This window comes from Salmo trutta, chromosome 21 (genome assembly GCF_901001165.1).
Source record: "Salmo trutta chromosome 21, fSalTru1.1, whole genome shotgun sequence".
NCBI lineage: Eukaryota > Metazoa > Chordata > Actinopteri > Salmoniformes > Salmonidae > Salmo > Salmo trutta.
The window spans coordinates 16,400,607-16,542,071 of NC_042977.1; the positions used below are offsets into that span (position 1 = coordinate 16,400,607).

Consider the following 141,465-nt stretch of genomic DNA (forward strand, 5'->3'; position numbering starts at 1 on the left):
GCTCCCTTAACACGAGGGCCGACGCGCTGTCACGTCTCTATGACACGGAGGATAGGCCCATCGATCCTACTCCCATCATTCCGGCTTCTAGGCTGGTGGCACCGGTGGTATGGGAGTTGGACTCGGACATCGAGCGGGCGTTAAGGCTGGAGCCCGCGCCATCACAGTGTCCCGCGGGCCGCATGTACGTGCCGCTTGGTGTCCGTGATCAATTGATTCGGTGGGCCCACACACTACCCTCTTCGGGTCATCCTGGTGTAGCGAGGACAGTGTGAGGTCTCAGGGGGAAGTACTGGTGGCCCACCTTGGCTAAGGGCGTGAGGTTCTACATCTCTTCCTGTTCGGTGTGCGCTCTGAGTAAGGCTCCTAGGCATCTCCCGAGAAGGAAGTTACAGCCCCTCCCCATTCTACAACGGTCATGGTCTCACCTGTCAGTGGACTTCCTGACCGATCAACCTCCGTCTCATGGGAACACTACGGTTCTGGTTGTTGTGGATCGGTTTTCAAAGTCCTGCCGTCTCCTCCCGTTGCCCGGTCTCCCTACGGCCCTGCAGACTGCGGAGGCCCTATTTACCCACGTCTTCCGGCACTACGGGGTGCCGGAGGACATTGTCTCTGATCGAGGTCCCCAGTTCACGTCTAGGGTATGGAAGGCGTTTATGGAGCGTCTGGGGGTCTCGGTTAGCTTGACCTCCGGTTATCACCCTGAGAGTAATGGGCAGGCGGAGAGGGTGAACCAGGAGGTGGGCAGGTTTCTGCGGTCGTATTGCCAGGACCGGCCAGGGGAGTGGGCGAGGTACATTCCATGCGCTGAGTTGGCCCAGAACTCACTTTCTCACTCCTCCACTAACCTGTCACCTTTTCAGTGTGTGTTGGGTTACCAGCCAGTCCTGGCACCATGGCACCAGAGCCAGACCGAGGCTCCTGCGGTGGAGGACTGGGTGCAGCGCTCCAAGGAGACCTGGAGAGCCGTCCAGGAATACCTGAAGCAAGCCAGTGGACGGCAGAAGAAGAGTGCTGACCGCCACCGCAGTGAGGCCCCCATGTTCGTACCGGGGGACAGGGTCTGGCTCTCGACCCGGAACCTGCCCCTCCGCTTGCCCGGCCGGAAGCTGGGGCCGCAGTGTGTGGGGCCCTTCAAAGTCCTGAGGAGGATAAACGAGGTGTGTTATAGGTTACAACTCCCTTCCTATTACCGTATTAACCCCTTGTTTCATGTGTCTCTCCTCAGGCCGGTGGTAGCTGGTCCCCTGCAGGAAGGTGAGGTGCCGGAGGTCCCTCCGCCCCCTCTGGACATCGGGGGCTCCCCGGCGTACAGCATAAGGGCCATTCTGGACTCGAGACGCCGGGTGAGGGGCCTGCAGTACCTCGTGGACTGGGAGGGGTACGGCCCGGAGGAGAGGTGCTGGGTACTGGTGGAGGACGTCTTGGACCCATCCCTGTTGAGGGATTTCCATCGCCTCCACCCGGATCGCCCTGCGCCTCGCCCTCCGGGTCGCCCTCGAGGCTGGTGTTGGTGCACTGCGGGAGCCGCGCACCGGGGGGGGGGGGTACTGTCACGACACCTACCGAAAGTGGCTCCCCCTCCTGCTCGGGTGGCGCTCGGCGGTCGTCGTCACCGGCCTACTAGCTGCCACTGATTCCCTTTTTGTTTCCCCTTTTCGTTATTAGGTGCACCTGTTCTTAGTTGGGCTGATGAGTGGGCTTTATTAGCCAGTAGGCCCGCCTGCTCTTTGTGCGGGATTATTATCATTGTATGCTATGCGTGGTTACACGCTGTTTGTTGCACATTTTTCAGTGGTGCGTATGTTTGCTCAAGCTGTGTTTTGTCCCTTGTGTTTGGGGCACTTTTGTTTGTAGTGCGCTCTGTGCGCTGTTTGGGTTGGCTTGTTGTTTGGTCAATGTGCCTATTAAAGCCATTATCCTGAGTCGCTGTTTTCCTGCACTTGATTCCTCGTCAGCAAACACCCACGCCTTACAGTCAGGAATTGTGAAAAACTGAGTTTAAATGTATTTGGCTAAGGTGTATGTAAACTTCTGACTTCAACTGTATCTACTGCTTAGATATTTCCATGTGAGCAATTGGTTTAATCTCATTTTTTAACTTACATTTTTGGTTGAGTTGGAGACATGAATCCAACATATCATTTTTTATTAACTTGTCGACTCTTTATTTTTTAATTGTATTTCAAAAGTGACATTGAATTGTGTTTGGTTGTCAAATCAACAAAATATCAACATTTGAAGTAGATTTACTTTATGTTGGATCGTTCCATCTATTCCACTGACTTAGTCTGGCTTTAATTCCAGAATTGTCTACAAATTAATAATTGATATGTTGGATTCATGTCGCCATCTCCACTAAAAATCTAAGTTAAAGAATAGGACTAAATCAAATCAAACTTTATTAAAAGTGCTTTTAAAATTTGATTGGATTTGATTTAGTCCTATTCTCTAACTTGGATTTTTAGTTGAGATTGAGACGTTAATCCAACATATCAATACATATAATATAATAATCACCCCTAAAACCTGTAAACTCAGGAGTTGTTTACTTCACATACAGTATCTTTTACTAGTTTACAGTTTTTATTACATTCCTTCCACAAAATGTACCATATACGTCAGAGGGAGAAAGGGGGTCTCCGTTACCAGTCTCTTTCTTTTTCTAAGCACTCGCTTCCTCTTTTTGTGCTTATGTCATCATGATTTTTTACATTCAAGTTGCTTTGAGGACTGTAGCGTGCTTCCTATATGATAATGGGGCTATTGCAAAAGGACACCATATGTTTCTTTATGCTTGTTCCTATAGGTGTATGCCGTATAAATAAGAATGTAAAAACTGATGTAGAACAAAAGATGTAGCCCCACCAGCCACCAAACTCACCCAGCTCCGACTCAGGGATCACAGCGAACAAGGACAGCTCCATTGTTCATCTGTCATCTCACTTTTATATTCATATATTCACACATGTCATCCAGCTTGACTCTTTAACAGCATCTGGGCACTGAGCCCATGGGTGGAGGTGCCATGGCCCTTCACATCTGTCTGTGAGTCTGAGGAATGGCTGTGTGCCAAGGCTAGGAGCCATTAAACTACTGTACCGTACAGAGCAGATTAAGGTTAGGTTTGTCATGGTAGTAGGAGACAGACGACCTGAAGAGTTAGACATGTTACTCAGCCCTCTGGAATAGTTTCACAGGCAGTCTATTAATAACCATTTATGCTCTGAAGAGAATGAGTCAGTTAATGTTCAAGAGGTCAGTCCGTGTGGTTAGTCTGTAGACTCAACAGTCCGTGACAACTTAAGTACATTGAAAATACAGTGATGAGAAGGAGTGGGACGGAGTGAGTATGATTAGGCCTATCGAAACAGAGACTGAATTTATAAAAGGATTTCGAAATGATAGAGAAACAGAGATATTAACAAAGCAAGTGACAGGCGATTGGACTCATGCCACCCGTGGAATTTGAAACCCCAAAGGCTCATGGGACAGCTGTGAAAATAAATCTTCACATGAAGTGGAGTTTGAGGGAGAATATATATCAGATATTTTTCTATTCGACCACAGAGACAAGTTAGGTAACTGGGGTGGAAATTAGGGGAGATTGTGGCTTGTGGAAGGATTTAACAACGTCTGTGACATTCACAATATGCTGTAATTACCACCGGTCCATATAAAATGATCATCTGTTACATTAGAATAAACGTACACATTTATTATTAAAGAAACATTAATCCCATTGAATAAACATGAGTGTAATGTATGTACTGTGCAGTGTTTCTATTTCATGTGGTATTAGCATAGTTTCTGTGTGGCAAGTATTGTCACGACACCTACAGAAGGTGGCGCCCTTCCTCGCTCGGGCGGCGCTCAGCGGTCGTTGTCGCCTGCCTACTAGCTGCCATCGATTTATGTTTCACGTTCTGTTAGTTAGGCCTAGGTTAGTTGCGCACCTGTTTTGTGTTAGTGGTTAGTGGGGAAGGGTATTTAGGCTAGCTAGTTAGGTTTGTTGTTTGTGCGAGATTGTTCGTTTGTTCAGGGTGTGTTTTGTTATGAGGTTCTGTGTTTTGCCTTTTGGAGTTACGTTATTCGTTTTGGTCTGCGTCCCTGGTTACGTTATTTTAGGGTGGTGCGTTTCTTTCTGCACAGCTTGCACTCCATACCTTTTTGCATATTTTCCGTGTGGATATTTTATTAAATTAATTACCGGAATCATTCTGTCTCCTGCGCCGTTGTGACAAGTATGGAGATTGTTGTGGTTTTGGCAGGCTTTCCCCCCTTCTCTGATCACTTCGTTCTTTATTTTAAATGTTTGGTCATTTTGCAGAAGCTCTTATCCAGAACAACTTACATGCATTTTCTTACTGGTCCCCCGCGGGGAATCAAACCCACAACCCTGGTGTTGCAAGTGCCATGCTCAACCATGCTCTACCAACTGAACCAACCTTCCTTCCTGTCTGTAGAGATAGACATTTCAAATAAAGACAGATAGGAACCTTGGGCAATGTGTGCAAGCCTTGTTGAAGGGACTAGAGAGATTGAACAACTGTGAAAAGAACCAGACTCATAAGGGGATGCCCATTCTATGGCTGGCATATGGCATGATTGCATCACAGTCTATTTGGGTTGTTGGGAATTTTTTTAAAGCATAAAGCTCAGTTGCTCACATCGGGTGGTGGGTATATTACTTTTCATGTAATAGTGCAATGGAAATCTACCTAATTACTTTACGAAAGGACTCAGTCATGCCATGAGTTTTGTGCCAGTGACAAATCTAGGGTAAATGACTTCCTGACTGGATTCTAGTCAGCACAACGGATATTGGGGAAATTAAAGTTTCATTTAATGACAACATCTTAGCCCTAGATACACAAATGATTACATTACCCAAAAGTCTTAGCTGGACCAATGAACAACATTGACAAAACGTTAGCCGCCACGTCCCCCAAGTCCTCTCTTTACTATAACACATCTATACAGATGTCATCTCTTCCTCTGCTTATGGAAGTCATCACTGAATGGTTTGTTCGACGGATTAATAGATGAGGTACTGCTTACATGACATATTACTGCACTGTCGAACTATTCACACTGCCTACACCCCAGGAGCTAAGATGTTTAATCCACACACTTTGCCATTTAAGACGTCGTAGGCCACCAGACCCAAGCCTTTTCAAGTTGGGATCGATTGGCAGAGCCACACATAGACCCAAAATAGAAACTGTTTATTTAATCATTGTCTATTTGACCACGATTGCAAACTTCCCAAACTGTATGCATATATTTTTTTAGGAACTAAGTCGGGCTTCAACCTACTCTTAAATGTTGTAATGGAAGAATGCAATTTTGTAATTGGGTAGTGCAACATCAGTTTTCCTCTTGTCACTGCAGACCTCGGAGAGCTTTTATAACTTGTCAGAAATATCCAGATCAACTAGTCCATGTCAGCTAACGTTTTTTTAGCTAGGTCTTGTAGCCCATTGATTTTGTTGTAATGTTTGAGTCATTCAGATATCACACAAACACACAGAAGACATAGCACAATGTAGAATTGCAGGAAATTAGCTTTATTAACTGCAACATCTTCTCTCCACTCCATGGCAAAATGTGTAGAATTGCAGGAAATCAGCTTTAAACCTGCAAAATGTTCTCTCCACCAACAAGAGGGATGTGAACAGTTTTTGTCATCAACCATAGAAATATACGTGGCACTCGGGCACCCCTTCCATCCCCAATGAAAAGGTTTGGGAACCACTGAGACTACACCTCTGATTGCATTGCATTTCATTGCAGTTATTTGTTATGAGGGTTCATTCAGTGACGACTGTTCGGCAGATTCTGATCATGACCGTTAACTGTCTTAGCTTATGGTCAATGCAAATATTTGATTATTTTCACATACTCCATACTCTGAATCTTCACTATTTGGGAGTGATCCATGTTTTAGCTCACCATGACCACTAATTAATTCCCACAATAAGATGTATTACTCAGCAGTCCAGGTCAGCCAGAAGGAGAGGAGGGTGTGGTGGAGTACAAATCATTTGGCATAAAGTCCATTGCTTAGTGATCAAACTGTTCTCTCAAACAAGGGTGATACTGGGTCCCATACTTGTCAACTGTCTTAAAACTGCTAAGCCTAAATCAAATCCTTTATTGAACCAAATGCAGGAATCCCTGAGAGAAATATGAAATGGACCCACACTGGAGACATCCAGTAAAATGAAACAGTGCTCTTTTGTGTCCATATTCATATTCGACAGGAAACCTCTTTCAACGAACAGCGGAGGGTTGCGGAAAAGTTGTACCGAGGACAGCTAATGCCAAAGGTCTCCAGCTGGAGACACATGTTCGTTCCCTGTCCACCACACTACCGGTCAGACTATCCTCCATGAGTTGCATGTTCTTGGAGATGAGAATGGGAAACCCCAGTTTTAGATATGAGTTGAAGTCAGTCTAGTGATGTATAGCTAATTGTCATTGTTAAAGTGTTATTAATGCATTATAACACCTTGACTAACACAATGTGTTTTCATTGAAAAGGATTGTAAATAAACTGTCTATCAGTGTTTTGTTGAGATTCATTTTGGATTACCTCTGCGCAGAAAGTAAGGCGGGGTTGCAAAGCTACAAAATAATTATTTATTTGACACATTACACAGTTAGATCAGTAATGCTGATGGAAGTCAAGCACTGAATGTAACCATTACAATACTTATTTCAAAGGTCATTAGACAAAGGTTGAAGGTCAATAGTAGCTCAGACCATATGAACCATTCAATGAAATGGCTGATTGAAGTGGAGTAAGTATAATTGGTTAGCGCTATCTGGTATGCTTGGGACGTCCCTACCCTAAACCCTAACTTTAACCCCTGCACTTACCCTAATCATAAACCTTACCTAACCTTAACCATTTAAAATGTCAACTTCAATGGGGGTGTTGTCAGAGTTGGGACGTCCCAAAGATCCCATTTAGACTTTTCCAAATAGAATTGTTCGAAACGGGTCCTCATCAAGACCGGTCTAATTGGAGTAAAGCGAAATGTCTTCCTCAGTCTTCCAGAAAATCATTTTTCAACTCCTACTGTTTTTACACAAGAGATTATGATGTCATATTTCAGCCGTGGGGGAGAGGGGCTGCCTGGGAAAGTAATTATGGATGGAAAAAAGACATGGAAACTTTGAGGAGCTACTTTTCACCCTTAAAGGGTCACGTAAACCCATCCAGGGAAAGTTTGAGAACGATACTGTATTTTCAAATATACCACAAATGATAATATATGATGTAATGTCGTATTCAGCATATTAGTGAAATAACAGTGATGGCATAGCAGAATCGGGAGTAATCAACAATAAATGATCCATTCTAAATGTTATGGTATGTGTAAATATACCCACCATTCATTCTCTCAATATGATCTGATAGATTGATCCGATTGGATATTCTCCACATCCAAAAATCAAACATACTTCAAAAAGATATCTAAATCTATAATTGCTGTGGTTTGCAATAGATTTGTAAATAATACCCTATCAATCAAATCAATGTTAGAAGATATACATAGTCTGTAGGTTGTGTCAATGCATGTACACCAGTCTCTCAGTCCATCTTTTCACTTAACGCTAATTCACCATGCTGAATTTCGAGCTTATCCACTCACTCTCTCAGGCACTAAATCACCCCCTTATGGCAACATACAAAGAAATATGTCACAGGTTGGGTACTTGTACACTTAACTGAAGCTTGTAGCCTTAATTTATGTTAAACATTTAGAAATAATTAATTCATTTAGTGTGAACAGGACTTTTTCTTTGCTCCCAAATTGCTTCGGATTGAGTGTACGCTCAGAAATAATACAATTCCATTCAACACATTTTTTCACAACCCATTTTGCAAGGGCTTTCCATAAAAACAAATATTTCTTTATATAATCATTTAGAATATATATATATATATATAAAATGCATGATAGTCATTTATAGTTAACATTTTATATAACACTGAAACTAATTATTCTAGTTATTTAAAGAACACAAAATACAGCTTCAAAGACGACTCCAACAAATCCAGACGTTGACTCAAATTTCCATGAGCTCTGATTGTCTCCATTTCAGGCCGCTGCTACAACGTTGCCATGGCAAGCCAGGTATAGTTGCTTGTCCATCATCCGGTTAACCATATATGGACTTCGACAGATTTCACGGGCAGCATGCTCAGCCAGTGACAAATCGCAATGCTCTTCCAGAAATTTTAAGGGAGGTGGAGCTATTGTTGAATGTCACTCTAAACCCCGACCACTCGCGAATTCAGAAATGATATAAAAGAGGGGCACCAGCAACACTGTGCAGTTATCTGACAACCTTTGATGACTTATTAGACGAACAGCAGCTACACGCGGTTCACCTGGGGGAGAAAAAAAAAAATCGATGTTCGCAATTCGCATTCGATAGTAAAGAGACTACTGGGACAATTTGGATTATCATAATGGAGGATGTTAGGACTTTCCTTCACTTTGGAGTTTTATTCTCATCGGTACTATTCACAACTGGAGCAGCTGGTAAGTTTGACCGTTTGATAATCAGTTGCAAAATTACTCAGCCCTGCGGCTCAGAGGAAAAAATGTAAAATATGTGTATTTAAAGGCTATAGATCTTAATTCATCTTTAGGCTAAAGTCCTACTTCGTGGATGATATCTTGATTTTTTTTCTTCTTCTGCTTTATCAATATAATGTAGCACATCTACGTTGTGGAGAACAGATAACTAGCTAATCATGTTTTTTTTTCTCCTGGGTTGCAGGTGAAGATTATTTCCCTGAGGCAATGGATGTTCAGTGGGTGTCCAATAACTTCAAGACTATTCTAACATGGGGCCCTGAGCCCACCAACTACACATACACTGTTGAATTTTCTAGGTAAGTAGCCTGCATCAAATCGCTGCATTCTCACTCTGCACTGTTCATCATCACATCTCTATTGCTACACAACAACAACAAAAACATCCAGTCAGCACAAACAAAGTGACCACTTTCTGGGTGAATACTTTACTATATGTCAACAGAATGCCAACTTAAAACTGAGTGTACAACCTACAGTGCCCTCCATAGTTATTGGGGCATGAAGCATTTTTTTCTTCTTTTGGCTCTATACTCAAAGTTGGATTTGAAATCAAACAATTACTATGTCGTTAAAGTATAGATTCTCAGCTTTTATTTGTGTACATATTGGTTCCACCAATTAGAAACGACAACAGTCTTTATTCATAGTCACCACCATTTTCAGGGACCAAAAGTATTGGGACAAATTCACTTATGTGTAGTAAAACGTTTAGTATTTGGTCCCATATTCATAGCACGTAATGACTACATCAAGCTTGGGACTACACATTTGTTGGATGCATTTGCTGTTTGTAGAAATTAATGGTAAATAATGTATTGTGTCATTTTGGAGTCACACTTATTGGTAAATAAGAATAGAATGTTTCTAAACAGTTCTGCATTAATGTGGATGCTACCATGATTACGGGTAATCCTGAATGAATCATGAATAATGATGAGTGAGAAAGTTAGACACACAAATATCATATCCCCAAGACATGCTAACCTCTCATTACAATAACAGGGGAGGTTAGCGTTCTCACTCATCATTATTCACGATTCATTCAGGATTATCCGTAATCCTGGTAGCATCCACATAATGTAGAAGTGTTTAGAAACATATTCTATTCTTATTTACAATAAAAGTGACCCCAAAATGACACAATACATTCATTTCTATTAGGCACAAAATAATCTGAAACACAACCAAATGAAACAGCAAATGCAGCCAACAAATGTGTAGAGTCACAAGCTTCATGTAGTTATTGCATGCTATGAATATGGGACCAAATCCTTAACTTTTTACCACTGAGTGAATTTCTAAATGGTGAAACCAATATGTACAAAAATACCCTAAAATAAAAGCTGATAATCTATAGTTTAACCTCATAGTAATTGTTTGATTTAAAATCTAAACCTTTGGAGTATAGAGCCAAAAGAAGGGGGGAAAAATGCTTCAATGTCCCAATAATTACAGAGGGCACTGTATACCTAACACACAACTACACACTACCACTTCATTCATTTGAAGTGAATGACAGAAAAGTACAGTTCAAGGACTCTGACTGATGGACTGTGTTTTGTTCAGGGTTGGTAAGGACAGACAAAGGAACCCTCACTGCATCCGGAGCTCGAGGACAGAGTGTGACCTCACCAACGAGCTGCGGAACCTGCAGGAGACTTACTCTGCCGACATCCTATCAGAACCCCTACCCGGCGTTACCTCTGACCTTGTGGAGTTCCCCTACACCCGAGCCGAGAGGTTCAGCCCTTACAAACACAGTGAGTGTTATCACATTATTCATCTGCCCTAAATTGCATTGTCATATAGTACCATTTTTCTAGGTCATTCATTATTTACATTGTTATTGTGTTGTACAATAATTACATTATAGCATTATTATATTAGAAAGGTTAATTTCGCTGGGTATTTTTTTTATCAAATACTTCATTGCTGTGTTCGTAACGGTATTCAAATTAAGGCTATGGTGCCTAACTTGCATCCTCTTCTCAGCTAAAATAGGAGGACCCGCTTTCAAGATTGTGCAGAGCGAAGACAAGACCAAGATGACGCTCCACATCCAGGACCCTCTCACTCCCCTCTACAAAGATGACCAGCTGTTAACGATCAGAGACATCTTCAAGAACGACCTGAAATACAGAGTCGTATACAACAAAGCTGGGAGCACAGGAAAGGTGAGTTGAACAGTCATACAGTCATTGTAAATGCTTTTCAGACTATACCGGTCAAGGGAGGACTGGCCATAGGGCAGTTCCGGCAAATACCAGATGGGCTGGTCCATTTCTACCCCAGTGGGCAGGTTTAAATTGAGGGGTTTGCCCAAAATTACAATTATATGGCTAATAATGGGGGCCTGTAGGCAAAATAATTGCCATTGTGGGGACCTGGACGGAAGGAATTGGCCAGTATGTTAAATGCCCAAGCCGATTTTTGGTCCCAGTCCATCCCGGATACCTGTCGATTCCCTCCAATGACAACACAAACAGTGTGTGACTTGAAATAATACTAAACTGTAAACTCCTGTCTACAGAAAGAGAAGATGTCAGACCTGAGAAATGTAGAGCTGACCAATCTGGATAAAGGACAGAGCTACTGCTTCATGGTGGCAGCATATATCCCCTCGCGTTCTGCACAGAAGAGACTGGGAGATTGGAGCAGGGCGCAGTGCTCACCCAGAGAGGGCAAGACCATCTTTGAGGGTAAGTGACCCCACAATGCAAAACACGTGTTAGGGGTGAGGTAGAGAGAATTGAAGGGTGAAATTCAGTGGATTCAATTAAATGTGTAGTGGATTGAGTAACTACAAAAAATATTGTTGATAAAGAAATTGCAATGTGGGCAAGTTAGAATAGTAATTTTTACTGTAGGCTACAATGCTTAGCAACTTCAATTAAATGATCATGTTAAATTAAATTATTTCTTTCCTCAGAATTCAGCTTTGGTGTGATCTCGGGTGCCATTGGCATCATGCTGGCTATATTCATCATCCTCATCACTCTCACCGTAGTGTGTTGCAAACGCTGCTGCTGCAAAAAGACCAAAACGGTGGACAAGGATAACCTGCAGATGAGTCCAGTGTAAAGGTGTGTGTGATGGTGCTACCTGACCAACCCTTTCAGTTGGAGGAAGCTATGCTCCCAATAATCTAGCACAAATGTCAAAACACTGGAAAATGTGAAATGTTAGCGTTGTCTTTTTTAAATGTCATTATGAGCTGGTTCTTTTAAATGGCAAGAATTTTTTTACATTACTTATTTATATGTTTTATACCAATGTTGAACAAGTACATTTGATTAATACATGTTATTTTTGCCACTATGTATATAAGAAATGTAATTATTTATTTCAATGTTTTATATGTTAAATGTGTATTGTTGTATGTCTCTAAGATGTATTTTCTTATATGTTGATGATGTGTAGTTCATGTTGAATAGGATTCATCCATGTACTGTGCTGTTGAAACATGGATTTGGTACTTTTGGATGAGAGGAAGGATAGTAGGAAAATTATTACTTGTGATCACTTGTGCATTCTAGTACTTTTTACAATTAAATTCAGATGTATTCAATTCTCATTTGTCTTTCATGTAACAATATCCATGTGAGGGAACTTTGCCATAACAGTGCCATCTGGTTTGCCTTAAAATGATCTATCATACTTGTATATCAGTTTCAAACATGATTTGAGACAAGAGGAAAGCATTTTCATAGAGTGATTGATTGTAGCTCAATGTCTGCTTATCAGCTTATGACCTAGTAAGCCATGTGGAATACCCAGGCAGAGGGGTAACATCACAGTGCCAGAGACCTCCGAGACATGCCCTGGAGCAGGTCCAAGTTATGGGTGTAGCTCAATCTAAAAAGTGACGACCTCTACTTCATCCAAATGGACTTAAATGCCCCTCTAACTTAGTCCTTGCCAGAAGCCTTCAGGGGGATTTGCTTTCAATTGCCCAACTGTGGATAAAATGAAAGGATATAAGAGGAAGCCATTTTAGACTATGGGGATGCACAAACTATGCTCTGATATAACAGAGAACGTGACAATGTACAGTCTAGAACAGAAGAAAGAGGGCCTTAATTGTTTTGAGAAATATATATTAATGTGTAGTTCAGCTCATAGCGATTGCATTTGAACCATCCTATGAAAACAAAATTCCCATGTCCTCAATCCCCTTTTAACAAAATAATCAAAGCTCAACTTAGTTACTGTACCTTAGAGGCAGCCGCTGAGGGATTTTACTATAGGAGACAAGACATTTTCAGGTACATGTACTGTAGTTGACTGCGTCAGACTAGCTATGCTTAAGATACAGTAACTGGCTTCATGAAAGAAGAATGCACTTCAGTGTTTAACTGCACTAGACAAACATTTAAAAAAAACATCACTTCATGGAACTCTGACATCTCAATTCATTAACATCAAAACTGAACATTTTAAATAATTAAAAACAATGCAACATTAACGGAAATAAAACGGGGAAAAACAAAATCGGTAAGGCTAGCTTTTTAGTACATTATTTGCTTCATATACAATTAAAACTCACCTGTACAGACACACACGTCCTTAAATGGTAGGCTGCAATATGACATCATCATACACAGCGGGGCGACTTCCTGTTTCCAGGCATAAACAGAATTCAAAATCTGCCCTAAGGAAGAACCAATACTGTCGGTCTCAGCAGACGTACATTTTGTTGTTATTTCTGTAAACAGGAAGTGTACAGAGATGTATGATGATGTCATATTGTGGACCCTTCCTTTAATGTACAGGTTTAGGTATTTCTCTCTTGACATTAAGAGAGCTCAGTCTTCATACTCTAGCGTAACATTTTAAGATGTTAGGACTTGACCTCTGTGCTCTATGCTTCATGAAGTACAGAATTACTTAGGACCATCTCTGTGCGCAATACTTGGCTATGCTAAGATCGTTATGACCCAAACGCCACCGTTTCCTGGGTGATGGGTTTGAACTCATAGCTCCCCCTTCCGTCCATGTGCAGGTAGTACTGGAGAAGAGACAGAAATCACTGGTTAGAATTTGAACAGTATGCTCTAAGCAAATAGGTGATGCAAGAAAATGCTCTTTGCATTTTAAAAAAGGAAAAATAACAGGTTGCTGGTACTCACCTCCATTTTATTGGTATTATATGCAGTAATTTCATGTTTCTTCATTCAGTGTGAAAGGACTTACCTCATGGTGCTTCCACAAAGACTTCCTGTGAGAAACCGTGAACAGCGTGATGCCCACCTGAGGAAAGGTAAATATGACATCCCATAAGCTCAGAAACCACTTTCTCAGCATCCTGTAAACATGCATCAGTTTCCTGGTTCCTTTTCATTCCTCTTTCACAATATGTGGAAGGGTCCCATGGATAGTAGCTCAGCCCGGCATGTGAGTCAAGGTGATCAGAGACAATTAAGCACAGCTGACGGTACTAATGATCTATTCTCTTTTCCCTACAAGAGAGAGGAGGGAACCAGCAGTGGGGGAGACTGGAGGAAAAAAGAGTGATTGCTTCTCCAGATACGTGGGTAGCCATTCTCGATTCTGGAAGTATGGTTATGTTAGTGGAGGAGCAGATGGTGACCACAGCAACACTGCTACCAGACAAAGTAGCCGTGTCCTGTATCCATGGAGACACCCACTATTGCCCCACCGTGAATCTGTCCATTCTCACCCTGAAAGGAAGGTGTCCAGTCAGGGCGGGGAAAGTGTTAACTCGAAATGACACAACGACAAGGTTCCAGTTTAACAAAGTTTACTATACTGTATGAACACACTACAAGGTAGCCATTACACTCACGGCTAGGTCCATCAGGCGCACTCTTGACTGAGTGATAGCCCCGTAATAACAGAAATATAGGGATACTTAAAACATGAACTTAACAATCTCCCCCTTTTCTTTAAAGACAAATTAAACATCAACAACATAATTAAATGTCCAAGTATTATTTAAGTTCCCCATTACAAATGGGTTGTGTGACAGTTTTTATTTGTATTACTCAAGCTGCCACTTTCCATTACTGAGAGCCTGTAGGAGCACAAGACCGGATGCTCCCTTTTTAGTCAGACAGTCAGCAAGCTGTTCCGCTGGATTCTCTGTGCTTGAATAAGTTCCTTGATGCTGCTAATCTCAAGACGAAGTCTTTTCTCTGTGACAGACTTGGTTGACTTCAAAGCATCAACTAATGAGTAGTTGTCAGTGACACAAACTACAGGTAGAATGTGCCATTTTGTCTCACCAGTGGTAAGCTCTGAGAACAGAGTTGCAAGAAAGATCGCATTGTCAATTCCATCCGCAAGAGCAAGTGTTTCTCCAGCAAGTGTGCTTCGGACAACCCTTCTGATCCTTTTTGACTGCCAACAGATAGGTGAGAATCTTCCTCCTTCACCCATTAACACGATTAGATGTCCACCTTGTGTGCCTCCATCTGTAAGGTTCCCTAGCGAAGCATCACTGAAGACAACTAGTTTCAAAGAGTCATCTTTTCCAACATGCTGAAACTTTAAAGTCACTTGTTGTGATTTCAGTTTCCGAACAACTTTGTTTGCCTCATGAATGGTTTGTACAGTGGCGTGTTTTGTGTTAGATGCCAAGTTGCAACCATCAAACATTACATCAGGTCTACTCTGTCTAGCAACCCATAAAATTTGTCCTATCTTTGACCTCAATTGATGAGCTTCAATTCCACATAGAGGGGAATTCCTTTGTACGGCTCTTGAAGAATCCATGTGAATGGGTTGAAGATTCTTGATATAGCTCTCCTGTTGCATCAGTATTGTCCCATCAACTGTAATAAACTCTATGCCAACATAACAAAAATTATCATGTTCCTCACGGCCGACCTGGAAAACAGATTTGAGGTGTGGAATCACAGTTGTAGCAAAGGTCTGTGAGCCACCCCAGATAAAGTCATCAACATGACAGGCAAGTACTCCAGTCACATTGCAGTCTTGATCAAGCCAATAGAAGACTGTAGGATCCACTTGTGACATTTTTCCAACTGTATTCAGCATTGTTGCCTTGACTTTGTTGTACCAGTAGAGTGATGCATCTGCCAGTCCATACACACACTTTTTTAGTTTCCAGTGTTCCTTCGCTTTTAGCTTCAGGCGGAGGTCGGATGTGAATGTCCCTTGACAGCTCTGTTCCCTGCAAAAATGCAGATTTGATGTCTATGGAATTAAGTTTCCATTTTTTTCTGGCAGATCACGGACATCAGCAATCTGAGTGACTCTGATGCGCATGTCGGTGAGTCTTTTGGGAGTTGTTTAGCAGCCAGCTCCTCAAAACCTCTAGCCACTAGACGTGCTTTAGGCACTATTCCAGTTAAGGACTCTTTAAGGGTACACACCCACCTTGTTGAGACACATTTTTGGCCAATGTCTGTAACTTCCTCAAACACTCCATTTTTCCTCCAATTACTGAGCTCATCTAGCTTAGCTGAGTCAAATGACACGTCCTTTGTTTCAAGTACATCATCATTTTGAATGTCATTCTGTTTTTCTCGATTTTCCATTGGTTCAATTCTGAGATTATCTACAAGTGACAGGTCAGCTGACCCTGTTGTACCAGAAAGTGTAACTGGTTCAGAGTACTGCAAGTTGTACCAGTTCTGGTGTTTTCCTTTTCCTGCTCGTCCAATGACGGTTCAGATTGGAACATCCATGTTGTCTTAACACATGTGGCTGTTGTTGAATGTTTTCCTCATTTGAACGCTCAACAGTATTATCTGTGGCATGTTTGAAGGTCTCTGCTCCATTTCCTGTGTCAGTTTCAGTGTCCATATCATTGGATATGACATCTGGTAGGTTTGTGTCTGTTACTGTCTCCTTTTCATTAGGATGATTCTCAGCAACAGCCCCTCTATCTTGTTGATCATTTACTTTCCGCAATCTTGAGTGATGCACCCTGACAATGATGCCTCCGTGCCTCACAAATATCACCACACCATCTTGGCCAATGACTACTCCCGGTCCCTTCCACTCTTGACAGTCAACTCGTTTGTAGTACACTTTGTTTCCAGTTTCGTATTTGGAAGCTAGTGGCAAACCAACAGCTGGTTTGGGCTTAGGTTTACTGTATTTTTTACATGTCTCACAATTGTTAACTATCTGCTGTAGAATGGAAATACTCTCATCATCATTATTCCCTGAACTGCTGAGTAACTTCTGAAGTCTGTCAACTGTAGCATGTCCAAACTGTTTGTGAAGCTTTAACAATACTTTGTGTTTTTCTTTTGTGTTCATGTGCTCTGTGTCCGTCCGAATCTCATTTTTGCATGGACTCTGTGTGATGTCTTTGTCTAAAATGTTCACACAATAGTGGCCTGAGGTAGTAAGTTCAAGAGTCACTGGTTGTTTAAACATCACTACCTTGTCATTTTTTATGTCTAGTACAGCCCCTGCCTTCTTGAGGGAAGCTTTGCTTAATAGTAAGGGGATATCTGTAGGGACCACCTCTGTTTCAATGTGACACTTAGTCTGACCAATTTTTGCTGGTATCTTAACTCTCTTGGTAGAATGGACAATTCTCCCATCTCCAAATTTGAAAGCTCTGTTGCTTGGTGTGTCAATCATATTTTGTACTTCTTTCATATTTAGTTCACTGACCACACACTGTGCGTGTACATGCAGTATCAATCACAGCAGATCCTAAGGATTCAACTATAAAAATCTCAGTATCAGAAGCAGATTCATTTGAAAACAGTGTAATGTTACACTGCTCTATATCTGTGTTTACATTTTCCTCTGTTAGTTTAACTCATTCATTTTTATGAGGACAGTCTTTAACCCAATGGTAAGTGCTTTGACAAACAGCACATTTTGATCTCCTTCCATATTTGTCCAGTGGATTTGTTCCGGGAAATGGCGCCCTCTTCAGGTTGTCTTGAGAACGTGACTTTTTGGCGCCTTTTCTCTGCTGCTCAGTGTAATATGCTCCGTCACACGCTTGCATTCCATCTGTTAACGGCGCGACAGACGTCTTTTCACCAAAAATTCTTTTTAGTGCCGACTTCATTGATGCAAATGTCAGTACAGTACAAGCAGACAAAGCCAACTGTTTCTCCCTACCATCTAGACAGGCAGTATCTAGCAACGTGAAAGCTAACACTGCATCCAGGAGAACCATGTCGTACTTGCGCATCCTATTGTACCTTTGTTCGAAATCAATGATGTAGTCCGTCATTGCAACCGAAATATCTCTCGAAACACTGTCAAAGTTTGAATATGCCTCGTAGGCACGGTCTCTCTTCTTTAAGAAATACAGAATCCAGTGCTCTGATCAAAGTTCCCATACCATCATCATTGTTCAAATCCTCAACGGATATTTCCAGTGCTGTATCTCTCGCTCTTCCCTCGAGCGATAATACCACCGCAAGTGCTTGCTTTTTCGCGTCCAGATTAGTAACCCGTGTCCAGATTCCAATTTCATTTTTCCAACTTTCGTACGACCTCTTCTCGTCGAAGCGAGGTAGCACATTGTAGTTATTAACCATCCTCTGCTACCAATGTTAACTCGAAATGACACAACGACAAGGTTCCAGTTTAACAAAGTTTACTATACTGTATGAACACACTACAAGGTAGCCATTACACTCACGGCTAGGTCCATCAACGAACTAACTTCCTGCGCAGGCGCACTCTTGACTGAGTGATAGCCCCGTAATAACAGAAATATAGGGATACTTAAAACATGAACTTAACAGAAAGTACCCCCAACTAAGGTGCCATTATTGATCGGGAGAGACTGTCCCCTATATAAAGGAGCTTCGGCAGATTACTTTAAGCACCGTACAAAGGGGATCAAGTCTCTCTATCACACACCAAGGTCCGGGCCACCGCAGGAAAGCAGAAAGATAAAAACCAAGTCCAAGGTAGTAGCCCTACAAGGAAATATAGCCTCGGCCTCATCCTCTGGAGCAGAGGAAGAAATACAGATCCAACGCCTACAGCAGCTATTCCAGGAAACGTCCGATGAAGACACCTGCGAAGGGTTATACACAACGGAGGAAGAAAGGAGCGACCAGAGGCTACTGGATATATTTGAAGCCCCGTCAGAGGAGGGAACCTGGAAGGGATTCTCCTCGGTCACCCCCGACGGGGATGGGGAACAACCTCCACACCCCTCTACCGAGGTCGACCTGCCCCAAGAATGAAAGGGACAGTTCGGGACACCGCTCAGCATAGAGACCCAGACCTACGGGATGCCATGAGGAAGGTGAAGGATAGGAGAAATGTTGATGGATCAGTTGAGCCCTCTCTTCCCTACTATGCAAATCAGGTGGGGCCTCTTGTATTGGGTCGTGCAACGAAAGGGGGAAAAACAGGAATTACTAATGATGCCTAGACCATACAGGGATACTGTCCTACAGCTAGCCCATTCCCACTTCCTAGGAGGACACCTTGCACGAGACAAAACGATCAACATAAGCATGCAGAGGTTCTTTTGGCCCTGTGTCACCCGGGATGTGGCCAGGTATTGTAGGACGTGTGATCAATGTCAGCGTACGGCCCCACCTGCGTAATCTTTTGATTGCTCTTCCCATTATAGAAACCCCCTTTGAACACATCATTATGGACCTCGTGGGACCCCTCCCGAAATCCGACAGAGGACACGAGTACATCCTGTTTGTCGTAGATTATGCTACCAAGTTCCCGAGGCCATACCCCTTCACAACATGTCGTCAAAGGGAATCACCAAGAAATTGTTCATGCTGTTCTCCCGGGTGGGCCTTCCCAAGATGATCCTAACCGACCAGGGAACCCCATTCATGTCCCGGTTGATGAAGGACCTGTGTCGGTTATACCAGGTTCAACAGATACGCACAAGCATTTTCCACCCACAGACAGACAGTTTGTGCGAACGCATGAACAAAACGATTAAAAGCATGTTGAGAAGAGTGGTGTCCAGAGACAGGAAAAACTGGGACATGCTTCTGCCCCACTTAATGTTTGCCCTGCGTGAAGTACCCCAGGCATCCACAGGGTTTTCCCTGTTCATATTGCTGTACGGCAGACCATGTCAAGGGATCCTCGATTTAGCCAAGGAGACCTGGTAAGCCCAACCCTGCCCATTCCGGTCGACGATAGAACATGTTACCCTGATGCGGGATGGCCTGTCGGCAGTCTGGCCCATAGTAAAGGAGCATATGGAGAAGGCGCAACAGACTCAAGGCCGGGCCTAAGATAAGTCAGCGACACCCAGGGAGTTCACCGTAGGAGAGAAAGTGATGGTACTCGTGCCCACTGCCGAACACTGCTTGCTGGCACAATGGAGGGAGCCCTACGAGGTAACGGAAAGGGTCTCACCGGTCAATTATCGCATCAAGCAACCTGACAGGAGGAAGAAGGTCCAACTATCATATCAACCTGCTGAAGAAGTACCATGGAAGAGAGGACAAGGAAAAAGAGGATGCCCTGATACAGGTGTGCCGTGGCCGAACTCTCCTGCCGGAGCAGTCGAGACAGCTAGACAAGCTGATTATGCAATTCGGCAGGGTATTCTCTCCCTTCCCAGGACAAGCAAATGTCCTGTTTCACCATATCCACACTGAACCCGGCGAGAAGGTCCATATCCGGCCTTACAGGATTCCTGAGGCACGCACGAGGTAAGAACGAGGTAAGGGTGATGCTGAGGATGAGGGTGACCAAGCCATCTACGAGCGAGTGGTCCAGTCCCGGTCCCCAAACCTGACGGTAGTATGAGGCTCTGCAATGACTTTAGGGGTGTAAACGTCATCTCTACGTTTGACGCGTATCCCATGCTCCGCTCCGTGGCTCCTGAGGACCGCCCAAAGACTGCCTTCGCCACAGCGGAGGGGCTTTTTCAATATGTGAGGATGCCCTTCGGACTGCGGCAACTTTCCAACGCCTCATGGATGCTATTCTACGGCCCCATCAAGAGTACACAGACGATGTGGTCGTACACAGAGAGGACTGGGATAGCCAGCTCCTGCGATTTGGGGGCGGTGCTCGTGAGCCTGTAGGCTACAGGGCTGACAGCCAATCCAAAAAAATGCTGCCTGGGTCTGTCCGAAGCGGAATACCTGGGATGCACCATGGGGAACAGAAAAGACGAGGGCAATTCGGGACTGGCTTCAGCCCCAGACGAAGCGGGACGTCTGAGCCTTCTTGGGGATAACGGGATATTATCGCCGTTTTATCCCTAGATATGCAACCATTGCCACCCCCTTCACAAACCTTATCAAGAAAAACCTGCCAAACTGTGTAGCATGGAAGGAAGAGACGGAAGACGCCTTCCAGTTGCTAAAATATATCTTGCGCTCTGATCCCGTCCTGCAGGCTCCTGACTTCTCCCAAGAGTTCACTGTGCAGGTAGACACCTCAAATACGGGGCTCAGGACCGTCCTAGCTCAGGGTAAAGGTGAAGCAGGGAGGCCTATTCTCTTCATAAGTAGAAAGCTCAGTGATCAGGAACGGAGATATGCTACCGTAGAGAAAGAGGCCCTAGCATTAAGTGGGCCCTCAAGTATCCCCGGTACTACCTACTCGGGCGTAGGTTCGCCCTCGTTACTGACCATGTTCCCCTCATGTGGATGGCCGGTAAGAGAAACAATAACAGAATAGCCAGATGGTTTCTTGGTTTCTTGCATTACAACCATTCTCTTTCCATGTCATCCACAGGGCCGGATCGAGGAACGTGAATGCGGACGCACTTCCCGAAGCGACCAAGACGGCGCGTCTGGCGCCCGACCCTCCGGTCCGTTCCTGAGGGAGGAGGTATGTGGAAGGACCACCAGGGGGCAGGCTGGTCCCACGGACAGTAGCCCAGTAGCACAGCTGACGGTACTAATGACTATTCTCTTCCCCCTACAAGACAGAGGAGGGAACCAGCAGTGGGGGAGACTGGAGGGGAAAAAAAGAGTGATTGCTTCTCCAAAGGAGAGGACTTACTGGACGGAAGGGAGAAGAAGAGGACAAACTACCTCTTGGGAATGGCAACCACGGATCCGCACCACCACCCGACGGGAGCTATCCACAAACGGATAGTTAAGGCGGTGACACACACGTAGTTTATCTTATAGTTAAAAGTTACTCACCTTGTGTTCCTTGTTCCTGTAAAGAAGATGATTTGTGTTTTCCTTGTGAGATCATCCTTGATTGTTGAATGCCTCAAAAGAGAACTTTGTTCAATGTAAGAAAATCTGCTCCCGACTCGTTTATTCCACCTTTCCGCTTTAGAGCAACCTCAAAGTACTTGGTCCGCTCAATATATTTTTTAATAAATCATCAATATATTGACAAATTACCTGATAATTTATCATCTGACGAATAGTCTACTGTGTTGCATCTTACCGTCCTACAGTGGCTGTAGATGAAGTCCTCCACATCTACACTCACAGCACTGGTGCACTCATCCAGGATGGCAAACTGGGGCTTATGGTAGAACAGACGGGCCATCTAGATACCACACAGAGAGAGATAGAAAGAGACAGCGAGACAGATCAATGAAAAGCTCCCTTCACACATTCTATAACCCAATGTGCTTGTAAAATGGACTCAAGTCATCACAAGACAAACGCTGTGAAGAGACAAAAAAGAATGACCGACATCTTCACTATTATTTTCTTTGGACTTACAGCCATCCTCTGTTTCTCTCCTCCACTGAGGACGTCCATCCAGTCCTGCACCGTGTTCCAGCCGCCCTCCCGCTCCAGAATGTGACCTAGCTGGACGTTGTCCAGGTACTCCTTCAGCACCTGTTCCCCAGCACAACAAACACAGCATGTCACAGAGACGTGCACACACATACACACAAAGCTATGTGTGCTGTTTGCTCAAGGAGTGTCTCTGTGCATGTGTGTGTGTGCTCTGACATACCCTACTGACAGAGGCCATGTATGACCGTTCTATTTGAGGGGCCTTACAATTAGAGGTCGACCGATTATTCGGAATGACCGATTAATTAGGGCCAATTTCAAGTTTTCATAACAATCGGAAATCGTTATTTTTGGGCGCCGATTTGGCCGATTTTTTTGTTGTTCTTTTTACACCTTTATTTAACTAGGCAAGTCAGTTAAGAACACATTCTTATTTTCAATGACGGCCTAGGAACGGTGGGTTAACTGCCTTGTTCAGGGGCAGAACGACAGATTTTTACCTTGTCAGCTCGGGGATTCAATCTTGCAACCTTACAGTTAACTAGTCCAATGCTCTAACCACCTGCTTTACATTGCACTCCACGAGGAGCCTGCCTGTTACGCGAATGCAGTAAGAAGCCAAGGTAAGTTGCTAGCTAGCATTAAACTTATCTTATAAAAAACAATCAATCATAATCACTAGTTAACTACACATGGTTGATGATATTACTAGTTTATCTAGCCTGTCCTGCGTTGCATATAATCGCTTAGGTACACGTTGCTCCGTGTACCTAACCATAAACATCAATGCCTTTCTTATAATCAATACACAAGTATATATTTTTAAACCTGCATATTTAGTTAATATTGCCTACTAACATACATTTATTTTAACTAGGGAAAATGTGTCACTTCTCTTGCAACAGAGTCAGGGTATATGCAGCAGTTTGGGCCGCCTGGCTCGTTGCGAACTGTGAAGACTATTTCTTCCTAACAAAGACAGCCGACTTCGCCAAACGGGGGATGATTTAACAAAAGCGCATTTTCGAAAAAAGCAATCATTGCACGACTGTACCTAACCATAAACATCAATGCCTTTCTTAAAATCAATAGACAGAAGTATATATTTTTAAACCTGCATAATTAGCTAAAAGAAATCCAGGTTAGCAGGCAATATTAACCAGGTGAAATTGTGTCACTTCTCTTGCGTTCATTGCACGCAGAGTCAGGGTATATGCAACAGTTTGGGCCGCCTGGCTCGTTGCGAACTAATTTGCCAGAATTTTACGTAATTATGACATAACATTGAAGGTTGTGCAATGTAAGATAGTTTCCGGATTCGACCATATTAATGACCTAAGGCTCGTATTTCTGTGTGTGTATTATATTATAATTAAGTCTATAATTTGATAGAGCAGTCTGACTGAGCGGTGGTAGGCAGCAGCAGGCTCATAAGCATTCATTCACACAGCACTTTCGTGCGTTTTGCCAGCAGCTCTTCGCTGTGCTTCAAGCATTGCGCTGTTTATGATTTCAAGCCTATCAACTCCCAAGATTAGGCTGGTGTAACCGATGTGAAATGGCTAGCTAGTTAGCGGGGTGCGCGCTAATAGCGTTTCAAACGTCACTTGCTCTGAGACTTGGGAGTGGTTGTTCCCCTTGCTCTACATGGGTAACGCTGCTTCGAGGGTGGCTGTTGTCGATGTGTTCCTGGTTCGAGCGAGGAGAGGGACGGAAGCTATACTGTTACACTGGCAATACTAAAGTGCCTATAAGAACATCCAATAGTCAAAGGTATATGAAATACAAATCGTATAGAGAAATAGTCCTATAATTCCTATAATAACTACAACCTAAAACTTCTTACCTGGGAATATTGAAGACTCATGTTAAAGGGAAGCACCAGCTTTCATATGTTCTCATGTTCTGAGCAAGGAACTTAAACGTTAGCTTTTTTACATGGCACATATTGCACTTTTACTTTCTTTTCCAACACTTTGTTTTTGCATTATTAAAATGAACATGCTTCATTATTTATTTGAGGCTAAATTGATTTTATTGATGTATTATATTAAGTGTTCATTCAGTATTGTTGTAATTGTCATTATTACAAATGTAAAAATAAAAAATAATTTAAAAAAATAATATATATATATATATATATATATATATATATATATATATATATATATATATATATTTAAAAAAATGTATTTATGTATTTTTTTATTTATTTTTATTTTATATATTTTTTAATGTTTATTATTTAATTTTTATTTAATTTATTATTAATCCGCATCGGCTTTTTTGGGTCCTCCAATAATCGGTATCGGCGTTGAAAAATCACAATCGGTCGACCTCTACTTACAATATCTTGGTACAATGAAGAGCAGATGTGATGGGATATATGGTCCAGTAAAGGGCTGCTGTGATTGGATATGGCCTAGTAAAGAGATGTGATTGGCTTGGTCGACTACCTTATCAGAGGTCCCCTTCCTCCTCTGGTCCTCCACTGTATCTGGGTAGATCACCTGATCTCTCAGAGAGCCTAGGGTCATGTATGGCCTCTGGGGAACGTAGAAGAGCTTCCCTCTCTCAGGTTTGGTGAGACGGCCACCAAACAGAGGCCAGAGCTAAGAGACAGACATCCATTAATACCCATGAGTGGAAAACTTTAACACTTAAGCAGCATAACAGGCCTTTTCGTCAAATTGTTGATCTCTCATACCTCTCCCAGGACTCTGAAGAGAGAGCTCTTCCCACAGCCGTTGGGGCCACACACCAAGACGTTTGTCCCTGATGTCACCTTAAGTTAGCAGATGAAGGGAAGGCACAGTTCAGCTGTCTGCACTTACAGATGAAACAGTCCCACAACCATCATCATGGGTCTTTAGATTTCATGAATTGTATCAAATGGTTCAGTACGGAGTTGATCCTTTGAGATACTCACCTCAAAGCTGAGATCTTTGATAAGAATGTCCCCATTAGGCGTTGCAAGAGGTGTATGCTCAAACCTGAGACACAAGGAAAATTAATGTCAAACCAGGTGATGCCTACTTTATGAACCATTTCATCTTGTTTATTCTACTGCTATAATACATGTATCTGTTAAACACCTACTTGATGATCTTGTCTTTGTTGATGATTTCACCACTTCCTGGGACCAGGGTGATTCTATCTAGCGATTCACTATCTGAAAATGTATGACAAAAGAAAATCCCAAAAGCAACCATCTTGCACTTCAACTAGTAATAGGTTTTAATTTTCCTGCATGACACTACTTCCACATGAGACTACTATCCAACAACAGCATCATCCTCAATACATTATCAGGGAACATGCAGCGGTCACCTCTGCCTCCCTGCTGAGAGACCATGGTCCTCTCGTATTTCCCAGAGTTCAGCTCCTTCAGGACCTTCATGATCTCGGTGATGCGAGCGGTGAACCTGTAGGGGGACAGCAGGACTCAGTGAGGAGGGGACAGTAGGAGTCATTGAGGAGGCCACAGCAGACGGAGGGAGAGAAGAACAAGTGGAGAGACCCGAGACTGGTGAACCATAAACTCTGAACAAGTAAACCATTGACTTGCTGAACCCTTGAACAAACAAACAATTGAACCAGCTAACTATTGATCCAACGAACCAATTAACCATTGGATACACACCAATTGGTTCAATGGTTTACTGGGTCAACGTCTCAATAGTTTCCAGATCTGTTCGTGTTCCTGCTTACTCAATTTCTGTCATGGTCAAGCCAAACAGTCTGGCCTCACACCAATCTTCAAATATGAATGAGCATTCTATCATTAATGAGGTCGAGGAGAACAGAGGATAGGATCCTGATTCGATAACCCCCACAACTACCCTCCAATCTCAAGGGTTATGTAAATATTGGAACTCTTATCGCAATAACTGACAGGGAGTCAGCATGGTAGTGCAAACAGATGGGCATTCAGGCTACCAGTGAAGCACCAAACCAGTTGTGTGATAAGAGTATGGTGTATGACTGACCCTGAGAGCCTGCTCATCTCCCTGCCAGCCAGGACGATCCTGCCCAGGGCCTGAGACATGCTCAGCAACATACGCCCACTCTGGTAATAGTCCTGAATGAGAAACAGAGGGGGAAGTTAGGCTCTGAACCATACAGAACACACACACACACACACTCCCCTTGTCTCTCCTCACCTCTAGCAGCTCAGCGTGGGTGCTGTGTAGGTGGCGTGGGTGTGTGTGGTTCAGGAACGGCCTGCTCACCACCAGGTACCCGACAACAGTGGCAATATCTACAGAGGTGGGAAAAACAAGTATTTATCTCTGCTACTACTAAACCACATCAGTGGAGATTATAGAAATACCGCAAATGATAATACTACAAACTTCCAATCAATGACAAGACAAGCATTCTCACACTTAGCAATGATGCTGTCCACAAAACCCGTTGAAAAGCGGAAGACAATGAAATTGTGTAAATGATCCACCTAGGGGTAAAAGGGGCAGAATGTAACGTAAGACATTGTATATCCACCACAGTATAGGTCTTGTCTGACACCATAGTAAGTCAACTACCGCCACTGATACATTGAAAGTCCTAAACCCTCTCACCAGCTTCTGGAAGGTAGAGTGAATGGTCTGCTTCTCCCTCAGGTTTCCATTGTAGAAGGCAATCTCTTCACTGTTGGAAACAAAACATTCAACCTTTTATTTTCACAGTGGAAAAAGAACATGAACGACGATTTGTCCAAAAAAGCAGAAGAGAGGAGGAACAGTGGAAAGGAGAGGTGCGCGTCTGACTGACCTGTTGGTGATGAGGCGAGAGTTGACGAATCGGTACTCTCCCTCGTACCTCTGCTCCATGACCGTCATCTTCCCGATGGGCCTCCGCAGACGTGTCAGGATGAGCCCAGAGAACATCAGGTATCCTATCATACAGGCAGGACCCTGTGGGGGATAGATGTATGTAGAGTAGAAGCGTTAGAAACTCTATTCTACTGTGCGGATGCATTGGGGATGACCATTTTCATGGTTTCAATTGAAACTAGATATAGGCATAGGAGGCTACTGATGGGTTCTGACTTCTAAACTTGAATATATGAAAAATCCTAATGTCACTGTGGGAGTGAGGGGAATGTAGAGCGTTTACATTCTGTCAGAATATGTTATTGTTAGACATCAGGGATCCTATGGGGAGGAGTGAGGAATTTGGGGCCGAGGTCAGGTCAGATGAAGAGAGGAAGAACAGATATCACTAAAGTTCTATTTAGCAAAGGAGGTGTATTGGCTGTTCAGATGTGTAAGGAGGAGACTCAGCATAGGAGGAAGGTTTAAATACTGTACTAGTGCTTGTGTGAAGATGTCTTTGTCTGTTCAGCTGTCTGACTCTTTGGGCGAATAAACTTGGTTTCGGCTTTAATAGTCATCTGTGAGTTTTTACTCTTTATTTAGAACCTAACACTACATTAGAGAGATCAAGACTCACCTGTGCACCAATGGCTGAGGTCAACTTGAAGATGTACAGGCCGATGTCCAATAAAGGCTGAAGGTGGGGGGAAAAAATCAAGTCTACTTATCACAGGCGCAGTGTATGGTCAATAGCAGTACATTGTATCAGGCTTTGAGCAGCATTTGTTGTCTCTACAACAGAGGATTTTTTTTAGTAGCCTGGTTTAGCGCGACAAATGGTGCACTCACCATAGTTTCATAAGTCTGAAGCATTCAGTCTGGTATAACCGGGCTATTAAAGTGCAGGTTACCTTGCTGACGTTGGAGTAGAGGTCCACCACACTGTTACAGAACCTCTCCACGTCCTGGGTCAGCAGCTGGTCAGGGTTACCGATGCGGTTGTCCAGGTTACCAATCTTATAGTATGTGTAACCTCTGGAGAGGGGATGGGAGGATGGTGTGGTGAAAACATGAAACCCGAGTTTGGCAGGTGTGCTATGTATTTTCTATTACTTTGAGCTTCTGAAGTCATTGTTCCTCACATCAGTAAGTATTAAAGACACACATTTTCTCTCCAAGAAGCAGGTATCAGAAGGACTTACTGCAGGTACTCGTCATAGAGGTGCTTGGTGAGTCGAACCCGGCAACAGAGCTTCAGTTCATTCAGGCCCAGCTTCAGGAAGTTGTTGACTAGCGAGATCTGAAAACAGGGAAACGGGCCATGATAGCGGTCTCATTTAAAAAGAAGTGCATGACATTTTATAGTGCGAGTATACCAAACCAATGGCATTTATGCACTGAGTAACTAAATCAGAAGAATCATAATAACCTCATAAAAACTCAAAGGCTTATAGGCCAGGGATCACCAGTCTGTTAGTAATCAGGCAGGATCTTTGTTTTAGTACAGACTCCCCCAAAATTACACACACAAACTCTCTCCCTAATAGGCACAATATTAACCCCATCCTAAACCACAATTCACAAATCATGAGGCTACCTGTTTTACAGTAGGATCATAAGTACAGTTGAAGTCGGAAGTTTACGTACACCTTAGCCAAATACATTTAAACTCAGTTTTTCACAAATCATAACATTTAATCCCAGTAAAAATTCCCTGTTTACGTCAGTTAGGATCACCACTTTATTTTAAGAATGTGAAATGTCAGAATAATAGTAGAGAGAGTGATTTATTTCAGCTTTTATTTCTTTCATCACGTTCCCAGTGGGTCAAACGTGTCAGGTAGCCTTCCACAAGCTTCCCACAATAAGTTGGGTGAATTTTGGCCCATTCCTCCTGACAGAGCTGGTGTAACAGTCAGGTTTGTAGGCCTTGCTCACACACGCTTTTTCAGTTCTGCCCACAAATTTTCTATAGGATTGAGGTCAGGGCCTTGTGATGGCCACTCCAATACCTTGACTTTGTTGTCCTTAAGCCATTTTGCCACAGCTTTGGAAGTATGCTTGGGGTCATTGTCCATTTGGAAGACCCATTTGCGACCAAGCTTTAACTTCCTGACTGATGTCTTGAGATGTTGCTTCAATATATCCACATAATTTTCGTTCCTCATGAAACCATCTATTTTGTGAAGTGCACCAGTCCCTCCTGCAGCAAAGCACCCCCACAACATGATGCTGCCACCCCCGTGCTTCACGGTTGGGATGGTGTTCTTTAGCTTGCAAGCCTCCCCATTTTTCCTCCAAACATAACAATGGTCATTATGGCCAAACAGTTCTATTTTTGTTTCATCAGACCAGAGGACATTTCTCCAAAAAGTACAATCTTTGTCCCCATGTGCAGTTGCAAACTGTAGTCTGGCTTTTTTATGGCGGTTTTGGAGCAATGACTTCTTCCTTGCTGTGCGGCCTTTCAGGTTATGTCGATATAGGACTCGTTTTACTGTGGATATAGATATTTCTGTACCCGTTTCCTCCAGCATCTTCACAAGGTCCATTGCTGTTGTTCTGGGAATGTTTTGCACTTTTCGCACCAAAGTACGTTCATCTCTAGGAGACAGAACGCGTCTCCTTCCTGAGCGGTATGATGGCTGCGTGGTCCCATGGTGTTTATACTTGCGTACTATTGTTTGTACAGATGAACGTGGTACCTTCAGGCGTTTGGAAATTGCTCCCAAGGATGAACCAGACTTGTGGAGGTCTACAATTTTTGTTCTGAGGTTTTGGCTGATTTCTTTTGATTTTCCCATGATGTCAAGCAAAGAGGCACTGAATTTGAAGGTAGGCCTTGAAATACATCCACAGGTACATCTCCAATTGACTCAAATGATGTCAATTAGCCTAGCAGAAGCTTCTAATGCCATGACATAATTTTCTGTAATTTTCCAAGCTGTTTAAAGGCACAGTCAACTTAGTGTATGTAAACTTCTGACCCCTGGAATTGTGATACAGTGAATTATAAGTGAAATAATCTGTCTGTAAACAATTGTTGGAAAAATTACTTGTGTCATGCACAAAGTAGATGTTCTAACCGACTTGCCAAAACTATAGTTTGTTAACAAGAAATTTGTGGAGTGGTTGAAAAATGAGTTTTAATGACTCCAACCTAAGTGAATGTAAACTTCTGACTTCAACTGTACATGATCAAATATACTGTATAGAGTGTGTCATGTGTAGAATTACAAATTATAATGTTATATATAATTATAAATATATATTTAAAATATCCACGGGTGGTAAAAGACAATTAAGAAAACACATAAGCTAGAAAAATTGTATGAAAGTTGCACTTACAAATGGCATGACTTTTATAAAGTTGAACAAGAACCTCTTGAAATCTTTTGTTGAACGACCAATGATTGCACTGCAAACCAACATGCAAAGTGAACACACACACAGGGCAAAAGTGGGGTCATACTTTCTACATTTAAAACCAGAGGTGTTCGTTCTGTGGATTGTCAGCCCCTGAAACTGACCCAACTAGTTGGGGCGATTGTGAAAGGCGTGGATTGTGAAAGGCGACCACCAGTATCCTGATAAATTACTGAACAGTGGAAAAAGCCACTGGTGAGAGGTCAACAAAGCAGGATGGGGTTTGCAAAATGGACACAAAACAAACTAAGAATAATCTAATTCATAACTTGGCCCAGTTTGGTCCTGTAGGGCTGCGGGGATACAATTTCTTTATTCATCTTTTACCACCCCAACCACAAAATGAAACCCGCTCTAGAAAATAACCTATTGTACCAGGATTACGTGAAATGACTAGAAGGTTAAAAAATATATTTCTAATATGTGCAGGCCCGCAACCCTTCAAGACCAGTGATGTCCACAAATGCAATTAAAGCGCAACAACAATACACAAGTAAATTCATAAGCACTTAATCATATTCTGCTACCGGGCACCACAAGCAGCACAGTGTTATATAGGGGTTTAGTGCTTGGCCAAAGTTTTCATGCAAATGTAGCATGGACACTAGTTTACCCCTGGTATGGCAGCAATATAGTAATAAAAGTGCTTCTTAAAGAGATTGACATCTCTGCTAATGATTCCACTGTGGAGGAATAGAGAGGATGATTACGAGCTGTCGAATAAGACAAATAGTGCTAAAACAAGTACTTCACGTTGAAGTTGCTTCAGAAAGTGTCGCTGGTGTGAACTTAAGTGTTGGTGTGCAATAGGGTTTTCTATGCAGTCCTACCTCTCGATCATGGTTCCATTCTGGATCATCCACACATCACAGTAGGTTCTGGCCACCAGCATAGCAGCGATGAGGAGACAGTATCCTGACTATAGGCAGATAGATGACCAGAAATAGGCAAACACAAGGGAATGGGAGATGTATTGTGTAACATCTCAACACATGTCCGTACAGCAATTGAGAAATGATTTGAATCAAGATGAAAATGTTAAAGCGCATTCAAAGTAACAGGTTTGTCAAAAAGCTCATACCTCTTTGCAGAACACTCCAGGAACCATGATTTTCACTATCTTCATGACACGTGCAAAGAACACCTTGTCCACCACCGTCTTTTCCTGCTTGGCCTCCTGCCACACATCACACCAAACATTTACCGATGAATCAGACAAATAAACTCTAATTTAAATCTCACCGACTCAGTCCTGCTTCTTAAATCAGGGGCTAAAGTTTGTGGATATTGACATTATTGCTAAGATTTTGGCCATTGGTGTGGTGAGAGTAGGGTTGCACATTTTGGGGAATATTCAGAGGTGGAAACTTTCCGTGGGAATTAACGGGAATATATAGGATTTAACGGGAATTTATGCAAATTACTATCATTTAAAATGTAGATGCTTTCTTTGCATTGGATATATTTACCATATCATATGGAGACAGAAACATAAACCGTTTACCTTATCATAAGTAGACATAATTCCAAATGATTAAATCCTTCCAATAGAAAAAAAAAAAAACGATTTAGTTACAAATTGAACTTTAATTAAATGAGTTGACAATTCAGATGGGATGATTTCACTGAACAACAAAATAAAGGGGATATTGAATGATCCCAATGATCCATCGCATCTCCCAAAAACGTTTTCAACATACATCTGTAAAATGATAGTATAGAAACTAAAGCTTTGGTTGTCTTCTTCTCAGGCTTCCATGTCTTCTCCCTGGACCTCATCAATGTCCAACTCTTGAACATCAGACTCTGAGGCCTCATCTTCACTGTCACTTTCTAACCCTGTTGAGGATGGCTCGTTGTCAGGCTCAAAAAGCCTCAAATTTGCCCGGATGGCCACCAATTTTTCAACCCTTGTACTGGTCAGCCTGTTGCGTGCTTTGGTGTGTGTGTTCCCAAACAAGGACCAGTTGCGCTCTGAGGCGGCTGATGTTGGTGGGATTTGGAGGATGATGGAGGCAACAGGGGAAAGAGCCTCAGATCCACAAAGTCCCTTCCACCAGGTGGCTGATGAGATATGTTGGCACGACTGCCATATTGCATCTCCATCACAAAGCCCTTGCTTGGAAGTGTACTTCGCCAGACTGCCAAGATCCTTGCCCTCATCCAGACCAAGGTGGCGAGACACAGTAGTGATGACACCATAGGCCTTGTTGATCTCTGCACCAGACAGGATGCTCTTGCCAGCATACTTGGGGTCCAAAATGTACGCTGCGGCATGTATGGACTTCAGGCAGAAGTCTTCACGCTTTTTTATGCATTTCAGAACTTCAGTTTCCTCTGCTTGGAGCAACAGTGAAGTGGGCAGGGCAGTACGAATTTCTTCTCTTACATCTGCAAGCAGAGTCTGAACATCTGACAGGATGGCATTGTCTCCCTCAACCCGTGCAATGGCTACTGCTATAGGTTTCAGGAGTTCAGGCTGCTTACCACTCTCTCCCAAAATACATCATCCAGGAGGATCCTCTTGATGGGGCTGTCCATATCAGCAGACTGTGATATGGCCATTTCTTGGAGAGACTCCTTCCCCTCCATTTACATTTTACATTTTAGTCATTTAGCAGACGATCTTATCCAGAGCGACTTACAGTAGTGAATACATACATTTCATACAATTAAAAAAATAAACAATTTGTACTGGCCTCCAGGAGACTGTCAAACATGATGACAACACCACTCCAACAGGTGTTACTGGGCAGCTTCAATGTGGTGCTCTTATTCTTCTCACTTTGCTTGGTGAGGTAGATTGCTGCTATAACTTGATGACCCTTCACATACCTAACCATTTCCTTGGCTCTCTTGTAGAGTGTATCCATTATTTTCAGTGCCATGATGTCCTTGAGGAGCAGATTCAATGCATGAGCAGCACAGCCAATGGGTGTGATGTGAGGGTAGGCCTCCTCCACATTAGACCAAGCAGCCTTCATGTTCGCAGCACTGTCTGTCACCAGTGCAAATACCTTCTGTGGTCCAAGGTCATTGATGACTGCCTTCAGCTCATCTGCAATGTAGAGACCAGTGTGTCTGTTGTCCCTTGTGTCTGCGCTCTTGTAGAATACTGGTTGAGGGGTGGAGATGATGTAGTTAATTATGCCTTGCCCACAAACATTCGACCACCCATCAGAGATGATTGCAATACATTCTGCTTTCTCTATGATTTGCTTGACCTTTACTTGAACTCTGTTGACCTCTGCATCCAGCAAATGAGTAGATAAAGCATGTCTGGTTGGAGGGGTGTATGCTGGGCGAATAACATTCAGAAATCTCTTCCAATACACATTGCCTGTGAGCATCAGAGGTGAACCAGTTGCATACACAGCTTGAGCAAGACATTCATCAGCATCTCTGACTACGTTCCTCCAATGAGTAAAAAAAACCTCCTACTTCCAGGAGGACCATGAACTGTTGCTATGGATAAGGTGTCTGATTCATCCTTTTCACCTCGAATAGAACTAGAGGGACTTTTGTCAGAGATTGTTTGTTGTGAGCACAGAGGAAAATTTAGGCACTTGGCTAGATGATTCTGCATCTTTGTTGCATTCTTCACATTTGATTTGGCACAGTATTTGCAAATGTACACAGCTTTTCCTTCTACATTAGCTGCAGTGAAATGTCTCCACACATCAGATAGTGCCCGTGGCATTTTCCTGTAAAGATTAATAAAAAAAAAATCAAAATAAAACAAATACAATTCCATGTACATATAAATAGTTAAGCAGTTACAGCGAAACAACTCCTTTGTAAGATAAATGTTTTAAATGAAACGTGTATGGAAACAGGTGAATTAACACTCCTCAGTTAGCAGACTCAAGCAAGCTAAAACCCACATGCTAGCAAAAACTAACTAGCAGAAATTGAAAGTTAGAAATGATTTAAACACACTTTGCTGTAGGCTACTATTTACTAGTTAACAAAAACTCATGTATGTCATAAAATATATTCACCCCAACCAGTATTGTAATCAAAACTTACCAGAAAGCATGTAGTCCTTGACTCAGACAGTGTAGTAGTGTGGGCTCAATAGCATCTCATTAGTGTGCAAGATCTTGAGAATCAGCTGCACATGTGATGGAAATGCACTGTGCATGCAGAGGGTTGCAATTCCATTGAATTGGGGATAGTTTAACCAAAATATGCCACAAGACCTATAATTGCCTTATATGTATCCCACAAAAAAAGGTTCACTGTTATATGCTAACTTTTTGATTAATGTAAGCAAAATTCCCAAAATTCCCGAGCTTAACTTCCCATTGAAAATTTCCGGGAAAATTTCCAACCCTATGTAAGAGCAATTTAAACATTGAATGCGGTATGAGTATTGGTTACATTTATTGTCTACATGCACTTACATCTTTGCTCAACTGTAGCTCTGATGATCTTTTCCCCCTAAACAGAAAACAGTGATGAAGCCTGTCATAACAGTACGGGTCTATGGATGAAGCCATGGAAGGAAACTCTGACTATTGTTAGTCCTTGGAAATCTGACCAACCGGCGAGCAGGCAGGCAATTCAATTCAATTCAATTCAATTCAATGACAGCACCCACCACCGGGTGTCAGTAGAGAACATCAACTCCATAAACTACTACATATCTAAAACAGTATGTTCAAATAACAGAAAACTCTCATTCAATGTCATCGTCAAACTGCAACTTGTCTCGGTGGCAAATCTTATTCTTGTCTGACTTGCTAGTAGCTAGTCAATGTTGGCTACATCAGTTAAGCATTATGATGGTCGCCACTTTAGCTACAAAATAGTTGTCAAGGCTTAACTTACCAATTTAATTGGGCTGCATGTCTTCTCTTGAGAAGATACAAGGCAACGATTGTGGCACCTGCTATAGAGGAGTTCTTGGCTGTCAAGTATTTACTTATCGACGCCATGTTTCCCTCTGCCGACCAAGGGAGTAACGAGATGCATGCTGGGGTAGGGTAGGTAGCTGGCTAGCAACATGATCTATGGTGCACAATTTCATTTCATCAGACATATGCATTGCACGTATTCTATGCAGAAACTGTTTAAGGACTAAACAGTAAACAAAAAACATGTCCTTTATCTGCACTAAATCATGCTATGTGTGTCAAGATTGCATTTTTCACTTGTTTTCATTTCTAACTCAGTACGTTAGCGACATTTAACAGCAGGAGAAAATCGGAAGCCAAGGCAACCCTTCAAATTAAAAGCTCCTGATTTATTTGTTTTTAATTTAGTAAGCACTCTGGCGAAAATACTACATACTAATGAAGAAGATATCGTAAAGTATTATTAATTGTGAACATTAACAACAACAAAAATGCTACAGCAACCTCGTTATTTTTTTCATATGGCTTTTATTTTTGCAATGTGGCTAAACAAACTCTGAAAACCGGAAGTTTTCAAATAGTGCTGCTTGTGTAACACGCGCGTAGTAGAAAGACGGATGGAGATATCTGATCACACAAGCAAGGTATGTTCTTGTTGCAATTTCAATATAATCGTACTGTTTGTTAGTAACTACCGATCATCATTCCAGATGAATCTAACTAATAAAAAAACGTGATTTTCGTCGGTTCATTGACATAAATAATGCAGCAGTTAGCTAACTAACCTTAGTTAGTGGGGGCGCGATTTCAATTAATAGCTAGCTAGCTATATTAGTAACTAGCAGCTGTGTACTAACCTAACGTAGTAGGCGTAAAATAAACTGGCAGGGTAACTATAGCTAACTACGACTTCGGTCAAACACCCGCACACTTGTGTTGTTTCCTTGTTTTAAAGCAGCTAAACCGGAGATGATAGTTCATCTGTCTTCAACTTGGTTAGGTAGAAACAGGTTTCATCGAAGTAACGTTAACCAACCAGTTAACTAGTAACAAGCAAGTCTCTGACCAGCCGACTAACTTAGTTAGATAGCTAGATGTAATGTCACCTACAGTCGCTTGCTAGCTATTGGTACTGCATTGAAGTTGTAGCAAGCTAATGTCAAGGACTCGGGAGTAGACAATGTTATCCTTGGCTCGGATCCAGTCCACTGCAGAGTGTTCATGGCCAAGCCTTGGCCCGACTCAAGTTAGCAGCTGTTTGTGGCTAGCAATGTTTACAACTTGCAGAAGAATCATTTACAATGTCATGTACGGCAGGGTTCGAAATTTGGCCAGCGAATAATTTTATTTGACCCCATCAAGTTTTCTGAGTAAAACAAATGTCGTTGTTATTTGTTTATTGTTGTACATAAAACTGTATACACACCAGCAAATCGGCTCCAAGTGATTAACATTTTGGAAATCTGTTCCAAAGTATTCCCACGCATAATGGAGAGAGATACGTGAGAGTATACTAAAATAAGTTCTGATATTATGTTTTAGTCATATGTTTTATATATATTTGATTTTGTTTAAAAGTAATGTTTGTGCCCCTCCCCTTTTCGGAGGGCAAAAATCTACTTTATTTTTACAGCTTTTTCTTTTGTTGTTATGTGTATGTTTACACATGTTTTACATACATGGCTTTTTTTTTTACTCTAGTAGTTACATAGCAAGAATAAAGTAATTTGATATACATTACATCTGGATAGTACTTATCAAAAGTCAAATCAAGTGTTATTTGTCAAATGCGCTGAATACAACAGATGTAGACCTTACAGTGAAATGCTTACTTACAAGCCCATAACCAACAATTCTGTTTTGAGAAAAATAAGTGTTAAGAAAGTATTCACAAAAATAAACGGAAGTTTAAAAAAAATTACCCAAAAAAATAATGAAAGAGCAACAATAAAATAAGACTAAAGAGGCTATGTACAGAGTCAATCTGCGGGGGCACAGGTTTGTTGAGGTTATATGTACAGTACCAGTCAAAAGTTAGGACACACCTATTCATTCAGGGGTTTTTCTTTATTTTTACTATTTTCTACATTGTAGAGTAATAGTGAAGACATTGAAACTATGAAATAACACATATGGAGTCATGTAGTAAACAAAGTGTTAAACAAATGAAAATACATTTTACATTCTTCAAAGTAGCCACCCGTTGCCTTGATGACAGCTTAGCACTCTCTTGGCATTCTCTCAACCAACTTCATCAGGTAGTCACCTGGAATGCATTTCAATTAACAGGGGTGCTTTGTTAGAAGTTAATTTGTTGAATTTCCTTAATGCGTTCAGTTGTGTTGTGACAAGGTAGAGGTGGTATACAGAAGATAGTCCTATTTGGTAAAAGACCAAAGTCCATATAACTGCAAGAACAGCTCAAATAAGCAAAGAGAAACGACAGTCCATCATTACATTAAGACAAAAGCATTCCAGGTGAAGCTGGTTGAGAGAATGCCAAGAGTGTACAAAGCTGTCAAGGCAAAGGGTGGCTACTTTGAAGAATATAAAATAGATTTGGATTTGTTTAACACTTTTTTTTGGTTACTACATGATTCCATATGTGTTGTTTCCTAGTTCTGATGTAGAAAATAGTAACCAGTCAAAAGTTTGGACACGCCTACTTATTCAAGGTTTCATTCTTAAAAAAAAAAAACGTATCTACATCAAAACTATGAAATAACATGTATATATTTTTTTTGTGGGGGTGGTAAAAAGGACCACAGTAAAATAACTTAGTCTATGTGCGGGGGTACAGTGGGACTACATTGGAGACTTATATTTCCCTCACTAACTTTAAACATCAGCTATGAGAGCAGCTAACCGATCGCTGCAGCTGTACATAGCCCATCTGTAAATAGCCCATCCCAATCTACCTACCTCATCCCCATATTGTTTTTATTTACTTTTTTGCTCTTTTGCACACTGGTATTTCTACTTGCACATCATCATCTGCTCATCTGCTCATCTATCACTCCAGTGTTAATTTGCTAAATTGTAATTACTTTGCCACTATGGCCTATTTATTGCCTTACCTCCTCACGCCATTTGCGTGACTGTACGCTTGTTTATTCCATGTGTAACTCTGTGTTGTTGTTTGTGTCGCACTGCTTTGCTTTATCTTGGCCTGGTTGCAGTTGTAAATGAGAACTTGTTCTCAACTAGCCTACCTGGTTAAATAAAGGTGAAATAAAAAAAAACGGTTAGTCAAGGTTATTTCTACATGTAGGTAGGGGTAAAGATAATAAACAGCAAGTAGCAGCAGTGTAAAAACAAAGGGGGGGTGTCAATGCAAATAGTCCGGGTGGCCATTTGATTAGTGGTTCAGCAGTCTTGTGGCTTGTGGGTAGAATCTGTTAAGGAGCTCTGGTACCGCTTGCCGTGCGGTAGCAGAGAGAACAGTCTATGACTTGGGTGACTGGAGTCAATTATTTGGGCCTTCCTCTGACACCGCCTAGTACATAGGTCCTGGATGGCAGGAAGCTTGGCCCCGGTGATGTACTTGGCTGTACGCATTTCCCTCTGTAGTGCAACTGGTCAGGATGCTCTCGATGGTGTAGCTGTAGAACTTTTTGAGGATATGGGGACCCATGCCAAATCTTTTCAGTCTCTTGAGGGGGAATAGGTGTTGTCGTGCCCTCTGCACAACTTTCTTGGTGTGTTTGGACCATGATAGTTTGTTGGTGATGTGGACACCAAGGAACTTGAAACTCTCAACCTGCTCCACTACAGCCCTATCGATGTGAATGGGGGAGTGTTCGGCCCTCCTTTTCCTGTAGTCCACGATCATCTCCTTTTTGTCTTGCTCACGTTGTTGTCCTGGCACACACTGCCAGGTCTCTGACCACCTCCCTATAGGCTGTCTCATCGTTGTCGGTGATCAGGCCTACCACCGTTGTCGTCAGCAATGCATCTTCTCCATTGTTTTTGATGATAGGCCTCTGGTAGGCCTAAGTTATGATCAAATAGCCGCAATAGCCTACTTGACCACTGTTAAAACTGTAACTTAAAGCGGGTACAGCCTCTGTGTTCACAGTAAACGTGCGCCGGAAGTTTGACCAAATTTTAGCGATGTCCAAGTTTGCTCAGCAGTGCCCCCCAAAAAATGAGGGAACATTGGTGATAACTATTATAGAACATGAGCTTTTAAATCCACTCCTCAGCTGCTCTTAGTTCATCCCACCCTTCTCTGTAAAACGCCCTCTTATGATTTCAATGTGCCATATTTCTTTCAAATGTGCTATGATGTTTCACATAAATTCAAATATTTGTTTGGGCGTCTTGCAGCCAATTTACAGTTAACAAATTGTAATTTTGTTCCGGCTCCATGACCATCCACTCAAGAAAAAAATCGTCACGCGTCTGAATCAAGTTGATGATCCCCGATTTATACGGTTTGCAGAAAATACCTGCTTAGATGTTGGCAACATTCATCTGTGCAAACTTGTATCTACATACCTGTCAGGTTTAATATTGTTCTCTTCCTTGAATAGCTATCAAGTGTGTCAGAAGATGAGTTCTCAACAATATCCACGACCGGGAATACCTCCTGGTATGGGACAAAACCAGACTCCTGGAGGAAACACTGCGTTGCTATCTGGTGGTCAACCAAACACGGCAGGTAACATTATGGAACCTGCTAACCCACAGCAGAACTCCCTTTGCATCACAGCTTTCACAACTATTTGCAGTGGTCAGTCAGTGTATGAAATCATTGGTCAGTGGTGTTAACTACTTAAGTAAAAAATACTTCAAAGTATTTTATCCAGGCTTTATCTCATCCGGGCGTGATTGGGAGTCCCATTGGGCGGTGCACAATTGGTCCAGTGCTGTCCGGGTTTGGCTGGGGCAGGCAGTCATTGTAAATAAGAATTTGTTCTTAACTGACTTGCCTAATTAAATGCAGGTAAAAAGAAAAAAATATATATATACACACACTACCGTTCAAAAGTTTTCGAAATGTCCTTGTTCTTGAAAGAAAAGCACATATTTTGTCCATTAAAATAACAGAAAATTGAACAGAAATACAGTGTAGACATTGTTAATGTTGTAAATGACTATTGTAGCTTGAAACGGCAGATTTTTAATAGAATATCTACATAGGCCCATTATCAGCAACCATCACCAGCCCTGGCTTATCCGTAAATAAACAAAAACAAGAAAATGGTGCCTTCTAGTTTGCTTAATGTAAGGAATTTGAAATTATTTTTTACTGTTGATACTTAAGTATATTCAAAACCAAATACTTTTAGACTTTTACTCAAATAGTATTTTACAAGGTGTCTTTTACTTGAGTCATTTTCTATTAAGTTATCTTTACTTTTTACTCTTTACTCAAGTATGACAACTGGGTACTTTTCCCACCACTGCAAGTCTTCTTCATAAAAATAAGTACTCCAACTCTTTGTGCCACAGGAGGGGCAGACGATAGCAACCGTGACCCTCACCCGGACCATGGTCCTCGTGACCACCCCAACAGTGGTGGTGGAGCATCGACCTTCAGGGACGACAAGCAGGAGACAGTGGTGGTCCGGCCTTACCCCCAAGCTCAGGTCCACGGACCCCCCCAGGGTCACCCCACTACAGCAGGTCACCTGTCCCTCCAGCAGGGCATGCCTGTCACAGTGTCAGCCCCTCCGCCACACATCCCCCAGGGCCTGCCTCTGGCCTTCACTGAAGGACCCATGAAGGTATGGATGTGGGAGCTCTGTCTGCTGCATTAGCCATCTCTCCCTGTGTCTTGAGCTGACTCATCTACTTTATCTCGTCCTCTCATCTCTCCAGCCAGCTCTGAAGTCTCCCATGGCCGGTCGAGTGATCGCCCCAGCACCAGCCAACACCCAGGGCCACATCACCCTGCCACCTAAGGTGCCAAGCCACGTTACTGCAACCATGGAGAGCACCGTGCCTCAGACCGCCGGCATCCCTGTAGCAACTATCAGTGGCCAACAGGTAAGGACTGGTGTTTGTAGCTGTAATATACCCCAGCAATAATATAACCTATTGAGGTCTACCCAATGTGATGACATGATGAAAAATGTGGTTCCAAATCTATAATGCTTTGTGTCCATGGGCGTGGCGTTTCCAGGGCAACCCCAGTAACCTGCACCATCACCTGATGACGACCAACGTGCAGATCATCCGCAGCCATGCCCCGCCCCTGCAGCTCGGCTCTCCTGGAGCCCCCCAGCACACTTTCACCTCCCATCTACCCAGAGGTCAGTCAGTCCCCGAGACAGGATAGTAGCATAGCTAACGTTAACTTTTATCGTTCTGAAAATAGTCAAGGTGCTTACCTTGATCCCCCCAAAAAAATCACCATAGTGGTTTGTTCCTATTTTAACCCACTGTAGGTCCTCAGCAGAACCATCCTAAGAACCGACATGGATAACTGTTGTTCATGTGTGTTTCCAGGAGCTGCTGCAGCAGCTGTGATGTCCAGTTCCAAAGGACCCACCGTACTGAGACCTGCTACAGGCCCCAGTGGTGGCACTGGCCCACCTACTGTCCAGCACATCATCCACCAGCCCATCCAGTCCCGCCCTGTAGTCACAACGTCCACGGCTGTGATGCCCACAGTGGTTGCCCCATTAACGGCCACCAGGCCTCAGTCCCCAGTGGTTAGCTCAGCCACGCACTCCGCAGAGATGGTTCATGGGTAAGGAAAATAAACACAGTATGACATGCTGAAAGCGTTAACCATTCTTTACCGTATTTTGTAAATGTATCTAGATAGTTAATTTTACTATTCCAGCTATTGCAAGTGTACGTAAAACCAATGTTAACTATCGCTTTGCTCTCTTCCCTCAGGCGTCCAGGACTAAATATCCACCCCCCTTCAGCCACTCTGAGCATCCAGCGTCAACCCCCATCTCGGGACAACCCCACACGCATCACCCTGCCCTCCCACCCTGCCATTGGGGGTCAGAAACCCCAGCTGCCCCACACCATGGCACAGAAGCCCATATTCAGCAATGTGACTCCTGTCGCTGCTGCAACTGTTGCCCCCATATTAGCCACCAATACTGCTCCATCGCCTAGCACTACAGGTGATGCAATTGTTGTGATAGAGATACACTACCGGTCAAAGTTTTCGAACATCTCCTCATTCAAGGATTTTTCTTTATTTTTACTATTATTCTACATTGTAGAATAATAGTGAAGACATCAAAACTATGAAATAACACATATGGAATTATGTAGTAACCAAAAAAGTGTTAAACAAATGAAAATATATTTTATATTTGAGATTCTTCAAAGTAGCCACCCAAATAACCTTGATGACAGGTTTGCACACTTGGCATTCTCTCAACCAGCTTCATCAGGTAGTCACCAGGAATGCATTTCAATTAACAGGTGTGCCTTATCAAAAGTTAATTTGTGGAATTTCTTTCCTTAATGCGTTTGAGGCAATCAGTTGTGTTGTGACAAGGTAGGGGTGGTATACAGAATATAGCCCTATCTGGTAAAAGACCAAGTCCATATTATGGCAAGAACAGCTCAAATAAGCAAAGAGAAACGACAGTCCATCATTACTTTAAAACATGAAGGTCAGTCATTAGGGAAAATTAAAAGAACTTTGAAAGTTTCTTCAAGTGCAGTTGCAAAAACCATCAGGCTCTCATGAGGACCGCCACGGGAATGGAAGACCCAGTGTTGCCTCTGCTGTAGAGGAGTGTGCAAAGCTGTCATCAAGGCAAATGGTGACTATTTGTAGGGTCTCAAATATATTATGTTTTTTCATAGTTTTGATGTCTTCATTATTATTCTACAATGTAGAAAATAGTAAAAAATTAAGAGAAACACTTGAATGAGTAGGTGTTCTAAAACTTTTGACCTGTAGTGTAGGTCTAACTTATCTATTTTCATTCCTGCATCATAATGACACTATCAAGACTGAATGTTTCCTTTATTCTGCTTTAATGTTGTAATAACCACATTATCGTGCCTCACCCAGGCTCCGGACCCCACCCCCAAATGACCAACAGTAACATCGTCACCATGACGATGACTTCTCATTCCTCCCACGCCACAGCAGTCACCACGTCCAACATCCCCGTGGGTATGTTTCTCAGTCATTAATGTTGGAGTGCAAAGGCACCAAGCTGCTCTCTGGAGTAACCTACTCCACATTTCATGGAATGTTCACTTATCTAAGAAGTCATTGATGGGAGTAGAGTGGCTATTAAATACAGTGACACTTTCGGTTGTCAACGGTTGAATGCATTGCGCCAGATTCTGTCATGTTTTAGCTTGCTTTGAAGAAGTCTCTATAGGGCGATCATATGTTGTAAAATTAACATTTCACCCAGCTGATTGTACACCATTCCACCTCCACCCTCTTCAGCTAAGGTGGTTCCCCAGCCGATAGCCCACACCTCGCCCAGGATCCAGCCGGAGTACCCCGGAGAGAGGGGAAACCTGATCCCCATCTCTGGTCACCGCTCCTCCCCCAACCCCATCACCATGGAGCCCCGCAATGACAACAGGTTAGAAACGAGGGCTGATTTAATTCATTTTTATTTTGGGTTGACGACAATACATTCATCAACAAGATGATTATTTGATCCAGAGGATAGGGCATTAAAACACTTATTTCCAATGTGGTCCTCATTGGTCCTGGGCTACAGTAGTGTAAAATGACAGCGCCTCCTTATTTCTGTTGTACTTGGAGTAAATTCCTGGCTGTTAGTTGAAAGTTTTCGATATGGTTGTTTTATTTCATTCATTTGATATGCATGTTCCCCCACAGGCAATCGGTGCCAGTGCAGTTCCAGTACTTCCTGCCTACCTACCCTTCCTCACCGTTCCCCCTGACACACACCTACACCCCAATCACCAGCTCTGTGTCCACCATCCGACAGTACCCAGGTACAATTCACCTCTCCTTCTTAACAAAATGCTACATCTGGCTCTTTTGTGACTCTCAACCAGTCAGATAATACTCTTGTCATTTTCACAGAGCCAGATTGTTAACTTCTGAGCACTCCCTTTAATAAAGATTATTGATCATTTTGTTAATAAATTACATTTTTAATTAGTTCTGACTTTCTAAACCATGTTCAACATAATAATACACTAGTCTAATCTACATCTATAATACCAGATATATATCGCTCATTCTGTGTGTCAAATCCAAACCCAACCCGTCGACCCTACAGTAACCCCTCAGGCCCCCAGCGGCACGGCCATGCAGACCCAGACGAGTGTGGGCGTGGCGTCGGCGGTGCACCTCAACCCCATGCAGCTGATGACGGTGGACCGCATCGCTCAGATCAACACGCAGAACATCCAGCCCGCCGGCATGGCCACGCAGGGCATCCAGCCAACCACCATCAGCGCCCAGGGCTTGCACGCCGCCACCGGTCAGATCACCGCACAAAACATCCAACCGGCGCCCATCAACCCACAACAGCCAGCCAATGAGAACAAGACCTCAAGTGAGTTGGTGAACGAAGCAGTTTAAGTGTCGTTGAAAGTTTAAATGAGTTTGTGTCAGGTCTGAAATATATTATGAATAGAATCATTCTACGCATTTTCTCCAGTCAAGTATTTTCACCCCTATATTCATCTGTTTGGTTACATTTAATTTAACGTTATTTATTGGAGATAGGAAAAAAAGTATTACTGTGATTCATGACAGCTATTCTTTTCAGACAACTATTCAAAACAACTATTCTAACAACGTTGCTCTGTCTTCTCAGTTGTGTTAGCAGACGGCACCACTCTGGTAACCAACCCCAAAGGCCAGACGTTCGGCAGCAGCCAGCCGCCCACCTCTGTGGGTCAGACACACCCCCAAAACACTGGGCCTGGTGCCCCCACCCTGGTGTCCTCTCCCCGACCTAGCATCCTACGTAAGAAGCCTGCCAACGAGGGGTGAGTTTAGAAAACCCCTCACGGTTTTCCTTTCCTTACTAGAGCAGTCGTGGTCACCAACTCTTGTCATGAGTAGGGCTGTTACGGTGACCGTATTACCGCCACACCGGCGGTCACGAGTCATGAAGGCAGTCAAATTCCACGTGACCGTTCAGTCACGGTAACTAGGCTTCTCAAAGCACTGATGCTGCTGATGGTCATTAGTAGCCTACCAAACTTGCTAACTGCCTGGTACTCAGCACTCTATTGTCCCTCTAATCACTCTGACATCAATGCAAATGTATTTGAAAATCTAATCAAACACTTCATGAGAGCCCATGAGCTCATGTTGCACAACATTTCGATAGGCTATGCAATTGCGTGAGAAAACCGAGTGATGGCCTCTATTAAAAAGAGGAGGATCCCATCAGCTTTCTATAGGCTAGGCCTACTATATTTATTTCTCAACTTTCCTAATATTAAGTACATTGCTTGTCTTTACAACAGGAGTATAGCCTACCTGGCTGGCATGAAAAAGAAACACAGGAAAAGCGTAATTCGCTATTTAAGTGCATAGATGACATGTATTTTTTTCCCCTGCTGCCCCTGTTTCGTTACAGGTGCATGATAATGCTCCATTCTAAGTCAAAACAAATTTTACACACATATTTTCTATGTAAAGACAAGATTAAATCAAGAATAGTCGGATGGGTGACAATATTAGCTTATCACTTGTGAATGATGCCCAGCTTAAGTAGTTTTTTGTTTTTACTTGTTCGAATCATAGTCACACACCTCATGTAGCCTAGCCCATAGGCCTATATGTTTTAATAAGGTTTGTAACACAACTAAAGTGCCAAATAACTAAGCACATTTAAAATTAAGCACATTAATCCGTTTTACAAGGGGTGTAGCGCTTAACTGGCATACACATAAGCTGCACGTGAGTTTCAAGTTTGGGGAAGAAAGTTTTCAGCATAAAAATGCACCTTTTTATAATAAAAGCATTACATGCATAATCGCATTTGTGGTCAGTTTTGATAATGGTGTTTTCCCTAATGGAACATTTGCACTTATAGCCTATTGCAGTGTGCACATTGTTGTGCTTATAATGTGAAGAAATAGCCTAATAGTTTATAAAAATGTTCTGATCTGCCATGCAGACCCAGACGTTGTCTGAAGTTTTTTTGATGCTAGTGGTTGTATTAATTTGGGATCTATCGCATCCCACAACTCTCCCAGGCTGTTTGGAATGTTTATTTCTCGCACAGAATATAATAGGTCAACTTGTATGCTATGGGGGATAGTAGATTGACATAGGTTAGTGATTTTGCTGTTCGTTAAGCCTAATTATCTTGTTGGCTGACGAAAAGTAAATACCTTCCATATGCACCTCGGAATTGGATAAGGACGGGCGCAGTTGCGTCCCCGATGTGTCTGTCTTCACTTGTAGCCTGTGAGAAAGACCTGATCAGTTGATGACAAGCCGTGTGAGTGAGTAGTGCTTCGGAGCAGACAGCACTCAGGGAGAAGGGCTGCAAAGGACATGGATTTTTTTATAGTACATTATGGCCACACAAAGCGGATGCCATCGGGAAATTCAAGGCATTATCAAGGGCTTGTCAAATTGTGAATGAGAGACTGACGAAGTGTGTACATCCTGCACACAAAAAAACAAAGCAGAGCTCATGCCTTTTCATACAACTTCTTTCAAATCATCATTAGAGTCTCATCTTGCTGCCTTACAATGTATTAAAAATCATAACATATAGCCCAACGTTTGTTGAACAACTAAAGTTACATGAATAACTCATTAAGCATTTGGAATACCTATTTCTTTGTTAACCAATCAACACAGAATAGCTGCATGTGCGCACTCCCTCAAATCGTTTGGAGATTTGTTCAATATATTCTTCATACTATAAAATAATGCCACGGAATTCTAAGCAAATCTTGTCTGCTAAGTGAACGGGTGTCGCCCACAGCCATATGGCATAGCCAGATCAGGACCTAACATAAGGACATCTGAGTATGCGATTCTGTTCTTCTGAAATAGGCTACATTTTCTTCATATCATGTTTCTTTAGACATGTTTAAAATAAATAATGGATTTATTGTGAAGGTGTAGGCTATATTACATGGATTAGACTTTTAAAAATGTAGATGTTCCAAAGGTCTGCATCAGTGGCTTGTAGGCTATATGTGGAAGCCACGAGATGCTAAATGTGTTTGTTAATTACCAGTCAATTACCGTGAGATTGACAGTTATTTGCTTGACAATCACCGGCTGACAATTTCGTGACCACCACAGCCCTAGTCATGAGCAGCTACAGTTTGAGTAGGCTTTTCTTCTATCCCAACACTAACATGTGTCTGTTTTCCCTATAAAGGTCTGCAGTGAGGAAGAACCTGATCCCAGAGGCCAACAGCCCCAGGATAGACGGAGGAATCAGGCATGCATCAGGGTTTCCACGCCCAGCAGGGTAAGACGTAGCACTGCACATTGTTAGTAGGCCCTGATCAAAGACTATGCTGTGTACACACGCTAGAATCCTCTGGTCAACCGCATACTCCTGTATTAATAATATCTTGTAATTGAAAATGTACTTAAAATGATTAGGTGGTTGATGATCTTTTCTCTGTCCTCCCAGTGTGAAACACAAGCCTGATCTCCACGTGTCCCTGGCTCCCCCAGTGATGTCATCATCCATGGAGGCTCTGCCCAGCCATCAGACCAATGAACACCCGCAGCATCCCGGAGCCCCGCCCCACCAGCAACCCTCTCAGCCAATCCAGACGCTCCTTTCAGTGTCAGCACCCCCACACTCACAGCCTGGCCCCGCCCTGTCCGCCATCACTCCACCAATCTTGTCTATGGCCAACGTGGTTGTTCCGCCTACCCAGTCAGCGGCAAGTAGCACGGCAGCATGTGGAATAAGCTCCACCCTCCCTGAGATCAAGATAAAGCAGGAGGTGGAGGCCATGGATACCTCCAAACCAGGTACATTTGAATGGAAAAATGTATTGTCCTATTGCTGATCTAGGATCAGTTTGCCTTTTAAATCAAAATAAATAAAGGGAGGGGGGGCTGATCAGCATTCCTACTCTGAGACACTTTGTGAATATGGGCCCTGAGCTATTGATCTCCTGGTTCTTCCTCTCTCTCCTCCCTCCAGGTCCCCCCATGCCCCATGGTGGTGCCCCATTGTTGCCCATGATGCCCAGTGGGGATGTGACCCCCGGGGCCTCACCCAGGAAGAAGCCCCGGAAGCAGCAGCATGTCATCTCCACGGAAGAGAGCGAGATGATGGAGACCAACAGCACGGACGAGGAGAAGGTCCTGGCCAGACCCCTCAGCATGAGGGCCGAGAAACGCAAGTCGCCCCTCAAGGAGTACATAGGTAGGAGAAAGTAGATACTCAACCTCTTTATTCATGATTCACTTGTCCAGGTTAAGGGTAGGTTTGCTGCAGTTACGGTAGGCTAATTTCTCTATATTTGACCTTGTGTAAGTGACCACTGTACGTTTCTCTTCCCTGCAGATGAGGAAGGGGTGCGTTATGTCCCCACCCGTGCTCGCCCCCCGGTCACCCTCCTCCGCCACTACAGGAACCCCTGGAAGGCTGCCTATCACCACTTCCAGAGATACAGTGACATCCGGGTCAAAGGTCAGAGCAATGTCTTTATTATTGGTAGCATTCAATCATAACTGTATTTATAAATGGATAAATGGATTTTCATACATTCTGGGTTCTAAGAGCTTGTTGTGGGACTGAAATGCACTTAATGGGACTAAAATGCGACAGGTAGCCTAGCGGTTAGAGCAATGGGCCCATAACCGAAAGGTCGCTAGTTCAAATCCCCAAGCCAACGAGGTGAAAAATCTGTCGATGTGCCCTTGAGCAAGGCACTTAACCACAGGAGGCTGCTAAGGGGAGAATGGCTCATAATAATGTCCAGAATGGAAACCATGTGTTTGATACCATTCTGCTCCAGTAATTTCCACAAGCCCGTTCTCCCCAATTAAGATGCCACCAACTTCCTGTGCACTTAACCCTAATTGCTCCAGGGTCACTGTTGATAATGGCAGATCCTGGCTGTGAACACACACTCCGAGGGTGTGTGAACATTTCCAATTCACAAATGTGTATTAATACACACTTGTACATGTGTGAAATAGGACAAATATATGCACCACCAAATGACCCACAACAGATGATATGTTAAACTGGCTAAAGAAGTGGCTGATTTCATTATCACACCTCTTGCCCACATTTTTTATGTATAATTTGCAAAGACCATTGTGCCCGATGAACTGAAAATGGCCAAAATTGTTTCCGATTCATAAAGCTGATCCAGCGAACTTGACAAATTACAGGCAATCTGAATTTCGCCAGATATCAATTTTTTTTGTTGAAGCTTTCATATAACAGATAAATAAAATATCTTAACATTGAAAAGACTGTTACGCAAACATCAGTATGGCTTCAGAAAATCTCACTATTTAATTGACGAAATGCATAAAGCAAATGATCGCAAAGATCATACATTAGGTATCTTGCTGAAAACTAGGAATGGGCATTTGAAATGATTTCTTTATTCAAATATGATTTTTTTTTTCTCTCGAATATCCGAAAAATACATGTGCTTTAAAGAAAAAAAAAACATTTTTGGAGACTTGCTTGCGTGACTCGGGAGAGTGCTGAGGCACGTTCAGTTCGCTTGAACGTTTGCTACATCTCAAAAGGTTTGTGTTGAATGGCAAGTTTCCCTCAAACATTCTTGTATGTTCTTGAATAAACGTTATGGTATGTTTGCTCCTTTTTGGTGGATGTGGCGAGGTATGTCTTGAAGCAATGAGTGACTTAAAGGGCAGTGACCATGTTGACAGGGTTCCCCAACCCTTCCTCGTTTTTCAACTGGTTGTTCAGTACAGCACCGTTTCCATTAAATGTTCCAGAATGTTAAAATGTTGGAGGGAGAGACTACACCAACTCGCGCTAGTTAGACAAAATTTGTTGCTGCCATAGGTTATCTATCATACCATCTGTTTGTGCCTGACTTGACTTAATCAAATTGGTAGAAAGAAGCTAGCTAGCTAAAGTAGCCAGCTAAATTAGCCAACTAGCTAACTAAAGTAGCAAGGCTAATTGAGGCTATTTTGCTGCGCTCCCTGTACTTGTCAACAACAACTCCATTCATATTAAACAACTCCCTACCTGTTGGCTGATCATACTCATTTAGCCAACTCGTAATTTTTATTTTAATTCCATTTTGTATTGATTTAGAAATCGGCCACTTCACTTGCTACGCTGTAGCGCCGCTGTGATTGACCGACAATAACAACAAGCTACACATGTGAAACGGGTGTGTAGGCTACCGGTGTCTATTTATTATGGGGCACACTCATAACTGTCACTGTTTTTATTTATATTTTGAATGTAGTGGTCTATCCTTGTAGGCTATGTAGCAATGACACACAGATCATTGTATTTAAAAAAAAAAACATTTACGTAAGATTAATACTTTCCCAAGTAATGGTATAGTAACGTCCGTTCGAATAACTGCACCCATCCCTAATCATAATATTTTATTACAAAAACTTAAAACTAGGGAGTGAATGACCAATCAAGCAAAATGTGATTTTCAAAGAAATGGAGATTAATTGTGGTGTGCCGCAGAGATCAACACTTGGACCCGTATTATTTTCTCTATATAAATGATCAGCCAAATATTGTTTGCTGATCATATGTGTGTTTTACTCTCACAGAAATCTCAATTACCTTATTAATGTTGTTAATGATGAACTGTGTAATATCTCAGTGGCTTAAAATCAACAAATTGTCACTGACTCTAACAAAAAACTAAAACAAATATGATTTAGACCAAAGAACAGAAAATACAGACTATATAGAGGACCACAGTATGAGTCATAATGCCCATAAAACAGAAATTGTTCCAATCGTTTTCCACCATAAATCTTTCCCATAGGGGATTTTAGAAACACTTAAAATAAGGGCTGTGTTTCATGTAGGCTTACCCCACGTCCACTGTGGGGCTCTATAGGGTTCCATATTGATAATATACCTTTTGATCAAGCCTGTACAACCCTCTTTCTTGGTGTTTTGATTGATGATGAATTGTCATGGAAACCACTAGTAGCCTAGTGGTTAGAGCATTGGGCCAGTAACCTAAAGGTTGCTGGATCGAATCCCCGAGTTGACAATGTAAAAATCTGTCGTTCTGCCCCTGAACAAGGCAGTTAACCCACTGTTCGCCAGTAGGCCGTCATTGTAAAAAATGATTTGTTCTTAACTGACTTGTCTAGTTAAATAAAGGATCAATTTACATTAAATAAAATCACACATAAAGACTATAACCTCTAAGATCAGAAAAAATACGAGGATACTTGGCAAAATGCGATATGTCATAAACCGGAGCACTGCTCTGTCTACACAATGATCTTCCCATTCAGCAGTGACTGTAACATTACATGGACCAGCACACACCATACCAAACTACTATCAATCTATCGCCTGCAGAAACGCTCATTATAAATCATATCTGCTGGTTTTCGAGACCTTTCATCACCACTTTTCAAACTACTAGGACAGAATGTTTATCGAAGGAATTCTCTTCAAGTTGCTCAATTTGTTTACGGCTCTTTTAAGTCACTTATTCCCCGCTTTCTTCAAAAACGATTTCACTGCCACGTGAATTCCATAACTACTAACAAGAAACAGACAACTGCTGGTCACCCACATTCAAGAACAACTAATTCTGAATGACCTACAGAGGCCCTATGATCTGGAACTCAATCACGGCTGAATATGCCAAGCAATCCCTGTCATTGTACTGAAGACATTTTTTGAGGCACCTACTGTCCATCACAGCTCTACACCCTAGTAGTTGGACTTTCTGCTTAGATTGTATTTTATTTATGACCACTGGGGGGGCGGTGCCTCTCGACAAACCCTTTTGGGTTTCTTTCCCCCTCCTGCACATCGTTTTTTTTTTTTTTTACTGTGTAATAACTGTCGTTCTATTTTGCAAATAAATTTACTAAAAACTAAATTTATATTATAAAATATTATTTTCGAGAGATGTAAATTCACTTTTTGGTGGGACTGAAATGGTATTATTATGGGTCTGAAATGCGCTTATTGAGGACTGAAATGGCAGTGATGCTCTGGAGGCTTTTTGATGTTGATTTGTTTATTCATTGTTTTGTTTGGACAACTAAATTACACCACAATTATTACAACATCATCACACAAGGTTATTATTCTCACCAGATGTTAAGATGCATACATAGGAAAACATTTAGAAATCACACACACACATACACACATCAAGAGGACAACTTTTCTTGTGCTATGTGCACTGTGAATCCAAACTGGAAGGTGTAGTATGCTATGAAAGCGAGTGTCATTTGTTGGCTTTACGTTTTTGGAGACATCACAAAATGCTAATCAGGGAAATGCTATTTACCTTGCTAGCAAATGACCAGTCACTTTCATAGCACACATATTACATGACTAGGGCCTAGAGTTTATCCCTGCCATGTAATTTGACCAGGAAAAACTCCTGACCCTAGTTATAGTTAAATAGCTTAATGATGTGTGTTTGTTGAAGGTATTACTGTATTATAATATGGCTTTAATGGTGCGTTGTCATGGTTTCAGAGGAGAAGAAGGGCACCCTGCAGGACGTAGCCAATCAGAAAGGGGTGGTGTGCAGAGCGCAGGGCTGGAAGATGCACCTGTGTGCTGCACAGCTCATGCAGCTGGTGAGAGAAACACTACTTCCCTTTTACAATGATCTTTGTATAGAGAGTACAGTTACTCAGTGCAGTCAACATTGTAAGCACTATGAAAAGACAACTTAAGAGTTATGAAGTTGGAGGTGGAGCGAAAAGGGATGACACTTGAAAATTATACCCGAGTGGATCTCCTGGTCTCGCGTCAGAGAGAGCGACGACCGTCTGCACTGAAAGTGCTTCATGGTAACGCATCACGTTATGACGTAGCTGTCGGAAGACAATGAAGTGGGTCTAAAACTAGATCTTCATAGAACAAGAGACTTGTCCTCCTGAATAAGTCAGTTGTGATGTTGTAGTGTTGGTCTTTATATGTCTCTCCTCTCTCTCTCTATCGCTAGACTAATCTGGAGCATGACGTGTACAGCCGCCTCACTACCCTCCAAGAGGGTCTGATCCCAAAGAAGAAGGCCGGGTCGGATGATGACCTGCACCGTATCAATGAGCTCTTACAGGTCAGAGGTCAAACACGCGACAACACAGCTTTTCCAAATAAATCCATGCACGTCTGCTGCTCATGGGTAGGAACAGAGTTTTCTCAGACCACGTGACCTAACCAGGAAAGACTCTAGGCCCTAGTTATAGCCTACAAACCCCATATGTTTTCTCATCACTCATCACTATCTGACTGACCACAAGTTTACAATATCTAAGAACTCGCTATTCCCATAAACACTACTGCTACACACTATTATAACCAGGCATGCCGCCAGGTATCAGTATTTGGTCTGGTTTTGATCAATTCCACAGGCAGCTTTATACCATTTCTGAGGACTCAAGGGAAATTCTACCTGGGCCTAGTCTTTGTTATGAATGTCAGTCAGCCATTTTGAATTGTCTCTCCCTCCCCTTTCCCCAGGGTAACATGCAGCGCTGTAAGCTGGTGATGGACCAGATCACTGAGGCTAGAGACACCATGATGAAGGTGCTGGACCACAAGGAGAAAGTCATGAAGCTAATCAACAAGAACGGTGGAGCCAAGAAAGTCAACAAGCTGAAGCGCAAGGACAAAGTCTAGAACAGAGGTGGGACAACCAAGCCTAGGCTAACCCCCTGTACCTTTCTCTTTTTGAGGACCGCACTAGTCTACACCCCTCACTGATCTGACCATGATTTGACCATGGACAACTGGCAGATTGTGGCAGTATGGTGTCTGGGGTTACTTGTTAGCTGTGCGTGACCGTCCAACCACTCTTGACCTAGAACTGTGACCTACAACTGAGACCCAAGTGGTCGGCAGAAGGAACAGATACAGTTCCACTATGTCCAAGTGGGGAGCTTGTCAACGGACAGGAATGTACAAGTATTAAGACTGCTTCAGGAAGTTGGTTTGTCCTCAGTTGTTGATTGGATGGCGGGTAGAATTATTATGATTTGATTGGTTGAATGATGGTCTAGAGGGGATGCACTATGTTGAATTAATACCCTTGAACATTGTGTGGTGTAAAGCATTGATATGGGTTGTTGAACTATCATCAAGTACTTATTACGTAATAAATGTGTAAATCTGTACAATGTATTTATCCTTACTTCACTCTGGTAATGGGATCAAATCAGAAGTGTGCTACCAAGTGCAGTCATTGGAAATGTCACTCTACGGTCCAAATGAAGAGTTTTGTGTATCACAGTATTCCACAGCTCTTGGGACAAATATATATATATATATATATATGTCAAATACATTGTCATGTGCTTGTTTTAGCTTTGAGTTAGCCGCCTGGCAAACTGAATCAAGTACAGCTTACGTATTTGACCCCAGGTTCAAGGTAGTATTCTCTAAGTAAAGATTGTAAAAGAAAGTGCAACTGTCATCTCGTCTATACCTTTCACTCTATTTGGGACAAAATATTTAAGGGATGCCTTCTACTGCTATCAGTAGCTGAGTGTACAATGTCTGTAAACCTATAGGGACAATGTACTTTAGGGGGCTTTAGCTTGGAATGTTGTACAAGTATTGTTCTTGGTTTGTGGGCAAAGGGAAAGACACTAAAACTGCAACAGTGTTATTCATGGCAGTCTGACATTTGAAATGAAGACATGACTAGCATTTTGATGCATCTCCTAATCAATCATACAGTATCAGACCGGAAGAGGCGAAGCGAGAGGTTTTACTCCGCCCAATATCTGTCCGTGAAAATAAGCCCACAAAGTGAGGAATTTTTGTATGGAGGTCAATGAGTGTCGAATTTGGTCAACAAAAAATGTAACTAATTAGCTACGTGAGGCTTATTTGATTGAATATAAGTTTTGCAATGATAAGGTTCTTACGAATGCACTCACGTAAGTGGATTCTCGTGACATTACGGCAACTTCGGAAAATATAAATAAATAGCTTTTATATCGGAGTTGTGCCTGCTGTTATAGAGAGAGATGTAGTACTTATCATGGGTATCACATGTTTTAGCATGGACATTGCAATTGAGGGCTTCCACCATTTTAAAGTAGTCAACTGGGTGGGGATTTCTGAGTTGGGAGCAATCAACTAATGAAGAAAATGTACTACCTTAAAAATTGAGATGTAACCCTGATGCTATAATGGCACAGATACAAAGATGAGTCCTCCATCTCTATGGCCTGTTGTTCAAACACGCATCTGTCCTCATTGGCTAGAATAGTCCCACCTGCGCCTCGTTCTGCCTGCCTTCCATCTTTTGAGAACATGTATTTCCATTAGAGCGGTTACTCCATGAGTCTACAGTAGATAAAAGTTGAATAAGGATAGATCTGTTGTCCTCAGTCGCTACATGTCTATTGTCTATTAATGTTCTAATTCTAAGTAAGCATGCAAAATATTGCTAGACAGTCAATGAGGAGTGTCTCGTTATAGAGTTATTTGCTGAAGAACACAAGTTCTTTTAAATGTAAATGGACATGTTTTTTTTAAAACCAATATGAACTGTGAATATACAAGTATACCCACTCATCAAAAGTGACGCTATTATTTGACGCCTTTGGTGTATGGTAGTTGATTACATCAATACAAGGTCATCTGTAGCTTCTGAACAACCTTCAGTGGCAGGAAGGTTCTTTTGTGCTTTTTGTATGCCATATCTTGTTGATTCTGTATAGTATCAACTATGTTTTGATAGGATATGGATTAAGAACTGTATGAAACAAGGTGAAATTGTGCGTCCATAGGCTTATATTGTGCATATGCACACAATGTACAGTATCTATACATTCTTTAATGTTGTATGTGTAAAAATAAGTAGATTTTGTTGATTATATGGCCTTTTTTTTTCTTTTTTTTGACCAAGCAGGTTTGCTAGTGTATTTTTCATTTATTTTACTATGCGTTGTAGTTTATGGTGAATGTGTATTACATGCAGTTGGGTCTAGATTATTACATTCTGTTTGTTTGTTTTGCCATTCCCCATCACTGCAATAAAGACACTTTGTACTAAGCATGTGGCGTGTTATATTGGCAGTACCAGTACGCAAAAATGGGACTTCATTTTGTAACGCTATGGATATTTGCACACTGGATGAACGGTTAATTTACAGTAGTATGTGTGAAAGATTAGCCACTCCCTCACTTTGTAATCCCATAAATTGATCTATGTATTACTGGCCCAGGGGGTCTGAGAAAGTACATACCGATGTATATACGTGTAGTTGTTGAAGGTTTGGCTCGCGCCATGTCACATTGGTAGTTAGAATATAATATAGTCAACCAGGAGAGGGCAAATCCGCTGGTGGAAGGTCCAAGGGGTGTTAAACAATTTGTATTGGCCACAGTTGGCTTTACTTATTAATTATCAGTTGACTAATATAATTTAACAAAAAACTGCTCAGACCCTGCATTCTACCAACCTGGTTTTCTCACCTCCCTCGAAAGTAATCAGTTGTATCTGCAGACAGCTCAACTCCAAACTATTCACTCCGTCCTTTTCCCTATCCCTTGGCACCTCATATACTGTATATCGGATAAAGGATGGATGGTTGAAGAGTTTCAAGATAAACAGGATAATAAATCCTTTTGTTTTCATGCAATTCAAACTCGAGGTCTTAGGGATGTGGAATTGTATGTTCTCACCTCCGAGAACCTACTGCATCTGGACCCAGATTCAATACTGTATTGCAACTTTAACAGGGTGTAGAACAAACCAAGGCCGTGTAACTGCAAAGCAACCATCAGCAATTAATAACTCAAATTAGAATCATCAAATTATGATTTTCAATGAACATATCAATCACATTCAAATCAATGCAATGTTGCAACCCTTGACTAGGGGTCAAGGTGAATCATGCCAGCTTGGAGAAAAGAGACTCTCATTCCTGCCTTCGCTTCATATCCTTCCATCTACTTCCCCATTGTTGTACTGTACTGCAGAGTCATGGCCACGCTGGTGACTTCCTTCTAGGGAATGGTTCATTTGTCCAGGCTGTGTGTGCGGGGGTTGACTGGGCCAAAGGACAAGGATTCCCTGGAGTTGGTCTGTGAGGCAAGAATACAAATGATAAAGTTACTGTCACTGGATCATAAACAGTAAAATATTCACAGATGCACACACTAACACACACACACATACCCATGCTTGCACACAAACCCACAGGTACACACACCCTCTTACAGTACACCACACACACACAACTATACATTAAACATACACATCCAGAACACACATGTCCACAGAGTGACAAACAACAGAAGAGCCACTGACCTTAACAGTCGTCCAGTCAGAAACGGTGTCTACAGACTCGGAGTGGGCGGTGTCTCTCACTCTGAATTGAAAGTTGTCTGGACCAGCGGTGTTTCCCGGTCTAGGCTCACAGGGGTAGAGGTCAGTGGCGACTTCAGGGTTATCACTATAACTACTGCTTCCAAACACAAGGTCCAGGTCCAGTAGGTTGCTTCCAGCTGCCATAGTTGGTACTGTTCCTAATGGGTCAGACGCTGTAGGATTGTTACAGTCTGACTCAGCAACACTGTTGGCTCTGCTGAGTTCCAGACCAAGGAGATCCATTGTTGCAGTATTACTGGGTTCTGAACTATAGGGGTCCATTGAAACTGCGTTACTGAAATCGAAGCTAAAGGAGTCCCTTTTGTTTGTGTTATTGTTGTCTTCAAGGTTTGTATCATCGCCGCTGTGTAAGTCGACGATAGCTTGGTTGTCAGTCTCAAAACTTAAGAGTTTGAAACCATAGGGGTCAAATGTGTCTCGGTCGGTGGCATGAGATGAATGTCCAAACTCGTAAGGGTCGAACACGTCTTGGTTCTCAGATTGAGCAGTAGGCTCAAATTCGTAAGGATCAAATGAGGCTTGGTTGTCAGCTTCTTCATCGCTGAGTTCAGTGTCAAAAGGATCTAGGATCTCTTCGCTGTGGTGTTCGGGGCTGAGTTTAAATCCATAGTTGTACGAAGTTTGACTACTGGGCTCGTAGTTGGGCTCGTAGTTCAGCTCAAAACTGTTGTTGCCAAAGCTGAATTTACTGTTGTGTTCAGCTGAGCTGGTAAGAGGGTCCATCCCGATAGCACTGTCCAGCTCTGAATCAGCAGAGCGGTTGGAAGAACCTGGATCACAGCCTTCAGCTTTGGGAGTGTCTGGCTCTTCTACAAGGTCAGCCGACGCTCCCCCTTTGAGGCGTCTAGGTGGACGGACCGGGCGGGTTGGTACAGGAGGGCTGGGTTCAGGAAAGTCGCATCCACCTGTTCCGGCAGGTTCTGAGTCACAAGCCTGAATCCCAACAGGGTAGCTGGGTTCCACGGAGTCGTACCCAGGTGGCACCAGGTCAAAGTCAACTGGTATAGATCCAAGAGTGATGTCAATCTCTTCTATGTCGGAAGGAGGGGATACTGCGTTGATGTCAAACTCGTATCCATTGGGGTCGGATTCGGTGGAGAAGTTGGGTCCAGCAGCCCAGGTGTTGGCCCTGGATGCTTGACTGAAGGGTTCGCGCCCAGAAGCTACGCCGGGTTCATCTGGGTCATCTAATTCAGTTTCCAAGGAAGAAGTTTGAGCTGCATAGATGGGCTTGAAACCCAAGCGTTCGGTCATGATCAAGGTTTGGGGATCAACGAAGGAGAGTTCAATAGCGTCCGTGTGAACAGTGTCCAGATCCTCCCTGCTGTAACTGATTTCTATGTCGCTGGATTCGTCCTCGTCGGGGAACTCGGACTCGAAGCACTGAGTGCCGGTGGAGGCTTTGTTCTCAGCGCAGGAAAGGCTGTTGTCTGTCTCGTTGTTAGATCCAGGTTCCAGGCGGGTGTCTGGATCAGTGGAGGGATAGGGCTCCTCTGACCCCTCTGGAAAGAGGATGTCTGCAGCGAAGGGGTCCGTGCCTTTGAACGGGTCATCATCTACGATAAAGGATCAGTCGCAAACAGAATTAGAGGCCTGGATAATGCTATAGCGTATAATTATAATCAATCAGACTGTCAAAGTTTTAGATATGAACTTCACTCACCAGATTTATCCATTTTGGCAAAGAGGTCATCATCTTTGAAAAGGTAATCTGCAAAAAGAAAAGAATCATCATCCCCATCATCGTCACCACTGTCATGACGTTGGCCTCTTTGGGTACAGGGCTATCAGTTGACCCCTCCCCTTTGTACCATCACCCAACCTACCTTCCCCCCAACCCAGGGTTGTAAAAATTCCAAGAGGAGAATCTACTACCACATGTTTCATAGAGAGACAAAGGAAATTCTTCCAACTCATAGAATTGGAGAACCGAGCAACATGTGTGTTCTGGAGAAGATATGGAAGATTGGTGAAGACTCCAGCTACGAACTGGTCCGCTTGGTACAATTTTGTGATACTCAGAAGAGACAATATAGCCATATTACCATAAAACTGTTTATATGATAGCCTCAGCGATGAGACTTGAATCCACATGGTTGTATAAAATGTATTAATAAGGATAAAGCTATTTGTAATACATTGAGATGCTATGTACTGATGTTAATGTGATAGAATTGTATTTCTGTAACCAAGTCTAACTCAGTCATAGGCACGCCCCCAGGGACACATACAGGACCAGGCGTCATTTGACAGGCACTATAAAACACCCCCTGATTTACATTTCTTTAGACCAGGCCTGCACTCCATTGCGAGTTGGCCCATAGGTTTGACCATCCAAGTACTCTACTGAAAGTGAACTATACCACGTGGTTAACTTTTAGACTATCGATATCGACAGAATAAGAACAAGTCTTTGATATTAATTATTAGTCTGCAGCTAAGTAAATTATATCATCGAACGCGAAGACCAACGAAACATCCATTCTATGACGACATTAATGAATGTCGCTCTGAAAGATCCATTCTAACCGAGAGAGAGAGAGAACGCGGACAAAACTCTCCATCAGAACAGAACTCTCCAACAAGAATCCCGACGACACATGAGCGTAAATATATATTGATTGCAATTGTTCCCGAATGAGTGAGCCTTCAATTGTCAATTGTTAATATTAATGAACTCTGTGTAACTTCTCAGCTGACCGTTTATGACCCATTGTCTAACAGACCAGCCATGCTTGTTAGCCATTAGGGCACATTACTATACCAATCCTTTGTGATGATAATTACGGTTTGTATGTTTTCTGTTAATTACTTAGTGTAGTAAATAAATGATTTTAAGACAATTGATGTATGGATGATTTTAGTAAAGACTGGGTTCGTGCAGATACAACAATTTCCGACGTTTGGAATGAGACTGGACTAGAGGTAAAATACACCATTGAAACCAGAAGATAATCGGCCTATATTATAATATAGGTTAAGTTATATTAGGAAAATTATAACTTTGTAATCTGAATATTTTTCTTGGTGCCCCGATCTCCTAGTTAATTACAATTAAACGATTAATCAGTTTAATCGCGTGATAATAATTACAGGGAGTTAATTGATAAACCTATCTTCAGTTTAATGGTACCCAAAGACACGACACCACCATTATCATCATCATCATCATCAAATCATATGGAACAGATGCTCACGTTCAGATTCACAGTGAATGAAGGGGTCAGGGTGGTAGAAGTCGAGCTCTTCGACGGCTATGCTACTGGTGGATCGTGTTTGGGAAATCTTTTCTTCGTCCTCCATTTTCTCTTCCTTTTCTCCCTTATCCTTCTGCTAGAGAGGTATAGGTTAAACATTTCTCACAGTTTAAGGGAGTTTTCCTCCCACATCCAGTCTCTTCAAATGATTTTTGGTTTATAGTACATTACACTGAGGTAATGCGGTAGCCATACCTTTGGTGTGCTTGGTGTAGTTGTCTCCTCTTCCTCTTCTTGTGTATCAGCCAATCCGTTCTTAGCGCGAGCCTCACACCCAAGGTTTGCCTGTGAAAAGAGAGAATTGGCAACTCATTTCAAAGCCCATAGGACCCGTAATTCAAGCTATCCCAAGTTTTATGGGTTTGATGGACATCATGTGGGATTTAAACACTTTTGTATGAAACATACCAGGATTTCAGCGTAGACAGGCAGTGATTGGCTCCTGCCCCATGACCTGGCTGGTACAGCGGGGACGTCAAGAGTGCCGTCCTCTGTCCTGAGGCTGCTGGGGGATGTGTCGATTGGCTCCACCCACTGGTGGTCTGGCAGTGTTGCATCTCCCGTCCGCTCCCCACTCAGTATACTGAGCGTCTGCTCCTCCTAGTCCACAGCAGTCATCAACGAAAGCAATTATTTGTCATATATATAGATTACCAGTCAAAAGTTTGGACACACCTATTCATTCAAGGTTTTTTTTTAATTTTTACTATTTCCTACATTGTAGAATAATAGTGAAGACATCAAAACTATGAAATAACACATATGGAATCATGTAGTAACCAAAAAAGTATATTAGAGATTCCTCAAAGTAGCCGCACTTTGCCTTGATGACAGCTTTGCACACTCTTGGCATTCTCTCAACCAGTTTCATGAGGTAGTCACCTGGAATGCATTTCAATGCCTTGTTAAAAGTTAATTTGTGGAATTTCTTTCCTTCTTAATGCATTTGAGCCAATCAGTTGTGTTGTGACAAGGTAGGGGGGTATACAAAAGATAGCCCTATTTGGTAAAAGATCAAGTCCATATTATGGCAAGAACAGCTCAAATAAGCAAAGAGAAAGAACAGTCCATCATTACTTTAAGACATGAAAGTCAGTCTATCTGGAAAATTTCAAGAACGTTAATCGTTTCTTCAAGTGCAGTCGCAAAAACCGTCAAGCGCTATGATGAAACTGGCTTTCATGAGGACCGCCACAGGAAAGGAAGACCCAGAGTTACCTCTAACTCGAAGAGGAGCCCAAATAAATGCTTCACAGAGTTCAAGTAACATCAACATCAAGTGTTCAGAAGAGACTGCGTGAATCAGGCCTTCATGGTCAAATTAATGCAAAGAAACCACTACTAAAGGACACCAATAAGAAGACTTGCTTGGGCCAAGAAACATGAGCAATGGATTAGACCGGTGGAAATCTGTCCTTTGGTTCCAACCAACCATATGTGTTATTGCATATTGCATGTCTTCACTATCATTCTACAATGTAGAAAATAGTAAAAATAAAGAAAAACCCTTGAATGAGTAGGTGTGTCCAAACTTTGACTGGTATTATACATCTTAGAAAAGTCTATGCATGTGTTAGCTTTGCCTAGAACAGTAAGAGATGGGGGCAGGCCTTATGCTCCACTTGGCACGGTAAAGACCAAGTAAGTAAGTGGTTGGGCTTGAGTGCTAGGCACATGGCTATTCAAAGACCTTGTGCTTGTCTTTATCCAATAAAATAGACCTTTTGAACTCTCCCTGAATCAATGACTGTTATCTACTTAAAGATTATGTCTGGTACATCATCAGCAAACAAAAGAAACCCAGCTGATATTAAATATCGGTCTACTACAGCTTGAAGGCTTTTTCTCATGAGACAGAATGATTAAAAGGAACAAAAATCAACATGGAGGATCAATAACACATACAACGGATCGATGCGACCAGCCTCTTCACTCTCCAGTCCTGTGACAACACAGATCAATACACTGGGGGGCATGATGAAGGCTACACATGAATCACCTGTCAGCAGGGGACTGAAATAACAATGAATCCCCACCCCCTGCCGGTCTGACTGAACCACTTTATATTAGTATTCTCATGTAACAGAGGTGGTTTGGAGTACCTTCGCCTCAGACCTGAAGCTTTAGCTCAGCGGGCTAACACAGAGGAGACTTGGGTTTCAACCTCAGTCGGTCACACCCACATATACTGTAGCCTGATACCATATTCTTATATTCGCTCTGCATCCTGGCATTCTAGGAAGCCCTAGAGGCTATCTTACTTCAAGGGTTCCAGTTGCCACATGAGGAGAATAGCAGGAGACACAGTGGCAGGAAATATCAGAGGCCATGATCCGATTCTCTTAATGGGCTTTACAAGCTCGAATACTCTCCCTTGTGACCATAGCCCAGGGCTTGTTCGCTGTCTTTTGTGACCACTGACCCTTTTGATGACTGCAGGACTGGATCAATGAACTCATGAAAGACTAGCCTATTGTAATGCTGTCATCAATCCAATCCTTCCAAAGCAGGTCTTTTTTGGAAGGACAATGAGTTCATAACCAGAGTGGGATATATTTGGAAGGGATGGGTCTTCAGCTAAAGACACATCCACCTGTAAAATCTCCTCGTATGATTGGCTGATGGACTCCTCCAGAGGGATGGTGCGTTCGCCCGCCTCCTCCACCTTCCCCTGGGCCCGTCTGACCTCCATTTTCAGCTGTTTGAGTTTCCTCCTGGCCCGGGCCAGCTCCCGCTCATACTCCTCCACCTTTGTCTCCCTGGCCACCTCCTCCGCCTGCAGGGAAAGAATCTGTAAGGAGGGAAGAAGTGGGACAGAGGAGGAGAGAAGGAGACAGCAGAGTCAGAGGGAGATAACGTGGGAGCCGTGAAAGGGTAGCAATAATAACATGGATGAATATAATCTTTATTCATTTGAAGATTGGAGAATAGGTTTGAACTGACCACAAACCAACTAAGGACTGGATTCAATCTGTAGTGCTGAAGATAAGCTTTGTGATGTGATTGTAATTCAAAGGCAATGTTTACGCGTTTCCCGAGATTGCGTTCACTAACAATTGAAAGCTTCCATTTCAACTGCGCTACAAAGCTAATCTTCGGCGCTATTTTATTTTATTTATTTTTTTATTTCACCTTTATTTAACCAGGTAGGCAAGTTGAGAACAAGTTCTCATTTACAATTGCGACCTGGCCAAGATAAAGCAAAGCAGTTCGACAACATACAAAAACACAGAGTTACACATGGAGTAAAACAACATACAATCAATGATGCAGTAGAAAAAAATAAGACTATATACAATGTGAGCAAATGATGTGAGATAATGGAGGTAAAAGCAAAAAAATGCCATGGTGGCAAAGTAAATAAAGTATGGCAAGAAAAAAAAAACACTGGAATGGTAGATTTGTAGTTTGAAGAAAGTTAAAGTTAAAATATAAATATAAATAATATGGTGCAAAGGAGCAAAATAAATAAAATAAATAAATACAGTAGGGGAAAAGGTAGTAGTTTGGGCTCAATTAAAGATGGGCTATGTACAGGTGCAGAGATCTGTGAGCTGCTCTGACAGCTGGTGCTTAAAGCTAGTGAGGGAGATAAGTGTTTCCAGTTTTAGAGATTTTTGTAGTTCGTTCCAATCATTGGCAGCTGAGAACTGGAAGGAGAGACGACCAAAGGAGGAGTTGGCTTTAGGGGTGACCAGAGAGATATACCTGCTGGAGCGCGTGCTACAGGTGGGTGCTGCTATGGTGACCAGTGAGCGGAGATAAGGGGGGACTTTACCTAGCAGGGTCTTGTAGATGACCTGGAGCCAATGTGTTTGGCGACGATGATGAAGTGAAGGCCAGCCAACGAGAGCATACAGGTCGCAGTGGTGGGTTGTATATGGGGCTTTGGTGACAAAACGGATGGCACTGTGATAGACTGCATCCAGCTTGTTGAGTAGGGTATTGGAGGCTATTTTGTAAATGACATCGCCGAAGTCGAGGATTGGTAGGATGGTCAGTTTTACGAGGGTATGTTTGGCAGCATGAGTGAAGGATGCTTTGTTGCGAAATAGGAAGCCAATTCTAGATTTCACTTTGGATTGGAGATGATTGATGTGAGTCTGGAAGGAGAGTTTACAGTCTAACCAGACACCTAGGTATTTGTAGTTGTCCACAAATTCTAAGTTAGAACCGTCCAGAGAAGTGATGCTGGATGGGCGGGCAGGTGCAGGCAGCGATCGGTTGAAGAGCATACATTTAGTTTTACTTGTGTTTAGGAGCAGTTGGAGACCACGGAAGGAGAGTTGAATGGCATTGAAGCTCGTCTGGAGGGTTGTTAACACAGTGTCCAAAGAAGGGCCAGAAGTATACAGAATGGTGTCGTCTGCGTAGAGGTGGATCAGAGATTCACCAGCAGCAAGAGCGACATCATTTATGTATACAGAGAAAAGAGTTGGCCCAAGAATTGAACCCTGTGGTACCCCCATAGAGACTGCCAGAGGTCCAGACAGTAGGCCCTCCGATTTGACACACTGAACTCTGTCAGAGAAGTAGTTGGTGAACCAGGCGACGCAATCGTTTGAGAAACCAAGGCTACTAAGTCTGCCGATGAGGATGTGGTGATTAACAGAGTCAAAAGCTTTGGCCAGGTCAATGAATACGGCAGCACAGTAATGTTTCTTATCGATGGCGGTTACGATGTCGTTTAGGACCTTGAGCGTGGCTGAGGTGCACCCATGACCAGCTCTGAAACCAGATTGCATAGCGGAGAGGGTGCGGTGGGATTCAAAATAGTCGGTAATCTGTTTGTTGACTTGGCTTTCGAAGACCTTAGAAAGGCAGGGTAGGATGGATATAGGTCTGTAGCAACTTGGGTCAAGAGTGTCACCTCCTTTGAAGAGGGGGATGACAGCAGCTGCTTTCCAATCTATGGGAATCTCAGACGACACGAAAGAGAGGTTGAACAGGCTAGTAATAGGGGTTGCAATAATTTCGGCAGATAATTTTAGAAAGAAAGGGTCCAGATTGTCAAGCCCAGCTGATTTGTAGGGGTCCAGATTTTGCAGCTCTTTCAGAACATCAGCTGAATGGATTTGGGAGAAGGAGAAATGGGGGAGGCTTGGGCGAGTAGCTGTGGGGGGTGCAGTGCTGTTGAATGCAGTAGGGGTAGTTAGGTGGAAAGCATGGCCAGCCGTAGAAAAATGCTTATTGAAATTCTCAATTATAGTGGGCTTATCGGTGGTGACAGAGTTTCCTATCCTCAGTGCAGTGGGCAGTTGGGAGGAGGTGTTCTTATTCTCCATGGACTTTACAATGTCCCAGAACTTTTTAGAGTTGGAGTTGCACGAAGCAAATTTCTGTTTGAAAAAGCTAGCCTTGGCGTTTCTAACTGCCTGTGTGTATTGGTTTCTAACTTCCCTAAAAAGTTGCATATCGCGGGGGCAGTTCGATGCTAATGCAGAACGCCACAGGATATTTTTGTGTTGGTTAAGGGCAGTCAGGTCTGGGGAGAACCAAGGGCTATATCTGTTCCTGGTTCTAAATTTCTTGAAAGGGGCATGCTTATTTAAGATGGAGAGGAAGGCATTTTTAAAAAATAACCAGGCATCCTCTACTGACGGGATGAGGTCAATATCCTTCCAGGATACCAGGGCCAGGTCGATTAGAAAGGCTTGCTCGTTGAAATGTTTCAGGGAGCGTTTGACAGTGATGAGTGGAGGTCGTTTGACCGCTGACCCATTACGGGTGCAGGCAATGAGGCAGTGATCGCTGAGATCTTGGTTGAAAACAGCAGAGGTGTAATTAGAGGGCACATTGGTTAGGATGATATCTATGAGGGTGCCAGTGTTTGCGGCTTTGGGGTTGTACCTGGTGGGTTCATTAATAATTTGTGTGAGATTGAGGGCATCAAGCTTGGATTGCAGAATGGCTGGGGTGTTAAGCATGTCCCAGTTTAGGTCGCCTAGTAGCACAAGCTCTGAAGATAGATGGGGGGCAATCAGTTCACATATGGTGTCCAGAGCACAGCTAGGGGCCGAGGGGGGTCTATAGCAGGCGGCAACGGTGAGAGACTTGTTTTTGGAGAGGTGGATTTTTAAAAGTAGAAGTTCAAATTGTTTGGGTACAGACCTGGATAGCAGGACAGAACTCTGCAAGCTATCTCTGCAGTAGATTGCAACACCGCCCCCTTTGGTCGTTCTATCTTGTCTGAAAACGTTGTAGTTAGGGATGAAGATTTCACAGTTTTTGGTGGACTTCCTAAGCCAAGATTCAGACACAGCCAGGACATCCGGGTTGGCAGAGTGTGCTAAAGCAGTGAATAAAACAAACTTAGGGAGGAGGCTTCTAATGTTAACATGCATGAAACCAAGGCTATTACGGTTACAGAAGTCATCAAAAGAGAGCGCCTGGGGAGTAGGTGTGGAGCCAGGCATTGAAGGGCCTGGATTCACCTCTACATCCCCAGCGGAGCAGAGAAGGATAAGTATGAGGGTACGGCTAAAAGCTATAAGAATTGGTCGTCTGTGACGTCCAGAATAGAGAGAAAAAGGAGCAGGTATCTGGGGGCGATAAAATAGCTTCAAGGTATAATGTACAGACAAAGGTATGGTGGGATGTGAGTACAGAGGAGGTAAACCTAGGCATTTAGTGATTATGAGAGAGATATTGTCTCTAGAAATATCATTGAAACCAGAAGATGTCATAGCATGTGTGGGTGGAGGAACTGAGAGGTTGGATAAGGTATAATGAGCAGGGCTAGAGGCTCTACAGTGAAATAAGCCAATAAACACTAACCAGAACAGCAATGGACAAGGCATATTGACATTAAGGAGAGGCATGCTTAGCCGAGTGATCAGAGGGTCCAGTGAGATTCAGACAGCTAGCTGGGCCATAGGTAGCAAGCTGGTGGAAGATGGGAGGGAGGTCTGTTTTTAGCCGCCTCGTGCGTTTCCGTCTGTGGGTTAGTGGGGTTCCGTGTGGAAGGGGGGACCTGTCCAAGTTGGCAAAATAGTTAGTTATAGTGGCCCAAGAAAAGTGTCCGACAGACCTATTCAGATCACAGCCGAAAAGACAGCTAACGATTAGCTGGCCGCAGATGGGCGATCAGGTTACGTCGCGACGGAGGGGCCAGTTGGAACAACTCCCTCGGGCAGATAACGTCGGTGATCCAGTCGTGAAGACCCAATGGGGCTCCGCATCGGCAGTAAAACGGGTCAGGATAGGTGAGTTGTAGCCCAGGAGACACTTCAGCTGGCTAGCTCAGGAGTAGCCCACGAGTGGCTGACGGAATTCTTCAGCTGGCTAGCTAGCTAGCTCCGTAATTGTGTGTGTTAATTCCGAGACCGACGTTGCCAATAGTCACTCAGGTAGCAGCTAGTTAGCTGCAAGATCCAGGTGTAAATGTCCAGAGCCTGCGGTAGAAATCGAGGAAAGGAGAGAGAATAGGTCCGATATGCTCTGGTCTGAGTCGCGCTGTACAAAAACTGGCGATAGCTTTTCGAGCTAATGGATAGCTGAGGACAGCTAACCGTAGCTAGCTGAACTTCAACGTTAGCCTGTGAAAATAGCTAACCTCTGGCTAGCTTCTGTCGTGGAATTCAGATGAGGTAAATAATACTTTCTTTTTTTTTTAAATTGATGAGGCGGGTTGCAGGAGAGTGCTTTGAGGTTGAGTATTTAGAATAAAAAAATGTAAAAAGATAAGTGAAGAAAAAAAATATGTAAATATATATATATATACACGGGACACGACAGGACGTCTGAACTGCTACGCCATCTTGAAATTTTGGATGCTTTTCAATGCTATGCATTGAATCCAGCTCCAAATCTGTCTATGGTTGGTAGAGGTCTTTGTTGTTCAGTGTCCTCGCCAATAGAGCACAGATAAAAATATGGAATAAACTTTCACTGATACAAATTACCATTCACTCATAAAAACAGTACTTGTTATGTTTTATTCAGTAAGAGGCTGATTCAGACAGGTGTGGCTCCCTTGCGTGCACTGATTTTTTATTTATTTAACCGCTGAAAACCCGCCCACTTGTTGGCCATAGGATTTTCTCGTGGAGTTTTATTCAATAGGGTTTTCAGTATGTTAATCTTAAACCATCCCTTTAAATACTGTGTTCCTTTAATAGGAATTTTCGACAGGCTCACTAGAATCGAGTGAACGAGTTCAGAATATTAGGGATCAATGAAAGAAAGCCATCTAAATATATGAATATTCGTCTCCTTTTCAGCACCAACTGGTAGATTGAAAAATACTCTGATCTAGATTATTCAGGTTAGGAAAGTCTTTATGAATCATGCAAAAACCGGGATGGAGAGCCTTTACACAAAAAATACACTACATGACTCGTCGAACATCTTATTCCAAAATCATGGACATTAATATGGAGTTGGTCCCCAATTTGCTGCTATAACAACCTCCACTCTTCTGGGAAGCCTTTCCACTTGATGTTGGAACATTGCTGAGGGGACTTGCTTTAATTCAGCCACAAGAGCATTAGTGAGGTCGGGCACTGATGTTGGGTGATTAGGCCTGGCTCGCAGTCGGCGTTCCAATTCTTCTCAAAGGTGTTCGATGAGGTTGAGGTCAGGGCTCTGTGCAGGCCAGTCAAGCTCTTCCACACCGATCTCAACAAACCATTTCTGTATGGACCTCGCTTTGTGCACGGGTGCATTGTCATGCTGAAATAGAAAAGGGTCTTCCCCAAACTGTTGCCACAAAGTTTTAAGCACAGAATTGTCTAGAATGTCATTGTATGCTGTAGCGTTAAGATTTCCCTGCACTGCAACTAAGGGGCTTAGCCCAAACCATTATTCCTCCTCCACCAAACTTTACAGTTTGGGAAGGTAGCGTTCTCCTGGTATCCGTCAAACCTAGATTCGTCCGTCAGACTGCCAGATGGTGAAGCATGATTCATCACTCCAGAGAACGCATTTCAGCCGACGCTTGGCATTGCGCATGTCGATCTTAGGCTTGTATACAGATGCTCGGCCATGGAAACCCATTTAATGAAGCTCCTGACGAACAGTTATTGTGCTGACATTGCTTCCAGAGGCAGTTCTGAACTCTGTAGGGAGTGTTGCAACCGAGGACAGGCGATGTTTACGCGCTACACGCTTCAGCACTCGGCAGTCCCGTTCTGAGTTTGCTCCTAGACGTTTCCACTTCACAATAACAGCACTTACAGTTGACAGGGGCAGCTCTAGCAGGGCAGAAATTTGACGAACTGACTTGTTGGAAAGGTGGAATCCTATGACAGTGCCATGTTGAAAGTCACTGAGCTCTTCAGTAAGACCATTCTGCTGCCAATGTTTGTCTATTGAGATTGCATGGCTGTGTGCTAAATTTTATACACCTGTCGGCAATGGGTGTAGCTGAAATAGTCGAATCCGATAATTTGAAGGGGTGTCCACATACTTTTGTATATGTAGTGTATATTGGTGAATCAAAAAGATAGTGGTTTGATTCATCCTGAAAGTTGCCATATTCCGTTTTTCAATCCATGAAAAACTGGAAGGTGAAAAAAGGGTAGAATATGGGTTGAACATATATAAATCTATACCTATCTATAAATCTACCTTCGCTAATCATGGAACTGTGATGACAACAGTCCAGTCGTCGTGAACCGTGCAAACTGCTACGTGTGGTCTGCCTTCCGTAAGGATTCAAATAGGCTACATGTCCCAAATTATTGCACAACTTCACCCTCAGGAACAACCACACGGGCGTGACAGAGGAAAGAAAGGTAAACTAATGATGTAATGGGATGATGTAAAATGTAGGCTACAAATTGAAGGCAACTAACTCTAAAGTGACAGTTATCATGTATGTTGGTATTACTGACACACCTCTGCCACACAAACGTATAACTCGCTGGCATGTTTAAGTTCAAGGTCAGAATACGCGTAGAGAGAAAAGTGCATGAAAAGGGAATTCAATTCAATTTACATGTGTGCAACTTAAGTCTGAATTCCCCCCTAACAGCAGCCAACGCAGCTGTTATCTCTGTGTGTGTCTCACCTGCTGGCTCTCTTGGACGCACTCCAGCCTGGTCAGTTTGAGCTGGTCCTCCAGCTCCATCCTGTGCTGCTCCAGCTTCTCCAGGGTCTCCGCCAGCTCCCGGCGGTCTCCCCGCTGCTCCTCCAGCTCAATGCCCTCCTGCTGCACGGCATCCTGCAGGTCCTGGTGGGGGGGAACACACAGGCAGGTGGAGGGAGGGATGGATGGATGGAGGAGTGGAGATATGAAGAGAGGGGGAGATGGAGGGACAGCAGGGGCAGATGGAGCAGAGCGAGAATGGAGGGGTGGAAAGAATGGAAGGACACGTGGACAGATTCAAAGAAAGCAGGACCAGATAGAGAGGGAATGGGCAGAGAATGTGAGAGAGAAAGAAACAAGGGGCAGATGGAGAGGGGTGGGAAAGATGGAGTGACAGTAGGAGCAGATCGGGTAGAGGCAGCAGTGACAGAGAGAGGAGGGAAGGGAGAGAGAGAGAGAGAGAGAGAGAGAGAGAGAGAGAGAGAGAGAGATCAGTGGTTACTGAAAATCTGAGGAGATGGAGGCTAGAGACAGACAGCTACTCAAAGTCCCTTTCGCTGCAGAAATAAGGCTTACTTGGAGTGATGCTTTTCCATTAATTTTACACAGCAATATCCAACCTGATCTCCATTCTAAAAAGAGGAATGATTCGAAATCTAACTGACTGGAGGGAAAACTGCCAAGAAAGAGGGGGATGGGCAGAAATAGAAAGGGCAGGGGGAAGGAGTGGAGAGAGGGGGACAGAGAGAGAGAAAGAGAGATATATAGAGAGGGAGAGAGAGAGAGGGAGAAAGAGAGAGAGAGAGAGGGGGGGGGGGGGGGGAGAGAGGGAGAAAGAGAGAGAGAGAGAGAGAGAGAGAGAGAGAGAGAGGGAGAGCGAGCGAGAGAGAGAGGGAGAAAGAGAGAGAGAGGGACAGAGAGAGAGAAAGAGAGATATATAGAGAGGGAGAGAGAGAGAGAGGGAGAAAGAGAGAGAGAGAGAGAGAGGGAGAGCGAGAGAGAGGGGGGGTAGTGTAAGAGCCAAAGTTCAAGCAATGCTTGAGGCACTTTCCTAGCGAGTATCCAGGGCTCTACACGCATGGTATTCTGATAATGAGCTTGTCGATACACTAGTGCGAGAGGTGTTATGAATGACAGACAATGTGCTGTACTAACGCAGATAAATGACTTCATATTCACAGGCACTTTCAACCCTTCAACTGCTGGATTCTGTTTTTAGCTGGAAAGTCTAAAGAGCATTATAGTGAGCGAAGTAAAGCAAAGTAAGGAGAGAAATAAAATCTCGCTGTAGTGACTCCGACCTGCATAAACCATGAGAGAGCTGTTTCACTCAGGCTCAATATGCACAGCTCATCCTGACAGTTGGCTATTGTCTGGAAAGGATTTCAGCCCTTCTGCTCAATGTCACTAGGGGATCAAGTTGTGATATTCTGGGGAATCATCCCAGATAGCAAGCTGACACAGGGACAATTTTAGGCCAACTTGCAATCTTGCTAAACAAATCGGACATTTTCCCAACGTCAAGTTGCTACCTTGGATGGAGGGGCACTTAATAATTCACTTGAGTAATCTTCATAATGCTACAATGCATCTATCATGCATCTACTACCATTTATGCACGAAGTAGTTCATTCTGCACTGTGACATTGTAGCTATTTGACAGCAGAAAAACACAGCGGCTCAGGACCTGTATTCCCAAAGACCTGATCCTAGATCAGCACTCCCTTTAGAATACAAGCCCAGTAGAATAGACATTTGCAACAATAATCTTTTAATAATACCACTAGCTGAGAGACAGGAAATCAGTTTTGGGTGAGATCATGTCGAGGCCACCTCTCGGTAGTCAAAGAGATGCTGTTGCCGGGGGATACAGAGCTCCATCCCAGGTTGTTGCCGGGTTACAAAAATAGAATCTCACACAGTGACATCTCGACAGGTAGCGGTGCACGGAAAATGTTCACAGTGTACTGTAGTTGAAATAATGACAGTCTTTCCTATGATGCTGGGATGGGCATTCCTATGACGCTGACGAACACCAGTAGACACGATCTGTGTTCTCATGGCCAGATGGTCCTCTGTAAATGCAGAGCTCGCCTCCTCTAAAAGGAAGGTGCGATAGAGAAAAGCATTTGGAGATATGTCAAAGGGAATCTGCTTATTTAAGCCTAGCGATTCCCTAAAGGATTACTAATACCTGTACTTTAATCTGTGCACGCCTTCCTCAATCTTCACACACAGAACAACATGACAACACAGAAGCCTCTCAGCTAAGAGACCTGCCCCGTACAGTACTGTATGCTCATGTAAGGTGCCATTAGAAACCCTGCACATGCTGATCAGGCTCTCACATTACACATACACCTTACTGTAAGCAGTGAAACATGAGAACGCACACAGATGCGCACACAGACGTGCACACTCAGACGCGCGCTCACACACACACGCGCGCGCACACACGCACACACTGTAGGAATGTAATAGGAAACGTGGGGCCTTACTCTGATTTCTCCAGTCTTCCGAGCAACACACTCGTCCTGTTCCACAAAGTCCTTGTCCCTGGGGGACCAGCAGAGAAGACAGGAATGTTTAAGGAGGGATGAAACGGATGCTGCACCTAACCATCCCCCCTTACCTTCATCTCCACCTCCTCCTCCCCCTTCTCCCTTCCCCTCTTCCCCAGCCTCCATCCCCACTCTATCCATTCTCATTAGTCTGTCAGTCAAACAGACGGTGCATATGGAACCTGAGGCAGGCTGTGTGTGTGTTGTGTGTATGTATGGTCACCAGGCAATAAAAGAGGGAGGGGAGAAGGGGAGACAGAGAGTGAGAATGTACCAACTAAGCTTGTGCAGAGGGGTTGCATGTAGATGGAGAATGAGTCAGAGAGCGAGGGGGGAAGAAAGGGATGAAAGAAGAGGGAGAGGACAGGAAAGGAGATGGGCAGTCATATTTCCAGGGTAGCCCATAAAACGGTTGTCCGTCCATGACAGGAGAATGAACTACCTCCTCCTCCCCTATCTTCCTCCTCTCATACTATCATTCTCCTCCCTTCACCTCCCCTCTCAAAACACTATCCATCATCCCCTCATACCTGATTCAGCACCGTGAAGGGTTAACAATCAGAAGAAATAATGGTAATGTGCCAATCCTCAAGAACATGCTGTCAAACCACAGTATGAGAGGCATTACTTGTTCATGAACCATTTCCATGATTCCTAATGTATCTAACAAAAGCTAAGTTAATATCACAGTACTGTACTACATTGTATTATCCCTGTTGTCTCTCTATGCAAATTACTGTTTGCTCCAACCTGCAGAGGAAGGGGCTAGAGGAAGGGGCTAAGCCCAGTGAAAATCTCAGGGCTCAGAGGGCTCTAAATTAAAACAGCCTCGTTTGAGAATGACTGTAATATCAATATGACTGCAGTGTCAATGCAACACTATATGTCAAGGGAGGCCTCACCTGAAGACTCTTACCTACCTAGTTTTATAGAATACAGTACTTTAATAAACATTTGCACCAGTAAATGTTGTATTGCACCGTTTTTTTCTTCAATAAATACCACACAGTATACAAATGATCATTTTAAATAGCAATGAAAAATGAATGAGTGTACAGGTAAATGTAAAAGGCTATTTATTATACTCAATAGGAAATAGCCCAATCTGCTATATAGGCCTATAGGTGTACATTTGAGAAATGATTTGCTTAAATTTATATTTTTGAGGAGATGATCAAGAATTCCATTTTAGAATTGTATTAATGACAATCAGTTGAAAATGAACCAATTAACCAATTGCTGTCTGTCTGTCTAAAATAGGCTATATTTTATTGTTGGTGCATGTCCATGACTATAATGTATTGCATTCATGAAGTAGCTGTTACTACGATCAATGAGAAGATATACTGGTCATTCATTTAAAAAAAAGCATCTCTTCACAACAGGATTGTTGAAATTGCATAGGGGGGTAAACCGTTAACCTTAAACATGACCTCGCTCTATTATGGATGATAGGTCAATGTAGAAAAGGAGATTATCGTCAACTAAGCATTTCCTTATCCATTATCGTTATCCCAGTACCAACCTCTCACTACACGGTGCCCGTTGCCTTGGCGTCCGCAAGCAATCCAGTAGAAAACGCATCATCTCTGCGGTACTCTCTCTCCCATCGTATCTCCAGGTAGCCGACTAGATCTTGGCTGCGGTCCGGTGCACAGCGTGGGATCCCAAAGCGATTATCCGAGAAGGTTTTGATAGTTCGGTTATTTACCTACAAATAAACATGGTCGACTCTGTTTAGAGTCAACTGACGCTTCTGGTAAGTTTTACAATTTCTCATAGCCTCTTCCGACTCCATTCTTGAGCCTTTCATCACGTGGGAGGGTCGACCCATAATACCAGCTGAGTTCAGAGGCGTCCAAACATCATTAGCGTTGTTTACATTGCCATTGTGCTACGTTACATAACTTATAAAGCCCTTTGTATGGTGCAATAATATCTATTCGTAACATGCTATTCTGCTGACGCAAATGTGCAGGGTGGGGGCAGATAAGACTCCAAAAAGCTACATTGGACCTAGAGACAGAGGATGCTGACTGCTGGTGATAAAAATATTCACTTTGGAGAGACAGTAGCTGCAATAGGAAATTAAGCTGCGTACTTGTCACGTTCTACTCTAAATAGCAAGACAATAAGTTCAACACAGAGAACAAATATTTTCTAGAGATGTTATGAAAGGCTGTTAGTGTTTGTGATTAATTCTGCTCTGTAGAAAAATGCCCAGAAGCATCCATCCATATGGTGCTATTTAATTTGTTTGACTTCTAATTGCCCGTAAATATAAATAGAATAGTGTGATGGTGATTTTTAACAAAGGCACACAATACACATGTCAAATCCAAACTGCTCTTTTTTTTTATTACTGTACAGTATTTTTGCACACCAATCTCTGTAATCATAATTTCCCAAATAAGGGAACAAATATCTACAAAAACAATTAAGGGGAGAACAAATGCACTATGCTACATTAGGAAGTATGAGGTTAGTGTTTGAGAGACAAAAGTTTGATGATTTGGCTACAGTAGTCCTTGGCTGAAGGCCTGTGGAATACGAGGTTGATGGCTGAATTTGTCTAGGTGAGGTTACAGATGCTACTTCTAAATTCTACCTAATATTATGTATTCCAGTGTGTGACTGACTTTAGTAAGGAAATGGTAATGGGACGAATGGGAAACTAATCGCTATGCATGTCAATACCAAGTAGGATTCACATTGTGTACACAATCACCCAATGTGAATTAAGTATACAAAACAAACAGGCACCATTGAATTAGACTTCATCTGTAATATTTGGTGGAGCAACAGACTATAAAAGCATACTTACAAGAAATAGGTTAGCATTAAGTCGAGCATGTAAGAAAAAACTAAGTAAAAACATTTGCCAATATATTACCAAATGTGAATTATTATTTGATACAATAACAAAAAGTGTCCGTTTTTTATTAATTAGGGGATAAACTAGCAAGTTAAAATCCAAAAAATTAATTTTAAAAATGAAATTAAAAAATGGCACAGATTTTGCAGTAAATGTCTCCTTCACCTCCCCTTCTCTCAACATTATTACTTTGAGGACTGACTGACTGGATGGTAAAGTGAAATGATGAATAATCTCTCCCCAGTCTCAAAGAACGAAGTCACCCCTATGAGAAAGTCAAAGTCCTCTAAAGTTCATCCTTTATAGAATCTGATTCCTCCTCCTCTTCCTGTGCTCCAGTCTCCCCTTCTTCCTCGTCTTCCTCCTCTTCATGCTCCAACTCTTCCTCTTCTTCCTCCTCCTCCTCTTCTCCAGGCTCGTCTTTTGTCTCCTCTTTCCTCGCCATCTCTTCTGCCTCTAGTTTCTTCCTCTCCTTCTCCTCCTGGGACTCCTTCATCATTTTCTCTGGGTCCTACAGAACATGAAACAGAGACAGACTTTTTAACAAACCGCAGGAATTAGCATTTTTACAGTTTGTAGTGTGCTGGTAGGCAACGTTACAAATATGTCTTCGTAAGGATCTGAAAGCAAACTAGTGGATTTATTCAGACAAAGCATCCTGGAACAAATTGCAAGGGAACGGGTTGGGGGGAATGCGACTCGAAAAAGACACCAGTGTGAATATGTAAGTGAGAACCTGAGAGGTGAGTGCCACTGACCTTAGTCTGACCCCAGGTCTCATTGCCAACTTCTTCTGCCAGCGTAGCATCATCTGTGATCAGGAAGTTATCGAAGATGGTCCCAGATTTCACCTGTGACGACAATGAATAAGTATGAATTACTTCAAACATTTCAGGGCAAAAAGACTTTCAGGGATGCGTTTCCTTTTCTCTTTTCGATTAAATGAAAATATAGAGGGCTTTTAAAAATAATGATCCCAAACGGAATCCTTTTCAATTCAATTCCACTCTTTATTATTCATTATAAGGTATTAAAAAGACTGAATTAAGGGCCTCCACAGTACCTGCCACAGGTCCAGGCCAATGACTCCTATGCTGTCAAATCTGTAGATCTCAGAGTCTGCACTGTAGTCTGGATTGTCAATCTCAGGATGCAACCATTTGCCCTTGTAGTCAGGGTTATCGATCGTGCGGGGTTTCCATTCACCCTGAGAAAGCAAACAAATCAATCAAACAGCTGTTCATATAATTGAAGCAGTAATCCAAAGCATATGGAAAGCTACTGTCACATTGTCTGTGTCTTTGTCTAATATTATGAGAAATAAAATGTGATCCTGCCATATGTGTAGAGCCAGGAAAACACCCCAGTTATGAAGTGTTTGACTGCTTGCCTTATAGTCAGGGTTGGAGACCATGGGTGGCTCCCATTCACCGTCCATCTCATCATCCCAATCCTCAGGCTGCTTAGCGTCAGGGTCAGCAATGTTCTCGGGCCTATCCCAGTCCTGACAAATAACAGAATCATGAACTAATCATTAATAAAACTACATTCATGAAAGACATATTACTCATAAAAGATTGACAAGACGGATTGCTTTTGAATCAGAATAGCTGGCTAGACGCCTGGTCTGCCAGTCTGTTTCTGCCGTTGTCCTGCCCGCACAATAATGTGGCTAGCTAGCGTAGCATTGTTGAATGCAGAAACTGCCATGGGTCCAGGCGGGCTAGGTGTCCATCTTACCCACCTCTGGTTTCTTATCATCTGGGTCCTCCATCCTCTCTCTCTCATCCCAGTGATCTGGTTTCACAGCCTCGGGGTCCTTGACCTTTTTAGGGGGCAGAATGTCCCAGTCCTCCTCCAGACTTCCAGACTCCACCTTCTTGTTGTCAATCTTCACCTCGTACGTGTTGTCAGGGTTCAGGATCAGAGTGTACAGATGGGTGTATTCATCATCCTGCAAAACAACGAAGATTGCTTTGGATTCCTCCCAATGAGGATATAAAATATTGAAAAAGCCTGATTTGGGATATAGGTTTACTGTACCTTGCATCTGATGTCCTTTCTGATGAGGTGATTCTTGCCCTTGTAGTTGATAATGACATGAATTTTCTTGGTGGCTGGGCCACAGATGTCTGGACCTGGAGAAAAACACTATGATTAGCAATACAAAATAAAGATACAACCTGAACAATTTCTCTGAATGTCGAATGTGTAACAACGGAATCGAATCTCATTGTTCCTGATGAACGCTACCGAACATGATGTTGTAGTTAGAGTCTCCATGCATGTCTGCCTGGTCGAGGTCAGCGGGGAACAGCTTGATGTAGCCTCCCCCGCAGTCGATGTTCTGCTCGTGCTTCACAGTGAACTGGATCACCAGGGTCTTGCCCTGGTTGCTGAAGGGCTCAAAGCGAGCAGAAGAAGAGTAGAAGTGGGCATCCTGGCTGGTCTGGAGACCTGGGGGGGGAATAAGATATGTTTTGGACTTTTTCAACTTCAGAGTTGGCTCCTGCTCCACAGAGAGCAGAAATGTGTAAGACTGAGAATCTGACATTCTCAAAACAATGCTGGGGTCATAAAACCAGATATTTCATCACATGGGCAGTCATAACCTCAGAGGGATAAAATAAGACTCTAGCGTGTGAGAGAAAATACATTCAAGGTTCTTTATTCTACTGCATGAAGTCTAAGGTACATGACATCTACCTTTGTCTTTCTCTGCATCTCCATAGAATTTCCCAGCAGTCAGGACAAATTTCCCATAGTCCGACCTATGGCTGGATTCAACCCAACGGGTATTCCAAGCATCTGACAGAAAAAATACATCGTTAGAAGCAAATATTAGCCGCTAAGTCAACCATGTATATCGGCATGGTTGAATAAAACGAATTTAGCGAACGGTTCATACAAGATTTAGGGTTAGCTTGACCCGTTAGCTATCCATTTGATTCGCTAGATAACTGGCTACCGTGATAGTTAGCCGGCCATCATTTTTGCAGTCAGTGTGGCTAAATATACGTGCATTATCGCGTCTCACAAAGTATAGCTGGCTATTATTGTTCCGTGGTTAGACAGCTCGCTGATATTAAGATGCTAGCTGTAAAATGTTAGGTCAGCTAGCTGTTAGGTTAGTTGGCAATAGCTGCAGCCCGCACGAAATGAATGGAAACTTGCCATCTTCAAACTGCTCTCGAAAATACACCGATGGTTTAGCGCTGGCTAGTGCAATCATCAATAGCACCGACACTAGCATGATGTAGTTAGCTAATTATTTGGATTTAGCAAAACAATTTCAAATGAAAGATCTGACCACCCTGCTCCCCGAAAGATGCCCAGGTTCCCCCAGTCTGTCCGACCAATCCCCGTCTACTCGGAACAAATGTCCTTGTTTCATTGGCTGACAGGGAAAATAAGCGACCTTGGATGCTGTGGTACATCTGGTACTGTGGCCGCCTTTACCGTAAACTTTAGAAAGGATTAACCACATTGGAGATTTTACATTCCATCAAAACTATTGCCAAAGATTGAAGAATTGCTGAACAAATATTGCACATAGGGTAAGTGTTACTGCTAAACTTGAGCAAAATCCTGAAACCCACCGCTCCTGAGTCAAATCCTGATCAGCAGCAAAATATACACTGAACAAAAATATAAACGGAACAATTTCAAAGATTTGACTGAGTCACAGTTAAGGAGGTGCACCCGATTAGCCACCAATCACCCCATTAAAAGGTGGAAAAATCTTACCAATCACACCATTCATATTGTATCCCACACGCCACATGTGTGGTGCGTTACCTTTGAATAGTGATTCAGAACCACACATTAAACTGTGTGATACGCGACCCTTTCAATGGTGATTTTGGACATTTTCAACTAAGACTGTTAATTTTTCGGTAAATTGTCCTTTCTCAACCAATAGCAGCGTAGAGCAAGCGTGTTAGCTGCCCCAGCACCTGGCATTACTAGGCTGTCTTGCTGTCTTGGCGACATGGGGTAAGGGGTTGGTATGTATTTATTATAGGTTTATTTTTTGCAACGAAAACGTGAGTTTCTATTGCACAGATTGACGTACTGGTAAATCCCGTTTGTTTTCGTTTGGTCTTTCTTCTTCGGTGGAGTGTTATGGCGGACTCTAACCCAAAAAGGTGTTGCTGCCCTAATCAGCCTTCTTCAATTTGGCCCGCGGGTGGTTTTATTGGCCCCCCAAGTTTTCTGAAAAATAAAAAATAAAAACAATTAAAAAAACAAATATATATATACTTTTTCTTGTTGGACATAAGACTAAAAACATCAGGAAATCAGCTCCCAATTTATTTTAATTTTGGAAATCTGTTCCAAAATATTCCCAAGCATAATAGAGAGACGTGATCGTGTACAAATATTAAATCATAATTGATTGGATTTATATAGCACTTTTCTACCAACTGAGGCACTCAAAGCGCATTACATAGTAGGGGGAAACTCACCTCATCCACCATCAATGTGTAGTACCCAACCATTTTTGTGCCAGAACGCTCACCATACATCAGGTGGAGAGGTGAGGAGTGATGTATGCCAATTAGGAATGAGGGGGATGATTAGGTGGCCATTATTGAATGTGGCCAGGTTGGTAATTTATCCATCACAGCAGGTGAACACCCCTACTCATACAATAAGTGCCATGGGATTTTGAATGACCACAGAGAGTCAGGACACCCGTTTTAACGCCCATCCGAGAGACGTAATCGTATTCAGGGCAATGTCCCCAAATGTAATCAAGGTTTGAAATGATCATTTTTTTTGTCAAATATTCTAATATGATTAGGCTTCTTGAAGTCAACTTGCAAGCTACAAATATTTATATTATGTTCCGGCCCCCAGACTGTCTGCTCAAGAAAAAATTGGCCCACGGCTGAATCTAGTTGATGATCCTTGTCCTAAATGTTGCATAATCCTTGTCAAATTATTTGTGAAACATCAGAGAGATATGGTGAATACCTTTTGAAAGTGGACAGGAATTTGCTGGTTTCTTGCCTTCTTTGAGTTTGTGATCAATTATATTTATTTTATCTGATTCTTCATAACTGTCTTTGTTTCAGAATTGTGCAACAATGCCCAAATATGGGAAAACAAAAATCTTTATCCTGGGCAAGGAAATTCCATTGAGACTAAAGACGCACATTGTCCCTCAGTGCTGCACCTCCGGCTCGGAACCAAAGAGAGGAGCAGCGGGAGGACCATAGTCCAGCTACAAGTAATACCCAGACTACCAGTACTCAGAGGAGGAAAGGGGAAACAGCGGCTGCATGGAGAGAAAGGACAGAGCAGCTGCACAACATTCTTGTGGAGAACATGCCCCCCCCCCAGTAAAATCCATCTGCTCCATTTTTTTTTTAACCTTTATTTAACTCAGCAGGTCAGTTAAGAACAAAGTCTTATTTGCAATGACAGCCTAGGAACAGTGGGTTAACTGCCTTGTTCAGGGGCAGAATGACAGATTTTTACCTTGTCAGCTCATGGATTCAATCTCGCAACCTTTCAGTTACTAGTCCAACACTCTTTTTGGATCCAGCCAGAGATAATATGGTGGTGCACTGACTGTGGGGCTGAGGCAATATTTTGCTCTGACTGTGTGGTGGCCACCCATAAAAACAAAAACATCGTGCACCACCTGGAGATCTGGCAGGTAATTCTCATCGACAACGTTTCATCATGTGCCCAATTGACAAAGAAACTAATTTCTCAAATATAAGTTACGTGAAATGGTCATCGTCTGAGGCCTTCGCAGAGGTTTATCCCACGAAGGATCACAGTCATCACATTAAAAACAAGCATTTGTACTATTTGCAGTTGCACTTCAACTGATCAACTAAATGTATTTGCTCTCTGTCTCTATCTGATACATATTTCCACCCACAACTTACTTATTTTCACCAGGTCATGTTTTTCTGCCATGGCCAAATCATTGAAACCAAGCCCAAACTCTTAACCAATACTCTTCCTCTTAAGGATGAGTAAAAGGACCCACCATTTGCTTTTGAATGGCACTGGAGGCGGAGAGATGACTTTGGTAAGTAATAAAGCATTTGTTAGGAATATCTTACAGTAAACAACATTTTCAACTTCATCTCTACATAACCTTTAGTCTTTAATTGTATTTGTTCATTGGGATCCCCATGATCTGTTACAAAGCAGCAGCTACTCTTCAGGGCCATATGCCTGTCATTACATTTTCTTCATAGGACAGTAAGTAAATCCCTTTTATAATCTGACTCTATTACCATGTCTACTTTGTCTGCAAAAGTTCATAACCAAATTCCTGTTTTGATAAACAGATGTGTCACAGAAACCATGTATGTGAAGATGCATTTGCTGTCTGTGTTGATGGCCTACTCTGGTGGAATGCAGTAATGAATCAGAGTGCCTTTAAGTGACTCTGTTCATTCATTTCAGGGAAGAGACTTGTATACTGCCCTGACAAATGAGGCCTACGAGGAGTTCTGACCTGCTATGTCGGAACTTGACATGTTGCGCCGTCTGGCCCCAGAAACTGACGATGGAACCCAGTGCCCACTCTGTCCCAAGGTTTGTTGTATTTTTTGGGGGGCCTATTCAATGTTTTATCACCCCCAAAAAACACATCAAAGCATAAGATACCAATTGTGATGTCTCCCCTCTTTTATAAACACAAATGATCTATTAGAAACATCTGTTCCATTTTTTTGTCAAACAATTGTACAGAGAGCAGCATGTTACCCTGCGTCCCACTGCTGATTTGCTTCTGAAGCTAAGCAGGGTTGGTTCTGGTCGGTCCCTAGATGGGAGACCTGATGCTGCTGGAAGTGGTGTTGGAGGGCCAGTAGAAGGCACTCTTTCCTCTGGTCTAAATTCAGTGATTGCCCTATGTAGGGTGCTGTCTTTTGGATGGGATGTTAAATGGGTGCCCTGACTCTCTGTGGTCACTAAAGATCCCATGGCACTTATCGTAAGAGTAAGGGTGTTAACCCCAGTGTCCTGGCTAAATTCCCAATCTGGCCCTCATATCATCACGGTCACCTAATCATCCCCAGTTTACAATCGGCTCATTCATCTCCCCTGTAACTATTCCCCAGGTCATTGCTGTAAATGACAATGTGTTCTCAGACAACGTACCTGGTAAAATAAAAACGAATAGACTTCTAGTCTTTAATTTTATTTGTTTATTTGGATCCCCATGATCTGTTACAAAGCAGCAGCTACGCTTCCTGGGGTCCAAAAACGGTAAAGTTGTATCCAATTATATTTGACATCTCTTTTCAGGACAATGGAACAGTGGTGGTAGCAGCGGATGCCCTTTTTGGTTTGCCTAGAAAAAAGTAGTCTGAATCAAGTTATGAGCCACCAAAACATGGCGAAAAGTACTTTTTGTCCATAACTTTTTAGAGAAACTTTTCTGAATTGAAGCATGAGACCAATAGATGGTCAAGGTATTGCCAGCCGCCTGTCCAAAAGGCTTGCCACGGTCGGTAGTAGCATTAAATAACATGTGAAGGACTACAACCTGAGGAGACAAGGTTTGTCCTCACACCTCACACAGGCCCTGGTGTATGAGGATGCAGTGCAGGGGGACAGCACTGTTTGGTCCTGGAGAGCAGGAGGAGCAGAGGATGATGGGGAGTTTCACCTCAAGCAAAGGCTCTTTGTGCTCCATTCCCTCAGAGAGCGGGCGTGTGAAGAGAAGCAGTGCATTGAGGATGATGTCTTCACTGCCAAGACGTTCTACTCACATGAGCAGGAACTGATTGTGGAGGCCTTACAACATTACACAGAGCAAGATCGATTTTGTCTTGGGGCAAGAGCTGTCCTTGCTGGAAAGCTTGATGAGCTCCAGCATGCAGAAGGACAATGTGAATCTTGCAGAGGGGCTTTTATTGAGGGCAATGGCAGAAACTTTGAAGTGGAGGACATCGAGGAAGTGGATGAGGATGATGACGATTATGATGGTGATGACGACAGCGGTGGTGATATTGATGGAGGAATAGTTTATTTATGTCATTGTATTCCTGCCCTTTGTTTACAATTGTATGTTTTATTGCTATTTTTTACTTAAAAGAAGCACATTTCTATTTAATTGTTAGATGTGATACAGGCCATTGTTGCATGTAATCCCATGGTGAGAAGAACCTGATGTGAGCCTTGTATACACCAACCTGAGTCTAATGGAATAGACAGGTTTGCTTCCTCTTCAAAGTAGTCTTTTTATTGACCTTTTTGCTGTGGAGTTTGTAAATATCAATTTAGATTATTTTGTAAATATTGTCATTTGAATATCTAGATCACCATTGTCATCTTTAAATAAAATAACTTCTGCACCTGATCCTGCCTGGCTCCCGCAACATTTTAACGGTCCAAAAATGGGTTTAGCAACTAAAGATTCTAGCTTTAAGGGTTAAGTATGTAGCCTACAGAGAAACCAATTTAGAGATCAAGCCTTGTAGACTCGTAATTTCTGATAAATTGACATTGCTGGAGAGGGGAGACTCGAGGCCATGGTGTGGTCGAACTGGCACATTAATAAATAATTATTCTAAACAAACCACAAAAGGGTTAGAACTACAATTTCTGCGCCATTTCCTGTCATCGCCACTGGACGCGATGCAACGTGAAACAGGGAGTTGTAGTTCTTCACAGAAAGCGCAGGTGTTTTCTAACGATTACAGTTCCTAAGCACTGGAACATTTTTGTTTTGGAATCACAGTCATGAAACACCCCTTAAACATATTACACAATGTTCTCACTACAATTCAGGATTCTTACAGCGGTTAACTTTATTTTTAATAAATAGGTATAGGCTTTTAGCTAGTTAAATATACTCCTCAGTAAACTTGGGAAACAGCTCGATTGTACTACTAGAAACGTGTCATGTTAAGAATAAGCACATATTTGATTGATCAGATGGTTTATGTCCACATGCCAAGGCTTTGAGCGAGAGATTAAAACGTTTTTACTAAATTAACGCCTGAAATACTACATGTGCTAGGTTTGAATATAACGTTACTCAACATATAGGCAAGGCTACACATATTCTTACAGCATGCATAGGCCTACATGTTGAAATTTAAAGGAACTGTTCCCGCTTTCCCGGAGACTGCATTCACGGTAAATGCTGTATATGTCGACTTGGTCTGAAATTAATCAATTCTTGTTGCTCCATCGTTCTTTCGTTTGAATCACAGCTACGTTTTCGTATATAACGTCGGGTTGTTTTAAATAATGTAGGTAACAAATAGGCTAACAACTGACATTACAGAAGCCAGAAGAGTTGTGAACTACAAATATGGCGCAGTTTTGTAGTTTTCTGCCGAACTAGCTCAGATGATCTTCTTTATCTATATCTGCACCAATATCGTTACAATTGACGTCTATCATGACATGTAAATGCAGTAATGCCTAATAAAGCTGTACTAAATCAGAACATGCAATTTCAATGTTTTAAGTGGTGCACTTTTTTAAATTTGTTTTTCGGTCATTCAAATTCAAGCTTGAAATGTGGGGCTGACATTGAAGTGTTCCTTAGTGAACCTTCATGTGTTATATGTCAATCTATTTAGGATTTACAAATCATTAAAGTGGGATTAAAATTGACATTTGGGCGGCGCCACTGAGCCCCCCCATGTGCACCAGGCTTATGGGGTTGGAAAATGATCTCTGAATCATCCCAAAGATGTATTTGTCCAAACCCCAAGTCGGAGCTACAAAAGACAAGAAAGTCCATGTAATATTCATATGTGAATACATACTGAATTATAATTGGATGCGTTTTACCGCCGTATCCTACTGTGCAGTGATTGGTTAAGACCACCCAGACGGTTAGGGCATAGTCAGTTGATCGTGGTTGGAGATAGGCGAACATGTAGTTGTAGCTAGTTAATAAAGAGTTATGTCAAGAAACATCCTGTATTTCTGCGTTTTATTATTTGTACAAAGCGTACAAAACAAGACATGGTGTCAGAGTAAATGGTCTTAAAAGATGGATTTTTCTGGAGTTCCTTCACCTCGAATGGACTGGGAGTCTACAAACTTACCCGATGCATGGCGTAAGTACAAACAGCATGTGGAGCTAATGTTCACGGGTCCTTTGAAGGAAAGAGGAGAAGAGGAAAAATGTAGCTACCTCCTCCTCTGGATCGGTGAAAAAGGGAGAGATATTTACAACACATGGACACTTACCGAGGCTGAATCAAAGGTACTGAAAACATACTACGATCGTTTTGAAGCATATGTTGTGCCGAAGACTAATACAATTTTCGCTAGGTACAAATTCCATGAGAAAGTACAGGGAGCTAGCGAGTCTTTTGAACCGTTTGTGACTGAGCTGCGTCTGCTTGTGAAAGACTGTGATTATGCAAACAAGGATGAGATGGTCAGGGACCGTATCGTATTTGGAATACACTCACCGCGAGTGAGAGAGAAACTTTTGAATGTTGGGTCTGAGCTAACGCTGGACAAAGCTATCGACATAGCCAGATCTCACGAGCTAGCACAGGCTCAGATGAAAACCATTTCGCGCCGCAGCACGAGCACATCACGTGAACAAGCAGTGCACGCAGTCAGGCAGACATCAAAGCACACCTCCGGTGCCCAGAGAGCGCGTTTCAGAACGGAGAGAGACATAACTCCAAAACAGAGCGACACAGACTCAAAACGCCCCAAAACATGTGGATATTGTGGATACAAAGTGCATGGCGAACAAGGAAATTGCCCAGCTAAAGGCAAACAGTGTACTAAATGTGGTAAATGGAATCACTTTGCAAAAGTGTGCAGAGCTTACCGTGGAAAAACAGTACACACAGTGAGTGAAGATGAAATGTCAATCAAAGAGTCAAATGATGATGAACTGTTTATTGATTCAGTGACACAAAAAAGTCACATATCAGAGACAGAGCAAGCCTTTGCTGACATTGAGATAGGAACACAAGGCACAAAGCTAAAGTTCAAACTAGACACTGGTGCACAAGTAAACATTATTCCTCTGAATAAGTACAGCAGCTTGACATCTGAGTGCGAGCTACAGCCCACCATGCGCAGACTGACTGGTTATGGTGGTGAACAGCTCCCAGTAAAAGGCACATGCACTTTCAAATGCAAATACAAGGAAAGTGACATGATGTTGGACTTTTACGTTGTTGACACTAGAGCACCTGCAGTGCTAGGTCTTAAAGCATGTTTAGACATGGACCTCATCAAGCTAGTTTTATCAGTAACAGCACCAGTAGAGACAGGAAATGTACTGGAGGAGTTTGCTGATGTCTTTACAGGAATAGGATTATTCCCAGGAGAATGTACCATTCACCTTGACCCAGACGCAACCCCTGTGGTCTACCCCCCGAGAAAGATTCCCCTTGCTCTCCGTGCCCGTCTGAAGAAAGAGTTGGAGAGCATGGAACAATCTGACATAGTCACCAAGGTTACAGAACCGACCGACTGGGTAAACGCGTTAGTGGTGTTGGAGAAACCACACACAGGCAAGCTCCGAGTATGCCTCGACCCAAGAGACTTGAACAAGGCTATCAAACGGCCCCATTACCCTTTACCGACGCTAGATGGCATCACACACAAGCTAGCGGGAGCACACTACTTCAGTGTCATGGACGCTAGATCAGGCTACTGGGCTATCAAGCTCACAGAAGAGTCATCTAAGCTCACAACATTCAACACACCGTTTGGACGCTACAGGTTCCGTCGCCTGCCTTTTGGGATTATCTCAGCCCAAGACGAGTTTCAGCGAAAGATCGACGAAGTGTACGAAGGCCTCGACGGAGTTGTGGCAATTGTGGATGACATCCTTGTCTATGGTCGAACCAAAGAAGAGCACGACCGAAACCTCCGCGCGATGCTGCAAAGATCCCGCGAGAGAGGAGTCCGGCTCAACCCAGAGAAGAGCACAGTCGGCGCTACAGAGGTCAGCTACTTCGGACATCTTCTCACAGCGAATGGAATCAAGCCAGATCCACAGAAGATCTCAGCCATAAAAGAAATGGAGCCACCAAAAAACCGTGCAGAGCTGGAAACAGTGCTTGGCATGGTCAACTACTTATCCAAGTTCGCACCCAGCCTCTCCAATGCTAATGCACCCCTGCGTCAACTGCTAAAGCAGTCCAGTGAGTTTCTTTGGGACAAGCAACACGACATTGCTTTCCAGAATGTGAAAGACTTGATCACGAGAGAACCAGGACCAATCCTTGCCTACTACGACCCCAACAAAGAGCTCAGACTCCAAGTGGACGCGTCGAAGTATGGACTAGGTGCAGTGCTACTGCAAGAAGGAAAGCCCATCGGCTACGCTTCCAAATCTCTCACAGACTGTGAAATCAACTACGCTCAAATTGAAAAGGAGCTCTATGCCATTCTATTCGGATGTAAACGGTTCCATCAGTACGTATATGGACGACAAGTCATTGTGGAATCCGACCACAAGCCCCTTGAGTCAATCATGAGGAAACCACTAGCTGCAGCCCCGCCAAGGCTACAGAGAATGATCCTTCAACTACAAAAATACGACTTCACAATCACTCACCGTCCAGGCAAAGACATCCCTGTCGCAGACACACTCTCCAGGAAGTTTCTTACCTACAAGGACAGCAGCCTCAGTGAAGGCATGGACATGCAAGTACACACTGTGTACAGCAACTTACCAGTTAGTGACACAAAACTGAAGGAGATCCAAGCAGAAACAGGAAAGGACTCTCAACTCACACAGCTGAGGGAAGTCATACAGGATGGATGGCCTGAGGAGAGGAGAAAATGCCCTCAGAGCGTCTCAGAATTCTGGAACCATCGTGATGAACTATCACAGATCAACGGAATCATTTTCAAAGGAGAGAAAATCATTATTCCTACCAGTCTCAGAGAAGAGATTTTGACAAAGATCCATGCTGGACACATGGGCATGGAAAAGTGCAAACAGAGAGCACGGGACATTATGTTTTGGCCTGGAATGTGCAAACAAATAGAGGACATTGTTGGTAGATGCACCATCTGTCTTGAAAGACGCCCCTCAAACACCAAAGAGCCAATGTTACCTCACTGTATCCCAGACCGACCCTGGCAGGTGGTGGCAACCGATCTGTTCACCTGGAACAACGAGGACTACATCGTAACAGTGGACTACTACAGCAGATACTTCGAACTCGACAAGCTTCACAGCACCACATCTGCAGCTGTGATACACAAGCTAAAAGCAGCCTTTGCCAGGCATGGCATTGTAGAGACTTTAATATCTGACAATGGGCCCTGTTACAAATCAAATGAGTTTGAATCCTTCACAAAAGCATGGGAGTTCACACGTCACCACAAGCCCACATTACCCTCAAAGTAATGGCCTTGCTGAAAAATCTGTGCAGATTGCTAAATCACTCATGGACAAAGCAAAAGCAGACAAGAGAGACCCCTACCTCAGTCTCCTTGAATACCGCAACACTCCAGTTGACAACTTCAAATCACCAGCCCAGCTGTTGATGAGCCGCAGACTTCGCTCAACCCTTCCCAGCACCAACCAGCAGCTGCAACCTGAGGTCGTCAGCTACAATGAAATGCATGGAAAACGTGCACAGAGACAACAACAACAAAAGCGATACTACGACAGGTCAGCTAGACCACTGCCACCACTGATCGACGGAGAGTCAGTTAGAATCCAGGAGCATGGCCTCTGGAAACCAGCAGTCGTCATCCAGCCAGCTGACACTGAACGTTCATATTACGTCCGCACAGCAGAAGGAGCAGTGTACCGCCGCAATCGTCGTCACTTACTGAACACAAAAGAACAACACACTGATGAGATGAACTGTTCCCCTGAAAGAGAACGTGATGGACTAAACACACACACAGCACAACATACACCATACTTACCTGCAACACCACAAGAGCTGTTGACTGACACAGAAGCATGCTCAACATCATATCGCACAAGGTCAGGAAGAGAGGTCAAGCCCAGAGCTGTCCTCGACCTGTGAAATGTCAAAGGGTGTAGGCGGATCGCTGCCCTAAAAGAGTTCCAGACTGTAAACTTGTTATTGAAAGTTCACTTGAAATGCTTTGGTATTGTATTTGTTTGAAATGTTAAGATGTCATTTCTACAGTGAAAGCTGAGTTGCTGAGAATCCCTTGTTCTAAAAGTAACAGTATGTTGGATCATTGTTTCAGAGTCTATGTTGATTCAGTTGGTGTGTTATGCAATATAAATGGTTACTTACCATGAGTTCAAACTACAGAGCATGTATTCAAAAGAAAAGCTTAGAATATGTAAACATTTGTATTTTGTTTTAAAAGAAGGGGGATGTAATATTCATATGTGAATACATACTGAATTATAATTGGATGCGTTTTACCGCCGTATCCTACTGTGCAGTGATTGGTTAAGACCACCCAGACGGTTAGGGCATCGTCAGTTGATTGTGGTTGGAGATAGGCGAACATGTAGTTGTAGCTAGTTAATAAAGAGTTATGTCAAGAAACATCCTGTATTTCTGCGTTTTATTATTTGTACAAAGCGTACAAAACAAGACAGTCCATTTTTGAACAAGTGACCAGATCTGGCTTGATAAACACATATGGTTTTAGGGCGTCAAAAGATTAATAATTATATCGACATTAGAGCCTCAACAAACACCTAAATATCTATATTTTTTGGGCCATATCATATGTGTGGCCATTAAACCCCCTATACAGGCGCATTATCATAGGCCCTATGTCTATTTAGGACATTGCTTGACAATGATGCACTGAATTCATTATGATGCAGATGGCAGTGCCATGATCTGGGTTTTAACTTGATGTTTGCTAAGGACAAGTGGGGCTCAAGCAGATGGACTCATGTTCTCCACCCGCTTATATTGCCTATATGCAGCGCCATATGATGCAAGCAGCCTACCACCATACATGTTAGAACATAGCCTATATTAAAACCTTGCAAATAAGTGTATGTTGATGTAACAGTGTAGGTTCCGTCCGTCTCTTCGCCCCAACCCGGGCTCGAACCAGGGACCCTTGCACACATCAACAACTGACACCCACGAAGCATCGTTACCCATCGCGCCACAAAAGCCGCGGCCCTTGCTACGCAAGGGGAAACCCTACTTCAAGTCTCAGAGCGAGTGACGTCACCGATTGAAACGCTATTAGCGCGCACCACCGCTAACTAACTAGCCATTTCACATCCGTTACATTGACATATAGAGTTAGGTCAATGTCAAGTAGTAGCGTGTAGAGCCCAAGCAGATAGATACACCTGTCGCATCCTTGCACCTATAATAAACTCCACTGTAAAGATGTGCTTTTAATCGTATCGGCCGATGTGCTATTGCGTAGGCTATTTGAAGGAAAGTTGGCCATATAATAACATCGACTGTTGTTCCCTGTTACGAATTGATTAAACATATTGGCCTTAAGTAGACTACAATTTATCCAGTAGGCTAATACAATGGAGTGGACTACCAATGGTTCATACTGTAATGCAGCTGCATGTTTTGGATGGTAGGCCGATAATTTGTCTTTACCATCCTGTTTTGACGTTGCTTACTTACTGTATATTTCTCAGACTTCCTGTCTGTCCGTCATACCATGCATATTCATCAGGAGAAAGTAGGCCCACGGGAGGCTCACCGGCTATAGCCTAGGCCTAAATGGTGCAACATTCAGCCCCTCTAAAACGCCCTAATTCATCTAACGCACCCCTCACGCAGGTCCACTGATGTCGGAATCACTATTTCAATTTGCCCGCAGATTCAATAGTATTTGTATTTCAAAATGCAATATCCTCATCCATTTTGATGATTGTTTCTCATTAAGAGACATTCACTAAGAGGCTATAAGTTGTTCAAACCAATGTGCTGCTCTAACATTTTAACACTGTGCCATGTGACTATACAGTAGACTACATCTATAGTCTACTGTAAAATCATATGCTGCTTTAGGCTAAATACAGTAGTTTGTGTGTTTCAATAGGACAAATGGAAAGAATACCTACTGTATTCAAAATTGTGGTGTAGTGTACCTACAATGTTACCCTACCTTAATAATGCAAAAGTTACATTTTACTTCATTCATGAGAGAGAATGCAGGAGACTATTAAAGTAGGAAGTGGACCATTTTTTGGTGCTGAAAGGTAAAGCTGCAACCGCAGCGCAATCAATAGGAGGTGACCAGTGCATGGTGCTGAGATATAGCTAATTTGTTATGCAAGTGTTGCACAGCAACAGATGGAGAAAACCTACACCAGTTGAGTAATTCATTTCAACAATAATCCTCATTTTAATGTGACTTTACAAATAACATGAGGGCTTAATTGGAGTCTATTTCTCCCGAGCCTAGGCCTATATAAAATAACTTAACTGGCTCAAGTAGGCTATGAGGCTTAACAGCATTTTTTTTTAAAATAATTATACATATATATCATTTTGATGCTCAGAAAACTTGAGGGGTTAGTTGGGGAACCCTGTCCTAAATCATCAAATGAGAAACAGTTCAAAGTAATTTGCCAATGGATTGTGAAAGGAAGATGCTACGTCCATGGCAATAGAGCAACACATGATTCGTATCTGGGTTTTGCATCCCTAAATATATTGTGACATTTTCATTGTTTTCACAGCCCTTCAAGTAATGACAATGTTTAAAAATATTAACAATATTCTGAATAGGATGTATACCGACATGCAACCAAGTGAATGCAGCATTACTGCAAAAAAGGAGGCAAGTGAAAAGGGGAGAAAGTAGAGAACATGTCTGTCTGCCCTATATTAACCACCAAAATACAAATAGGAAGATTTGTTCTATTTGAAATGTTCATAAAGTTGGGAGATGTCCAATGTCACCAGGGTGTCTGGAGTTATCTGTAACACAAATGTATGTAGTAGGACTCATTATAACCAGTTATGCAATTAACTAAATATTAACATGTACTGCCATGCAGTTAAATACTATCACACGCATAACACAAACAAAACTATTCATTTGACTTTCATTCATCTTTCTGTCTCACAAAAACAGCGGGTTTTAACCTCATAAGATGGACGCATTTAATTTCAATATACTGGACACTTAATTTCAACATATTTTTGTGACTCAATTCCCACCATTAAAAACAAAGCAAACAACCACATTTTTACGACTTACATCTGACACCAGCATGGCGTGGGCAAAGAGTGTCAGTTATGGGTCCCACTGACCCAGCAACTGCAGGACCTGGGGACCCGGGGGGTCCAGGCAAGACAGGCAGACCCTACCCCACAAAAAAACACAAGAGAAGACATCTTGATTTTTGTACATTTCATTTTGGCCCATTCTACCCCTCACCTTCCCATGCGTGCAAATGATCCCCAGTTTGTTGTTGTAATATAATTTGTGTTCTCAGTCAACCTGCTTGGTAAAATAAATATAAACTGCTGAAAGATGTCGTAAAGGACAACATAGCTAAACCAGCAAGGATGATGAGGAAATATATGTCCTTGCAGTGAAGAGAAGTGGACCCACCAGAAAAGTCTCCAAGGCAGGATACCCAGAAGAAACCACAAAGGTCTGGAACAAATAAAGTGAAATTGCTAATTATACATCATCACAGTTTTATGGCCCATAGCCTTTCCCCTGAATTCACAAACAGGTAGGCGATACTACTTTGTAGCTCAGCCCCTTCAATGTAGCTGAAATATGATTGGTCTCAACTGAACATTTTGGTTTCAACAACCCTGTTTTTGTTGTTGCATTAGGGTCTTCGCTAGTTGCAATGTGGTTGCAGAAGCATATTTTGGCATGAAATGATTGGGGAGAATGTAGACCCACCGGCTGATCAGGTGAGGATGCAACATGGGGTCTGGGGGTCCCCAGAGGTCCGCTGAAGCCAAACCGTTCCTCACCACGTCTGAGGGGCACTGGAGGTCCCCTGGTTCCCGGCTGACCCTCGCCACTTCTTGGGGGGGCTGGAGGTCGACTGGCCAGCGAAGAGCCCGGATCTCAATCCCATTGAGCACGCCTGGGACCTGTTGGATCGGAGGGTGAGGGCTAGGGCCATTCCCCCCCAGAAATGTCCAGGAACTTGCAGGTGCCTTGGTGGAAGAGTGGGGTAACATCTCACAGCAAGAACTGACAAATCTGGTGCAGTTCATGGGAAGGAGATGCACTGCCGTACTTAATGCAGCTGGTGGCCACACCAGATACTGACTGTTACTTTTGATTTTGATCCCCCCTTCGTTCAGGGACACATTATTCCATTTCTGTTAGTTACATGTCTGTGGAAGTTGTTCAGTTTATGTCTCAGTTGTTGAATCTTGTTATGTTCATACAAATATTCACACATGTTAAGTTTGCTGAAAATAAACACAGTTGACAGTGAGAGGACGCTTCTTTTTTCTTTTTTTGCTGAGTTTATATATTGGTGATAGGATCATTGTATGAGTGTTATCGCTGAAGATTGTGTGATATTGTGGGGCGCTCCAATGGTGATTATAGTGACTAATATTGGTGCTGAAAGATATTGGTGCTTCAGAAATTTTATTTGCTGTCTATTTTAAATCTATCACAGGCGGATACAACTACTTGCATTAGGCTGCATCAAGGGATTTGTGCTTCATTGGCCAGTCAATTCAGGTTTGACAGTGCCAGGCTAGATAAAAATGCTTTCTTACTGTTCACTCAAAACAAATTAGGAAAAATGGCATCACTTTGTACTTCCATAATAACTACTATGTAATTACAGTCTAGCGGTATTGGTCATTAGATAACAGCATAACTCCAGCCAACATGTTTCAGAACAATGTTGATACTGCATTTATTACTGTGTACTAGCTATATATGTTTGAGGGCAGCTTGATGTCGTGTTACTAGCCAGTTACTACTTAAAGTAGGCATCCATCTCACAACTGTTGAATGATTATAGTGATTTTCAGTGAACCTCATAGCTATAAGTAATAGATTTCTGAATACATTTCACTTATGATTCAAACCATGGACCTCATTCCTGTAAATCAATCATTAATGTGCAAAATCCTTCCTCAACCATGAATGCTTATTGTCAGTAGAATCCATATTCCTCCTACCCCTGGGCGAGATCAGGCAACATCATAAAGTTCACTTCCACTGCTATGCTGATGACATCCAGCTCTACCCCTCCCTCATCAGCTGCCTTCAGGACATCCAGAGCTGGATGAGCATGAACCTCCTCAAACGCAACAGCAACAAGACAGAGGTCATGCTCATCAGCTCTAAATCCACTCTGTACAAGCATCACCACTGATGGTTTCCCTGTCCCTCTGTAAACACAAGTCAAAAGCATTGGTGTCTCCCTGGATAGTTCCCTCTCTTTCGAACCCACATAAAAACCAGCACCCAGACAGCATTCTTCCACCTCCGCAAAATCTCCACGCTCCACCCCTCACTGTCACACTCCAGCACCGAAACCCTATCCATGCCTTGGTTACTTCCTGACTAGACTACTGTAACACTCTACATCACCAGATGCCCACCAATCTCATCAATAGATTCCAGCTGATTCTGAACTCTGCTGCCAGAATCCACACTAGCACCAGATCAACTGAACACATCAAACCAATACTGGCTCCCTGTGCAATCTTGTATTAACTTTAAAATACTCCTCCTCGCCTACAAAGCCCTCCACAACCTGGCACCCACTACCTCTCTGATCTTCTCCCAGTGTATGCCCTCTCCCGCTCCTCCTCTGCTGGTCTCGTCCCCATTCCACCTTTGCACCATGGGTGCCCAGGCCTTTAGCTCCTATTCCCAACCATACCCCCTTAAACCAAACCCTTACCCTAAACCAACCCTACCACCTTAAACCAAACCATTACCCTAAACCAACCCTAATCCCTTAAACCAAACCATTAACCTAAACCAACCCTACCAACTTAAACCAAACCCACACCCTAAACTGGGTTTGTATTCTCGTCCCAACCCCTCCCTTTTTATCTGTCCTATTTTGTCTGGTCCTTTGATTTTATATTGCTTAACATTTATATTGCTGTTGATTGATGCACTTGATTTCATGACTTTATGTATTGCACTTAATTGTATGTAGGCCTAGATTTAATGTAAGATGTCCTTGAGTGTCCTGAAAGCGTTCACCAAATTAAAATGAATTAGTAGTAGTAGTCGTAGTCGTAGTCGTAGTCGTAGTCGTAGTCGTAGTAGTAGTAGTAGTAGTAGTAGTAGTAGTTGTAGTAGGAGTAGTAGTAGTAGTAGTGGTGAATCGGGGGAAAAAACACCTCCAAAAAGATGTAATTGGCCAGTTAATATCATTATTTAAATAACAATCTTACTTTAAACCCCCTTTTAAAAATAATCCAACAGGAAACAGTCATTTCAATTGAGAAATATATCATATTTTCCGGGCTAAAAAGGGATTCCTGTGGAAAGACGCATTATTGAATGGAGAGGTGGAAGTGATTATCAACATTTGACATCAGAATGCAGGACTATATTTTTTATGTTGGAATAAACATTAATCTGAGATTACATACCTTTCCCCTTCAGCACCTCTGCGCAAAATAAATGATAGGCAGACACACTGCGCTTATAACCAGCAGCTTTGTGACACCGGGTCTTGCAGGAGGTATTAAGTGAACGCCCATAGTTACCAATCTAGTTCTGTAATTTGAAAGGAAAGCATTGTCGTAAAACCATTCAAGCATAACACTGTATAACTTCTGTGTTGATAAAATGCCGTTTACAGTACTGTAATTAAACATGATTTTACAGTTGCCTGATCCTGCCTAATCTGCAGTGTTTTAGGTGGTGGATTGTTTATTCTTTAATTCACAATATTCTAATAATACAGGGGGTTAGGGAAAGAAAACACTGGCCTGGGGTCATTCAGTGGTCTTGTGCTGTGGTGGAATGTCTCCCCATTATGCTTGCACCAATCCAATGCTTTTAAATGCATGAGGTGAAACAAGTGTGAACACTTCTGGATATCAGAACACTGCCTATATCTTTCCCTGAAATAAATTTGCCCCCCCAATCCCTCTTTCCATTAACCCCTCAAAATACACCAACCGTGTAGTAACATGTCTCTAATTCCACCTCCCTCTCACCCCTTCCCTCAATTTCATACCTTAACTACAGACACAGGTAGTCCTGTAGCTGCAGCAGCCTCGTCACCAGGGACGAGACCCTCCTTTCATAAGACACAAGGGTGCCCCTGTTAGCCGTTATGTTTCTTCCTACAAAAACAATATATGAAATTTGTAACATGGGTGTATAAGTTTTTCCTTGTCTATGAACAAGACTTCAGGCCTTTTGGTCAAACTGAAAGGTAATTAGCCGTTGCCAGCAAGACCAAAAGCCCTTGGTCATTGTAGTAGGAGCCAGTCTTTTCATTATACCGCACTCACATAGAGCCTACTGCAGGTTACAATATGAAGCAAATGAAAAGAGGCAATCAGCAGTAGAAACAAAGCATCTTCCATCTTCTGGTAAAAAACTATGGGACTGGGCTGGAGAAACGTTACCACTCAAATTCATAGCCAGAGCTATAGATGCAAGGACTGACCTTCCTTGATATAGCTTGAGGCTTGTGGTTACATTTACTTTGTTAAAAACATTGGAATAAAACTAGCTTTTATTTGGGGTTCGACAAACTAAGCTCATAAGGCATTTATAAGTTATATTTTCAAGAGTCAAATGGGTACATGCCAATTTTCAAATCCAAAGATGTATAAACGGCTGATTTCCCCTTGAAAAGCCTAATGACAAGTAGCTAGCTAATCTGACAAATTATTTCACCTGTTGAAGTGTTTTACTGAGACAAACATTAAAGGGAATTGTTGAACACCTTATTTTTTTCCTTTAGCTGGGCTGACGGCCTTGTTCAGGCCTTGTAACCTTGGTTGATGGGAACAAAGAAACTACAGGCAGCGTGATGAGGATAGCTAGATTCTTTTGGTGATACTAGCTAGCTCGGAGACTAAAACTATCAGGGTCTAAACAGCTCTACGTTAAAGCATGCTTTTATAAGTACTATACTTGCCAATACCGTAATGAAGTTGTAGCCTAACAGGGTAAAGTCCCGGTCAAAAGCTCAAGGACAATGACCCGCGAAATCCAGGACTTTGACACAACTCCCGGGAATGGTTTTGGGGGTCGATTATCACAGTACAATGTGTGGTTCTGTATCACTATTCAAAAGTTAACGCGCCCCACACGTGGGATGCCACATGGTGCAATTTGTGGCCAATCACTATTGAAATAAATTAGGCCATAATCTATTGATTTCACTTGACTGGGAATAGGCTTCGGTTGGTCAGACCCTGAAAGGTAGGGACGTGGATCAGAAAAACCAAGTCAGTACCTGGTGTGACCACCCTTTGCCAAGACATGTTTCATAGTTGGTCAGGCTGATTGTGGCCTGTGGAACGTTGTCCCACTCCAACGCGAAGTTAGTGGATCTTGGCCGGAACACGCTGATCAGGAGCATACCAGTCAACGAGTGACGTCTAGCGAGTTTGCAAGCCATAAAAACTTCAGTTTATGGGAATTACGTACGCATGTTGAAATAAGGTTATGGCTGCAGACGAGTGCCAAGACAACAGGCCTCACATTCAAATTCTTTAATGTTGGTGGCTTGTGGTAGAGAAATTAACATGACATTCCGGGACTAACACATCACATGTATATACACAGAATTTGATCTGGACAACGGCAAGTGAAAAACCAATGCATGGAGTGTTTTTATTGAACAAAATATAGTTTACACTACATGTATAGTTAAAATATTTTGACAGCACCATCAAACAAATAGTGAAGAACATTGCAGGTCAGTGATGATTGCTCACACACTTTCATGACCAAACCCTGTGGGAAGAGGAAGACAAGTTAGCCAAATGAAGTTACACAGCAGTCAACCATTAGGATGTCACTGGGGCAAGATCAGTATTCTTGTAGTCATCAAAATCTCAGGGAGAGAGTTCAAGAATTGAATCATCATTTGCTCAACACAACACATGGACCTGGTAGTCACTGAAACAATGGCAGTGACAGACTTAAACATGCCACTTCCGCTGTACAAATGAAACATACCTGCTCAGGTTATATTGATGCGTCAAGGACATTTATTGCAAATGCAACTGGTCTGAGCCTCTAGGAACCTAAAGTGGAAAGGAAAAATGTTAGTGCAGCACATAGCAAGAACAGGTGCTAAAGTGGAGCTCATTGAAGCCTCAGAAATAAATGGAACGGTAGGAGTATAATCAGTGTACTCATATGGCAGAATCTTTTCATCACCGGCTGTTGAAATGTGAAGTCAGTGTAGCTCGAGAACTTACCTTGACTTGTGGTCCGTTTTGCGATGTAGCCCAAAAACTGCAGGATACTCCAACTTTCCATTCCGCCACACCTGAAAGATAAAACTGGTGTCAAGAAGAGCAGAGGGAAGCGATCTTAAAAATGTCACACTGAACAAAATATAAACGCAACATGTAAATGCTGAAATTGTTACATGTTAAAATTATATTTTGTTCAGTATAATAGCTGATACATCAGATAGGAGCGAAAGACAATGCTGAGTGTTCTTCATGGTTAATCTGCTGAACTATGCTGTCATCATTGTATCAGCAATGATCAAAAGTGTTCCAGCTGCAGTAAACTTACAGGCAACTGTTGTGATGAGTCTGACTAGAGGTTCCAGCCATCCGACAACAACTCGAGGCACAACTGAAAAACAAATAAAGCTAGTTAACTTTACCTGTACGTAGAGGGGCAGGGTCCTTTTAAAATTATACTGTAGACCGTTTCAGTGATCTAAAATCTTTCACATTGTCTCAGAGAGATTCCCAATGATACTTTAAACATCATCAACGGCATAGTAAAAGCATATTGTCCTAAACTAAGGATTCCATGCAAAGCACTTACCAGGAGCGTGGGCTGTCCTGGTTTCCTTAACAAGGTCAGCTTAAAGGTGGTTTTACCCTAAAAGGAAAACATTCGCTTTATCAATTTGTCCAGTCAAAACAATTAAATAATGCTGCCAAATGGATATCCATCAGTTTGAAAATGTGTCAGAAATCACTTCTGTCCACTACTCTTATTCAAATATTCATCACGTAGGTTTGATATTAAGTACAATGAGTTGGATGCGAATCCACACCATACCTGATCGTACACCATTGTCACCCAGGATCGAGCAGATTGATCTTCATAATCTGCAAGGTTAGAAGAACATGATTAAAATAACAGGCAAAGGTTTAAGTGGAATGAACAGTTAAAGCTCAAATATATGTCTGGTCAGTAAAAGTTGGCGTTTCCTCATTTATTTCAGATGTCCCTACCAACATGTTTCTCATCATATCAGACATGGGTTAAATTCTCCCAGAAAACTACGGTTCTACCCGACATAACTAGGTAGCTAAACATGAAGCTAATGGTCTTAAACAACTTGACAGAATCACTTGTCCACCAGCTACTCTTATTCAAAATAATGTAGGCTTGATGTAAAAATAGAGTTCGGATGAGAATGGGTGCCATACCTGATCGTAAACCATTTTCGCTGAGTCATTCATCATCAGGATCAAGTAACGTTAGGTTGTACTTCACCTGAAAGGTTAGGAGTATGATAAGATACCATGCAAAGATTTAAGTGGAATGAACAGTTAAAAGCGCAACTCCATGTCTGGTCATTAAAGTCGGCATTATCAAGAGTCCCTAACATGGCTTTTATCATAAAATAGAAGGGGGGTAAAAAATGCAACATATTCGAATTAACACTGTCTATGTAAACTAATAAAACAATGTCTAGTGAATCCAAAAATATGTAACGTTAGCCTCGCTAGGTAGTATACTTAGCTGGTGCTAACAACTTGCACGTGGCGGTTCAGGCCAAACTGAACCAGTAGCTAGCTGTGCGTTAGACCGCCAATGCCCAGGAAAGTCCGATTAAACAGCTCTTTAAGCGTTGTGTCCCTGTATCGTTGTAGTTTTATATTGTGGCAATAAAATAGTAATGTCAAAATACGTTCGTAGACCAAATGTGCAGTTGCGATGAGCAACTATCTTCATTTACTCCCGTTTCGGCCGGTATGCACTTCACCCCCCAAAAAATATTCTAAATGAATTTACAAGCGACCGAAAATACCTATTCGGCAAACAGCTCAATACATTCGCGGCGAGTAATACATACCGGTTGTAAATGAAAATAATTACTCAGCGTTCAACGAACGTATTTTTACATTAATATTAGCAGAGCTGGTGGTGAATGGAAGTTTGAATCCGCAACGCACTGATAACGTTACTGGTTCAAGGCCACGCATGAAAATACACCACCGTGCAATTCAAAAATCCAAATAGCCACACAAAATAGACATTTTTAGTAGTACGCATAATAGTCCAGTTCTTTTAACGTTACACTATCTTCCAAAGCAACTAAAAATTGAATAGTTACCATTTTGTGGCCCGCACAATATGACCTGTACACCATATATTGTTGAGTTAAGCGCGGAAGAGGGTTTTATGAAGGGGTGACGTTGGTATTTATACTATCACCCTGCTGCATTGTGGGAAAAATCGGTGTCACGTTACATGATGTCATACATAGCCATACGGTCAAAGACAGTACAGTACGTGATAACACGTTTTACCGAAGCCGCACACTCACTTGTGGGCTGGTTTCGTTCAACATTGGTTTTGTTCTAAAAGAAAACATTATGGTTTTACTTTTAATAGTTCTACCTTGTACACGTACGATAGGAAAGCAGTGAATGTGTTTAGCTAGCTAGCCAACTATAGTAGCCAACCAACTAGAAAACTGGATTATTGAATGGCTCCCACTGACTGAGACATGGAGAACATAGTTTAGCCTTTTCTTTTCATACTGGTAAATTAGCTAGCCTGATTAAGCAAGATTGCCATAGTCTGACTAAGCAAGACAGTAGACACTATACTAAGGTTTACCTGGCCAGCTCTGATAAACAATATGGGCTTGCATTTCTGGTTCCTAAACCCCAATCTAATGAGTGTGTAGTCTATTTTAATGTCCATTTCAAGTCTATCTGTATTTATGAACTCGGAAATAGAAAAACTATTAACTGTGTAGTAAAATTATTCTACTTTGTCTATCCATCGTGTGTGTGTGTGTGTGTGTGTGTATGTGTGTGTGTGTGTGTGTGTCTGAGGGGGAGGCTTGCAAGCTAAACAACACCATCTCAACCGTGAAGCACGGGGGTGGCAGCATCATGTTGTGGGGGTGCTTTGCTGCAGGAGGGACTGGTGCACTTCACAAAATAGATGGCATCATGAGGCAGGAAAATTATGTGGATATATTGAAGCAACATCTCAAGACATCAGTCAGGAAGTTAAAGCTTGGTCACAAATGGGTCTTCCAAATGGACAATGACCCCAAGCATACTTCCAAAGTTGTGGCAAAATGGCTTAAGGACAACAAAGTCAAGGTATTGGAGTGGCCATCACAAAGCCCTGACCTCAATCCTATAGAAAATGTGTGGGCAGAAATGAAAAAGCGTGTGCGAGCAAGGAGGCCAACAAACCTGACTCAGTTACACCAGCTCTGTCAGGAGGAATGGGCCAAAATTTACCCAACTTATTATGGGAAGCTTGTGGAAGGCTACCCAAAACGTTTGACCCACTCCAATACCATGATGCTGCCACTACACACTCATTAGAAACAATTTAAAGGCAATGCTACCAAATACTAATTGAGTGTATGTAAACTTTTGACCCACTGGGAATGTGATGAAAGAAATAAAAGCTGAAAGAAATAATTCTCTACTATTATTCTGACATTTCACATTCTTAAAATAAAGTGGTGATCCTAACTGGCCTAAGTCAGGGACTTTTTACTAGGGTTAAATGTCAGGAATTGTGAAAAACTGAGTTTAAATGTATTTGGCTAAAGTGTATGTAAACTTCTGACTTCAACTGTATTTGCATACACTAGGGATGTCACAGTGAACTGATATTGCTCACCTTAACCCAATTTCGTTTTTTGATACATTTTAGAGAGGAAGATGAAGACAGAACCTTCAGAGACTGAAGACGGGAATGACTCCCCGTTCAAAGGAACAGATGCATCACAGCTCAGCGTAAGCGGTGCCTCCCCTCCCTCCACTGATGTTTTAAAGTCAAGTGAGGAGGATGAAGATGCGCTTTCCTCTGAGACAAAAGCCATAGAGACCAGAGCTTCAAAAAAGAGAAACAAAAAACATCTCCGGCCCTAAAGCAGCACAGAAACGGGGCAAAAGAAGGCCATGCCTCTCTCCATCCTCTCCCCCCCCTGGACACCCAGCCCTGCCAAATCCAGAAAAAAAAACGCTAATCCAGCCACACCTCTTAACAGTGGGTCAGCGAGGAGGTGGAGGATTGAGGATGAACCAGACCAAGAGCCTAAACTGTTCCCCTTCAAACCAGCCAGGACTCCAGGACACCAGCTAAACATTTCAAAGTACTACACCCCACTTGAGCTCTTCCAGCTGTTCTTCAGTAATGACGTTGTTGATACTCTCTGCTCAAATACAAACGAGAATGTCAAGAGAAGACAAGAACAGGGATTTAAAGAACCATGGAGATCTGTATCCATGGAGGAATTGTACAAATACCTCAGCATTGTAATCTATATGGGTCTGCTGAATGTGCACACTGTTTCAGACTACTGGGTCCCAAACAGGTTGTATGGTATTCCTTTTTGTCGTACAGTCATGACCATGACAAGATTTCGGGCCAATCACCTATTCACTGCACTTGAGTGACCCAGCAGAGGGTGAGGAAAACAACAAGAAGAAGGGTACTGCGGGGTACAATCGGCTCATGAGAATCAAACCTCTCAAAGACCAGATATTGGAGGCACGCAGGGACTTCTCCCATTCCAGAACCTTTCCATTGACGAGCGCATGGTGCGCTCCAAGGCCCACCAATGCCTCAAACAATACATGAAATCCAAGCCCTACAGGCATGAAATCAAGGTCTAGTGTTTTAGCTGATTCACGAAATGGTTACACCTGCGACTTCAATGTATTTGTGAGCAAGAACCCATCTGCTTCAGGAAAAAGGGAGTGCTATGACGCTTTCATGATCCTGTTGAATGTCCCTTACTTGGGCACAGGGTACATTTACATTTACATTTAAGTCATTTAGCAGACGCTCTTATCCAGAGCGACTTACAAATTGGTGCATTCACCTTATGATATCCAGTGGTACCACATTTACCTTTGATAACTATTTCACCGGCACAACTCTCTTCAGTGACCTGTACAAGAAGAAACTGGGAGCATGTGAAAATCGTGTGGGCCTCTCTGGCATCCAAGAGAACAGCATGCCTCCCAGAGCAAAGAGAGGAACCATCCGCTGGCTTTGTGACGGGGAGCTGTTCTTCAAGTGGATGGACGCATGACCAGTCACCATGTTCTGACATTGCACTGAAAGGGGATGTTCAGGAGGGGAGGGGGAGGAGCAGGCTGAACAACAGAGTAAACAGTGAGTGGGGAAGCAGGGTGAAGGGGAAGAGGAGGCGGAAAAGGGTTCATTGTGCTGTCCTGTGCTCACTAATGATCCCATCACTGTTGAGACAAGGGATAAAGCTCGTGAGGGCAGGAGGGTCTGTCTTTTGTTCATGAAAAATACGATTTGGCAGTGCGAGTCCTGCAAGGTGGCACTCTGCATTATACCAGTGGTGGAAAAAGTACTAAATTGTCATAATTGAGTAAAAGTAAAGATACCTTATTAGAAAATGACTCAAGTAATAGTGAAGGTCACCCAGTAAAATACTCCTTGAGTAAAAGTCTAAAAGTATTTGGTTTTAAATATACTTAAGTATCAAAAGTAAATGGAATTGCTAAATTGTATTTAAGTATCAAAAGTAAAAGTATAAATCATTTCAACTTCCTTATATTCAGTAAACCAGACGGCACAATTTTCTTGTTATTTTTATTTACGGATAGCCAGGGGCACACTCCAACACTCAGACATAATTTACAAACAAAGCATTTGTGTTTAGTGAGTTCACCAGATCAGAGGCAGTAGGGATAACCAGTTGAGCAAACGTAAGTGTTTTCTTCCCAGGCGTAGTAACGCAAGGCTTTATCGCTGGGATATGAGGTAACAACAGGACCTGGCCTATGTGTCACGCCCTTACCTGAGAGAGACGGTTTATTTCTTTATTTTGTTAGGTCAGGTGTGGGGTGGGCATTCTATGTTTTGTATTTCTTTGTTTTGGGCCGAGTATGGTTCCTAATCAGAGGCAGCTGTCTATCGTTGTCTCTGATTAGGAATCATACTTAGGCAGCCTTTTCCCACCTGTGTTTGTGGGTAGTTATTTTCTGTTTTGTTATCTGTTACATGACAGAACTGTTGGCTGTTTGTTTGTTGTTTTTTGCTTTTTGCTTTAGTGGTCTGAGTTAAAATAAATATTCATTATGAACACGCTGCACCTTGGTCCCCTCTCTACGATGGTTGTTACACTATGTTAAAAGTTTTTTTTTTTTAAGTACTAAGTGTTTGTTAGGTGTTAAGCCTGTGTTTAAAATATGCCTAAAATAATTAAATACAAAGTGACTGTTGAATTGTGTTTGGGAAATAAAGATAGACATGGTCTTAAAAAGCTAGTGGTAATATTTCATTCAATACAGAAATACCCATGGTAAGTGGTGCCAAGATTCTACTTTTTTGGGAGAAAGAAGCTATTACATTTAAATAAAAAAAAACATTCTAGTCATTTTAGCAGATGCTCTTATCCAGAGCGACTTCCAGTAGTGAATGCATACATTTCATACATTTAATTTCGTGCATTTCTTTTTTTTTTTGTACTGGCCCCCGTGGGAATCGAACCCACAACCCTGGTGTTGCACACACCATGCTCTACCAACTGAGCCACAGGGAAGCTATATTTTCAAAACTAATGTTGACATGAAGACCATTTCCAGGGATACACAACATCCTGAAATATATGTAGACATCTTTGTTAGGATGAATACTCTAATGCCCTTGACGGAATCATTTTGCTATTCTTTTAAAATTAGCAACTTTGTATTTAGCATTTTGGAACTTTTTTCTCATAATTCTGAAAATATTGTTCACAGCTATGCCTTGGGATGGCCATTTTGGACACATCTCAGCTTGCCTGCTTTGGTTACCAGTGTTAATTCACAAAAAATCTCTAACATTATTTTCATTTTGTTTCATGAAATTATATTTTGAAATATATGCAACCAAATGAACTATGTCTTTGTTTTTAAGTGTCTGGTTTTGAAATAACAATGTACCATATTATGAGGGAATCATATCTGATAGGATCAGTATATAATTGATTGCGTTTGGATTTTCATTTTACTTCCAAAATATTTATTAGGAAATAACTTTCATATGATCATTCTGGGGCTGGACTTTTCACAGTTGGATCATGTAAAACCTGCAAAAATTATGAGATAAATTAGCATCTTGGTAATGTGAACATTATTCCACCATTACATTTTTGCTATTGGGAAATTCACATAAATTACTGTTTTCACCAGTAGTTCAGCTCATATTCAGCTCCCCTCTAGCTCTATTCTTTACCATTTTTGCAACTTCTGCCATTTGGTTATTTTCTTGGTCCGCAGAGGTGCAGTGGACTTCTGTACAGTAGCAGATCTTACTCTGCACCCCTGGCCCTGAGTCTCCTCCCTCTGGTAGCCCATGTCCCAACGTCCCATCATCTCCACCCTGGTATGACCTCCAGGGTACTGGGACTGGATTCCTGGATTGGCAGCAATGAACTCCTTGATCTTCTGGTCTGCCTCTAGATTCAGGTCTATCAGCCTATTGAGCCTGGCCTGTTCCTTTGCCTTCTTCTCCTGAAGAATTGTTTTTATCTTCTGAGCCCTCGCTTTCTCCCACTCCTTCCAGCGCTTCTCCAGCCTTTGTCTCCTCTCCTCTTTTTTTATGAGTTCCTGCCTTATGATCTTCTGTAGGTCCCATTGGCGAAGGATGGCATTTCCGTAAATGGCATAATCATTGCATACTAAACTCTGTATGTTAAAGGTTGTGTTGATTCTCTTGCGATAATCTTCTTTGACTCTTGTATTGATCCAATTGATTATCCTCCTCCTCTTGCTCCTAGCCTCCTTGGGGTCTGTCTCCTCCTTGTCATAACTGTACCAGAGACATTTGTATCCGTCCCTGCAGAGTTCGCAGTCGCAGGGCCCATACATTAAAAGGTATTCCACCTCTTCATCACCGTCAGCCTCATCTGCTTCATCAGGCAGTGAGTTGTCCTCATGACTACCCTGGCTGCTGTTCTTGTCCTCCAACTCCCTGTACCAGAGCCCATTTCTCTGTACCCTCTTCAGCGTGTTCTTTCTTCTGTCTCTCTTCTCCCACTCTTGCCAGCGTCTTTCCAGCCTCCGTCTGGTTTGCTCACCTTTGAGGAGTTTTGCCCTCTTTTCTCTCTCTCGCTGGGCACGGCTGCAGATCACTACACCGTTTATGTACAACTGATCACTTTCAGTCTCCTCCCTCCAGTATGTTCTTGCAATCTTTCTCTCGTTTCTCTCTTTGACTTTTTTGTTCACCCAGCCAATCACTTTCCCAGTCACGCTGTCCACTTTGGTAGTTCTCTCATCTGCCTCATTACTGTTTGAGGTACAGGTTCCTCCCTCCATATCTCCATTAGTCATACTATTGGCAACATTCATAGGTGGTGCACTGTCTTCTTTACTAATATTACTTGAGCCTGATAATATTTCCTCATCATTGCGTCTGTAACATTTCTCGATGGCTTCGGCCTGTCCTCTACGCCTGGCCTCCTTTTGAAGCTCATGCTGGGCTTCTTCCAGATCTGAGGAACGCATAATGTTATTGTTGCCCATGTGAGCCAACTCTTCATCCTCACACTCCTCATCCTCAATGTCCTGCAGCTCCATGTCTGCCTTCTCAGCCCTGGGCCTGGGTGCTGGGTCAGCCTTGGGCTTGAGTCCATACTCAGGTGTCAGGTCTGGTTTCGTCCTGGGCTTGCACTCAATGACCCTGACTTTTAGCACAGGGACAGCAGGCTCCAACTTTCTCTGGACCCTCTCTTTGTCCTGTTGCACACTCTCCATATCTGTGTTCCCCCATGTCTTCTGTCCTGTTTTTCTTTCATATTTATCTGCCTTTGTCTTATCCTCTTGTACCCTGAAATTCTCTATCTCTTTCAGTCTCTCCTTTGTTTCCTTCTCCTGTTGCCTCCTTGCCATCTCTGCCTCCTGCATGTCTTGTTGGCACAAAACAGGGATATATGGAGGTGATCTGAAGAAGACAACACAGCTGTGTCTCTTCTTGGGTACTCCTTATTTATGATGTCATTCCATTCTATCATTCATACCATTGTCATAATCCAAATCCTATTTGTGATGACAGTGTTAAATCATCTGTCTTGAAAGATGATTCTGAAGCAGCAATTCTTTCCCTGATTAACTGATATTGTATCTCTGTAAGGGTATAAAACTAGTCTCATCAATATGAAATAGCGTACTACTTATCTTGTTTACCCAGAAGTAAAATTCTCATAAAGTTGTCACTTCCTGTTTCACTTCTGGGGGGAATGTGTTGTGAAATTGTGATTTCCGTTGTGTTAAGGAAATGAGAATTTCCTCATGTGAAGCCCATTGATTTGCAGAACTGGCCTCTTTTGATTACTAGCAGATATGGTTTTTAAATAGTATTATTATAAGTGGTTTACTGACGCCTGCTGCTGCTGAAGTGCGAAACAAATTATTTAATTTTGGTCCATTCATTGTGCAGAGGGACGCGTTGTTGTGTCTGGACTGGACGCACTGGAGATAAGGAAAATGGCATCCCTTGAGTGGGCAAGAATAAGATGTATGTCAGGAGAAGTGCAGTATCATCATAAGGAGACTTATACTTGGAATACGGAGGAGGAATGGAGGGAAAAAGAAAGGCAGAGGAGGTTGAAGAGAGAGAGGGGTAGGAAGAGGGTGAGCTTGAATCGGTTAAAAATGGCAGGAAAAATGGAGATGGTTTGTTAAAGAAGATGGGTAGAAAGTGTAAGCAGAGTGAGCTGTACGTCGGATCAAAGACAAGAGAAATGGAAGTGAATGAGGGCGAAGTATCGGAGGGGGTAGGTGTGGTGAAGTTCTCGGAGCCTGAAGCTTGCACCGAGGGTCAGGATAAAGATGAGTCTGTGACGTAATGAGTGTATTTTTTTTTTTTTAAGTGGACCGTTGCGTTTTGGATGATCCATTTGTGGTTTCCAGAGTTGGGTGCTGTGAAGGTAACCAGAAGTGGTCTGGTGACACGTTTTGGAGTTTCTGCTGGTCAGAGGGAGCTGGCGCTCCTCATTAAACAAATGGGGACAGGAGATGTGAATTGTTTTGCTCTAAAGAAAAGGGCACCATTGAAAGGAGTGATTACTGGGGTAGCTGTAAATGTGAAAGTTGACCAACTGAAGGGGAAGATTCCCAGTGTTTGTGATGCTCGCCGTTTGGTGCGACGCAGACAGGGTGGTGTGAGTGGTGAAACAGGAGAGTCATTGTCTGTTCTTTTGAGTTTTGATGTTGAATCTCTGCCTGACAAAGTGATGTTAGGATATATAAGTTATCCTAATACATTACATTGTTACAGGTGTCAAGCTTATGGGCATGTGGCAGCAGTGTGTAGGAGGGAGGTTCCTAGGTGTGAGAAGTGTGGAGAAGGGCATGAGACAAAGGAATGAGTAGCATTGGGGAAAGTAGTGGTATGTGTTAATTGTAGTGGTGCCCATGGGGCTGGGGATCAAAAATGTCTGTTGCGAGAGAGGCAGGTTGAGGTTTCCAGGGTTAGAGTAGTGCAGAAGATGTTATATGCTGAGACAGTGAATAAAATAGAGGAAGATGGGTTGGGGTGGGAGGGATCCTGAAAGGAGTGGTGTGAGTAGTATGTCTACTAGTACAGAGAGATAGGTCAACAAGTCATATATGCTTGAGTATGGTTCGATTTTTAGTGTTTATAGAAATGGTTATCAACTGTACTGGAGGGATGGAACATAAGTCGCTGAAAAATGAGGTTGTGGTGGCAGCTGCAGAGAGGTGTACAAGACTTGTCAGAAGAGTTACAGGGTGTGTTGAGTGGTGGTGTCCTGTCCTTTCAAGCTGTTGGCCTGAGGTAGGACTAGATCGATTTAAATAGTGGAGTAGGGTGGTGCGTTTGAGTGTAAGGTATTTTTGTTGATTTATTTTTAAGGGAGTTATAAGGGAGTTATACTCCAGTCTAGTAGGTGGCGGTAATGCAAAAGTGTTTGGATGCCAACCGCCGTTAAACCTCATCGAAGAAGAAGCAAAGGAAGCCAAGTCGCTCTCGGCCAAACCCCTCCCTTCGCTAATTTCACAGTGTTTATGATCCGGGTGGGCAGCTACCTTTAACTAGCTGTATAATTCATCCTACATTACGATCAACTGGCCAGCTGTATCAGGCAGCTAGATGCGAGGGGAAACACATCTATTTGGTAGCTATCCATCTGATTGATATTAAGAATGACATTTGTTACAGAATCTCCCCGTCGAGGGCGCTACTACAATACAGCTATATCACTGTTTGTCTGAGTATTTGTGTATTCATCAATTCCTCCTACTCATGCCTTAAGCCAATCGAAAAATAGCTCTGTCTCACACAAAGTTCCCTCAATTTTTTTTCGGTGCAAATCTCATGTTTGCTCAGCAAACTTTAACGTTATGTGCAACTTCCAGCGCTCGTTTATTGTGAACACTGACCAGACCGCACAGCACGCATGTTGATTTTGTCCATCCACACCAGACGCGATCAGTTCACGCTGGTTGAAATATCAAAACAAACTATATTAATTTGGGGACAGGTAGAAAATCATTACATTTATGGCAATTTAGCTAGCTAGCTGTTGCTAACTAATTTGTCCTGGGATATAAACATTGGGTTATTTTACCTGAAATATACAATGTCCTCTACTCCGACAATTAATCCACAGATAAAATAGTAAAAGTTTGTCCATGAACAAAATGTGCACAAGTGGCTACATACAGCTCTCGCTCTGTTCTCAAAACAAGCGTATCAAATCAGTTTATTTGTCACGTTCGCCGAATACAACAGGTGTGGACCTTACAGTGAAATGCTTACTTACAGGCCCTAACCAACAGTGCGATATTTAAGTAAAACATGGGTATTAAGTGAACAATATATATTTTTATTTAACTAGGCAAGTCAGTTAAGAACAAATTCTTATTTACAAGAACAGCCTAGGAACAGTGGGTTAACTGCCTTGTTCAGGGGCAGAACAACAGATTTGTACCCTTTTCAGCTCGGGGATTCAATCTAGCAACCTTTCGGTTACTGACCCAACGCTCTAACCACTAGGCTACCTGCCGCCCCAAATAAGATAAGTAAAGAAATAAAAACAACAATAAAAAGACAAAAATAACAGTAGCAAAGCTATATACAGTAGCGAGACTATATACTGGCACTGGTTATTTGGGCTAACTGAGGCAATATGTACATGTAGGTATAGTTAAAGTGACTATGCAAAGATGACTAGCTTGGAAAGACAGTACCGTGCAGTAGCGAAGAGCCCTCAATGCTGCTCGATCATCCTATTTTTCCAACTTAATTGAGGAAAATAAGAACAATCCAACATTTATTTTTGATACTGTCGCAAAGCTCACTAAAAAGCAGCATTCCCCAGGAGAGGATGGCTTTCACTTCAGCAGTAACAAATTCATGAACTTCCTTGAGGAAAAGATCATGATCATTACAAAGCAAATTATAGACTCCTCTTTAAATCTGCGTATTCCTCCAAAGCTTCGTTGTCCTGAGTCTGCACAACTCTGCCAGGACCTAGGATCAACGGAGACACTCAAGTGTTTTAGTACTATATCTCTTGACACAATGATGAAAATAATCATGGCCTCTAAACCTTCAAGCTGCACACTGGACCCTATTCCAACTAAACTACTGAAAGAGCTGCTTCCTGTGCTTGGCCCTTCTATGTTGAACACAATAAATGGCTCTCTATCCACCGGATGTGTAACAAACTCACTAAATGTGGCAGTAATAAAGCCTCTTGAAAAAGCCAAATCTTGACCCATTAAATATTTTAAATCTTCAATCTTACATTCCTCTCAAAAAAAATTGAAAAAGCTGTTGCGCAGCAACTCACTGCCTTCCTAAAGACAAACAATGTATACGAAACGCTTCAGTCTGGTTTTAGACCCCATCATAGCACTGAGACTGTACTTGTGAAGGTGGTAAATGACCTTTTAATGGCATCAGACCGAGGCTCTGCATCTGTCCTTGTGCTCCTAGATCTTAGTGCTGCTTTTGATACCATCGATCACCACATTCTTTTGGAGAGATTGGAAACCCAAACTGGTCTACACGGACAAGTTCTGGCCTGGTTTAGATCTTATCTGTCGGAAAGATATCAGTTTGTCTCTGTGAATGGTTTGTCCATGTTAAAAAAACTATCTGAGCGGTAGATCTCAGCTTGCATTTTGACTCAAAGTACACTTGAAAGGTTGGTGACCACTGTTCTAGAGTTTTCCTTGTTAACATTCTGTGAATGTTTTTTTTAACATGACTTACTTATGCAATAATTACATTTTTTAACATGACTTACATATGCAACATTAACCAATTAAAAACAGTACTGTAGAAATGAGGTTTGTGCAGTAAGCTATAGGCCCAATACATTGTCACTGCATATTGGTGTTGCTTGAATTGCGCTGCCAATGAATGCATTGTTGTTCGGTGCATTTTTTTAAATAGGCTACATGGTCACACCGGTAATGGATCCGTTTTTATTTTACTTGGCTCATGGTGCCTGCATCAGATGGTCAGTCTCAGTAGACTGAAGGTCCGCCTCTCAACATCACTCCACTCTCCCTTTCCTCCACTGACCAAAAAGGGACACCACCTTCCAGCTGATGGTAAAACTCGAGTCGCACCACATTATTTCTGCCTCATGCAAATATTCATGTTACTCCTATGAACAGAGAAAGTAAAATATTCCTCGATATTAAAGACCCAAGCCGCTAATAATAACAACACAAGCCTATCGATACACTTTCCTACTCATTCATTACTGCTGCAGTGCTAGTTGTAGCGCTGAGTGGAAATAGGAAGAAAGCACATTTTATAGCTTATAAAAGTGTTGAATACAAAGTCTTGACAGTGCTGAGTAAGAACTTAAACATGAATTCACTCATAAAAACAGCATCTCTTTGCCATTTTGAACCATTTCATGTGTCTGAAGGTACAAACTCTGCCTTCCCGGCGGGCCCAGAGAGCTGCAGACACAGTCATCTGAGCAGTAGGCCTATAGTGCATTTGATTTGCTCTCTGGGCCCATCGGAGAAGGCAGAGTTTGCTTCTCTCTGCCTGCTCCCAGAGGCAGTTTGGAACTCGGTAGTGAGTGTTGCAACCCAGGACAGACAATTTTTACGCGCTTCAGCACTCGGCAGTCCCATTCTGTGAGCTTGTACCACTTCGCGGCTGCGCTGTTGTTGCTCTTAGTTATTTCCACTTCACAATAACAGCACTTACAGTTGACCGGGGCAGCTTTAGCAGGGCAGAAATTTAACGAACTGACTTGTTGGAAAGGTGGCATCCTATGACGGTGCCACATGAGAAGTCACTGAGCTCTTCAGTAAGGCCATTCTACTGTGAATGTTATCCTATGGAGATTGCATGGCTTGTGCACGATTTTATACACCTGTCAGCAACGGGTGTGGCTGAAATAGACAAATCATTAAGGTTTTCGGACCATTATTTCAAGTGAAAAACATGAATAAATGCGTGGTCTCAAATATTCAACATTTAAGGAAGTTAAGTTACATTATAATAAATATCTTTGTTTTTTCACTGGATGACCCCTCATTTTGAATGACTTAAAAATGTCGGGAAAAGGGGAGATGGTTTGTTAAAGAAGATTGGTAGAAAGTCTAAGCAGAGTGAGCTGTACGTCCTCATTCACTTCCATTTCTGTTGAGTTCGATCCAACGAAGTATCAGAGGGGGTAGGTGTGGTGAACCCACGCCATCTGATGCCCCGTGGGGTTCACCACACGCCATGGTGATTTGTTTGAATCCGTAACTATGTGGCAGAGTGCGAAGTAGGTACATGTCCTTCTTGTTTCTGTATTGGGTGACGGGACCATAGCTCATTATGTGGAGTGTCATGATTTGTGGATTTTTGTTCATGACATCTCTTAGGACAGACTCCAGGTGAGCCCATACTGCTCTCTCATCATGTCTAAGCGAGTCAGATATGGTGGCGTAGGACTGGCTTCCTTCCGATCGTAGACTGCTGTCTACTCCCCCCAAAGTAGAACGCCTGGGTTTCTGTGGCTAATTTGCAAGTGAGTCAGCAGTAATCTGTATCCTGACGATAAAGGCATCTGCAAATGGACCCTCAATTAATATAGATAGGTTAGTAGTTGTTTACATAAACTTATTTTCAGTATTAGCTGCTTGATGTGCTATACTATAAAAAAATGACAAACATATTGACACCATTCAGTAGAACCATTTAGTCATTTTTTTAAATTTTATTTAACTAGGCAAGTCGGTGAAGAACAAATTCTTATTTACAATGATGGCCGAGGAACAGTGGGTTAACAGTGGCAAAATTACAGATTTTTACCTTGTCAGCTCAGGGATTTGATCAAGCAACCTCTTGGTTACTGGCCGCGAGGCTACCTGCCGCCCCCGTCATATGGTGTAACCGGAATTTCTGGTGACTAGGAATGCTTACTTTAGTTCCACCGTATGACTTTTATCACATAAACATGTGCTTATACACCCATGTGAACACTTGACTTTGACATCAAGTAATTTTAAACGTTAAAAAGGATATGTATGAAAATACCCGTAAATAAGTATAGAGCCGGGAATTTAAAGTTAGAGCGAAATTTAGTATAGAGACAAATTTAAAGTTTAACTTCACTGTCCAGATAAATACGTAGAGGAGTATAGGCCCGGATTCAATACAAGGTGTTATAGAGCAGCATAATATAACAAACTTCTAATAGTAAATTACGCTTGAGCCGACATGTGTAGCGCTAACCATTAATGCAGTCTCTGCGAACGTCAGGGGAAAATGCCTTTTTAAAGGCGCATTGTTGGCTGTTTAGTGCGCTGCGCTATAACGCAACTTGCATTGAATCCCAGCCATCAGCGATGTAGTGGTAAAAAAAAATAGTTGGGTAAACGCTGATCGCCGTTTGCGGTAAGTAAACACTCCCTTTACTTTGAATGCATGTTCCTGCTAAAGGTGGGTAAATGCTCACACAAAATGAATAAAAAGGTTTGTAAACTGCCAGCCATAGATTACTACACACGTTGATCAATAGCTTAGCCGTTATATTGCACCTGTTATTGATCCCCTGTTCCCTCCCAGATGAAGACTTGTTCCATGTGTGAGAACAGAACGGGCTACTGCTCTAGAGCATGACCCCTCTCCCAGTGCTTGCTGGGAAAGAGGAGGTCAAAAGCACTGCCGACCACGTCCTTGAGACGTTCTACCCCGTCTCTCCCACCATCGACCTGCAGTGTGTCCAGGTCTACCAGGAGCAGAACCGTAAGGTAATACTACTGTTTATCTGTCAGCAAAACCAGTTAATACACCTACAGATCCATAGGATTTGACTGACATGTTTTATTTATTTCACCTTTATTTAACCAGGTAGGCTAGTTGAGAACAGGTTCTCATTTACAACTGCGACCTGGCCAAGATAAAGCAAAGCAAAGCAACGCAAAGGAGCAAAATAAATAACAGTATGGGGATGAGGGAGTTGGATAGGATATTTACAGATGGGCTGTGTACAGGTGCAGTGATCTGTGAGCTGCTCTGACAGCTGGTGTTTAAAGTTCGTGAGGGAGATATGAGATATGATCCCCAGCATCAGTGTTTGTTTTCTGTTTCGTTACACTTGAAGGAAAGGCATCCAAAGGAGGAATTGGCTTTGGGGGTGACCAGTGAGATATACCTGCTGGAGCGCGTGCTACGGGTGGGTGCTGCTATGGTGACCAGTGAGCTGAGGCAGGGCTTTACCTAGCAAAGACTTATACATGACCTGGAGCCAGTGGATTTGGCGACGAGTATGAAGCGAGGGCCAGCCAACGAGAGCATACAGGTCGCAGTGGTGGGTAGTATATGGGGCTTTGGTGACAAAACTGATAGACTGCATCCAATTTGCTGAGTACAGTGTTGGATGCTATTTTGTAAATGACATCGCCGAAGTCAAGGACCGATAGGATGGTCAGTTTTACGACGGTATGTTTGGCAGCACGAGTGAATGATGCTTTGTTGCGAAATAGGAAGCCGATTCTAGATTTAATTTTGGACATAATCTAACAGTTACAAAATACACTGTACCGCTGTGTAGTTTTACAGGTCCCACAATTGTCACACATTTGTTATAAACAGAAATGGATAGTAACAGTGAATCCATTTTACTTAGTAACTTAGATTTTATACAAAAGGTATTTGAAAACATATGACCAGGTTTTTTTTCCCTCTCTGCTTTGCCTCTTCAGATTCCTCCAGGTCTGTCGGGGTACAAGTCTAAAACGTTCCAGAGGTTCTTGTCCCTTTATCTGAATGGAGCTGTGTGAGCTGCAAAAAATCAGCGCCTAAACAACAACAATAACCTTCCCATTTCTGTCAATACTGTCATATCTGAAAATAAAGAGACCCTAGATAATCTATCTCATCATAGTCAAACGTTTCATTGTGTTTCTCTACCCTCGGACTGTTGTGGTTTTGAAATACACTTAACAAAAATAAACGCAACATCCAATAATTTAAGTTACAGTTCATATAAGGAAATCAGTCAATTGAAATACATTAATTATGCCCTAATCTATGGATTTCACATGACTGGGGACACAGATATGCATCTGTTAGTCACAGATACTGTACCTTAAAAAGAAGTAGGGAGGTGGATCAGAGAACCAGTCAGTATCTGGTGTGACCACCATCTGCCTCGTGTAGCGCAACACGTCTCCTTCACATAGAGTTGATCAGGCTGTTGATTGTGGTCTGTGGAATGTTGTCCCACACCTCTAAAATGGCTGTGCGAAGTTGCTGGATATTGGCGGGAACTGGAACACGCTGTCGATCCAGAACATCCCAAATATGCTCAATGGGTGACATGTCTGGTGATCTTGTCACGGTATCTCTACGCATTTAAATTGCCATTGATAAAATGCAATTGTGTTTGTTGTCTGTAGCTTATGCCTGCCCATACCATAACCAGACCGCCACCATGGGGCACTCTGTTCACAACGTTGGAATCAGCAAACTGCTTGCCCACACAACGTCGTACAGTTGAAACCGGGATTCATCTGTGAAGACCACACTTCTCCAGCATGCCAGTGACCATCGAAGGTGAGCATTTGCCCACTGAAGTCGGTTACGACGCCGAACTGCAATCAGGTCAAGACCCTGGTGAGGACAATGTGCATGCAGATTAGATGGTTTCTGAGTGTTTGTGCAGAAATTATTCGGTTGTGCAAAGCCACCTTTTCATCAGCTGTCTGGGTGGCTGGTCTCAGACAATCCCGTAGGCGAAGAAGTTGGATGAGGAGGTTCTGGGCTGGCGTGGCTACACGTGGCCTGCGGTTGTGAGGCTGGTTGGACGTAATGCCAAATTCTCTAAAAGGACATTGGAGGTGGCTTATGGTAGAGGAATTAACATACAATTATCTGGCAACAGCTCTGGTGGTCATTCCTGCAGACCAGCATGCCAATTTTATGCTCCCACAAAACATGAAACAGCTGTGGCATTGTGTTGTGTGACAACTGCACATTTTAGTGGTCTTTTATTGTCCCCAGCACAAGGTGCACCTGTGTAATGATCATGCTGTTTAATCAACTTCTTGATATGCAAGACCTGTCATTTTAAATGGATAATCTTGGCAAAGGAGAAATGCTCACTAACAGGGATGTAAACAAATTTGTACACAAAATTTGAGAAACCTTTTGTGCATATAGAACATTTCTTGGATCTTTTATTTCAGCTCATGAAACATGGGGCCAACACTTTATGTTTGTTCAGTATATCTATGTCATTATGATAAACACATTATTTTAATGATTTTTTTGGTTTCCATAATTTATTGAATGCATACAGATGTTGTCACACAATTATGTCGTACTCAAGATACAATGAAATATGCCGGTGAAATGATCCATTCCACCTTAAAATGTGGAGGGAGGTGTTAGCGTCAAGTCCTACCCAGTCACTAAAACGCTCCCACCACAATGTCAAAACCACCTGATGCGCGCCCGAGGTTGTCGACACTACATGGGCAGAGTACACGATCTGGAAAAACTCAATCTCGAAATATTCCGTGCGTGTTATAGGTAAATTAATCGAGAAAATAAAAGTATCTTCGTTGTATCCTGATTCCACTGCTGCGTGGGCATTTTGATTTCATGTTTGTACTTTGGAGTGAACGTTTCTCTGCAGTTAGCTACCCTTGCGCTCACTAGTGCAGTTCCCATTCATGCTGGTAGCTCAGAGTTAATTTAGCTAATATGCTGCTACGTTTTTTACGACGGTACTTGCAGCTGTCGAATGGAAAGAACTAGCATTGCTGCCATTTAGCTGTCTAGGTTAGGGGAAGCGCCTATAGCAGAACAAGATTTTGCAATCACTGGCACTGCGCAAGAATCCGTCACACCTACTGTGTATATTTGAGTTTAGGTGAGTCATGGAGCAGGCGAGCTCTACTGCCACAGTTAACTTTAGTACTGCTCTTTCTATTTAACCCTTTGAAGACCCAGGGATGATACAACCCAGGAAGTATAAAGCGTATTCTATATTTCATTTTAAATGACAGGTATTTCTGTATTTGCTGGCTATAGCCTATTTTTATGGGTAACATGTTGGTCATTGTAGGTCACCCAAATGAAATGCATTAAACTAACATATCACTTTTCCTCGAGAAAGCATCTCCTGGACCCCTAACATGAGTAGACACCAAAATGGGGAGGAGTACAGGAACCCAACAGAGGTGAAGAAGAGCCAGATAGTGATGCCCTGCCATGCCAACCACCGCCAGGAGCTCAGCGTGGGAGAGCTGCTCAAATGGATGGACTCAACAGCCTGTCTGTCAGGTGTGTGTGTGTTCTTGCTCACAGTGTGCTTGTGGGAATAGGCCTACTGATCCAGTTTTGGATTATACATGGGATGATCATGATTTTTATTCGGATCCCCATTAGCTGCTGCTATTCTTCCTGGCGTCCAGACAAAACACAGAACTTGACAAAAGACAGAACACTAATGGACAAGAACAGCAACGCAAGTTTAAACTAAGAACACGAAGGGACAATGGGACTGAAGTTTCTTAGTAAGACATGAGTAGGTTGGATAGCGATGAAACTTTTACTAAGACATGATTGAGTCATAATATCACATACACGTCCACATCATGCTCAGTAAGGCCTTTTGCGTTTATAATGATGCCATAGTTTCTCACTGTGAAATGTCAGCACATTGTAACACTAATATTTGGCGACACTGACCAGCGTTGATGTTTCTAGGACCTCTGAATACTCCACTGTTACTGACCATCTGGAGTAATAGGCTATGCTTATGACAACAGATGAAATATACTTTGCGGACCATTTGACTCTGGCATAACAATTTGTAACTTTTGTTTCGGTGGAGAAAAACATACAGTCAGGTTAGGCTAATGGACAGTATCCAGGGACTGAAAGGTCACACTTTTCCTACTGATGTGCTGCTGTGACATATAAAGAAAGTGACTCTTGCACTCACTAGAGCACTAAGCTTGGCACGCAAGGCTATGTATAGTATGTTGAACAGTAGTCCATTCCTAACTGTAATCAGCACTCTCTAGACAGGAAGTATAACCTCATTATTTATTTACTCACCACAGCTGAAAGGCATGCTGGGTGTCCCTGTGTCACTGCCTCGGTCGACGACATCCACTTTGAACACACTATTGGGTAGGTGTCTGGGTTGTTAGGTCGCCTTCTTTCGTTGTGCGCACTAATTCTCTCTTAATGACAACTTCTGCCAATAAAGTGTGTGTGTGTTTCTTCAGGGTTGGACAGGTGATCAACATCAAGGCCAAAGTCAATCGAGCTTTCAACACCAGCATGGAGGTCAGGCCACATTCAAACCCTATGACATATACCCAGTCCAAATCCAAACGGATTGATTTCCCACTGCGCAATAGTTCAATTCCGGTGATTTAAAAAAAAAAGTTTTTATCTACTGTGATGCTTTGTGTGTGTCTAAAGGTTGGCATCGTGGTGAGCTGTGAAGACCTGTTCAGCGATAGCCACTGGAGGGTGTGTCAGGCGGTTGCCACGTTTGTCAGCCAGCGCACCACTGGAGGGAAGGTGGTACTGGATTGGGGGTGTCCGTAGTGTGTGGACGACCTTCAATGAGAGAATGCCTTTATAAAGATGCTGTGATAACGTTTAAGAGTTGATGCTGGGTAATGTTGAGTGTGTGTATGCTCTCTGCTGTAATCTGCATTAACTTGACTTCGCGGGTGTCCACTTTACAGGTGCAGCTGCGTCCGTTGGTCCCCTGTACACAGGCGGAGCAGGTGGAGCACAGTCTAGCAGCCGAGAGGAGGAGGATGAGGCTCGTCCACTCTGATATCATGAAGGACCTGCTCACCAACAAGGCCTTCCAACAAGGTCAGTCGCTGTGGCATCGACCTAACACCACTATAGGAACCGTAATGGTGTATGACGCTTCATGCTGAGTAATATTGAATTTGTGTATGCTGAGTTCTGTAATAACCTGTGTGTATGTTAGTGGAGGTCCAGGAGGCTGAGAAGGCGGTGCCAGCAGAGAGGACACGGGTGGAGAGTGTTGAGTTGGTTCTTCCTACTCATGCCAACCACCAGGTCAACACGTTCGGAGGACAGATCATGGCCTGGATGGAGAACGTGGCCACCATCGCTGCAAGGTATAACACCCGCACCAGATGCACACCACCTGTAATCCTCTTAAATTAAATATCCAAAGATGTGATAGGACTGCACTCATAAAGCTTTTTTTGGACTGCGCACCTATCACATTTTTGCATAGCTAGATTAATTGTTTTTTTTACGCTCCAACCAAACTTTTGGGAGAGTGCGATGGTCGTATTTTGACACTAGCCGAGTGTAATAATGTTATTACACGTTGATTCCAGATAAAACAAAACGTATGACATTTTAAATTACTTTTTGGACTCCTCTGTGTCATGCCCCCTCCTCCTCCTCCTCTCCAGTCGTCTGTGTAACGCCCACCCCACCCTGCAGAGCATAGACATGTTCCATTTCAGGGGTCCCTCACACGTGGGCGACCGGCTGGTCCTCAAAGCCATCGTCAACAATGCATTCAAGAACAGGTGAGCTTTAGATCATATACTGTATAAAGCAAAGTTATAAACTGGTTTGACAGTGATTTTTTGATGTTGTATTTGAGTCTTTCAAATCAATGGGGGAGTACTTGTGCTCACGTTATTGGTTGAGTAATCTAGGTAACATTTTACGATAAGGCTCCATTTGTAAAGGGGTTATAATAAAGTTATTAATGATATATTTAATAATTTGTAAATGCATTATAAGCCATTAATAAACTGTTGTATCGCATTGGTCAAAATAGTGCAATAACAGGTCAGTGTTTGCCAAATACTGAGCCAATATTTACCTCCAGCTATTAACCATTTATAAATAGACTTACAAATGCTTATAAGATGAACCGTATCGTCATGCAACCTTATTTTCAATAGTTGCACAGTTGAACAAGAGTTTATTTTCTTACTGTTGGGTTTGATGCATCGGTGCTCTGTCCCGGGAACAGAAGAGGTTGGTTTTCATGGTGTCTGGACCCACCTTTGAAACCTTGATGCTCTGGCCAAATTTACTTCCAGTACATTATTCAATCATCATTCCTAACATATTACCCCTTTCCAGATGATGTCAACACACTTCCCACTTTTCTGTTTACAGTATGGTGAACGCTCTGGTGTGAAATGGTAACAGTATTATCTTCGGTTGGGGAAGCAGTGGAGGTATCCTCTCACAACGTGGAATGTTTTGGTCTTCATACTGAACATGTTTAACAAAGTGTTGAATCTTCTCATGTATGTAGTGATGAGTACCCAATACTGCCTATAAGTGCACAATATATACAAAAGTATGTGGACACCCCTTCAAATGAGTGTATTTGGCTATTTCAGCCCCACTTGTTGCTGGCAGGTGTATAAAATAGAGCACACAGCCATGCAATCTCCATAGACAAACATTGGCAGGAGAATGGCATTACATTTACATTTACATTTAAGTCATTTAGCAGATGCTCTTATCCAGAGCGACTTACAAATTGGTGCATTCACCTATAATATCCAGTAGAACAACCACTTTACAATAGTGCATCTAAATCTTTTAAAGGGGGGGGGGGGGGGTTAGAAGGATTACTTTATCCTATCCCAGGTATTCCTTAAAGAGGTGGGGTTTCAGGTGTCTCCGGAAGGTGGTGATTGACTCCGCTGTCCTGGCATCGTGAGGGAGCTTGTTCCACCATTGGGGTGCCAGAGCAGGGAACAGTTTTGACTGGGCTGAGCGGGAACTGTGCTTCCTCAGAGGTAGGGAGGCGAGCAGGCCAGAGGTGGATGAACGCAGTGCCCTTGTTTGGGTGTAGGGCCTGATCAGAGCCTGAAGGTACGGAGGTGCCGTTCCCCTCACAGCTCCGTAGGCAAGCACCATGGTCTTGTAGCGGATGCGAGCTTCAACTGGAAGCCAGTGGAGAGAGCGGAGGAGCGGGGTGACGTGAGAGAACTTGGGAAGGTTGAACACCAGACGGGCTGCGGCGTTCTGGATGAGTTGTAGGGGTTTGATGGCACAGGCAGGGAGCCCAGCCAACAGCGAGTTGCAGTAATCCAGACGGGAGATGACAAGTGCCTGGATTAGGACCTGCGCCGCTTCCTGTGTGAGGCAGGGTCGTACTCTGCGAATGTTGTAGAGCATGAACCTACCGCCTTGATGTTAGTGGAGAACGACAGGGTGTTGTCCAGGATCACGCCAAGGTTCTTAGCACTCTGGGAGGAGGACACAAGGGAGTTGTCAACCGTGATGGCGAGATCATGGAACGGGCAGTCCTTCCCCGGGAGGAAGAGCAGCTCCGTCTTGCCGAGGTTCAGCTTGAGGTGGTGATCCGTCATCCACACTGATATGTCTGCCAGACATGCAGAGATGCGATTCGCCACCTGGTTGTCAGAAGTGGGAAAGGAGAAGATTAATTGTGTGTCGTCTGCATAGCAATGATAGGAGAGACCGTGTGAGGATATGACAGAGCCAAGTGACTTGGTGTATAGCGAGAATAGGAGAGGGCCTAGAACAGAGCCCTGGGGGACACCAGTGGTGAGAGCACGTGGTGCGGAGACAGATTCTCGCCACGCCACCTGGTAGGAGCGACCTGTCAGGTAGGACGCAATCCAAGCGTGGGCCGCGCCGGAGATGCCCAGCTCGGAGAGGGTGGAGAGGAGGATCTGATGGTTCACAGTATCAAAGGCAGCAGATAGGTCTAGAAGGATGAGAGCAGAGGAGAGAGAGTTAGCTTTAGCAGTGCGGAGAGCCTCCTTGACACAGAGAAGAGCAGTCTCAGTTGAATGCCCAGTCTTGAAACCTGACTGATTAGGATCAAGAAGGTCGTTCTGAGAGAGATAGCAGGAGAGCTGGCCAAGGACGGCACGTTCAAGAGTTTTGGAGAGAAAAGAAAGAAGGGATACTGGTCTGTAGTTGTTGACATCGGAGGGATCGAGTGTAGGTTTTTTCAGAAGGGGTGCAACTCTCGCTCTCTTGAAGACGGAAGGGACGTAGCCAGCGGTCAAGGATGAGTTGATGAGCGAGTTGAGGTAGGGGAGAAGGTCTCCGGAAATGGTCTGGAGAAGAGAGGAGGGGATAGGGTCAAGTGGGCAGGTTGTTGGGCGGCCGGCCGTCACAAGACGCGAGATTTCATCTGGAGAGAGAGGGGAGAAAGAGGTCAAAGCACAGGGTAGGGCAGTGTGAGCAGGACCAGCGGTGTCGCTTGACTTAGCAAACGAGGATCGGATGTCGTCAACCTTCTTTTCAAAATGGTTGACGAAGTCATCTGCAGTGAGGGAGGAGGGGGGGAGGGGGAGGAGGATTCAGGAGGGAGGAGAAGGTAGCAAAAAGCTTCCTAGGGTTAGAGGCAGATGCTTGGAATTTAGAGTGGTAGAAAGTGGCTTTAGCAGCAGAGACAGAAGAGGAAAATGTAGAGAGGAAGGAGTGAAAGGATGCCAGGTCCGCAGGGAGGCGAGTTTTCCTCCATTTCCGCTCGGCTGCCCGGAGCCCTGTTCTGTGAGCTCGCAGTGAGTCGTCGAGCCACGGAGCAGGAGGGGAGGACCGAGCCGGCCTGGAGGATAGGGGACAGAGAAAATCAAAGGATGCAGAGAGGGAGGAGAGGAGGGTTGAGGAGGCAGAATCAGGAGATAGGTTGGAGAAGGTTTGAGTAGAGGGAAGAGATGATAGGATGGAAGAGGAGAGAGTAGCGGGAGAGAGAGAGCGAAGGTTGGGACGGCGCAATACCATCCGAGTAGGGGCAGAGTGAGAAGTTTTTGATGAGAGCGAGAGGGAAAAGGATACAAGGTAGTGGTCGGAGACTTGGAGGGGAGTTGCAATGAGATTAGTGGAAGAACAGCATCTAGTAAAGATGAGGTCAAGCGTATTGCCTGCCTTGTGAGTAGGGGGGGAAGGTGAGAGGGTGAGGTCAAAAGAGGAGAGGAGTGGAAAGAAGGAGGCAGAGAGGAATGAGTCGAAGGTAGACGTGGGGAGGTTAAAGTCACCCAGAACTGTGAGAGGTGAGCCATCCTCAGGAAAGGAACTTATCAAGGCGTCAAGCTCATTGATGAACTCTCCAAGGGAACCTGGAGGGCGATAAATGATGAGGATGTTAAGCTTGAAAGGGCTGGTAACTGTGACAGCATGGAATTCAAATGAGGAGATAGACAGATGGGTCAGGGGAGAAAGAGAGAATGTCCACTTGGGAGAGATGAGGATTCCAGTGCCACCACCCCGCTGGCTCGATGCTCTAGGGGTATGCGAGAACACGTGGGCAGACGAGGAGAGAGCAGTAGGAGTAGCAGTGTTATCTGTGGTGATCCATGTTTCCGTCAGCGCCAGGAAGTCTAGGGACTGGAGGGTAGCATAGGCTGAGATGAACTCAGCCTTGTTGGCCTTACTGAGGAGCTCAGTGGTACCGTCATAGGATGCCACCTTTCCAACAAGTCAGTTAGTCAAATTTCTGTCTCGCTAGAGCTGCCCCGGTCAACTGTAAGTGCTGTTATTGTGAAGTGGAAACGTCTAGGAGAAACAACGGCTCAGCCGCGAAGTGGTAGGCCACACAAGCTCACAGAACGGGACTGCCGAGTGCTGAAGCGCATAGCCTGTAAAAATAGTCTGTCCTTTGTCCTTGGAACTCACTACCGAGTTCCAAACTGCCTCTGGAAGCAGTGTCAGCACAAGAACTGTTCGTCGGGAGCTTCATGGCCGAGCAGCCACACACAAGCCTAAGATCACCATGCGCAATGCCAAGCGTCGGCTGGAGTTGTGAATCACGTTCGCCGCCATTGGACTCTGGAGCAGTGGAAATGCGTTCTCTGGAGTGATGAATCACGCTTCACCATCTGGCAGTCTGACAGACGAACCTGGATATGGCGATGCCAGGAGAACGCTACCTACCCGAATGCATAGTGCCAACTGTAAAGTTTGGTGGAGGAGAAATAATGGTCTGGGGCTATTTTTCATGGTTCGGGCTAGGCCCCTTAGTTCCAGTGAAGGGAAATCTTAATGCTACAGCATACAATGACATTCTAGATGATTCTGTGCTTCCAACTTTGTGGCAACCTGTTTGGGGAAGGCCCTTTCCTGTTTCAATATGACAATGCCTCCGTGCACGAACGAGGTACATACCGAAATGGTTTGTCGAGATCGGTGTGGAAGAACTTGACTGGCCTGCACAGAGCCCTGACCTCAACCCCATCAAACTCCTTTGGGATGAATTGTAACGCCAACTGTGAGCCAGGCCTAATTGCTCAACATCAGTGCCCGACCTTACTAATGCAAGTCCCCGCCGCAATGTTCCAACATCTAGTGGAAATCCTTCCCAGAAGAGTGGAGGCTGTTATAGCAGCAAAGGGGGTTCCAACTCCATGTTAATGCCCATGATTTTGGAAATGAGATGTTCGGCGAACAGATGTTCACATACTTTTGGTCATGTAGTGTATGTCTAAGCTCTGAGTGAACTCTCAAATCATCTATAAATGATTTACTCACATGTAGAACTACAAAATGTATACCTTGTTTTAAAGTGACAGACCTAAAAACATTTATAACTGCAAAATGTATTCTGTATTTTAAAGTGACAATCCACTGACCATTAACAAATGAGTTACCAACATTTATAACTGCTGAAAAGATACCTTTTTAAGGAAAGTGAAAACCTACTGATCATGCATTAATGAGTTAGGCCTACCAATATTTATAACTTGTAAAAATATAGCTTAAAAGAAAGTGGAAACCTTCTGGCCATTCTCCTGAGGGATCCCCTTTAACAATAGAAATTGACCCACTGTCACATGATGAGTGTCAACAATAAAATTCTGGTCACGTTCCAGGTCGCCTTTATTTCAAGCGCGTTTCACAGATGGGCAGATCTCACAAAGTCAGGGATTTCTCCGAACCACACCAATAATATGACTTGAGATCTTCAGATGAGGCCTTAAATCCTGGACCAAAAAATAAGTGTAATTATAAACCCTTTACAAATGTAACCTTAGTCTAAAGTGTTACCGGTAATGGATTGATCAATCTCTAATAAGTTCAAATTTCACTCATTAACTTTCATTGGCTCTGACCTGCTGATCTGAGATGGTAACGTGAGTGTCCCCGTGGTGTCGCAGCATGGAGGTGGGCGTGTGTGCGGAGGCTTATCAGGGGGAGGAGCCTCTGAGACACATCAACAGCGCCTTCATGACCTTCGAAATCCGCGACCGCGAAGGCAAGCCGTGCATGTTGCCAAGGATACGACCCGAGCCGCTGGTCAGTCACCTGATGCTCATTCACAACTGATCAAGATGAGATAAATATTCACGTTTTAACCAAAAATGTTAGAAACAGTAACTAAGGGCCCTATTTTCATCAATTTTCACAATATTGTCCTGTTGTCTGATCTGAATCTCACTGACAGGAGGGAAGGAGACGTTACCAGGAGGCCATCGCTAGAAACAAGATCCGACTCGACAGGTGAACAGATGAGCCCATTTGTAAACATTACTGCAAAATCTAGATCATAATTGGAATTAGGGCACAAAACGGGGGTGCCAATAGATTTTTGTTGTGTTTATTCAGGAAGTACATAATATCCTGCAAGCAGACAGAGGTGCCCTTATCTGTACCGTGGGACCTCAGCAACCAGGTAAAGGAGGAGAAGGGGGGGCCCCAAATGTCTCACTGTACTCACTGACTACAAGCTTTGGTTCTCACTCGGGTTCTCTCTTAACAAAACAGTTGATACAACTTAGAGGTGAGAGTTAAACAGGAAGGATGAAGAATGATAAGCATGTCTCAGTCACGAGTAAAAACCAAAGTTCATACGTGGGCCGGTTTTATGGACTGTCCAATCCCGTTAGCCGTGAAATCAGATATAAACCATATCGCCGGGGTGATAACGTGATTGCAAAAGTGCTATGTCATGTCTAACTGTCCCAATGAAAACATTGCACTTACTGTGTTTGAAGCTAAATTAGTGTAAAATATGAATAGTGGAACAATTCCTATTCACATACAGTAGTACTATGATAGTAGTATGTGATAGTTGTTACTACTGACTTTGAATGTATTGTGAACGGCTGCAGGTGTATCTCAGCTACAACAACGTTTCTGCTCTGAAGATGCTGGCCGCTAGAAACAACTGGTTGTTAAACTCTGAGAAAAACAAGGTGAGCTTTCTTGAGACTCTCTTTTAGGTTAACCACAAGGGGGCCCTGAATTTTTCTCGATCACATATTTAAAGGTCATGTCTAGGGCCAAGGGGGCCCTGAGTTTTTCCTGATCACATGACCGAACTAGGAAAAACTCGGGCCCATGTTAAACTAATCCTGGTTTATGTAATCCTCCTCTGGCCACCAGGTGAGCCTGTACACCCTGGAGGAGAAGCAGGTGTTGAGTTTTAAGGTTGAGACGGAGGTAGACATCCCAGCTGAGAGGGCCTTTATGCTGCTCTCTGACTTAAGCAAGAGAGTGGAGTGGGACCCAAACTACGAGTGGGTATCTGTATGCACACACACTCCGGACTCGGGTGGCGTATAATAAGGCCTCAAGAGTGTACACAGCGGCCTCCCCCACATTTCCAGTGCAATGTGTAACACTGGCTTCTGATTTCATGACTTTCCTTGTTGTAGGAGGTGTGAGCTGATTCTTAGGGTGGACGATGATGACTTTCTGTACCGCGTGGTGACTCCCTCCATAGGCCAGGATGGGGCCAGTAACAGCCCTTCAGCCAATCAGGGAGGGAAGGTCCAGGACTTCATCCTCCTGGCCTCCAGGAGACCACCGTGTGACAGCGGGTGAGTGGCAGACTGACAGGCAGACTGACAGGCAGACTGAATGGCAGACTGACTGGCAGACACAGGCAGGCAGGCAGGAAAAAGAAAGGAGACCACGCGAGCGAAAACGATTGAGTGACAATGTTTTTTTCTGCGCCTTCCAAGGGACCCTTATGTTATTGCTCTGCGTTCGGTCACTCTACCCACACACCCTCCTACAGAGGGCTACAACAGGGGAGAGGTGCTGTGTGCCGGCTTCAGCATCCTGGAGGTCTCCAAAAATATCTCCAAGGTAAGAAAGTGTGGAAACTGTCATTTTGTAGGTCTGCTCATAAGTTCTTCCCCTGCACTTGTTTTTAAACCAAAGCGGTGGGTCTTGCCAAATGTAATCGTTTGCCTTTTGTTTTGAAGTACCTTGAATTTCCACTGGGAAAAAGAACATGACAGATTGCACCGTTATTGATGATGACAACTCCTATCCCTGTGCTGGCTCTCCTAGATCTCCTACTTCAACCAGGCGTCTCCCGAGGTCCTGCCCTACATCTCCACAGACATCGCCGGGCTCTCCTCCAGCTTCTACGGCATCTTCTGCGCCTGTAACACCTTCCTCCAGGAGAACAGGGGTGACCATGCCTCCACCCCCCAGTCCCAACCACCCTCCTCTACACTAAAAAGTACACAACTGTAACCCCTTATCCTTCACCACCCTGACCCCCCTCGCCCTTGATGACTATTGTACTGATCGATTGATCACACTGCCGTTAGACGATCTGATTATCTTCAACTGTTTATTTTATTAGAATGGTTTATGAAAGGAGCCTAATTCCCAGATTTGTTTGTGCAGTCTTGCCAACTCCTATGGTCATTGACAATGACCATGAATGTAGGAGTTAGCAAAACAGATCTGGGACCAGGCTATAATGAAAAGAGGATTTTTGGAGCATCCTACAGTGAAATGTGGTTTGAACAGGACTCAATCCAGCACCTGGAAAGTTTGTGGCTTTGAGTAATTATGATTTCCCCTTAAAGCACTTAGTCTCCCTCCACTCCCCACCTGTGTTCATTAGATTGACACCCAACCGCCTGTGACCTGGCTCAACCCTGCCCAGAACACTGGCCTCTTCACACACTAAGCTGATCTGTGACCTGGCTCAACCCTGCCCAGAACACTGGCCTCTTCACACACTAAGCTGATCCATGTTGACAAGGATTATTAGTGTGGAAAACTAGGTTTTTCTTTTTGAACAATGTTCCAATCATAACTTGTGAAAAATATGAGACAATGTTTGAAATCATTATTAAAGTATTTCAATTTTTCCAGAGAAAGAATACCAAGAAGGGCTCTTTTATTAATTCGTTTTTTATGACAAGGCTATTAAATGTTTCACTTTACACAAGATATTGTTATCTTAAACTAAGGCGATTAAAAAAAGGGGATATATTGAAAAGTTAATAGAAAATACAAAAGAGTAGTGTCACGTCCTGACCAGTATAAGGGTTATTTGTTATTGTAGTTTGGTCAGGACGTGGCAGAGGGTATTTGTTTTATGTGGTTCGGGGTGTTTTTGTAGAAGGGTATTTGATTTATGTATTCCGGGTTTTTTGGGCACTGTTCCTTGTTTATGTATTTCTGTTTAGTCTAGTTGGTTGTATTTCTATGTTTAGGTTAATGGGGGGGTTGGACTCTCAATTGGAGGCAGGTGCTTTCTCGTTGCCTCTGATTGAGAGTCCTATATATGGGTATGTGTTTGGTTGAGTCTTTGTGGGTGTCACGGTTGTCGTTGGTGAAAGAGGACCAAAACGCAGCAGGTACGTGTATGCTCATTTCGACTTTTATTAACTACAAAAAAATGAACACTCAAACAAACAAACCACGAAAACGAACGAACAACAAAACAGTCTGGCAAAGCCTAGGGCTGAACACAGAACAATCACCCACAAATCCCAAACACAAACACACCCTACTATATGAGACTCTCAATCAAAGGCAGATAGACAACACCTGCCTTCAACTGAGTCCCAACCCCAATTAACCAAACATAGACATACATTCACTAGACTCCCCATAGAAATACCTAAACATAAACCAACACCCGGAATTACTAAAACAAACACACCACCCTGAAGCACATAAAACAAATACCCTCTGTCACGCCCTGACCAAACTACAAAACAATTAACCTTATATACTGGCCAGGACGTGACAGTACCCCCCCTTAAAGGTGCTACCCCGGAAGCACCTTAACAAAAAAAATTAAAAATACCCCCAAACAATACCCAAAAGAAAATTTCCCCCTTACTAAAGGGAGGGAAGGGAGGGTGGCTGCCGTCAACGACGGTACTGTGCTACACCCCCCCCTCCCCAACCCACCTATTTTTTGGAGGTGGCTCCGGCTCAGGCTGTCTGGGCAGTCTGGCGGCTCGGGACGGTCCGGGCAGTCTGGCGACTCGGGACGGTCCGGGCAGTCTGGCGACTCGGGACGGTCCGGGCAGTCTGGCGACTCGGGACGGTCCGGGCAGTCTGGCGACTCGGGACGGTCCGGGCAGTCTGGCGACTCGGGACGTTCCGGGCAGTCTGGCGACTCGGGACGGTCCGGGCAGTCTGGCGACTCGGGACGGTCCGGGCAGTCTGGCGACTCGGGACGGTCCGGGCAGTCTGGCGACTCGGGACGGTCCGGGCAGTCTGGCCACTCCGGCAGGTCAGGGCAGTCTGGCCACGCCGGCAGGTCAGGGCAGTCTGGCCACGCCGGCAGGTCAGGGCAGTCTGGCCACGCCGGCAGGTCAGGGCAGTCTGGCCACGCCGGCAGGTCAGGGCAGTCTGGCCACGCCGGCAGGTCAGGGCAGTCTGGCCACGCCGGCAGGTCAGGGCAGTCTGGCCACGCCGGCAGGTCAGGGCAGTCTGGCCACGCCGGCAGGTCAGGGCAGTCTGGCCACGCCGGCAGGTCAGGGCAGTCTGGCCACGCCGGCAGGTCAGGGCAGTCTGGCCACGCCGGCAGGTCAGGGCAGTCTGGCCACGCCGGCAGGTCAGGGCAGTCTGGCCACGCCGGCAGGTCAGGGCAGTCTGGCCACGCCGGCAGGTCAGGGCAGTCTGGCCACGCCGGCAGGTCAGGGCAGTCTGGCCACGCCGGCAGGTCAGGGCAGTCTGGCCACGCCGGCAGGTCAGGGCAGTCTGGCCACGCCGGCAGGTCAGGGCAGTCTGGCCACGCCGGCAGGTCAGGGCAGTCTGGCCACTCCGGCAGGTCAGGGCAGTCTGGCCACTCCGGCAGGTCAGGGCAGTCTGGCCACGCCGGCAGGTCAGGGCAGTCTGGCCACGCCGGCAGGTCAGGGCAGTCTGGCCACTCCGGCAGGTCAGGGCAGTCTGGCCACGCCGGCAGGTCAGGGCAGTCTGGCCACGCCGGCAGGTCAGGGCAGTCTGGCCACGCCGGCAGGTCAGGGCAGTCTGGCCACGCCGGCAGGTCAGGGCAGTCTGGCCACGCCGGCAGGTCAGGGCAGTCTGGCCACGCCGGCAGGTCAGGGCAGTCTGGCCACGCCGGCAGGTCAGGGCAGTCTGGCCACTCCGGCAGGTCAGGGCAGTCTGGCCACTCCGGCAGGTCAGGGCAGTCTGGCCACTCCGGCAGGTCAGGGCAGTCTGGCCACTCCGGCAGGTCAGGGCAGTCTGGCCACTCCGGCAGGTCAGGGCAGTCTGGCCACTCCGGCAGGTCAGGGCAGTCTGGCCACTCCGGCAGGTCAGGGCAGTCTGGCCACTCCGGCAGGTCAGGGCAGTCTGGCCACTCCGGCAGGTCAGGGCAGTCTGGCCACTCCGGCAGGTCAGGGCAGTCTGGCCACTCCGGCAGGTCAGGGCAGTCTGGCCACTCCGGCAGGTCAGGGCAGTCTGGCCACTCCGGCAGGTCAGGGCAGTCTGGCCACTCCGGCAGGTCAGGGCAGTCTGGCCACTCCGGCAGGTCAGGGCAGTCTGGCCACTCCGGCAGGTCAGGGCAGTCTGGCCACTCCGGCAGGTCAGGGCAGTCTGGCCACTCCGGCAGGTCAGGGCAGTCTGGCCACTCCGGCAGGTCAGGGCAGTCTGGCCACTCCGGCAGGTCAGGGCAGTCTGGCCACTCCGGCAGGTCAGGGCAGTCTGGCCACTCCGGCAGGTCAGGGCAGTCTGGCCACTCCGGCAGGTCAGGGCAGTCTGGCCACTCCGGCAGGTCAGGCAGTCTGGCCACTCCGGCAGGTCAGGGCAGTCTGGCCACTCCGGCAGGTCAGGGCAGTCTGGCCACTCCGGCAGGTCAGGGCAGTCTGGCCACTCCGGCAGGTCAGGGCAGTCTGGCCACTCCGGCAGGTCAGGGCGAGTCTGGCCACGCCGGCAGGTTCAGGGTCAGTCTGGCCACTCCGGCAGGTCAGGGCAGTCTGGCCACGCCGGCAGGTCAGGGCAGTCTGGCCACGCCGGCAGGTCAGGGCAGTCTGGCCACTCCGGCAGGTCAGGCAGTCTGGCCACTCCGGCAGGTCAGGCGTCTGACAGCCTCGGCGACTTGGTGCTGGCGGGCAAGCGCGCGGACTGTTGACTGGCGGGCAGCTCCGACGACTGTTGACTGGCGGGCAGCTCCGACGACTGTTGACTGGCGGGCAGCTCCGACGACTGTTGACTGGCGGGCAGCTCCGACGACTGTTGACTGGCGGGCAGCTCCGACGACTGTTGACTGGCGGGCAGCTCCGACGACTGTTGACTGGCGGGCAGCTCCGACGACTGTTGACTGGCGGGCAGCTCCGACGACTGTTGACTGGCGGGCAGCTCCGACGACTGTTGACTGGCGAGGCTGGGTTTACGCACTTGCAGTTTAGTGCGGGGAGCGGGAACAGGACGAGTCGGACTGGGTGGACGTACTTCCGGGTCCGCACGAGAGACAGGAGCTGGAAACCCAGGGCTATGGAGGCGCACAGCCGGTCTAGATCTTACCTCCTGCACAACCCGCCTTGGCTCGATGGAACTAGTAGCCCTGCACGAGCGGAGTGCTCGTACAGGGCAGACTGGGCTGTGCAGGGGCCTGATGGTAGCCGTGCGTAGAGCGGGAGTTGGGTAGCCTGGTCCTCGGAGGCGTACCGGCGACCAGATGCGCTGCGCAGGCATCCTCCTACCAGGCTGGATGCCCGCTCTAGCACGGCACCTTCGAGGGGCTGGAATAACTCGCACCGGACTGTGCGTGCGTATGGGTGAGAGTGCGCTTCTCAGCAAAACATGGCGCTCCCCACCACATACGCTCCTCCATATAACCACGGGTAGCTGGCTTCCGGCTCTTCCTTCGCCTAGCCAAACTACCCGTGTGCCCCCCCCAAAAAAATTATTGGGGGTGCCTCTCGTGCTTCTCCCTCAGCGCGTCTCTGGCCTCGTACCACCGCCTCTCTGCCTTGGCTGCTTCTATTTCCCACTGCGGGCGGCGATACTCCCCAGCCTGATGCCAAGGTCCGGCCCCGTCCAGAACTTCCTCCCAAGTCCACTTCTCCCGCCAGTCCAACTCGTAATTCCTCCGCTCCTTCCTCTGCTGCTTGGTCCTTTGGTGGTGGGGGATTCTGTCACGGTTGTCGTTGGTGAAAGAGGACCAAAACGCAGCAGGTACGTGTATGCTCATTTCGACTTTTATTAACTACAAAAAAATGAACACTCTAAAACAAACAAACCACGAAAACGAACGAACAACAAAACAGTCTGGCAAAGCCTAGGGCTGAACACAGAACAATCACCCACAAATCACAAACACACCCTACTATATGAGACTCTCAATCAAAGGCAGATAGACAACACCTGCCTTCAACTGAGAGTCCCAACCCCAATTAACCAAACATAGACATACATTCACTAGACTCCCCATAGAAATACCTAAACATAAACCAACACCCGGAATTACTAAAACAAACACCCTTTTAACAAAACACACCACCCTGAAGCACATAAAACAAATACCCTCTGTCACGCCCTGACCAAACTACAAAACAATTAACCTTATATACTGGCCAGGACGTGACAGTGGGAGATTGTCTCTTGTTTTGCGTGTGTGAGCCTTACAAGACTGTTTGGTTGTTCTTGGCTATTTTGGTGTTTTCTTGGTTTCAATAAATATCAAGATGAGCATCCACATTCCTGCTGCGTTTTGGTCCTCCTTTCCCGACGACAAGTAGGCAATTATTGCTAATAATTGTACAATCAATATTTTACGATGAAATTGAAGACATGATTTTCTTTTTTATAACTTTAAATCCAACAAAACAAACTGCCGTTTTAAGGCGATCATGTCTTCACATCTTAGACCTGTCCCACTGGGCACAGAAGTCAACTCAACGTCTAGTTTTGATTTACATTTGGTTGAGTTGTCAACTAACATGAATTCCCTGTGAAATCAACAAAAAAGGTCACCATGTCATTGGATTTTGGTAAAAAGTTGGGTGAAAAAAAGAATGCACTTACGCTGATTACTTTTTGCAAATCCTATCCGTTTTCAGTCATCACATAGATTTTTTGGGGGTTGAAATCATGTGGAAAAAATGTTGAGTCAACCAGTTTTTACCCAGTGGGGTAGTTCTCAGATATACAAAACAAGCTTCTGTCTTTGCTCTCAGAGGTTGGCCATGATCGCCTGTAGTCTAGCCTCCTCACTGATCCCATCCTGCCGTGCTCCACTGTCAGTGAGTATCGTGGCTGCCCCTCCTGAAGCCTCTGCCCCTTCACAGACCTACCTAGTGGCTCGGCGCTCACCTGCAGTGACACTCCTTGCCAGGGCCCCCTCAGTACCTCCTCCATGTCTTCCACCATGGCCCTGGAATACCCATCTCACAGGGCTTCAAGGGGCCAGAGTGATATAGAAGATCTGGTTGACTGTGTGGAGCAACTCCCCTCCCGGAGATGTAGCCCTGGGTCTGGGAGGCACCATGGGACAGGGCCATGTTGACCGAGACGGGGCCGTACAGGAAGTCCCAGTGGTAGGCTGAGCTGAGGAAGTGGAGAGAGGGCTTCATCCCTTTAGTCTGGTTTGTCATGCTCAGGATGCCCAGGGAGGGAGTCACCGCCTGAATGCTTTTGAAGTCCAGCTTTATGCCTGAAGGAGTCCGAATACAATAGTATCATACACCTGTTGTATGCGTTAGGTTAGGTAGGCTAGTTCTTAGGAGCATATTTAGACACTACACTACCACTTCCACACTCCATCCCCAGGTGGCAGCATCACCCTGTCAGGTGCTGTGCTTTGCCAGGGAGTCTTGTTAAAGCTACATGTAATTTAAAGCTACAATATGTAATGACCAAATTCCCAGAGAAATTTAGGGTATAGATCTTTCATTCTCATTGAAAGCAAGTCTAAGAAGCAGTAGATCTATTCTATTCTAAAAGCGGAAAATATATTTCACAGCGGTTTAGATGGTACAATGATTCTCTACACAATGACTGCTTGTTTTGTCACAAACTGAAATAAGTCGAACTATTAGAACTTTAGCAACCACGAAATGGCAGAGCGATTTCTGCATAGTGAATCTTTTTTTTTGCACCCCTTTTTCTCCCCAATTTCGTGACATCCAATTGGTAGTTACAGTCTTGTCCCATTGCTGCAACTCCCGTACGGACTCGGGAGAGGCGAAGTCAGCATGCATGCGCCCGGGCCAGCCACAAGGAGACGCTAGAGTGGGATGGGACAAGGACATCCCGGGCCGGCAACCCGGACGGCGCTGGGCCAATTGTAGCTAGGCCTAGAACCCCTAGCCTTAGCGAGTGTATCATCATTCTAGCTAGCTGGTTTTCGTAACATATAACATTTGATTAGATGTGCTACATTATGTTGTGCAGCTGATCCTTTTAGGTAATTGATCAACATTATTGATTGGTACTAAAGGACCAGAAGAAGCTAAGGCCCTAACTGATATTTAAAGTTGTATTGATAGATTTGATACCTTTCTTTGACAGGAGCACTGCATCCAGCCACTGGCCCAGAGTGTTGATGGGGCTGGGGGTCACGTTGACCGCTTCCAGAACCATGATAGAACCTAGAGGGGTGGACAGAACAGGGTTGTATTCATTAGGCACCAACAGATGACAACAGACTGAAACATGGAGGGACTACCTGAATGTGTCCAATAAGAAACACATTCAGGTAGTCCCTCCCTTTGGTAAACGTTTTGCGAAGGTGTGTCCTAATGAATACTACCCAGGCTTTTACTACTGCAAATCCCCTCGGTATACTGTCAAATATATACTTGATGTTGTCACTTTCTGTACTATACTGCTAAAGTTACATAGAATTCATACAATTCAGAGAACAATTCATATTTTATCAAAATACATTACTTTGGAGTGCTTTGTTCATCTCTAACTTGTTGGTACGGTGATACCAGGTGGCATGCAGTGTGTCTCTCTCCCTGATGTCTCCAGTTTGGACATGAATTCTAGCATGTGTCCATCAGTAGCAAACGGTAGGATCGTCTCAGAGGTCCCTCGCAGTATCCACAGGCACAGTTATCTTCTAGTCACAGCTGGTTATCTATCATTACCATGTAAACTGTAGTTATAAAGTTAAATAAGGAAGTCATATACAGTAGGCTACAGTAAATACAAAGGTCATTTTAACATTGTATGACATTAAGATCAATACTGTAGATGATACGTTCCAAGTATATATGATTACTGTATGCTGGTGAATTTGTCTTTTTTGTTCTGTCTTGAAAAAGGGAAACAAAAGAAGTTTGAGTTACCTGCATTTTGAGTCACAACGGCAGAGGTGGTGATCAGAAGCACTACAAGGAGACCTACACTGACACAGCATGATCAACTATTCTTTAGTAAAGTATCAGATATCTCTCCTCTGGTTCTCATCCTCTTCATCTTCTTTCCTTCTTCAAATGGTTTCTTCCTCCATGCATCGTTCACTCCTTCAGAAATTCTTTCTCTGTTCTATGAGATCTCAAAGCAAGTGCAGTAAGATTGGGTGCAGACAAGGACTGTTGGACTGTTGTGGAGTGAGAGAGAGTTTAGTGTTTTATACTGTGTAAAAGTGCAGGCCAAACAGTGTTATCTGTGGACCAGAGATCACATTGATTTCACAGAGCAGATAGTGTTTTGTATTCTACCTATCACCACTCATCTCACTCTAATGACTCGACCCTTCAGGGAGAACTATTGGTTTTTCACGGGTCAAGGATAAACTTAGAAGGTGAAAGTGATGATTTAAAACAAATTAATTTATCCAATAGTTGATGGGTTAATTATTTATACCCTTTTATCTAAAGATATAGCAATAACAACTGCAGGTGTGATGAGGAGTTTATTTTCCAGCACCTTGTATTTTAATGTCACATTATCAGCTAATCTGAACAGTTTTTCTCCAGACAACAGAAAATGTTAAACATATTTTGCAACGGAAAACAAAAATTTGTGTTTCTTAGTGGACTGTTTCAGTATGTTTTCTTCCATTTAGTGCCTGATGAACATGACCCAGTGATTCACTACTGAACCCTGTGAAGGACAGACAGTCCCAATACCGCAGAATAATTTGATGATTGCAATTTACTCTCATGACTGGATATTGAGCATGGTAAACATACAAACTTTGGGCCCTTGTTAAAGCCTATTGGAAACCTCAGAGCCCTATGAGGGGATCACATGAGATGAGTAAATGTGAATAAAAAAGTTAGTGGGCCAAGTAAACAATGGAATAAGTGACTCTTTTCAATAGTTTTAGGCTCAGGTGCAAGCTGGTAACAATGGCAGACTGCCTTATTCATTATATAGTGGATTATATAGTGGTGCAGCGGTCTAAGCCACTGCATCTCAGTGCTAGAGGCGTCACTACAGACCCTGGTTCGATCCCGTGCTGTATCACAACCGGCCGTGATCGGGAGTCCCATAGGGCGGCGCACAATTGGCCCAGCGTGGTCCGGGTTAGGGCAGGGTAGGCCGTTATTGTAAAATAAGAATTTGTTCATAACTGATTTACCTAGTTAAATACAAAAATATATATATATATTCACACACAACCAAGGCTAAGAGATTACACGGTTACCATTCAGACAAAGTCTTCAATGAACTTCATCCCACTGTTTCACTCATGCAGGGGTGGTTTCACAGACACAGATTAAGCCTGTTTCTTTTTTTTCTTTTTTTTGGACTAACTAAAATGGCATTTCTCAGACATGGTTTAAAATAGTCTCAGACATGCCCTAATTCTAGATTTTAAAAGTCTGATTTCCAGAAGGACGATTAGAGTTCATCTAGATCTAAGGGAAGGTTTAACTCCAGATTAACGGATGTTGGCCCCCAGGATGTTGGCCCCCAGGTTGACCTTGGCAATGGATTATTTCAATGATGATCAAAGAGCACCACCAAGGCCAGACAGAAGGGCGGTTATAGACAGACAGCAATCCACTGAATGATTTTGATGAAATCTATTTCTGTGACCATTTCCGTATGTACAAAGGAAATGCAGCTGACATTTGTTTGCTTGAGCCAAGGCTTTCATCTGACTCTCTTAGGGGAAGGCCCATTCCTCCTGCCCTACAAGTACTGATCACCTTGAGGTTTTTGGCATCTGGAACCTTCCATCATGAAACAGGAGATTTCTGTGGTGTAAGTGAACAGACTGTATGCAGAATAGTCCACAAAGTCTGCAATGCTATATGTGAACTAAAAGACAATTACATCAAGTTCCCTGATGCTGTTGCCCACGCCAACTACAAGGTAGAGTTTTATGAATATGGGAACTTCCCTTTAGTCATTGGCTGTATAGAGGGATGTCATATTCCCATCAAGTGTCCCTCTGAGGCAGATGCTGAGGAGTGCTGGAATCGTAAAACCTGGTTCTCAATAAATGTACAAATTGTGCACTCCCAATTTGCAGTTCTCCGACATTGCTGCACGTTGGAAAGGTGCAACTCCTGACTCAAGGATTTTCCAAAACTCCTCTTTGTATGCTCAGCTCGAAAGAGGACACCATAGTGGAATCATACTTGGTGACAGTGGGTATATGCACAGACCAACTTCTTGTTCACTCCCATCTTCATGCAATAGGACCTGAGCAACAACGGTACAACCAAGCTCATATCCGCAGCAGAGGTGTAGTGGAGCGCATGTTTGGTGTATGGAAGCGTCGCTTCCAGTGTCTCAAACACATAGTGCTTTCAACCAAAAATATGCTGCACTGTCATAATTGTAACAGCAGTGCTTCAGAAATATTTTTTTATTTGTTTTTAGGGGGTAGATCAGCTTTACTACAGCAGACAGACTGTAGCTTCCATCAATGTAATTGTCTGCATCATTTCCAATCCCCCATATATATATATATATATATATATATATATATACATTCATATAAATATACATACATAGACACATGCATATAAATATATATATATATCAAAACTATAAAATAACCACATATGGAATCATATAGTAACCAATATATTTCAGATTTCAGATTCTTCGAAGTAGCCACCCTTTGCCTTGATGACAGCTTTGCACACTCTTGGCATTCTCTCAACCAGCTTCACCTGGAATTCCTTCCCAACAGTCTTGAAGGAGTTCCCACATATGCTGAGCACTTGTTGGCTGCTTTTCCTTGAGTCTGCGGTCCAACTCATCCCAAACCATTTCAATTGGGTTGAGGTCGGGTGATTGTGGAGGCCAGGTCATCTGATGCAGCACTCCATCACTATCCTTGGTCAAATAGCCCTTACACAGCCTGGAGGTGTGTTGGGTCATTGTCCGGGTGAAAAACAAATGATAGTCCCACTAAGCGCAAACCAGATGGGATGGCGTATCGCTGCAGAATTCTGTGGTAGCCATGCTGGTTAAGTGTGCCTGGAATTCTAAATAAATCACAGACAATGTCACCTGCAAAGGACCATCACACCTCCTCCTCCGTGCTTCACGATGGGAACCACACATACGGAGGTCATCCGTTCACCTACTCTGCGTCTCACAAGGACACGGTGGTTGGAACCAAATATCTCAAATTTGGACTCATCAGACCAAAGGACAGATTTCCACTGGTCTATTGTCCATTGCTCATGTTTCTTGGCCCAAGCAAATCTCTTCTTATTATTGGTGTCCTTTAGTAGAGATTTCTTTGCAGCAATTCGACCATGAAGGCCTGATTCACGCAGTCTCCTCTGAACAGTTGATGTGATGTGTCTGTTACTTGAACTCTATGAAGCATTTATTTTGGCTACAATTTCTGAGGCTGGTAACTTCAATGAACTTATCCTCTGCAGCAGAGGTAACTCTGGGTCTTCCTTTCCTGTGGCAGTCCTCATGAGAGCCAGTTTCATCATAGTGCTTGATGGTTTTTGTGACTGCACTTGAAGAATCTTTCAAAGTTCTTTACATTTTCAGCATTGACAGACCTTCATGTCTTAATGGAATAATGGACTGT

At 43.6% G+C, this 141,465-nt stretch overlaps 7 protein-coding genes, 4 long non-coding RNA genes and 5 other non-coding genes across 31 annotated transcripts; 5 read left to right on the forward strand and 11 right to left on the reverse strand.

The window, feature by feature from the left end:
• The first annotated feature begins 8,267 nt into the window (after positions 1-8,267).
• Positions 8,268-12,192, forward strand: LOC115156817 (tissue factor). Its single transcript, XM_029704525.1, has 6 exons — positions 8,268-8,564; positions 8,806-8,920; positions 10,191-10,384; positions 10,617-10,798; positions 11,155-11,323; positions 11,554-12,192. Exons 1-6 carry the CDS (start codon positions 8,492-8,494, stop codon positions 11,703-11,705), a joined length of 885 nt encoding a protein of 294 aa, XP_029560385.1. The 5' UTR covers positions 8,268-8,491; the 3' UTR covers positions 11,706-12,192.
• A 512-nt stretch (positions 12,193-12,704) lies between these two features.
• On the reverse strand, positions 12,705-35,729 carry LOC115156814 (ATP-binding cassette sub-family D member 3). 3 transcript variants are annotated; one of them, XM_029704522.1, is made up of 22 exons: positions 35,329-35,729; positions 34,902-34,938; positions 31,577-31,672; positions 31,326-31,414; positions 31,109-31,178; positions 28,272-28,369; positions 27,981-28,104; positions 27,707-27,763; positions 27,026-27,168; positions 26,833-26,902; positions 26,639-26,708; positions 26,416-26,513; positions 26,242-26,333; positions 25,583-25,677; positions 25,352-25,424; positions 25,182-25,245; positions 24,960-25,037; positions 24,709-24,864; positions 22,232-22,351; positions 21,948-22,052; positions 13,818-13,874; positions 12,705-13,632 (listed from the first exon to the last, which is right to left on the reverse strand). In XM_029704522.1, the coding sequence occupies exons 1-22, from the start codon at positions 35,433-35,435 to the stop codon at positions 13,555-13,557; spliced, it is 1,977 nt and encodes a 658-aa protein (XP_029560382.1). In that variant the 5' UTR covers positions 35,436-35,729; the 3' UTR covers positions 12,705-13,554. The 3 variants fall into 3 exon arrangements, with proteins under 3 accessions (XP_029560382.1, XP_029560381.1, XP_029560383.1); XM_029704521.1 differs by lacking the exon at positions 31,109-31,178 and adding an exon at positions 30,418-30,487 and having other exon boundaries at positions 35,329-35,716; XM_029704523.1 differs by lacking the exons at positions 31,109-31,178; positions 35,329-35,729 and adding exons at positions 30,418-30,487; positions 32,000-32,036.
• Positions 35,730-35,862: 133 nt separating this feature from the next.
• LOC115156812 (histone deacetylase complex subunit SAP130) lies at positions 35,863-56,477 on the forward strand. Of its 5 annotated transcripts, none has more exons than XM_029704510.1 (19): positions 35,863-35,998; positions 39,890-40,013; positions 40,812-41,086; positions 41,181-41,348; positions 41,470-41,614; positions 41,811-42,054; positions 42,207-42,445; positions 43,354-43,458; positions 43,744-43,885; positions 44,149-44,267; positions 44,558-44,836; positions 45,101-45,275; positions 47,645-47,737; positions 47,906-48,255; positions 48,431-48,655; positions 48,797-48,922; positions 52,940-53,043; positions 53,415-53,528; positions 53,933-56,477. In XM_029704510.1, exons 1-19 carry the CDS (start codon positions 35,972-35,974, stop codon positions 54,089-54,091), a joined length of 3,213 nt encoding a protein of 1,070 aa, XP_029560370.1. In that variant the 5' UTR covers positions 35,863-35,971; the 3' UTR covers positions 54,092-56,477. The 5 variants fall into 5 exon arrangements, with proteins under 5 accessions (XP_029560370.1, XP_029560371.1, XP_029560374.1 ...); XM_029704511.1 differs by having other exon boundaries at positions 35,865-35,998; positions 41,485-41,614; XM_029704514.1 differs by having other exon boundaries at positions 35,981-35,998; positions 39,890-40,017.
• Positions 56,478-57,129: 652 nt separating this feature from the next.
• LOC115156813 (dentin sialophosphoprotein) lies at positions 57,130-75,629 on the reverse strand. 5 transcript variants are annotated; one of them, XM_029704517.1, is made up of 10 exons: positions 75,192-75,629; positions 73,604-73,661; positions 71,088-71,249; positions 63,669-63,866; positions 61,484-61,675; positions 61,271-61,360; positions 61,016-61,148; positions 59,482-59,529; positions 57,738-59,374; positions 57,130-57,511 (listed from the first exon to the last, which is right to left on the reverse strand). In XM_029704517.1, exons 1-10 carry the CDS (start codon positions 75,251-75,253, stop codon positions 57,446-57,448), a joined length of 2,646 nt encoding a protein of 881 aa, XP_029560377.1. In that variant the 5' UTR covers positions 75,254-75,629; the 3' UTR covers positions 57,130-57,445. The 5 variants fall into 5 exon arrangements, with proteins under 5 accessions (XP_029560377.1, XP_029560376.1, XP_029560378.1 ...); XM_029704516.1 differs by having other exon boundaries at positions 61,016-61,151; XM_029704518.1 differs by lacking the exons at positions 71,088-71,249; positions 73,604-73,661; positions 75,192-75,629 and adding an exon at positions 67,853-67,910 and having other exon boundaries at positions 61,016-61,151.
• A 369-nt stretch (positions 75,630-75,998) lies between these two features.
• LOC115156816 (calreticulin) lies at positions 75,999-79,906 on the reverse strand. Its single transcript, XM_029704524.1, has 9 exons — positions 79,716-79,906; positions 79,248-79,349; positions 78,795-78,998; positions 78,585-78,679; positions 78,286-78,495; positions 77,932-78,045; positions 77,605-77,748; positions 77,300-77,392; positions 75,999-77,052 (listed from the first exon to the last, which is right to left on the reverse strand). Exons 1-9 carry the CDS (start codon positions 79,792-79,794, stop codon positions 76,828-76,830), a joined length of 1,266 nt encoding a protein of 421 aa, XP_029560384.1. The 5' UTR covers positions 79,795-79,906; the 3' UTR covers positions 75,999-76,827.
• Positions 79,907-82,026: 2,120 nt separating this feature from the next.
• On the forward strand, positions 82,027-84,838 carry LOC115157772 (uncharacterized). The gene is made up of 4 exons (XR_003868543.1): positions 82,027-82,209; positions 82,533-82,593; positions 82,977-83,108; positions 83,823-84,838. It is a non-coding gene; the product is annotated as an uncharacterized LOC115157772 (long non-coding RNA).
• Positions 84,839-93,296: 8,458 nt separating this feature from the next.
• Positions 93,297-94,475, reverse strand: LOC115157773 (uncharacterized). The gene is made up of 4 exons (XR_003868544.1): positions 94,335-94,475; positions 94,029-94,073; positions 93,672-93,777; positions 93,297-93,388 (listed from the first exon to the last, which is right to left on the reverse strand). It is a non-coding gene; the product is annotated as an uncharacterized LOC115157773 (long non-coding RNA).
• Positions 94,476-99,205: 4,730 nt separating this feature from the next.
• On the reverse strand, positions 99,206-101,098 carry LOC115156818 (uncharacterized). The gene is made up of 7 exons (XR_003868330.1): positions 101,027-101,098; positions 100,653-100,702; positions 100,413-100,469; positions 100,152-100,214; positions 99,827-99,897; positions 99,582-99,649; positions 99,206-99,356 (listed from the first exon to the last, which is right to left on the reverse strand). It is a non-coding gene; the product is annotated as an uncharacterized LOC115156818 (long non-coding RNA).
• Positions 99,718-99,790, reverse strand: LOC115157807 (small nucleolar RNA SNORD47). Its single transcript, XR_003868562.1, has one exon. It is a non-coding gene; the product is annotated as a small nucleolar RNA SNORD47 (small nucleolar RNA).
• On the reverse strand, positions 100,032-100,115 carry LOC115157809 (small nucleolar RNA snR60/Z15/Z230/Z193/J17). Its single transcript, XR_003868564.1, has one exon. It is a non-coding gene; the product is annotated as a small nucleolar RNA snR60/Z15/Z230/Z193/J17 (small nucleolar RNA).
• Positions 100,287-100,363, reverse strand: LOC115157802 (small nucleolar RNA SNORD79). Its single transcript, XR_003868557.1, has one exon. It is a non-coding gene; the product is annotated as a small nucleolar RNA SNORD79 (small nucleolar RNA).
• LOC115157814 (small nucleolar RNA SNORD75) lies at positions 100,539-100,608 on the reverse strand. The gene has a single exon (XR_003868569.1). It is a non-coding gene; the product is annotated as a small nucleolar RNA SNORD75 (small nucleolar RNA).
• LOC115157808 (small nucleolar RNA SNORD74) lies at positions 100,777-100,855 on the reverse strand. Its single transcript, XR_003868563.1, has one exon. It is a non-coding gene; the product is annotated as a small nucleolar RNA SNORD74 (small nucleolar RNA).
• Positions 101,099-110,803: 9,705 nt separating the features above from the next.
• Positions 110,804-117,198, forward strand: LOC115156819 (uncharacterized). Of its 2 annotated transcripts, XR_003868332.1 has the most exons (3): positions 110,804-110,961; positions 115,881-116,065; positions 117,020-117,198. It is a non-coding gene; the product is annotated as an uncharacterized LOC115156819 (long non-coding RNA). The 2 variants fall into 2 exon arrangements; XR_003868331.1 differs by lacking the exon at positions 110,804-110,961 and having other exon boundaries at positions 114,164-116,065.
• A 1,533-nt stretch (positions 117,199-118,731) lies between these two features.
• Positions 118,732-130,416, forward strand: LOC115156820 (acyl-coenzyme A thioesterase 11). 4 transcript variants are annotated; one of them, XM_029704528.1, is made up of 16 exons: positions 118,732-119,193; positions 119,440-119,606; positions 120,392-120,461; positions 120,560-120,620; positions 120,759-120,860; positions 121,031-121,166; positions 121,288-121,441; positions 121,748-121,867; positions 127,442-127,580; positions 127,729-127,784; positions 127,890-127,956; positions 128,396-128,479; positions 128,670-128,803; positions 128,942-129,106; positions 129,251-129,377; positions 129,585-130,416. In XM_029704528.1, exons 2-16 carry the CDS (start codon positions 119,459-119,461, stop codon positions 129,771-129,773), a joined length of 1,752 nt encoding a protein of 583 aa, XP_029560388.1. In that variant the 5' UTR covers positions 118,732-119,193; positions 119,440-119,458; the 3' UTR covers positions 129,774-130,416. The 4 variants fall into 4 exon arrangements, with proteins under 4 accessions (XP_029560388.1, XP_029560389.1, XP_029560387.1 ...); XM_029704529.1 differs by having other exon boundaries at positions 118,737-118,850; positions 119,436-119,606; XM_029704527.1 differs by having other exon boundaries at positions 118,737-118,850.
• A 5,103-nt stretch (positions 130,417-135,519) lies between these two features.
• Positions 135,520-138,068, reverse strand: LOC115157774 (protein FAM151A-like). Of its 2 annotated transcripts, none has more exons than XM_029706207.1 (4): positions 137,792-138,068; positions 137,388-137,580; positions 136,994-137,086; positions 135,520-136,149 (listed from the first exon to the last, which is right to left on the reverse strand). In XM_029706207.1, exons 2-4 carry the CDS (start codon positions 137,404-137,406, stop codon positions 135,839-135,841), a joined length of 423 nt encoding a protein of 140 aa, XP_029562067.1. In that variant the 5' UTR covers positions 137,407-137,580; positions 137,792-138,068; the 3' UTR covers positions 135,520-135,838. The 2 variants fall into 2 exon arrangements, with proteins under 2 accessions (XP_029562067.1, XP_029562068.1); XM_029706208.1 differs by having other exon boundaries at positions 137,388-137,598.
• Between the last annotated feature and the right edge of the window lie 3,397 nt (positions 138,069-141,465).

Bases quoted from the DNA above. Each gene is read 5' to 3' on its own strand.
- LOC115156820 (XM_029704527.1), top strand. From the start codon at position 118,765: ATGCGCGCCCGAGGTTGTCGACACTACATGGGCAGAGTACACGATCTG. The intron at 120,621-120,758 runs GTCAGGCCACAT...GTGTGTCTAAAG, and splicing joins CTTTCAACACCAGCATGGAG to GTTGGCATCGTGGTGAGCTG. The intron at 121,442-121,747 runs GTATAACACCCG...CCTCCTCTCCAG, and splicing joins GTGGCCACCATCGCTGCAAG to TCGTCTGTGTAACGCCCACC.
- LOC115156813 (XM_029704516.1), bottom strand. From the start codon at position 75,253: ATGATGCGTTTTCTACTGGATTGCTTGCGGACGCCAAGGCAACGGGCA. The intron at 71,250-73,603 runs GTAAGGCCCCAC...CCCCCCCACCAG, and splicing joins GGAAGACTGGAGAAATCAGA to GACCTGCAGGATGCCGTGCA. The intron at 57,512-57,737 runs GTCAGTGGCTCT...CTTGCCTCACAG, and splicing joins CTGACTGGACGACTGTTAAG to ACCAACTCCAGGGAATCCTT.
- LOC115156817 (XM_029704525.1), top strand. From the start codon at position 8,492: ATGGAGGATGTTAGGACTTTCCTTCACTTTGGAGTTTTATTCTCATCG. The intron at 8,565-8,805 runs GTAAGTTTGACC...CCTGGGTTGCAG, and splicing joins ATTCACAACTGGAGCAGCTG to GTGAAGATTATTTCCCTGAG. The intron at 10,799-11,154 runs GTGAGTTGAACA...TCCTGTCTACAG, and splicing joins AAGCTGGGAGCACAGGAAAG to AAAGAGAAGATGTCAGACCT.
- LOC115156816 (XM_029704524.1), bottom strand. From the start codon at position 79,794: ATGCTAGTGTCGGTGCTATTGATGATTGCACTAGCCAGCGCTAAACCA. The intron at 78,496-78,584 runs GTACAGTAAACC...GTTGTTTTGCAG, and splicing joins GAAAGGACATCAGATGCAAG to GATGATGAATACACCCATCT. The intron at 78,046-78,285 runs GTGGGTAAGATG...GTTATTTGTCAG, and splicing joins CAGATGATAAGAAACCAGAG to GACTGGGATAGGCCCGAGAA.
- LOC115156814 (XM_029704522.1), bottom strand. From the start codon at position 35,435: ATGGCGTCGATAAGTAAATACTTGACAGCCAAGAACTCCTCTATAGCA. The intron at 26,709-26,832 runs GTGAGAGGGTTT...TTTTACCCCTAG, and splicing joins ACTCTACCTTCCAGAAGCTG to GTGGATCATTTACACAATTT. The intron at 24,865-24,959 runs GTATGAGAGATC...TCTGTCTCTTAG, and splicing joins TCTTCAGAGTCCTGGGAGAG to CTCTGGCCTCTGTTTGGTGG.
- LOC115156812 (XM_029704510.1), top strand. From the start codon at position 35,972: ATGGAGATATCTGATCACACAAGCAAG. The intron at 35,999-39,889 runs GTATGTTCTTGT...TTCCTTGAATAG, and splicing joins TATCTGATCACACAAGCAAG to CTATCAAGTGTGTCAGAAGA. The intron at 43,886-44,148 runs GTTAGAAACGAG...GTTCCCCCACAG, and splicing joins GAGCCCCGCAATGACAACAG to GCAATCGGTGCCAGTGCAGT.
- LOC115157774 (XM_029706207.1), bottom strand. The intron at 136,150-136,993 runs GTATCAAATCTA...GGACTCCTTCAG, and splicing joins AGTGCTCCTGTCAAAGAAAG to GCATAAAGCTGGACTTCAAA.